Source organism: Lathamus discolor, chromosome 1, assembly GCF_037157495.1.
Source record: "Lathamus discolor isolate bLatDis1 chromosome 1, bLatDis1.hap1, whole genome shotgun sequence".
NCBI lineage: Eukaryota > Metazoa > Chordata > Aves > Psittaciformes > Psittacidae > Lathamus > Lathamus discolor.
In genome coordinates, this window is record NC_088884.1 from 100,479,659 (window position 1) to 100,623,319 (window position 143,661).

General features: G+C 43.2%; 2 protein-coding genes and 1 long non-coding RNA gene across 9 annotated transcripts; 2 read left to right on the top strand and 1 right to left on the bottom strand.

Annotated features, from left to right (window-relative positions):
• Positions 1 to 33,194: 33,194 nt before the first annotated feature.
• SMAD1 (SMAD family member 1) lies at positions 33,195 to 82,746 on the top strand. 4 transcript variants are annotated; one of them, XM_065688103.1, is made up of 8 exons: positions 50,670 to 50,828; positions 51,485 to 51,614; positions 54,839 to 55,462; positions 68,500 to 68,757; positions 71,362 to 71,478; positions 77,972 to 78,193; positions 80,276 to 80,532; positions 82,424 to 82,746. In XM_065688103.1, the coding sequence occupies exons 3-8, from the start codon at positions 55,063 to 55,065 to the stop codon at positions 82,565 to 82,567; spliced, it is 1,398 nt and encodes a 465-aa protein (XP_065544175.1). In that variant the 5' UTR covers positions 50,670 to 50,828; positions 51,485 to 51,614; positions 54,839 to 55,062; the 3' UTR covers positions 82,568 to 82,746. The 4 variants fall into 4 exon arrangements, with proteins under 4 accessions (XP_065544165.1, XP_065544168.1, XP_065544175.1 ...); XM_065688093.1 differs by lacking the exons at positions 50,670 to 50,828; positions 51,485 to 51,614 and adding an exon at positions 33,195 to 33,403; XM_065688096.1 differs by lacking the exons at positions 50,670 to 50,828; positions 51,485 to 51,614 and adding an exon at positions 33,428 to 33,675.
• Positions 82,747 to 98,759: 16,013 nt separating this feature from the next.
• On the bottom strand, positions 98,760 to 99,813 carry LOC136007283 (uncharacterized). Its single transcript, XR_010609582.1, has 3 exons — positions 99,597 to 99,813; positions 99,221 to 99,280; positions 98,760 to 98,951 (listed from the first exon to the last, which is right to left on the bottom strand). It is a non-coding gene; the product is annotated as an uncharacterized LOC136007283 (long non-coding RNA).
• A 26,383-nt stretch (positions 99,814 to 126,196) lies between these two features.
• Positions 126,197 to 134,031, top strand: MMAA (metabolism of cobalamin associated A). 4 transcript variants are annotated; one of them, XM_065688138.1, is made up of 8 exons: positions 126,197 to 126,526; positions 127,512 to 127,543; positions 127,647 to 128,119; positions 129,190 to 129,312; positions 130,701 to 130,871; positions 131,164 to 131,249; positions 131,830 to 131,979; positions 133,676 to 134,031. In XM_065688138.1, exons 3-8 carry the CDS (start codon positions 127,702 to 127,704, stop codon positions 133,961 to 133,963), a joined length of 1,236 nt encoding a protein of 411 aa, XP_065544210.1. In that variant the 5' UTR covers positions 126,197 to 126,526; positions 127,512 to 127,543; positions 127,647 to 127,701; the 3' UTR covers positions 133,964 to 134,031. The 4 variants fall into 4 exon arrangements, with proteins under 4 accessions (XP_065544210.1, XP_065544218.1, XP_065544200.1 ...); XM_065688128.1 differs by having other exon boundaries at positions 126,447 to 126,684; XM_065688146.1 differs by lacking the exon at positions 127,512 to 127,543 and having other exon boundaries at positions 126,382 to 126,526.
• Positions 134,032 to 143,661: the final 9,630 nt, after the last annotated feature.

A 143,661-nucleotide genomic window follows, 5' to 3' on the forward strand; every position in this document is an offset into this window, starting at 1 on the left:
AGTCTGGGACATGTCTCTAGAAAGCTGTCAATCTTAGGCTTCTTTTAGCCATGTAGGTATCTTTTTCATATATTATTGATTAGATTAGATTGGTCTGCAATCTGGATATGCTGCTGTGGAAGCTTTTTTGGTCTGGCAGCAAAATCATTGTAACTGTCATCACAGTTATTACCTTTGCTAGTAGTCAGAGTAGGGAGATAAAGTGTCAGCTCGAAGTAGAGGCTAGCATTTTGTAGCTTCCCAAAGCCTGTGACTGCCTATCCTCTCCAATTGTGAGGCCTGGAAGATAAAAGAGCTTTTAGAATGTTTCTCATCTTTCTCCTTACGAAGAGAACCTTGAAAATATGGCATGATTCAAAACAAGAAATCACTGAGGTGGCAAAATGGCCACAGATTTTTCTGGGAGCTAACAGGTTGTTTGCGGTTCTTAGAAACTTAGTTCTGGAAAGAACATAGCTATATGCTACGGGATTGAAGGGAAGGCAGTCTGTGATGCTGTCAACCAGAGCATGAGGTTGCAGCAAGCTCCATAATAGCAGGAGGGAACATCTCATCTCAGTAACGCAAGATGCAGTTTGGATCAGGTGGAGCAGACAGCACTGATAGTATGCTGACCTAATATAGGCCAAACATTCAAAGGAACTAAAATTGCATTATGTATGGTATTACAGCATTACTGATTACAAGATTTTCTTGTTCCGAACAGCATTACAGGATAGGAAAGCTGGATTTTCTCCTGTTATGGAAGACAAATTAAGGTTTCAGAGCCTCATTTATGCAGAAGTGTTGACAAGTTTTGTAGGCATTACACCTTTGGAAGAGTTAGGACAAAAATGAAAAGTGCTTCTTTCTGGCAATAGGGAAAACACTCTCAATCCTGAGCTCTTATTCTGAAACGAGGTATAAACAGATATATTAAGAACAGCTCATAGTTTGTGCTGTACAGGCTCATTTTTTTACAGAGAGGTATCTTTGTCTTTGCCTGAACAACTTTTTCCAGTGGGCACTCTAACCAACTCCACATTGCTGCTTGTGGCATTACAGGATGCTCACAGCTGAAACTCCACTGTAGTTTCTTCTGAGCTGGTGTATCTGCAGCCACTAAATGTGTATTGACTGGCTATCCTGCTCTGAGGTTAGGGTTAGGATTAGGGTTAGGGTTAGGGTTGCCATCAGTCTCCTTGCTGTCACTGTATGTTTGTTTGTCTGACTGCTTCTACAAAAGGTGCTCTTTAATTGTGGTGGCAGCTAGTTTTTGGGAATTTCATAGCCAGACACTGAGACAGCAAAACAAAATAGGTGCGTTTGAAAATTTAGGCTCTCCCTCTTAATCCCATGTCAATATCCTGGCATCAGTGTAATAGCGATGTTCCTGAAAGTCCTAGATCTTTGTTACTGTCCATACTTTATTGTCTCTTGTATTTCTTTAAAGTGCTGCTCATCGTTTTCTGCTAGTTACTCTTGATGATGTACTTTTCCCATTAGCAAGGCAACCATATATGTGCTCCTGCCTGTTTTAGGAGTGAAGATACACAGTAGCATGGAGTTGAAGCTACTCCACTAGCAACTGCCTGACATGACTCAGAAGCAACAGCGTGAGCTACATGTGTTACTACCCATGTTAAATCAAAACTACACATAGAGGCAGCACTGAAGGTATTTGAGGCTTATTTCAAAACGTTTGTGGTCAAACGGCAGGAAAAGTGTATAGCGGAGAAATTTCCTTTCACGTCTAAAGCAACAGGTAAATTTAGATACCAGTACATGCTGTGGAACTGGAAAAACTGAAGGTAGAGGAATGCACTTCTGTTGTGGACAACATCAGCTATAAATCTTCATTGTCTGCAGCATTTAATAACCTAGAATTCAGCTAAATACGTAGACAGCTTCTTTTCACCTTTCACTGCTGGTAGCTCAGGCCCTGGCTTGTTTGGAGAATTGTCATTTGAAAATATTATGTATGCCAGCAATTACGCCAAACTGTTCTGTCAGTAGAGTGCATCAAGTAGTCAAAATGATGCACCATTTACAAAGTGCCTAGTTCCTCATTTGCTTACAACAGAGTATGAATAAACATCAAGCCGTGGTCTACACTGCAGAAAAACTTTCCCACAAATTCTTAACACTTCTAACCTGTATTTGTGAACCAGATTTTAAAATCGCTGGTGGTGTGTTGTTTCAGCTCTGGGGACACACTGCTTGCAAAGTGTTTATGGGGTTAGGAGACCCTTCTTCAGTCTGTTTCTATTTCAGGAGACTAATGTCTCTCAGGCTGTGGTAACAAAAGGGTTTCCTTTCAACAGCACTGTGGGAAAAACACAAGTACATTTGAATATTGTCTGTATGACAGCTTCCTCGGGCTCTACAGCTGACAGGTATACTGATTGAGAGCTACACATTCAAAAAACCTCACAGTAGGCAAAGCCCTGCTGACTTTAATAGGAGTTACTCACATGATGACTACAAAATCAACAGTTGTTGTTTTTCCCATAAAGACTTGTTTGAGAAAACAGGTCTTCAGGAAGACTTGTTTAAATACAAACCAAGTATTGGACCCTTTTAAGAAGCTGCTCCATTCACACTAGTACAAAGTCAGAATCATTCATTCACAGATTATTTCTTTGTCACTAAAACATTAGGTAGATTAACAAAACAAAAGCATTCGTAGCTCAAGGTCCTTTCTGCCCGTTTAGCTTTTAAACAAACCCATTTCTGAGTTTTCCCTTTGCACCTTCTCCCTAGACTGATTAGCCAATGTTTGTTGTCTGTAGTTTTGCAATTTCCACTTCTTGGAAGATATGTAAATTAAGGAAACTTTATTATCGCAGAGCTTTGTGTTTCCTTGGAAAAAGCAAAAGGTTTACTGTTAAGGTTATGTGTGAAAAGTCACCTTCTCATATGTAAAGAGCTCAGCCGTCTGTCTTTGTTTTGATGTGGGTGTGGATTAACCGTTGAACAAAAAGTGTCGGTAAAGTTCACACTACTTAATGCCTTTGTGAAGACTTGCTTAAATACAAACTTTCTAAAATGAAATATAATTCAAGTCTTCTCAATAAACAAACATATTTTAATTCCTTCTTTAGCTCATTGATACTCACCTGGGAGCCTTTGCTAAGTTTAAATAACGTCTACATCAAAAAGTAGTCCTGACTTTTATATTTGAAACCTTGGGTGTTTTTCCCATCTCTAACATTTGTTCTAGTAAAAGACATTATTTCTTCCTGCAAACCTTGCTTCATTATACGGTAAAATGTAGCAGAAATAGAAGGAATCCAAAAGGTTATTATGGAGAGATTTCTGAAAGATAGACCAAAAAGAACAGAACTTTTTTTAGAGAAGGAGCCAAATACCTGACAGAGGTGTAACAAATAATAATAATTAGAAAAGCGGAAAGGAAATAAATCGAACACACCTGATGACCTCTGGCACTCTCAGGGTGCCAGAACAAAGGTTTTGCAACTAAACTGAAGAGCAAAACTAAAAATGCTTGTTTTCACTGGAGAAAAAAAATATATATATATTTCTATGTCTTTACTAAAAATGTCCGCTGTCCTTATTGCCTGTTAGCTTCTGGTCTCTATTGCAAGAACAGATGAATTTTAATACTCATCTTTTTGCAATGAATTTGATTCATTGGTTGCAATGAACTGCAATGAATTTGATACTCAATATATTTATCAACTCAACATAGTCTCCCGAGTGCTGATTTGTCTTTCAGCCATTCCCTAATATTTGCACGTGAATATTGCTCAACAGCACTTCAGAAGCTGGTTAAGAAGCAGCATGGAGACGCCATCACCAGCCCCATCTGTTGAGAGGAGGTTTGCAGTGGGATTTAATACGAATGTTCTCTTCTAACAACCGGCTGCCTCTCTAGGGAATGGCATATCAGACTGCACATCAGAGTGTGAAAAGAGACATCATCCAGTACTCCTCTTTGGTGCTAGTAGTCCTACCTCTATTTTCAGATACATGCTTCTTACCTTGTAATTTTTTTATATAGACTCTGGGTTTTATACTAGGTAATGGGTGGCAGAAGAAGCAAAGAAGCAATTAGTGTGCCCGTTCAGAAAGCAAGGAAATAGCCAAAAAATGAAAGCCTTGTGCATCTAATTGCCCTGGAGACACATCTATCAAGGACGTTGCAAATGCAAGTCTATGTAGATTCTTCAGGATAAACTACTGTAAACTGTACTGATACCTGACGAGTTCTTTGATCTATTTTAATTGCACCAGTTTGTAGCCTGGTAAACAGATTAAGGTTTGAGTTCACCATATTTCTGTTGCAGTTTGGAAATGCAGTTTGTTTTAATTTAGTCATGACATAGTAAAGGTGGTATGCAGCATTTTCTTTGAAATATGAAGGATTAAAAGTTTCACCCGCAAGCTTACACAATTTGAAAACTTCTTGGAGAAAGGTTGGCTTCCATTTCTTTCACAGTCAAATTATCACTTCTTCCATCTGCATGGCTGTATCATTCGTATATAATGTACATGATTTGTCATTTGGAGGACCCAGGAAGGTCTTTCTTTCCAACATCAGCTCTGCCACTGATTTCGTGAATAAGGGCGGGTGAGTCATTTTGTCTTTCAACTTCAGCTGCTGTATTTATAAACAGGAATAACATCTGATGAAGCTGTGCATGAGGATTAATTTAGGAAGGCAGGCACAATTCCCCTTATGTTAAAAAAAAGTTTGTCTGATAGCTGTTACAGGCAAAATAATCATAGACTATGAATGTCTTAGAATATCAATGAACAATGGGAATATCTTCTGAACTATAACAGTAAGGGGATTTTGCTGTGGGTTTTTTGTCTTTAATAGGAGGGAGAGCCAAGCTTGTCTTACTCACAGTTTTGATACCAATGTGACTGATATCTTGTGGGATGGGACTGGCGACTCACAGAGTAAAAGCAGCAAAGTGATGCCCTATGAGGATAACTTTCTGAGGGATGCAGAAGAATTTTGTGGTTTCTTGCAATGCTAATGGCAGATGGCAGTCACGGGGTGAAAAGTGTTGCAGATAGGGATGGAAAAATAGGGGGATATACTATTAATTTTGACTCACATTTTTTATGTTAACATCCATTATTTCTAACAAGAATTATATCCATAGTTCTTTGCATTTAAAAATAGATTTGTAGGGGAAATAGAAATGACCTGTTTGGGTTTTTCATTTTCACCAGGCTAAACCTATCTGCCTAATTGCATACCTCAGCATCCAAACTGTAGAATTGTTTAAAACAAAACAAAACCAACAACAAACCTATCATTGCAACCAGCTTATTCTGTGGCATTTGAAATGTATCTTTGCATAGCCTAGTAAAGCAAACACTTCAACCCTTTAGTAGTTATCATGAGTAATTAACTGTTAACAGTGTTCTCAGGAAAAGCGTGACATTTTGTTAATGTTCTACAGAAACATATAAGTACAACCAAGGGAGAAGTTTGTTGTGAGCATCACAAAGACAGCTGACACAGAACTGGGCTAGACTGTAATGGGAAAGAAAAGGAAGTAAGATTAATTACTATTACATTTCCTGACATTCACCTTTATAGTCTCAAATCCTGTGGTAGCATCTCTTCTCCAACCTGTGAAGAAATATAAGGGTCTGACTCCCTTACATTTGGTGAGTTTATACCAAAGATGTGTTCTGTGGCTGGCATCTTATGTGAAAATGAAGGAATATTTCTCTGGAGTTTTCAGAAGCAATTGCCTTTTCCAGGTGGATGATTTCCATTTGACCTACCCAGGTCAAATTCTTATTTTGCTAGCTTAGTGCAAACTCTAGCAACTGAAGGTAATAATCCCATTTCGGTTTCCTCATACTTGACTGTGGCCTTTTTAAGAGGATATTCTTCTGTGAAGGGGACGAAAACCCTTATGACAAACTGATACAAATCTCATAGACAGCTTTTAAGTGCCAGGCCACTGTCTCATAAGGACAACACTGCATATTCCCAGCAGGACACTGATGTTATGTGTATTTCAGTCTTGCACTTCTGCTGGGTGAGGATAGCACCTCCCCAGGGAGATCTGCCCAATATTTGAAGAAGCTTGAAAGAGGGAGAAAAAATAATATGCATACCCTGGGAAATGAGAAAAGGCAAGTGGGAAAAGAGAAGAGGGGAAGGCAGCTGACTGGAGAGAATATGACAGTAGGTAGCATAGGAAGTTGAAACTGGGGCATAACATGGCTCATGGAAAAAATCTTTGCTTTCAAGTGGCTGGAGTCAGAGAAAATGGTGACAAACATCAAATACGATGTTAAAATGATAAACAGAAAGCTCTGTTGTTACTCTACCTGTGATGCTAGCAGGTGCTCACATCTGATGGAGTGGGAAGGAATGGATCACCCAATGAGGATACAGGAAGGCCATGAATATTCAGCTTTTGTCTTTTCCCACCTCTTTTTCTCTCTCATTCTCCAAATCCCCATCCCACCCCCCTAAATTTTCTTCTTTTCAGCAGTTTTGCAAACAGTGTGACATTTCTACCAGCCCCCTCAGGATGGCTGGAAAGTAGCTGAATGGGCAGGGTGGAAGAAGGGTGGAAGCTGGGGCTGAGCTGCTCTCTGTGCATGCAGCCGTGCTAATGGACTGGGGAGAAACGGCCTCTTCTGCCTCTGTGCTCTTCCCTCTCCTGACCCATGGCAAGCCATGCTGGTGCCATGGTGCTGCAGGCCCAGAGGTGCTTCCTCTTCTGCCAGAGCCAGCTTACGGGTTTGGGCATGGTAGTGGTGGAATGGAGCTATGAAGGGCAAGGCTGTAGGGCAAGAGGCAGTTGTCTCAGGAGGTGCCTTTGCAAGCAGAAGATGCAGGTATTAGGGAAATCAGGGAAGGCCCTGGAGGCAGTGCTTTGATGAGGCTCTGAGAAGTGCAGAGAGCCAGCTACAGGTACAAAGGGCCTCCGCTGTAACACGGGCAGCAGGATTTCAACAGCTTTACCTGGATGGAGCCTGCACATACTTTGCTATATCCTTGTACATGCAAAGACTTGGGGCAAGGAGAACAGAAGGTGTGCGCCATTCCACTTAGAAAACTGGGACACCCAGGTTGGGCCAGGCAAGAAAGTGGAGGTGTGAATAAATAGGAACAGAAAAAAGAAAGATGACAAAAGCACTGAAAAAGTGAACAGTATTTTTCCAGAACAAACAGGAGTTGGAAAGCTTCCCAAAGCTGCACTGATTGTTATCTGAAGGTTGTATAAGCCTTGGACTCCTTTTTTTTTTTCCTTGCTTTCAATGACGAAGACTGTTTTGGGAAGCAAAGCTGGAGGTAAAGAAACCGCTGGTCAGTAGCTAGCTGAGTGGAGCAGCTTTCTGGATAGCTAGGGATGGAAGAAGCGATTTTCTGTGTTCATTGTTTCCCCACAAATGATCTTTGGTCATTTTAAAGTACTTTGACATAAAACCTTTCATGTAAGCAACACACCATTGTGACCTGTTGTCCAACATTAGTGATGACTTTGTCTTGATTGCGAAGTTGTCTTTTTGTGATACAGAGTGGTTAGGAAATACACCTGCATCCTTGTGAGGCAGCTCAGTGAAAAAATGCAGGTTTTTGGAATACCTTACAAGACTTGTATTGGTGTTACTTAAATTAGATCAAATGTCCCACCTCCCTCAGTGGGCTGCTATGGGAACAACAGTCTCATGGCAGGAGCAGAGGAATACTTTATGCCAATGTTTCTGTGAAATCCACATAGTTCTCTGTATCATCCAGGATCCTAAACTGTTCTTCCACAGTGGCTATATTAGAATATTTGCAAATTCCTCAAAATCTTTCCTTCTTACTGACATCAGTTTCTTTTGAATTTGCAAATTGCTTTTCCCGCAGTCACTGATCTCTTGCTAATACTGTCTTTCTCATTGACCGTACCTGAAAATGCAAAAGCATGATACAGTGGATTATCAGCTGTTTATTGGTAAAATCAGTATATGAGCCTGTGGAATTTCTTACTCATTAGATGTGAATATCTAGACTTGGGTAAAAGATGAATTTTTGAGAACATGTTAGCTAGCTTCAACCTAATTCTCTAATCCCATGAACATGCTAATGAAGTTTGCCTTGTCAATATCAGACCATGTTAGTATTACACCATGTTAGAGTTCACTCACAAACAAGTAATAAAATAACCACTTTGTTACTGCACTAAGGCAAAACTGGACTAGTATGGGGCAGCTGATATAAAGGAAAGGGAGGAATCTTGAATCTTTATGAGCTCTCCGTAGTAGGAAGATAATTATTGAAAACTAACTACTTCCATTGCTTTCAGCTGTGTGTTCTCCCACCACCTTTGAATCGCTTCTGATATATGTTGTATGCTCTTAAACTCTGTTCAAATCCCTTGCCTAGTAAAAGGCTAGACACCTCCTTTTTTTCCTGGATCACTTTTCTCCTGGATTTCTCTTGGAAACTAAGCTAAGGCACATGGAAAATAAAGAGGTTATTGGTAACAGCCAACATGGCTTCACTAAGGGCAAATCATGACAAATTTGGTGGCCTTTTATGATGGGGTTACAGCATGGTGGGTAACGGAAAAGTGACCTATGTTGTCTACCTGGGCAAGGCATTCAACACTGTCCCGCATGACTTCCTTGTCTCTAAACTGTAGAGGCATGGATTTGACAGATGGGCCACTCAGTAGATAAGAATGGCTGGATGGTTGTGGTCAACAACTTGGTGTCCAAGAGGAGACCAGAGACTGATGGTGTTTCTCAGGGGTCAGTATTGGCACCAGCACTGTTAAATATCTTTGTTAGCAACATGGACAGTGGGACCGAGTACATCCTCAGTAAGTCTGCCAATGACACCAAGCTGTGTGGTGCAGTCAGTACTCTGGAGGGAACGTAAGATGGATGTGGACCTGTTGGAGCAAGGCCACAGGAGGCAGCAAAGATGATCAGGGGGCTGGAGCACCTCTCCTATGAAGACAGGGTGAGAGAGATGGGCTTGTTCAGCCTGGAGAAGAGAAGGCTCCGGGGAGACCTTGGAGCACCTTCCAGTGCCTACAGGGGGACTAAAGAAATCTGGAGAGGGCTTTTCTCCAAGGGCATGTAGTGATAGGAGAAGGGGGAATGGCCTTAAACTGGAAGAGGGGAGATGTAGATTAGAGATTAGGAAGATCTTCTCTGTGAGGGTGGTGAGACACTGGCTCAGGTTGCCCAGAGAAGCTGTGGCTGCCCTGTCCTGGCAGTGTTCAAGGCCAGGTTGGACAGGGTTTGGAGCAACCTGGTCTAGTGGAAGGTGTCCCTACCCATGGCAGGGTTTTGGAACTGGATGAGCTTTAAGGTCCTTTCCAAACCAAACCATTCTGTGATTCTATCATTCTGTGATTAGTGATTTGAACTGGCTGAGGAAATGGGCCTGACATGTTCTGAGAACAGCAGCAGGTACACAGAATAATCACACTGCTGGGAGAAGAGCAGGGAGACAAGGTGAGCAGCTGTGGTGAGCTGTGACCTGCTGGCTCCTCTGGCCCCATCTTGTGTAACAAAGAAATTGAACATTTTTGGAAGGGTGAACAAAGCAAAGCAGTGGAGTCCAGAGACGAGTTGATCACTCTCTTTAAAGTCCCACTCACAAATGAGCCCTTTTCACATGGGTCATGAAAAGGCAGCAGGCTGTGATGCTGCTTTGCTTGCCTGGACATCTTGATTTGACTTGAATATGTTTTGAGTTCCACTGAGCTTCTTTCTTGGGAGGCACAGAAATCAGATTATCTCCCAAATATCATTTAACCGTGGCACCAAAATGAGACATTGCTCACAGTTAATTGAGCAGACCTGTGACTTTATCTCCTCCCTACTGATGAAACAGTTAACGGTGTTGACATGTAAATTATCCTTACTGTTTGTTTAATAAAGAGCAGAAATTGTTTCTCCCAATCAAGTACAGTCCACCCAAGGAACTATTACACAAATGCCCCAGGACTTGCTCCCAGCTACTTGGTTGGTAAATTACATGGTTAATATGTGCCCCACCTCTTCCTTATCAGACTAGGAACCCTATTTCATCATCAGGAAAACTATCACCGATGCAACATAGCAGCACTGTTTATAAGATAACTGCAAACCCTACACCAGACATGCACTGTCAAAACCCTGTTGACTAACTCATCATCAGAGTACACTGACTGCCATACTCCCTGTGGACGGATCAGTGCTGTGCAGAACCTGCCACTGTGCAGATTTCACCTGGGGTGTAATACTTGGACATAGCAGAATTACTATCTCCACAGCTCACATACTTCCCAGTTGTACTTGTCAGCTTAGCGACACTGGCAATCAAAAATTACAACAGTAATGGGAAAAAACCCTCTGACACTGTTTGCAGCTTCTGTATCCGTCCCAGTCAGATGAACAGGTACCTGCCTTTGGGCTCCTGCAGTACTTCTGGAGCCAGTTTAACTGGTTCATATATGGCTCATCTGCTCTGCCAAAGCTAATAATGCCTGGGGCACCCAGGGTAGCCAGTTGTGCCTGTTGGTAGTGCCAAGGGTGCTTCACTCTTGCTAGGTAGCTTTTCTTTTCCAGGCTGGATGATCTTAAGAAGGTCACTACAGACTCTGATGCCGTTGATTGTTTTGTGGCTGGGGGAGGTCTGAGACAGTTTTGAACCTCAGCTTGTTTAAAAATACAAAACAAGCATTATACGAAATGTCTGCATAAATAACAAGGTGCATAGTGCATTTCTGTTTCTCACAGCTATCTGACATTATGGACTTTAACACAGAAATCTAATTGCCTGTTTTGTGGCACAGTGCAAAAAGAAGCTTAAGGATGAGAATATGCCACTGGGGAAGTGAAAGTAACAGTAGACATCTCCACAAGTCAAATGCTTATTGATACCTGTTTAACCATGTCCTCAGTCGTACCAGCATATCACACTACCTTTGCTGTGAATCAGAGAAGGGAATTAAGTGCCTTTAGTTCTTTTTCTTTTCTAGACTACATTGCAGCTTGATAGGTCCTTTATTCCCATTCCCAGTTCAGACGTGCATGCTGACGCAAGGGAAAGGGTGTTTGTTATAAGTGAAATGTGGGCAGGTATAAACTGTGTGTGTGTGCAGGGGGGAAATTATGGTATTTGGCTATACAATAAGCCAGTATTACTGCTGAAACTACAGCCTGAGGCACTACCTTCCCCCCAAATAATACATAAAAGGGGGCAGCTGGAATATTTTCATTGTGTCTGAGTTTGGTTATGCACTTTGCAGTGTAGCCCCACAGAGTGGCCATGCTGAAAGGGACAGGATGCATCAGCATGAGGTCAGGACAACACAGAATTTTGGGGGAGTTCCTGCAGCTGGCAGTGCCTGCATGGGGAACCACAGCCATGGACCTCTGGCGAGCTGATGAAGTAATTTACATGAAGGCTTGGACAGTAACTCAGCATAAATGAAGCCATAGGTTTAATGATGTTTTGAATCAAAAGAAACCCGTCCAAAATTGAAATCAGTAACAAGTGCTTAACTATCATCGAGGAGAGAATTGCCACTGGCACAATGGATCACAGTTTTGTAAGGCAGATCAGTGAACTTCCCTGAAGGCCATTTTGTGGGGCTTCCTGTGAAATTGTATGTGGCTCCTGAGATAGGGCTTTAATGCAAAATGTGTATCAGCATATTCTTAACTAGGTATGTGAATTGCTCATTGAAGTCTTGCTTACCTACATGGCTGAAGTGAGACATAGGATGTTGTTTCACAACACTTTTAGCTGACATACGCCAACACTGCTGCCCAGAACAGCTCTAACTTCTGCTGCCCAGAAGTTAGAAGATCCAGTTGAGCCAAACTAACAGGCACTTGCTGCTGAAAGGGGGTGTTTTTTCTGTCTGCCCCTGTGACCTGCCTCCCTGCTGCTGGCCCTTCCCTCCTTATACTTCTGCTGCCCCTGCTCTGCTATTCCTCTGACCCTTCAATGAGCCATCCCAGCTCCTATGCAGTTAAAACACCGCAACAGTTGTCCTGTGGTTTAATGAGCTGAGCTGGCTCACGACAAGGTCACTTCGGCTTTAGGGGTGCACAAAGAAGAAGGACCTGGATCCACAGCTGCAGACAGGTGTTGAGGAGAGGGGAAGGAGGGTGTTGGAATGATGCTTTTGGCAGCAGCAAGCTATTAAATTGGCTCTGCTGCATCTTCCAGCCGCACCCAGAGCTAGTCCTGCTGCAGTCCCACCTGGCTCTCGTGTTTTGCTTCCCCACCACCTAGCTCCTTGTGCCAGCACCAGGGTTTGCACAGCCAGCTATTGAATTGTGCCAGGCATCAGAGCCAAAGCAGCAAAGCCATTGTTTAGCTTTAACCAAGATCAGCTTTTGAGATGAGTGGCAAGGGGGCAGGAAGGAGTGGGGTATGGGAGGGGGGGAAAAGGGTTTTATTTTTCAGGCACACTGACTGCTTGAGGTATTAGTGAAAGTACATCCCTGGAGGCCTGGTACTGTGGTTGAGTCCTAGAAAATGAGACATACTGAGTTTCCAGAGCATATTTGCATGAAGCTCAAAGGGGAAAGGCAGTGGATTTTTCTGTTTCACATTTTGTTTGCTGACTTCTTCCAGAGGGTAACTTGACCCAGTTACCCATCTCAGGCAATCCCAGATTTCCTATTAAAGCCACCCTAAGATTTAGTAAGGAGTGTGTAAATGAATCACCTACACTGACTTTCTCTTTTGAAATACATCTGACCTGTTTGTTTGCTAGATATTTGGTTTAAAACATAATAACTGTTATTACTGCTGAGACAAACACAACACAGTGCCAAAACCTAAACTGGATTAGCTCTCAGTTTTGCATTTTCAAGTTCCAGTTACCCAGGCTGTCTGTTTTTAGTTCCAAATCATCACAAAACAACCAGATTTAACTTCTCAAGAAATGCTGGATTTACTTGAAAGAACTTTGTAGATATTAAGAGATTGCTGGATGTGTTTTAGTGTTGGCTGTAATGGCTGATGTTTAAAAGCTTAAATTTTAGATTACACAAGACTAAAGAGCATAGAGCCAAAAATGGAAAAGCTGGACCAATAATGTGAGTGTAGCCCACACATCAGCTGCATAATAGAGTTCACAGTTTTCCTTAAAAATAGCCCTGATAATCTACTGCACAAAGGGTTGTCATGACAGGACTGAGGAGGGAGCAGGGGGCAGGAATGAGGTGGTGAGGTTGGAGGAGGAATGGGATAACAGCCATGCCCCTGAAAGAAATGTCCGTATGGTTGTAACCTGTGGAGATGTCCTGGTGGGCATCAGTCAGAAAGAGAAAGTGGAGGGGTGCGAGCAGGAGCAGTGATACACTAAGCCTGCTACCAAACACCATGCTCAGGGAAACCTCATAGCAGCCATGGCCTTGTTTACAAGTATGTAGAATAACTATTTTTCTGTCTGTGGTTGGGAAAAGCCCCCACTTTGCCACATGGCAATCTCTTTACTGCACTTGAGTGAAAAGTTCACTGTAAAAAAGAGACCAACTCCAGTAGCTTTCTCTGGTTATGTTTTGTTGGTTTATTTCCTCTGATGCTGATTTTTTATTCTTTTTTTACAATATTTAATGCACACCTGTAAAGCTCTGTTATTTGTTTTATGCCTGTGTTTCATTGAGTGTTATTGGCCAGGTATCCTATTTTAACATGGAGGCATTTTTTCTGCCATACCTTTCCTTGGATGTGAAAAGAAATTGAGCTTCTCCTGCCATTCCTGCAGGACACTGAAATTTGCTCTCAGTATATATGTATACAAGAGCAGCTTCAGTGTTTGTGAGGAAAAAAAGCAGGGTCAAAAAAAAAAGGATGGGGAAAATTAATTTTAAAATTTGAATTCACTTTAGATTTGTAATATTTTTTCTGCAGTAATCACACTTCTGTGCTCCCTTGCTCTAAGTAATCCCCTCCATTAATTTAATGTGTGTGTTTTCAAATTAACCCTTGGAATCACAGATTAGATGAGTTCAGGGTAATTTAACGATGCATTTTATGAGAGTCAGAGATACAGATGTCACCAAATGACATGCAAGAAGTTATTATAAGTCAGTCAAAACTTGGGCCAAGTAAGCCCAAATCCCAAGCATTCATTCCACAAGCAGGCCTCATCCTTAACATCACCTTAAACCAGGCTGGCCATGTACACATATTTTTAGCATGATATAAAATGCCTTTAGAAACAGACCATCTTTGGGCAAAGTCCATTATCTTATAAGAAGCAAGAAGAGAAGAACATTTTCACTGAAGAAAGGAACATCGAGAGGTAGGCTCATGTTACCACATCACTAATGATAATGGTGGAGAGATACTGCATGGTATTAGAGCCATTTAGAATGCCTATCCTCAGTCAAAATCAGCTTACTGGTTTCCTTCAACAAAGCTGTTGGATTCCTCCAGGCTCTTTTAGTTGTCTAAACTGATCTTGCTGCTGCAGCTCTTCTTTTGCACTAGTGCTGCCATTTGTCTGAGCTGATCCACTGTGGTAATCCAGCAGAAAATAAATTCACGAAAGGAGTATCTCTATTACCTTTCACATATGTCACTACTACTTTTACTAAGCTTGTGCCTACAATTCCTTTCTCTATTCTTTATTCTTCTGTATAAAATTGTTGTTTGCTTCCTGTAAGATACAAGTTATATTGGTGGCTCTTTGGAAGAAATGGAATTTCTTCACCTTGGAATTCACATGGAATTTCTTCACCTTGCCTAATGACTATAAATTGAAGTTAACTGTTTTATTTTTGTCTGTGCATGCACAGATGTTTGATTTTGGTTACGTGTTTATTGCTTTGTGTCTTTTTCGTTCTGGTTCGAGACCATCTTAAAAATCTGAATGTGCACAAGTCCATGGGACCTGATGAAATCCATCTGTGGGTCCTGAAGGAGCTGGCAAATGAAGTTGCTAAGCCACTGGCCATCATATTTGAAAAACCATGGCAGTCAGGTGAAGTTCCCGACGACTGGAAAAAGGGAAATATAACCCCCATTTTCAAGAAGGGGAAAATGGAAGACCCGGGGAATTACAGACCAGTCAGTCTCACCTCTGTGCCTGGCAAAATCTTGGAGCACATTCTCCTGGAAGGCATGCTAAGGCACATGAAAAACAACAAGGTGCTTGGTGACAGCCAGCATGGCTTCACTAAGGGGAAATCCTGCCTGACCCATTTGGTGGCCTTCTGTGATGGGGCTGCGGAATTGACGGACAGGGATAGAGCAGCTGATGTCATCTACCTGGACTTGTGCAAAGCGTTTGACACTGTCCCACACAACATCCTTCTCTCTAAATTGGAGAGATATCAATTTGATGGATGGACAACTCGGTGGATAAAGAACTGGCTGGATGGCTGCACACAAAGAGTTGTGGTCAATGGCTCAGTGTCCAGCTGGAGACCAGAAACAAGTGGTGTCCCTCAGGGATCGATGTTGGGACTGGTCTTGTTTAACATCTTTCTTGGTGACATGGACAGTGGGATTGAGTGCGCCCTCAGCAAGTTTGCCGATGACACCAAGCTGTGTGGTCCGGTTGATACACTGCAGGGAAGGGATGCCATCCAGAGGGACCTTGACACGCTTGTGAGGTGGGCTGATGCCAACCTCATGAAGTTCAACCTTGACAAGTGCAAGGTCCTACACCTGGGTCAGAGCAATCCCAGGCACAGCTACAGGCTGGGCAAAGAAGAGATTCAGAGCAGCCCTGCAGAGAAGGACTTGGGGGTGCTGGTCGATGAGAAAATGAACATGAGCCGGCAGTGTGCGCTCGCAGCCCAGAAAGCCAACCGTATCCTGGGCTGCATCAAAAGGAGCGTGACCAGCAGGTCGAAAGAGGTGATCCTGCCCCTCTACTCTGCTCTTGTGAGATCTCACCTGGAGTACTGTGTGCAGTTCTGGTGTCCTCAACATAAAAAGGACCTGGAACTGTTGGAACAAGTCCAGAGGAGAGCCACAAGGATGATCAGGGGACTGGAGCACCTCCCGTATGAAGACAGGCTGAGAAAGTTGGGGCTGTTCAGCCTGGAGAAGAGGCTTTGTGGAGACATCATAGCAGCCTTCCAGTATCTGAAGGGGGACTATAGGGATGCTGGGGAGGGACTCTTCGTCAGGGACTGTAGCAACAGGACAAGGGGTAACGGGTTAAAACTTAAACAGGGGAAGTTTAGATTGGATATAAGGAGGAAATTCTTTCCTGTTAGGGTGGTGAGGGACTGGAATGGGTTGCCCAGGGAGGTTGTGAGTGCTCCATCCCTGGCGGTGTTCAAGGCCAGGTTGGATGAAGCCTTGGGTGGGATGGTTTAGTGTGAGGTGTCCCTGCCCATGGCAGGGGGGTTGGAACTAGATGATCTTGAGGTCCCTTCCAACTCTAACTATTCTATGATTCTATGATTCAATCTCTTAGTACATTAAAATCCCATCAATTTGCATTACCCATTTGAAATTTCACCTTTCTTTTTTTAATCTAAAATGTTTGTACTATGAAGATATAAAAGAATACAAAATTTTTACAAATTAAAAGTTCAGCTGCTCAAAATGAGGGCAAAAGCTATTGCATTTTGGTTTGGTTAAGGTTTTTATGTAAGTGCAGAACATAATTTAAGAACAAACCCCATATTTTGCAATCATGGGGCAATAACATATAAATATCCCACTAACACCTGAAGATTTAGAACCATATACTGAAGACTGTTATAGTTTAGGGATTTTAGTATTTTCTGTCATGCATGCTGTTGAAATAAAGGCATTTTACACCTATGCAATTTCATCACCTTGTCATTTAGACTGGACCGTAACATAACCTGAGATGATCCAGGCAGGGGAAATACAACATACCACTCATTTCACTAACACAAATGCTATATGCTGAAAAATGTCGTTACTCCTGTTAAATAACCCTGTTGTGCCCATTTCTATTAAGGCTTCGCAGTTTAATCTTTGAAAGCTGCTAGTGATGTTGAAAACTATGAAGAATTATGAAAATACTGTGCAAACTAAACCGTGGGTCTGTTCTCTCCCTGTCTGTTCCCACTGTTGCTTTCACTCACACATGGTTCTGTAAGGCAGTTAATATGAATTTAGTTTATTCATTTTGCTCATCCCAGAAATATGAAGTTTCATGCATGTATGCCAAACTTACTGTTTCATATACTGTAGTTCTGTTTACCCATGTTTGGAAGTTTCAGAAAGCTCACTACAGGAAAACAGATAAAGTTTTTCCATTGCACAGTGGAAGAGGCACAATGGTAGGCCAATATTATACCTGTCACAAAGAGAATATTATACCTGTGTCCCATTGTAATATCTGTGTTAGTTTAAAGACCCCAAGTCCCTCAGGGAGTATCACAAATCCGTATAATATCCCTTTGTGCCAGACTTTTGTATTTCTATCTCTGATTTAGTAGACAGATGTGAAAAAGCATATGAAGCCAGATAACTCCCTAGTAACTACACAGCTGCAAATGTTGAAGAGAGCAAATTATTCTGGCTAAGGTCAGTATTAATTTATGCTCAAAACTTTCCTTCCAGACATGACATTTTTTGATGATATAATATATCTTACTGTTATTTTGGGCTGATCCCTCCCACATTGATCAAGCTGCTTCCCCATCTGTGGCCTCTTCTAGCATAAAGTTGTAAAGCATTCAGATCCCAGTATTTGCTTTTCCTGGTCAAGGGAAATAGTCTTAACTCACAGACAAAAGCAACAGTAGGTTAAAAAAGTCTCAAGACAGCAGAATTTCAAGGCTTTATGATATCTTACATCTATAAGAGTTTGCAAAAACACTTTCTCCTCTACTTTCATCTTGTTATTTCTGCTCAGGAGGGCAACACAACAGAAAAAAGTTCTAGTTTGCTTTTGTCACTGGCCAAATTCTGAATGTTCATGTCTTTTTTTCGTCCCTTTGATCTGCCTAAAACCCCTACAAAATTCCCATTCTGCTATGACCCCAGGTTTGGCAGAACCACTAGTTGTACTCTGTATTATATAAACAGATAGGACAAAATAAAGTGCTCCTTTATAGACAATTGGCATTACCTACTGGTCATTCATGGCAGGGTAATGTGGTTGCCTAATGCTTTAAAATTTGAAGTGGATTGGATAACCACACAGTTTTAGAAGGTATTTTAATGATGAACTGACCTGATTTAGCTTGGACACCTGCCTTTCCCATAAAGGAGAACATTAGTTTTACTTTTTTTAAGTATATTTTGAAAGATACTAGGTTAGGGAAGGTCATTCTGAAGTTTTAAAACCTCTTTTGTCATCCCTCTGTGTTTAGTTAGGAGTTTTTCCACTTTTTTCAAACGTTAGTGAATCAGTTCTTGAAAAAGAACAAGCAGCTGGCCTTCAATGGGAAGGCTTCGAACACAGCTTGATGTATTGTAGACATATGCCTTTTTTCTATCAACCAGACAACAAAGTTATAGATCTGTCCTAACTTGGCACTTTCAGCAGTTCTGTCTAGTTTCAGCTCAGCACGATGCTTATGAAGCTGAAGGGCTTTAGTTCAGCTTGGAGCATAAGTAGGAACAAATTGCCATCTGCACAAAATACATTGTTTAGATATGCCTACAAAAGATTGCCCCACATACACTATGTCCAATGTTAAATGAATCTATCACATTTGGACAGCATCCCAGCAAATGATCTTATTGACTCTGGGAGTAGAGCAAGGGGAATTAATGTGGAAAAAAAATTGATTCAGGTTCGGAAAACTGTTGCGAAAGAAATGTCGTAAACTACTGAAGTAGGTGACGCATGGTATGAATGCTACAGTTCTCCTTGGTATTATTTCATAGAAATTAATTATGCCTTGAGAAAAACACCTGTCTGTAACATATGTTCTAACTCTTCCAACCCATGGTACAGAAATACCAGATTCCTTGATGGAGAATCTCAGAGAATCTCAGTACAGGTCCAAGATCATGACTGGGAATAGACTTTTTAGCAGGGCCTGTAGCAAGAGGACAATGGGTAATAGCTTTAAACTGAAAGAGGGGTGGTTTAGATTGGATACTAAGAAGACATTTTTTTATGATGAACATGGTGAAACACTGGAAAAAACTGTAGATGTAGATGTTGCAGATGCCCCACGCCTGGCAGTGTTCAAGGCCAGGTTGGATGGGGCTTTGAGCAGCCTGGTCTAGTGGAAGTTGTCCTTGCCCATGGCAGGGGGTTTAAACTAGATGACCTTTAAAGGTCCTTTCCCACCCAAACCATTCTATGATTCTCTGATTCTATGACTTGTGTCACAACACACAGTATTGTGGTGTTCATGCCTGGTTTTGGAAATAGCTATTTTATTTCTGCTAATTACTGATTTTGCCTGCAGGATTTCCTCCATATGCACAAATGTGCAGTGTTTGCATATAAGGCAACATAAGAGGATTTGTTTTTTTCCTTGCAGCCACTTGCACTGGAAATTAAAAAGAAAAAGTCATAGCATATGGTCTCAGAAAAAAAAAGAAACAAAAAACAATAAAGATGCTTGCATTTGCAAAATTCAGATCTGGGGGCAAAATACAAATAGACTGTTATCTGTCAGAATTCAGGGACTATGGTTATTTTGGTGTGGGTCATCACAACATGAACCCAAAGTATTTACTTCTTTTTGAAATGAAAAAATTCACCTCTGAGAAAGCTTTAGGTTATCTTGAAAAAAGATAGCATAGCTCTAAAATTGAGATATCCAGCAATTCTAAAGGATCTGAACCCTATAAAAGTCTCTAGAACAATTCCCATTGATGCCCACTGAATTAGTGTCCGATCTTAAGAAACAACAACTTTAGTCAGCTTAACCTTTAAATATTCCCTTGATAGAAAGTGCCATGCAGTGTTGAGCAAATAGTAAATAAAAGTTACTAAAGTGAAAAGGCCTTGAATGACAATCGTGCTCTTGGTCTCCCAGCCTTCTAGACCAGAGGCCTAGCCAAAGAATGCCATTGTTCCTTCTGAGCTAACATGCCTGTTTCTCTGTCTGTAGTGAAAGCCAAAGTGGAAGCCTGATGAATGTGTATGCCTGCTATGAGTTTGTGACATAGCTGGGATGCACATCCAGGGGGTTGGGGGTATTCTGAGTGCTCAAGTTAAGGTACAGTTACTGTGGTCTTTGGATACAATAAACCAGCAAGTTAACTGAGTGGGTTTAGTATGGTTGCAGCCTTTTGCATTCTTTGGACTTTGTTGTTTAAACTAGTATTTTTGTTATTAGAGATACTTTAAAGACACTCCCTAGGTCCTTCTCAGTTTTATTAGCGTCTCTCTACTGCTTATGCTAGTGGTTGTATTCTATTCTTAGAGACGTTACTTTGTCAATATACACTGCCCCTTAAAATCACTCATATTTATTGCCTACAGCATACATGTAATACCCATCTCTAGTAATTTGCAGATGATCTCTCAGAAATGCTGCCAAAATTCCAGGAAGCTTCAGGATGGTCCCCCTTATGTGTTGGATATAGTGTTTAATGGCAAACCCATTTCAGAAATGCTTGTCATGTTTTTTCAGCTGTGCACCTGCTTTGGAAAGGAATCTGAAGTGGAGCCTGATGTTGCCTTCACAAGATAGAGCATGCTAACTCCAGGCACAGTATATCACTCAGCAAGCAGAGAGCAGCAGAAATTCCAGTTACTGTGTTTTGTAGATGCCAGATGTTAAGCTTCAGCTCTGTAGCACTGAACTGCAAAGTGCCACGGATCTCATGCCAGAATTAAGGTTGCCTGTTCATAGTACAGACATGTCTTTTGTCTAAGGAAGAACGAGAGATAAGACAGATACTGGCAAAGGGAGAGAGGAGAAGGGAATTTCTACATTTATTAGTCATGTTGTTAAAGAAAAAGAAAAGATTTTATCATGCCTGTCTTGCTGAAAGCAAGGCTCTGGGTTCACAAGATCTGCTGGTGTGTAACTGAGTCTTCTTTCATACACGATAATGCTAGAAGGCTGACATCACTTTCCTTACAGTAAAGAGGAAGAAAGCTGTGTCATCAAGGTGCTCACTGCACCTATACCTCTGTATGCACGATCAGTAGGTGAGCATTAAGCTGGCCATTGCTCTAGCCATTAATAAATGTGACTGGGGGTAAGACAGCACTAATCTAAACAGGGAGGGGAGGAAAGCTACGTCATGGACACTCCACTGGCCGAGCTTGATGAAAGGGCCAAAGTCCTCCTAGCTACTACCCACTGCTTCATAAATGTGTACCTGGTAATTAAAGCACTTGGCATGAACGAAATAAAAGCTAATAATGTGAATGGAATGATAGCATTCTACTTATGTTAAGCCCTTTAATGGAAAAAAGAAAGACTTATTTACTAATGGGTTTTGTTTCACTGGTAAGAGGAGCATGGTCCCTTTAAAAGCCTTGGCCTCCTTTTCTAAATGTTGTTGCTGAGCTGTGCCCCACCCCTGCATAAGCAACACCTGCATACCTGCAGGGTACTTTCTTCTCCATAGCTTGTACACCTTGATAATGTATGCCGGTGGAGTGGTCTAGGTTTGCAATGCTTAGCCATCTGTTTTATTAATGTAAGGACACTGATCTAACATTTGCCAAATCCCCAGTGATGTAACAACTTACAGCGCTTCTAATATCCTTTCTGCAGCATTTGTGTTCTTGGTAGCCATTGGGCTGATGAGTTTTAAAAGGAAAAAAATGGCACACACACACAATACAAAACGATTCCGTATGGCTTGGCACTGTGGGAGCTGTATACCACAGTCTTCTCGGCAAACTGATAGAGTTTCAGAGTGGTTTCTTAGTGTTGACTGACTGTTTCTGACATATGTTAAGCTGAATTGGGGGTTTATGCAATTGCTGTGGATACAGAAATGTATAACACATCCAGGAATCTTCACAGTACAGATCCTATGAGGTCTGAAGAAGCATGTTGGATTTTAAGGAGGAGCGAGGCACTTGGGATTGATACAATAATCAAGGCTTCCAGAAATCTTTCTTCACCAAGCTGTATGTATGTATATCGCTCTAAGAAGAAATTGTTTGCTTGCAGAAAAATATGCAGAGGATCATGTTCTGTGCCTCATGACATTCATGCTGCTGAAGTTCTACAAGAGACCAGGCTGCTGCTCGAGGAGAGTGGGTTTACTAAGAGGCTTATGGCTACTTTCAGCCATTTCTTTTTCTCACCAGTAGTGTGGAGCAGAGCATTACTGCAGCACTCTGATGGTTATCTGCTTCTGGTAGGGCTCACCAGAGTAGAGCAGACATCCCCCAACAGGTATTTTGGGTCTTCAGCACACTCAACACACAGGCAGTGTATTGATAGATTTAGGTCACATTTTCCTTGTTCAGTGGAGGAATAGGCGAATAGGGAAGTCCAAGAGTATATGTAAAATGTAAATGGGGTAAATAAGATACTCCTTTGAAACAATGCGATCTTCATTCTGTGGGAAGGAGGGGGGGAGAGAGAGAACAAAATGTTACGAGTGAGACCAAGGAGGTAAATACATGGAGGAGAAAAATAATTATAGAGCATAGGCACAGTGTAAACTGCAGAAAGAGGCAGAGGAGAAACAAATGTGGTGTTTACTGGGTTAGCACAGAAGGAGGTAGAGAGATGGTTAGCAAAGAACAAAAATGAAGGCATGTGCATGCCCACCAGTCGGAGCTGCATAAATATCAGGTGGGGAGGAGCTCTCTGCCCATGCTTTACAGGATCAAAGAGCAAGTGCAGTGTTTTGGTGTATGTACAGTGTATAACACAATGCAGTTGCAGGTCTGATTACCATTAAAAGATAGTGTAGACACAATCAAAAATTACCACCCCAGTAGGAAAGACAAGGCCTTGGCAAACCACTGGCTGACCTAGTCTGTCACTCTTTGTTTTGTTCCCAGTTATTCATTGTAGAGCTAATTAGTGGCATGTTGAAGAACCAAGCTCATTAAGACTTAGACTTCTTTGCCTCTTCTTCAGCTAATCTACAAACCAGCTACAGAGTTTTGGTGCATTTCATTTTTGTAGACAATGCCACTGTATTCAAACCCCCTGGTCCTTTCTTTTGGTAATTTGCACATTGTCACTGACATTAGTAGGGCTTCTTTCAATGCAATGGCTGGAGATTGCCTAGTGTAGTGCTGTTCTTTTTTCTGGACTATAGTCCTTGCCTGGAGTAGGTGGGAGCAGTACACAGATTTTGCTCCACACGCTTCATATCACAAGGACCTCACTGGTGTGTAGATGGAGAACTGCGCTGCACTAGAGAGAACTTCCAGGATGACAGACAGCTCTGGAAAATCAAATCAGCTTTAAAGAGAAACACACAGCATACAGGGGCTCTGCACTGATAACAAACATTTACAATCACTAGATCATGACAACTGCAGCATGCAGGGATAATTGTCTGTTATAAATGGCACTCTAGTAAGGAGGAGACCAGTGATCTGTCTTTAACATGATTATATACCACAAAAAATAAGGCAGGCATTGCTTCTGTGATTCACTTTTGCCAAAGACGAATGACCATAAAGCAAAGAAAAACAAAAGTCAAAACAAAGCATATAATATGTGGATGCTTTTCAGCCTAAAAATAATCTAGAAATTAATTCTCTTGTAGACTGATAGACTGATACATCTAAGCAATACAATCATAGACAGAATGTGAGGTTTATGAATTCATTTTGGCCTTAGCATTCACTCTGCAGCATCCTGCACCATGCAGCAAGCAGGAGCCGTTACACTGAGGAGACAGGAGAGTAGAGTCCTGACAACTTGCAATTACCAGAATCCTTGTGAGCACATTCCTCTTGAGCCAGTGGTGCTTTCATGACTAAATTTCAGTTTAATTAGTTACACTCTATTGTATTTCCCCAAAAGCATAACTGTCATTGTCTTTAATTATTTGGAGATAAAAATCTGCATTTTTTTGAGTATGATAGTTACATATAAAATTCTACATGCATACTGTGTTTTTCAAGCAAAGAAAAAGATACAGTATTTGAAGCAAGGAGCTTAATATCAACATAAGGATGAAACCACATTAGAACAGCATCTGGGGAAATGAGCTGAGGTAAAGGTTGGTAACTGGGAGAGTGAATGGATGGGAAATGTGAATGTAAAGGAAAATAAGTGTATTTGTAAAGCAATAGATTATATAATTTATTTTGCATGTGTCTGGCTAGAAAGTTTTCATGATGTTTGTAGTCTTAATGGAATTTAAATTTCATGCTTTTGGTGCCCTAATATTGAAAAGCTTTCATATGGGATTTTGCAGAGAGAGCAGGCAGGTTGTATCAGGATCATAGAAACCAAACAAGCTGCTTTTCTCTATTTAATGTTGCCTCTGCAAATGCCATGTCCACAAACAAAGACAAGAATGATTTATTTAATTAATCACAAGGCATGACTGTAATTTTATTTCTTATCTGAAAAATGAGGAATATGGTTACAGCAGTACGGTGCCCCATCTCCATGACAGACCAGGGACCTCTGGGAATCTAGCCTAAAACTGGGACAGTGCCTTAGCAGTTTTGTCAGCTGAATCCTAAATGTGAATCCTAAACTGTTTCTTAGAGTCTCTATGTTTTCCCTAGAGTGTATCTCATCTGAACACTGACCAAGCTTGACCTATTTTGTTCAAGATTTGATGAGATCACAGTGCAAGCCTGTCTAACTGCAGGCCATAAATTGTTATAATCCTCCATCTGGTTGCTCTCTGACAAGCATACGCTTTGCTCAACCAGGGTGATAAAGTCTGCCAGTGCTGTCTTCTAGGTGCCTTAGGCATATGAACAGGGTGGGGTAGCAAGAGGGTTCCCCAGGCTGTAGTGTTCACATACTGTGTGACTGGACTTTGCAGGAGCTGGACCAACTGTGCGCTGACTGTAAGTCCACTTCTAGACTGCAGTTTTCCAGACAGAATAAGGCAGCATTGCTATCTCTTGTGATTTGCAGTTTTCTGGGGACCTTCTGTGGTGATGTCCATACTGAGTGTTTGATCCTTCTCTGTAAAGAGGATACTTTTAGACATCCAGATAAAATGCTTTACACTGAAAACTACTTTATACCTTATTGCCTGGAGAGGAAATGGGTGCCTTAATCTTGCCTTTTTTTTTTTGGTTTTTTTGTCCTTCCCCGTTTTAAAGAAACATTGACTGTGGTATTTAGAAAACCATTTAGTTTTCTTAAGAGCTGGTAACCCGTGTAGTCCTTTACCTTCTCTCTGATACCTCCACCACCAGCAGAATCTCTGGTATGCATAGCATGCTTTGGTCCTTTAACTGTATTATTAGTAGACTGAGATCATCACTTGTAATTCAGATTGCCCATACTTCCTACATTGAGACTATATTGATTTTATGTGTTCAGAACTTCATCAAACGTTAATTGTCCTCCCTGTGGGCTTCAGGCAGGATATGTGTAGAAAATGTCAGCTAAAATTTCAAGTATTTCTGAAAACAAGAGAAAGAATAACAAATTGATTTGCCAAAGCTGAATATATTAGAGAATCCTTTTTTTCAGAGAGAGAGGGTCTAGTGCTCTTGTCCACTCAGGAAGAGAAATGAAATCTGGCAGGGAAAGGAAAGATGAATTTTGTGTCAAGAGATGAGCTATGAGCTGTAAGCCAATCGCAGTTTTGCAACTAAATATTGCAAAAACAGTTTTCATAATGGCTACCTGCAGCATGAATCTGGCAGAAAGCAAAATCACTCTCCATTATTTGACCTATTTGTTCTGTTCACTGAATGAGACAGGGGTCTTTAGGAAGGAACATATATGAGCATGAAATTAAAGATGCACCCAAACGACTGGTAAGATTGTATCAGCAATACTAATTTTGATCAGTCACAACTTTTAGGTGCTTATTTTTTGTTTCACAATTTTTACTTGTGAGAGGGTTTACAGATGTGATTTATCCAATAGTGTATGAAGCGTGGAGGTGGTTGCTTTTAAAACTAAAGCTTTTAAAGCTGCTCAAACTTGTTTGTAAAAAAAATGGTTCTTTTTGGACAAACAAGAAAACACTGGAGTTTAAAATTGGTCTAAATGTTCTTGTATTGTGTGCAACCTTTTTCAACACTTGGTGTGACTAGCAGGATGTTTGAAACCTACATGGTAAATTCCTCCTGCAGGTGCAAATGGAAACTAATACAATACGTGTACATTTATTATCAAGGCTGTCTGTGACTGAGAACTTGCAGAGAACCCATTGTTTTGGGATGACTAATTAAATACTGATTTACTTACTCTCTGAAGTTCAGTTTCTTCCATACCTTAAGCAAAGAACAAAGGAAAACTCTGGAACTGGAGAATATAAGAAAGAAAAAAACATGGGAATGCAGGTGTACACACTGCCCAGGTACTGACTTCTTTAGGCCAGCTGAGCACAGTTCTGCCTTTTGAAGAGTCAATTAATGATTTCTGATGGGATCTTTGTGATTCTTTGGCCTCTGTTGGTTTATGAACAACAGAAGGGCAACAGGTTTTTTGCTTTTTACTATATAAAGCAGTGTCCAGCAGTTGCCTTTTCTAATACGCAGTAATCATATCAGCTCACTAAATTCCTCAGTACTACCATGCTTTCTCCTAGCTGCCTGTTATTCACCAGTGAGCACTGCTCCTATGCTTAGAATAGTTCTTCTCTAAGCATGTTTGCAGATGTGTTCAACATGAAAGTATTTTTTCCTTGTTTAAAAAAGTTCACAAAATCTACCACAAATAACCACTTTAAACTGGCTGAAGCCAACATTATCAAAAAGATAAGTTTTGCCCTTTCTCCCACCTCAGTCCTGCCCCTGCACAAGATCAGCATAAGGATTTGGACAGCCACACAATGAACCAGACCAGGGAATTGTTCCAAATTAAAAATGAGCTTGGCCCCTGAAACATTTGTTTTCCCCAGCCAGATCAGTTCCCTGGGCCTGTTCAGCTCGCAGCTGCACCAACAACTGTGCCAGCACAAAGGGGGTGGGTGACATGGGGTTAGGGATGAGCAGCCGTTGTAGAGGAGGAGGAAGGGTGGAACTGTTTTACTACTGACTTATACAGCCAAGAGTGACACTGAACTTGGGCACCATGACTTAGACTTGCACCATTTCAGGCAAATTGAAAAGAGGTTTCTATACTACTCAAGATAAGTACCATTTATACGGGGAATAAAAATAAGACATGGTGCCTTTTTATTTTAAGTTTTTAGTCATTATATAACATGGGCTGAGTAGTTTGTCACATAATATCAACAAAACATGGAAGTAAAGGGATGCATTTAGGTGCAGTGTGTGGGGTTGTTCCGCCTGGAGAAGAGAAGGCTCAGGGGAAACCTTGTAACAGTCTTCCACTACGTTAAGCAGAGCCTACAAGAAATATGGAGAGGGACTTTTTACAAGGGCAGGTAGTGCAGGACAAGGGGTAACGGCTTTAAACTAGCAGAGGAGAGATTTAGATTAGATGTTAGGAAGAGGTTCTTCCCTATGAGGGTGATGAGGCCCTGGCACAAGTTGCCCAGAGAAGTTGTGGCTGCCCCATCTCTGGCAGTGTTCAAGGCCACGCTGTATGGGGCTTTAAGCAACCTGGTCTAGTGGAAGGTGTCCCTGCCCATGGCAAGGGGTTGGAACCGTGTGAGCTTTAAGGTCCCTCCCAACCCCAACCATCCTATGATTCTATGATTTTGCTAGTCTTCAACGGTGTAGTATAGTTGTGTCCTCTTCGGGTATAAAGGAGATAGAGCCCTGTATGCAAACAATCATCATGGTTTTCCCAGCCTTCATCCATTGCCACGATCTAGTCCTCCCTATGGCCCGTGGATGCTAGTGCAGCTATTGACCATGGCACTCCCTAGCCCTGCATAGCCAGCTCTGACACATAGCCACTTGCACAGCACTGGTCATTAGTACACTGGTAGTGCAGCCAGTGCAACCAAATGACCATGGTGTAAGAGCTCAGGATAGCCAAACCACCTTTGATTCCTTTTCTCATAGAGTTATTAGTTTTAATTTTGTATCTGCCACTTGTCTGAATAAATTTTAATATATCGTTCTCTGGCAGTTTCTGCAACAAGATATAACTGGGACAAGGACTGTAAGAACTTGAAAACAGTAATTAAAATGGGAGATAAGATTACTTTTAGTGGTGTCTTCCAAGAAACCAGTAACAGAGCTAGGTTATTCCAGTTATGTAAATCTTTTTAAGCTGAGTGACTGAAGAGGAATTTAGTTTTAAAAGAACCAATAATGTTTGGCTACATGGTGTCCATTATCTCTTGCTGAAGTGATAGCCAGGAGAAAGTGAAACTGCCTTCAGAAGATTCTACATGGATGCAGGCAAGATCAAAAGGGACAGTTTTGTTCTTTAAAAAGTACAGTACTGGTGCAGTACAGTGGACAGGAGTTCTGTGTTTCGTGGCAGCATGTGATTAGGCATCACAACAGAGTGCAATCTCCCTTCTTTACCAGCAATATATTGCTGGAGCAAAGTCCTTACATCAAAGTCTATAGAGAAAACAACCAATAAAGGAGATAAGGAGGGCCCTGCTTATTACTTTGTTTCGGCCCAAACCTTTTGGATTCATAACTTTTAATAAAGATCTTGGCAGCTTTAGCTGGGTACATTAATCTTCAGAAAGTAACGAATTTTGGTCTGAATCCCATCATCTCAAGGGTGGAAAAGACTGCTCATTCTGATCAAAGACCTTTCTGGTATCTGCAGATTTATGGCAGGAGCCTTATTTAATGTAACAGCAGGAAATACATGTCATAACCTTGTAAACTTACCAGTTCTACATTTATTCTATATGAATACCACTTAATCACAGTGGGCCAGTTTAGGAAGAACTTCTAAAGGCAAAATGGGTTCTTTGTTCTTTTGCATAAGAGAGTGAGCCAGGAAACTAAGGCAGGTCCCAAGCAGACATTTGACTCTACAGAGACAAACTCGTGAAGGGTTCATTCTAGAAAATAAACAGATACACCAAAGCAGGAGTATAGAGAGACCTCATGTCACAGCTTCTGTCTTCAAGGCCTTTCACAACTTAGTTCCTTTTTATGTGTAATCTACACAGTGCCAGCTCAAAGCTTCTCTTCCGTGAGGTAAAACTGAATCCTGGCCCTCAAGGATAAGAACAGATCAACTTATATAATAAAACAGCTTACTTTGTCTTCCACTGGGGGATGCAGAAGTAATTTTTGTGAGGATGGCACCAGAACAGTTCCTCCAAGCACCAGTCTCCTTAAGCAGCTCAAGGTAGCAATATTTCTGCGTGCCCATTACAGTGCCGGTGATGGGCCTCTGTGCTCAGCCCCACTCAGCCAGCCTTGGGCAGGTGCTCAGGATGGCTGAGGCTGCTGGGTAGCAGAGGAGTTGGTAGGGAGAGAGGTGGACAGGAAGGAGAGCAGTCCCAACAGCCCCTTCACTCCAGCTGCCCACAGCGGCCATTGGAGACAGGAAGGCCACTGAGCCCTCTTTAATGGGGTCAGAGTGTTGGATGAGAAGCTTTGCTGCTGCTATCATTTTGCTGCCCTGTTCAGTCCACCTCTGGAAGCCACAGTTCAGCCCATCCCACCATACTGGCATGGGCTGAACACTTCTGCAGTGGTGCAGGACTGAAGTATTCAAACTAGCTCAAACCCAAGTGCCTTTCTCAACAGTGGAAATCAGCTATGAACTCTGTGCTGTTGTTGCTAGAGAGCTCCTTGTATCCAGATGGGTGTGGAAAACAATATGCAGCTCTGCACAGTTATGATGACCTCCTAAAAATACTCGTTACCTTCTCCCACATGCTGTCTTCTGCCTGAGGCATCTTTCCCAAACACATGTGTGTTGTTGCTAAACAGTCTGCATATCCTATTTTAATAATGCTGAGGTGGGAGGCTTGATTAATACCTCACCTATGCAAAGAAGAGGCAGACAAGCCATGAAGGATAGGGGTTGATAAGCCTTACCAGACATGCCAGGTAGCAAGGAAATAATGAAATAAAATATCCTTAGAAAGCTGTTATTCTTCTTGACAGAACTGCCTCTTCTCTCTGAAAATATTGTTGGCATTTTCCCACACCAGGGCAACACTGTAATGGCTAAAAAGAAAATTACTGCAGTGATTTTAATGTAAATAATATGTGTTTGATACAACTTAATTATCCATGAAACTGCTTTCTTGCAGAAAGCTGGTGTACATGAAGTTGAAGCAAAGTTACTGAGTTTGGAGCTAAACTGTCTCCAGAAGGCATTCTATCCCTGGAACCTGCTGAATAAGCCAGAAGAAGCCTGGCTGAGGTTAACAAGAAATACTAAATCATAATCTACATATGACCTCTGAATTTAGAGGAAGATTGAAAGCTAGTAGTAGTAGTAGCAGTATTAGTAGCAGTATTTCTTACATATTTGTTACATAATACAGTAGTATAAAATATGCAGCATAATTAATATCTTTTTAGCACTTTGCCTTCTGATACGCTGATTCTGAGACAGATTTTAAAGGTGATTAGGCAAGTGCCTGGTGATATGTCAGAAAGTGCTTATGAGATTAAAGTTCCCTTTGAGAATCTTGTTAGACATTTATCTGCATAAGTGCCCCAGCTCCATTAAAATACAGGTTCACAGGCCATATGACTGATGGGGTCATTGGATTGTACACCTGATCTGATGAAAAGTCAGGCTGTTTACAGAAGGGATAGTTCATCTTTTTCTTCATTACCTCAGCCTCATGGCCTGTTTTCCTTGCACCAGTCTGAATGATCGTGTAGTTGCAGAGTAAAAAGAGGAAAAAACCCAAGTTCTCTGTCACCTCTTTACATAGCACAGTTATTCAGGCCAATGCAGAGGAGGAACGCTGTTATAGAAGTAGCATCAGGCAAGACACCCAGGTGTATGTGCCCATCTCCTTTCCTTTTTTCATCTTCCTCATGTTTTTCAGAATACCTAGGAAGGTGCTAATGATGTTTAATTAAAGTATATTAAAATAGCCAATGGAGTTAGAAGTGGTGAACGTACAAGTAAGACACGGCTGATACTACTCACACACAGAGTAATAGGTTTGGACAGTTAGCTATGAGTTGGACATCTTAACCTGAAGTTTTGACTCAGCTGTGTACCAAAACAGCCCAGCCAGGGAAGCCTTATGGCAGATTTGACCATGGAACACTGCTTCTGCTTGCCCTCTGGTCTTCTCACGCAACAAGAAGCCAGTTCTAACCAGCTCTCTCCCGAACAACCATTCCGGTTATTAAACATCAGCAAAAAGCCATACTAGGCTGTTTTAGAGCCCTTTTTAGGTAAAGGAGCATATTAATGTGATTCTCCCCAAGACTCAATGTAAGTAGAAAATTATTTGATTCTCTTACGCCAAAGCAAACCAACCAGTCAACCGTAACAACAGCAAAAGCTGTAAAAATGTGGTTCTAACAAGACACCTGACAAACTGCAGTGCTTCCCTAATTATCTGCTTGTCATATCTGTTTAGTGTGAATCATGCACTAAGATACTCAAGCAGTAAGGATCCAGCGGATGGAGCTTGAAGCCATCCATGGTCCTGCCAAGTCAGGCTGCAAAGCACAGCAGACCTCAGGCACATGTAAGGCCTTTTCTGTGTATTTCTATCTGTGTATTTCTATCTGTGAGACTGGATCACCAAGACTGCCAAGCTCTTGGGGCAGACACTACTGCTGCATCCACCACTCTTTACCCAGGACACGTGGCCCTGATTTAAGCACTGCCATAGTACAAAACCCAGAAGCAGTCTCATGTTTTTCATACCTTGCTTGCAAATATCCCCATTACACTGACAAAATTTAGAGACATTTTAGTTTGCCATGAGATAAACCCTTACCAGTTATATCTGCAGCCCAGTGCTGTACTGTATCTGTTCATGATTGCATGTAAAACGTATACTTGCTAACTGTAATTGCATACAGTACAACCCCAAAATACGAGTTAAAAGTGATTACCAAAGCTCACTCATCTTGAATCACTTAAGGCTCAAAACTTAAGCAGTAATTTTATTCCAGACTTCCCCCATCAATATTATGGCATCATTCTTTGTGGGAGTTCCTCACTATGCTTCTGTTGTAGCATGCTGCCTAGCAGAGTACTACAATTTACCTGTTTGCAATTTGTGTAGTATTTCCACAAAGCAATTGATGAATTTTAGATCGTGAAGTTAAAAAGTAGTGCTAACATCACAGCCATAACACTGGGTGTTTTTTAGTGCTGCTGTCATGATCCTTCTGTGACCTTGGGCGACCCATTCCAGTTCTGCATCTTCAGACTTGTAATGAAAGTGGGTGGGAAGGTGGCTGACTCCAGGACTACTGGTCATCCTGTAAAAAACTCACGGAGCCTTAGCTTTTCTGGGCCTCAGTTCTGCTAGGTTTTAAAAAGAGGTTAATATAGTACCTAGAACTTCATATACATGTGAAAATTCACTGGCGTAAGTACAAGGTGTAATTACACCAGTGTATTGTAATATTTTGCCATGTGGAAATATCTTGCACATGTTACTTCATATCTCCTTCCAGGAATGATGACTGGGTAAAAGCCGAAGGAATTGTTAAATAATCAGTTTCAGTTCAGCCCAGCTCGCGCTGTGCTCACCTGATTACTGTAAGCATTCCTGTAAGCACAGCAGGTAAGAGAGGCTTTACTGTTCCTCAGGTGGGCTGTGAACTTCCAGCTGGGTCCACCTTCGACCAGACCCTTGCAGATTCAGATAGAGTTCAGGTTCACTTCAGAAGGCCACCAGGGCGAGACCTCCCTGCTATATATCTGATTGCACAAGAAGCCTCAAGCACTTTAATAGTTTCACTTGCATAAAGCAGGAGTAACCACAGCAGTACCTATGGCCAGGATGAGGTCCACACGTAAAGCACCTGGGGACAGTGACCTGGTATTGGAAGGTGTTACAGCAACTCCTGCAATATTAAGCACTGACCAACTCAGGGGCTGAATCACCTGTAAGCAAGAGACAGGATGGACTCCAGCTCCATCGGAGCCTGTCAGGATTTAACTCTAGTAGCCAGTCTCGCGGCACTCGGTGCTTTCCCTCGTCCCCGGCCGCCACGACACCACGAGCGGATCCATGAGCGCCTTTTTGACCTCCGTAGGCCCCGAGGGCGGCCGAGCCAACACGGGTTGACACCGGGAGGGAAGGAGGCTGGGGGACAGGGGCTGAACGCGCTCGGGTTCCTTCCCCCCTCCCCTCCCCTCCCCTCCCCTCCCCTCAGGGCGGCCGCTGGCCGGCGGCGCGCTGCAGCGCTCCTCGCGGGGCCCGGCGGCGGGCGGTAGTTTGGAGAGGATCCCTTGCCGGGCCGGGGCGAGGAGGGGCGGAAAGCGAAGGAGCGCGAGCGCGCGCGCGTGTATGTGTGTGTGTGTGTGTGCCGGGTTGCTGCGCGCTGGCGGCGGGGCTGGGCGGCTCCGACTGCCTGACGCCAGCGAGACCGGATCGAGCCAGGCGCTGAGGCAGGGCCGGCGGGACCCCGCGCCGCCGGTAACGACAACTTCGCGTTACCCACCCCGCTCCCATCACCAGCCCCTCGCGCCTCTCCCCGTTTGTCGCGCCGGGAGGCGCAGCCTGCGCCGCTCTCCTCCTCCTCCTCTTTTCTCCTTCCCGCCGGGCCGGGCCGGGCCGGGAGCGGTTGCTCGGCGCCGCGAAGGGAGCGCAGCTCCGCTCGTCTCCCCGGCATGATGGCGTCCCTCCGGCAGCCCGGGGGAGACCCGGCGCCGCTTCCCAGCCGGCCGTTCCCGGCTCGAAGTTTGTGGGTAGGTGCAGCGTCGGGCCCGGCGGGAGGGAGAGCCCGGCTCCACCGGGAAGCCGCCCTCCTGCGCCTCGGCGAACGCGGGGTTGCTCCCGCGGCGCAGCCTCAGCCGTCCAGGGCAAGCTCCCCTTTGTGTTTGTGGGGAAAAGCCTGCCCCGGCCGGCCCGTGTGCCTGACCGGTGAAAGTGGGGGTTCTTTCCTCCTTCCTTTCTTTCCACAGCCCCTTCCCTTCCTTTTTCTTATTTTAACCTCCCCCCCTTTAGTGACAAATCTGTGCTTAGAGGTCAAGGAAAGTTCACTTAATTTTTTTCCTCCTCCCTGTTATAAGGTCTGAATGCATGAGATTTTCCCCTCTGCAATGTAGTTTCTTCATATACTCGGGCTCTACAGCCAAGCTGAATATAGATCTTTAAAGCTTATTATAACTTACTGGTGTGGAAATATTCAGTCATGCCTTCAAAAGGATTTGGCCAAATCTTGACTTTTTATTTTTTTAATAAACAGAAGTCATTTGGAGTTCTGAGTGAGAAAGGGTTGCTGTGCTTGCTCTTTTGTTAGTAGATCAATCTGAAGATGCATGGTCTGACCTTACAGTTTGCTTTTACGGTGTCTGAATAATTAGAGCTTATTCTGAACAATAAGACTTATTCGGGTGTATTTTAGGAAAAAATGATGCTTGCTGCATGTTAAAAACGTTAAAGTTTTATTTGGGGAAGAAGTATTGTTAGATCCAGGTGGGGAGGAGTAAAAGTAGATGTGTATTTCAGATACAACCAAATGGGAAAAGCTCATCACATGAAGCATGTCAGTGTTTAATAGATGTCAGCGTTTAAGGATACGGCATCTTGAAACTAATGTGCTTAGGTAAAAGCTGTGTTTCAAACATGTTATAGCAGGTAGTTCAGATCTCTTTTGCACCCAGAAGTCAACTTTATGTTTCGCCCCCAACAGTTATATGTGATTTTAAGCAGTGCTTGAGAGTAAGACTGAAAACTGCAACTAACCCAGCCCACAGACACCGCTTTTCTTTGCTGGCATGTGTCTGTAATTCTGCTTAGGCTTCATGTGGTTAACAGTGTGCACCTTGTCCTGTCAAACAATAGGAGCCAGTCATGTGAGGGAACCTGAGGTGTTAACATTGACTTCATTTTTTTTCTTTTATTTGTCAGTAACAGTAACTGCTGAATTATGGGAGATGAATTTCTATTTGCAACTGATTAATACTTTATTTTCCATAGAACCAACGAGCAGCGCTGTGAAGCTTTTTAGAGGTTCTCATTGGATTTTTAGTGCAAGTTTTGTGTGATCACTTCTTTACTATGACTGGAGGAGCATCATTATGAAAATGAAAGATACCTAGCCCTTTCTGAAGTTCTTGCTCTGGTCTTAGGAATGAAATCTTGCAGTTTACTTCAGGCTGTAAGTAGGCACTTGAGAGAAATTCTCTTGATTTGGGTGATCCAGAAACCTTCACAGCTACCAGAGAGGATTTGTTTAAGGCATGATCAGGTTACCCTAAGGGTAGGGATTTGTCCTTCCTTTGGTTTTGATCCCATCAACCATTGGATATGTAATCAAATACGTTTTTTTTTCCTACTCTGTTCAGTTTGTCTTTTTGTGTACCCTTGAAGATGTGATGATCCAATACATTTGAGAAAAGGTGACTGAATAAGCAGATGGAGATGTTTCTGTATAAATATTAACTATCAAATGTTTGAAAGCTGATGTTTGCTTTTCCTCTGTAGTTTGAACACAAAGTAAAGAGTTGAACATGAAGAAAAGCAATACAGAGGTTAATAAAAGTGCTGCTAGTATTTCTGTATATTGGGAAATTACTCAGATTAAATTATGAGTTTCTTTGCTTAGTATAAAGATTTAAATTTTAAAAAATGAAGGGGTTATGACCTCTTCCTTTTACTGAAGCGTGAATGCTTCAATATTACAGTGCATATTACATATAGCCAGTGTTCTGCTCTATGAAGCCCAAGCTGTGTGTGTAAAATAAAAGCTTATTTGAGTAGTCTCACAAGCCTAATGGAGGCATCATCTCAGCTTTATAAATAATGTAAGTTGTGTATAATGTGGAGTCCCCAGAGTCTGCAGAGAAAGCATCATTACCAGCCTTTTCAACCTGCTGGAGATCTTAAATTGATTTGCAGCACTAAACTGGTGCAAAATGATACATCAGGGTGACACAGGGTCAACCTGTAAAAGTCTATGATGTGAGCCCGTTAGTTCAGTCATCATAATTAAACTGTATTATGAGGGCAGCGAAGCAAGTGTCTGTGACATGTCCCGTTGTGCTTCAGATATGGGTGGTTGAAGAATCAAATACAGAGAGCACCGTGTGTATTATTTAACTTATGCAAGGAATAGTTGAAACTAAAGCTTGCGGCCCTGTCAGGAATAAACGCTGAACTAGTTTAGGTTGACTCTTAAACCTCTTTCTTGCAGTCACTGGCAACTGAAATAGATGAAGGCATGTGCAACTTGGAGATGTATGTGGGGGGAAGTGGTTGTGAGTGAATCTCTCTGAATTTTATATATCCTTTTCAAGCCTGAAAATCAGCTAGACTATACCTGCAGACTGTGCTAGCTGTTATTAAAGGGACAAACAGGCATTTCCTAGTATTTTTTTCCTACTAAAGTTTGTAACAGCCTTTTGAAGTGTTCCTGCAGATCTGAGTTCTTGTGTAAGACAGAATTCTAGTCATATCTTGAACTATATGACCAAATTTATTTTGGAACAGAGACTGTAATTTTGAATATGGGTTGGCATAGGTCACTGCTCTTCTTAGTGAAGAGTCTGTGGCTTTGGATTCATATTTCATCTCTAAGTAGCTTAGGAAGTTGCATGCCACAGATAGTAAAACCTTTATTATATATCAAACATCTTAGATCTTGTTGTTTCTGCTGATAAAATCACTGTGCAGTGTTTTAGGAAAAGCCTGCTAAAACTCCTTCTTTCTGCTAGTCAGTGTGCTGCTTGGTGATTTGAGTTTTGCATGTGTTAGTGGTTAAACCAACTTCTTACACCTGAATTCATGTGAAATCTGCACTGGATCTCCTGAGCTTCTCCTAGCCAGGAAAGAAACATCTCTTGGGTATAGTCACCAGTGTAACTAAAAAAAAATAAATAAATTTTTTAGAGGTATAAGCAGAGAAAATAAATGGTCACTAATGGCAAGAGATGTGCTGCTCTCCAAGTTCAGTTGCATCTTGATAGCATGTGCTTTAGCTAAGGTGCTTTCTGACTGGGAGATAAAAGAAAGCTCACTTTCGGGTGCAGTGTCTTATAAAATCTGTATATGGAACTTTTCTGCTGTGTCAATGCATATGAATAAATGGAACTACCTTATTGAAGAGAGAGCTATAAAATCAGATTTTACATATTGCTTTCTAGTTAATAGATTCTACTGTTTTTTGTTTGGTTTTGTTTGGTTTGAATTTCTGGTTTAGGTTTTGATGACAAACTCACCCAGTTGTGCTTTCAGAGTGGGTAAAGGTGTGTTGTGCACATAAAAACTTCACTTGTTTTCCTCCAGTAGCTGCAGTCACTGGCAACTGAAATAGATTTCAGTTTTTTTGAGGTATACTTCCACAGGCTTTTCTTCTGTGTGTAGCAGTGTCTCAAAAATTTTAATGCATACAAGTCTTAATAGTTAAAAGATGATATGCAGTTCCTAGAAGTTTACATTTGAAGTTACTGAATAGAAAATTTTAGTTTAAAACATAAACACCAAGTTAGCAAGTGTGGCTTGAAATGCTGGTGACTTAAAGGATTTCTGCGCAGGCATCTTGGACTTCTGTGGCTATTTTGCCTAAGCTACGATGGTGTGACTTTAGAACAGCACAGAGGATTTTTGTGTTAGAACAGTGTTTTCTGTTTGGGATGGGAAAGAATTTATTTTAAATCGATACTTGGTAATTGCTAGAGTTGAATCCCTGCAGGCTGCCCTATAACTGTTTCCATTAGAATGTCACTATTTTTCAAGATCCAAAATAAGCAGAGAATATGTTAGATTGGGCCTTTTGTGAAGGGCTTTGCAGAGGGTGGATTCAGGGGTGAGGAGAAGGACACTTCTGGCTGCTAATGGCTGCCGCAAAGATCCTTATCGTCCTCAGAGGACAAATGTTAATTTGCATTACAGAAGGTTTTGGGGTTTGTGTGTATTTGAAAGGGGGGTGTCTTTGTTTTTTAACTGAGAAGCCAAGCATTTCATAAAATAAACAGGCTAATTTCAAGGAACTTAAAGCGTTCTCCAGAGTGAACCCAGATTATACAGGATTTCTCTCTCCTTCAGCTTTATGCCTGTATGTATTGGCTTTGGAAGTGCCTCCTGGTTGAATTAGGAACAAAGATTGAGCACACTACCTCTAATTAGACTGTGTGAGGTCAAGCATTCAGTGCAAGTATGGCTGAACTCTGCTGAGTTGTGTGAATGGCTCCGCGTTTATTTATGTTTTATTTTGATGGAGGAGGGAGGATGTGTATCAGGTACTGTGGCACTGGGATTATGATGGTGGAAGTGTTGTACAGCTGTGTGACCATGGTGCTGCCCTCTGATAGCACTAGTGTGTGAGACACAGCTGCTGGGTTGAGCTGTCGTTAAGTTACAAAGGCCTTTCTGCAAGTACAGATTCCTTTACTCAGTTGTACTCTTCTTGCAGGTGCCGTGTCTTGGGAAACTGCATAAAAGCTGAGTTCAGATCAAAAGTTGAAGCTTTTTTTCCCTCTAGACTTGCAAATGCAGGGAACTTGACCAGTACAGCTATTCTGGTCGCTTGGACAGTTCAGTCATTCTAACATAGATCTGTAATTGTTCTAGACTATATATCACTTGTATTTCAAAATGAGATACCCACTTGGGAGACTGATATTAGATGTCACCAGTCTTTCTCATTTTAATCTTTCCCACTTTTTCCCCTAGCATGCACAGGCAAAGTCTAGAGTGTAGGGAGGGAAAAAATTATTTTTAAACATGCATCTATATAAGTAATTATATTTAGGCACTGTTCAAAGCAGTATCATCTGAAGACAACTATTATGTTGACTTGGCATGTAAGTAAATCATTAATGTGGTTCACCAGTGATTTCTGAAGCATTATTTTATATTTCTGTGCTTACAAAGGGAACACTCATCCCAGTATGGCAGCAGATGAGGCCAAGAGTCAATATAGACAGTCTGAATTCTAGCATTTAATGGTATTCAGAAGCATTTAATTTGGAAGTTTTTGTCATTGAAATCATTAAAATGCCAATCCACATCAAAGTGATGTGTGGACTGTTGGTCCTGTATTGGGTAACTTGGAAGCAATATACCCATTAAAAATTTTTGTACAATGCTAAAGTGATTATAGATAGAATTGCAAGTTTTCACTGTCTCCTTGCTGCTGTCCCCAGCATGGGTGTAGGGTAACGTCTGCCCTGCAGCTTTGACTGGTGGACCTTCGCTCAGTACTTGGTCTGATCTATTGTTTGAGGGGAAGCTGAAAATGTATCCTCTAAATACAGATTTTGTGCAAGAGTAGAAGTTGAATTTCAGGATTTACAGCATTACAGTTTCTTCTACAGAGGCTGCAAGACTGATGTACGGTTTAAAAACTTGTGTAGGTAAGTGAAAACAAAAAAGTGTGTGTGCACACAGAGCTAACATCTTGACACTGATGCAGCAGGTCAAAAAGTCTTCAATGAATTCAGAGAATTCTTTATGTTCAAATTGCTTGGGACAAGCAGTGACTGTTGTTGATCATACTTCTGCTTGCTTTTCTTTGTCACATTGTTAAATACCAGGAATTACTATCTCATTTGTCTGTGTTTACATGAAAGACTGATTTACTGAGAATATCTTTCTTGTAAATAATTTCATATTTTTGATTTCAAGCATTTTAAGGCATTGACAATAATAGCAGCATTCTGTCTGGTGTTGTGTGATGAAACCAGGGTATGAGACTCTTGAGGACACCTTATTCTTATGCTGGTATGTATATAGGGTTATTCACACTTGATAGTTATGCTGTTTGTCCCTGTGCACGTGTGGGTGCCTAAAATAACATTCACTGCTGTTGCAAGTTAAGTTATTTGGATCAGATCAAAGTAGACTAAACCTATATATAGTTGGGAAGAGCTTGTAAATTCATCAAAGTGTGTCTATGTAATACTATTTATACATAAATATTTAAATACTGTTTAAATGCTTAAAAGCATAAAATCAGTTTTAGTTAAAGATTAAATAAATAACTAGAGATTCATGTTGCAACAAATTGTGGCTTCCACTTAACTGTGTTTCTACGGGAGATAGGAGAAGGAAGTGTCTGCTGTTTGGTCAGATGCTGTTAGTGAGCTGCATGGTTGACTTAATTCTAACGATATATTTCACCTTTGTACCTGTTAGGTTTCATTTGAATATTGACATAAGAGGAATTAATCGAATGTCTTTGCAGACTTAAGTGTATCTTACTAATAAGGACTTTCAGCTGACATGTTGGGAGCAAAGTACGTGGCTTGTAACTAGTCGTATTTCCAAGGCAGGGGAAAGAGGGCTCAAAAATTTTTTCCAAGACAAATTTGGAAGAGTGTGTGTGTGTGAGAGAGAATGGAAGATAGTGTGGAACTGGCACATCTCATGTTGTTTCACTTGATGGAGTAATTCTCTGTGGTGTCCATGTAAATTAGAAAGCTAAAGAATAGCAAAAGTGCGTGGGTTGGGGTTTTTGTGGTTGTTCTTGTTTGTTGGTTTTTAACTCTGTCCTTTTCTTTCTAGCTCTCTCAAGGTGTTGCAGAACAAACTGCTAGTGTTTTGGTAGGACAGAAAAGTTGGCACCTTTGCTCACTGTTGGCCAGTTGTTTTTTTTTCCAAGGGCTTCTGAGCTGCATGCTATGAAGCAAGTAAGTTACTTCCAAGTTAGGCCACTAGTGCCGACTTATGAGTGTAGATTCTGCTCACAGGTCCTGGGAGACAAACATGACAAGGGTTAGTCATGGTTACTTAAGTTACCTGGTGCTATAGTGGTCAGGATGGTATAGGAACCTCTATAGATCAGTAGCTTTCAGTAGCTCACAAGCAATGAAAAAAGGGTTGGAAAAGTGTCTTCATACCAGGGCTGTATGTGAAGCAAGGTGGCAGTGGTGAGGACTTGCATTTGAATGGAATGAATCCATGCGAGAAGCCAAGCTTCAAGGCTACAAGCAGTGGAGGAAGGATGAGCGATGCAACTCAGGCTTCTGGATGCTTTGAAAATATTCTAAAATATTCTAAAAGTTACACAAAATTTGGAGAGGGATTATTTCTCACGGTTTTGTCCTCTGCTTTGCCTTCTGCTCCCCCTTGTTTGGATTTGAAATTCTTAAAAGTAGTACTTGCTTAAGTATAGTACTTACTGTTAAGTTGATGGGCAATTTTTAACAGGACTTGGTGAAGTGGTCAAAATCAGGGAAACAGTGATCTGATTGAGATTTTTATCATTATTCATGAGAGTCTATTATTTGTAGAATTACTTTAGAATCACTAGAATATTACTTTGAAAAACAGTTCTTCTGTGACTCTGCTGTGCATGGCAAATAGAGCTCGGGCCCTACCTCTACCTGATAGCAGTTGATGTGATTCTGTATTTGTGCTGAGGCAAGCAGAGTTCTATCCAGTTTTCCTGGAGCAGTTGTTTTTTTGATGTGGACCAAATTCTTGTTTTTAAATTATTAGCACGTGGTTGTGTTGATAGCTTGGCAGAATCATAGGGTGGTTGAGATTGGAAAGCTCATCTGGTCCAGCCCCCTGCTCAAGCGTGGCCACCTGGCTTGCCCAGGACCATATCCAGATGACTCTTTTTATCCAGTTGTATGACAACAGCATTATTGTTTTATCACACCAGTAATGAAAGTAGATTTGAAATTTACCCTGACCTTCTCATAGATATGATGGCTTCAGGGATTGTTAAATGCCTAATATGATTACAGTGGTTTAATTTTAAATGTATAGTTTTGGGGAATTCCAAACACATCTAAAGTGTGTGCTTCCCTGCACAGGTTGGAAAGAGGGAGATGAACACAGACTCAACTTGTGTGGCTCTACTGAGGTCTCACCATGGATCTCCAGCATTCAGGAGCAGAGTTTTATCTCGCGTCACACAATCTCTTGGTCTTTCCTCTTGCTGTCAGATGCTTCTGCCTTTTTATCACTGAGGAGATAGGTAGATAGCTAGAATGCACAGACATTGGTTATGTCTTTGCCCGTGTTCTGCTAATTATCTGGTGAATGTCGTGATTTTGAAAAATGTGAATTTTGACCTTGCTGAATGTCTTGGAAAACTTGGCTTATGTACAGGTTGCCATCTTGGGTATTACAGTTTCCCATTTTGCATTTTTTGACCACTACTGGCTTTACAGTCTGCCATACTTAATAATAGGCCCTTTATTACCCATGCTAGCTAGTGTCAGTGTTAAATGCTTCCACTTGGATGTGGTAGCCAAATAAAAAATCTTTGTCTTTATTAACCTAAAACCTTAAGATAATGTAATTATAGCTTCTGTAATGTGTCATATCAGATTTTGTCTGGAAAATATTTTAGAAATATTCTCATCTTAGAACTCTGTGGTGTGTGGTATTTTTTTGACAGATGAATAGAGAATAATTTTTCTTTTTGCTGTAGTTTGCTGTCTGGTTACCTGGAACAGAAGGCAGTGTTAGCAGCAGGGGGGGTGAAGTGCTTCCTAGGGTGGTTATTCAGAACCTGCTGGGGCGGAGCTCATTGCTCTGGGGATGAGATGAGGTTTTGCAAATTGACTAAACTACTAATGTCTGAGTGTGAGCTAATCTTTGTCCGGGGTAGCATGTAAAATCAGAGGGGTGGCAGCTCCACGAGATGGAGAGAACTCTTAACAGTCTGGCTCCTCTCAGCCTCAGCCACAGATTTCTTTGCATATGCTGGCTGGGTGACTTGGGTGCTTACCCTGCTCTGAGCTGTTCCAGCTGTTCTGCTGAACCACAACAGTGGTGGTGGTGTTGTTGTTTTTGCCAGGTTAGGAAGGTGAATTGGCCAACAGAATGTAAGCAGATGGGAAATTATGTTGGGAGTACCAAAGCTGGCACAAAGGAGTAAAGGGAAACCTTTTCTCTTTGGGTGGGAGCAAGCTGTTGAGCTGCTCATCTGCTTGTGGAACTGTGACCTTGCTGGCCCAAGGCAGCTGTTGAAGGTAGCCAGTTACAGACGATCACTGTAGTACTCCCAGATGAAGACTTCCTTAATACGCTTGCCAAGGAAAGGTCTAATTTACAGGTTTTTTTCCCAGATACTTACGTTGGTGATTAGCACGGTGAGGTTAGACTGCCAACAGTTACGTCAGCCACAAAGCCCCAGTGTAGTTACATTGGCAGCAGAACGACAGTGATTAATGATACAGTATATTTTATGAGGGGGAGGGAGGATGGATGGGAAGGAACACTTGAACAAGCTTTTCTGTTGAAGTACTGTTCTGCTGGTATAAACTGCAAGCTATATTAGAAATGTTTTTCTGGTTTAATGCAACTGTATAAGCACAGCACATCTAGTGCATGTATGAGACAGGACCAGTGTTTTTTCTTCATGGGGAAAAGAATGTCCCCTAACTTCTTAGTAGTGGAAACCTATTTTTTCCTCTTTAGAGGGTGAAAATAAATGGAAACAACTGGCCAACCAGTACTGTTAGCAGCATTATCAAGAAAGTAAAGAAAAGCTAAATATTAAATCCATTAGAAACTCTTCTGTAAAAGCAGGGTGATGTTTCCAGAGGTCACTGCCAGTGAAGACAGTTAGGGCACCTGAAGCTGATACGTGCTGTAAACTAGTGCACTGCTTGCGCATCTTCTGGGTTCTGCACCACTGTGTAAGTCACTTTCAAGCTTTTTGGCCTTCAAACCACTTTTCTCAAAAAAAAAAAAAAAAAAAAAAATTAGAAAGCACTTGTTTTAATGAGATAGGGTAAATATATTTAAACCCCCTTTTTCTTGTTACTGCTAGCTGTTTAACATCTTCCAATACTGCACCTTTGTAATACATTTCTTCAAGGAATCAGACTATGTATAAATTTAAAATAGAAACTGAAGTTTTTTTCCCTAGAGGCAGTGCTAGAGTGATTTATGTTCTTGCTGAACTCCCTTGTAACCTTCCGTTATGCGGGAAGTTTTTTTACTCTGACTTGGCTACGGGCTTCTTTGAAATTTTGTTCTATGCAGAAAGCATCAGCTAACTTAACTGGCATTAGCACTCCAGAGCTGTTTACTGCGGTTTACTGGATAACTGTTCACTTTGCCGTTGTCCCCACTAGTTTATCAGCTGTGACTTTTGCTCATGGTCAGACCCAATATATTTCCTGTGATTTGTGAACTGGGAGCATTGGTGGCAGGCTGCTTTAGCTGAAGTCTTGTATTTGTGAACGCAGGCAGGTTTCCATCACACCTTTGCCTGGCTTCTTGCCTTCCCTGACTTGGGACACAAGGGCTCTCAGTCTTCTAGGCCAGCAGTCAGGGTTATTTGAGCCTAAAGGCTTGTTATCTCAGAAACTGGGGAGTACTGGTTTTAGTCCCAGAATTAAAGGCTTAATTTAGATTGCTTCAAGCCAAGTAATCTGAAATCTTCATGTGCTCTTTTTGTGCACTGGCTTTCAGCCTGAAAGTAAGTAGTCATGGAGAGTTGTAAGTTCTCAAAGTTCATCCTTGCAGTCTGGCTCAGAAGCGTGTTTGGGGCTTGGATTCCTGTCCTCTGTGGTAGGATGGCTATAACTGTTCAGTAGCAGAATGTAGTGGAAAATTTAGAAATTTTATGGCTGTTTTAGCTTTCCTACTGACAACCTCACAGAACCTGTCTGTGGTGTTTGGGAATTACTGTGTCTTCTTGTCTCAGCCGTAAGGTTGCAATACTGTAACTTTGCAAAACCTGAATTTTGAAACTTGAAACTGATCTTGGAAAACTATTGTGGAATGAATAACAAGTTGCCTTAATTCCATATGCAGAATCGTATAGACTGTTATTAAAAAAAGCTTGCAGATAAAGAAAGGGTACTGAGTAATTCTTTATGTGGCTTGATTCCTTTTCCAAAGCCATAAAAAGCTTACAGATAACCAGGGGATCAGATAGATAAATTACAGCCATTTTCTCATATTGTAAAACTTCCGTATTTTCAGTAAGCAATGTAGGAGGATATCTCCCACTTCCTTTCAAGTTATGCAGTTCCTAAGTGCTGTATGAATTATCAGTTCCTATCTGTGGGTTGAGGCCTTTGTACAAAACCCTCCAAAGCCTTGATCTCAGGAATATGAGAAAACGGTTTGACATGAGATTCTGCAGATGTTCTGGCACAGGGCTGCGACAGCTGCTTTTGCCTCATCCCACAGTTTTCTTGGAGCTTTCTGGCTCCTCACATATGGGCACTCCCTTGTTTTGCCCTTTCAGAAGAGTGACTTTTTGGTTTGTGCTCAGCTGTTCCCTGTTGGCAGTAGGTTGGAGGCACTTTTGTTGGCTGTGGTGAGTGTGATAGTGCTGGCACATACTTCAGCCTCAGTCCTGGTGCCTTTGCCTTCAGGCCCCTCATTGCAGTGGTCAGTTCAAGAACTGATGCTCTAGCTCAGGGCAAGCTGCCTCTGGCTGAATGACTTGCTGCCCTCTTCCTCTGTGCTGTGAAGGTGTTGCTTGGGGGAATGGTGTGTGCTCTCACACAGTTGTCTCGATGCTGTACTGCTAACAAATGTTTTGTGCCGATGGTCACCTCTGTGGCTTTCTTTGTCTAATACTTGCCTCTCGGTCAATAGCTTTCAAGAGGTTTGTTCTCTATTTGTTAGCAGGAGAAGCTAAGTCTTGACCTGAGAAAGTGGCATGCCCAAGGGAAATGGGAGCTGAGTCTCCTGAGCAGCAGCCCGACGCTCTTCATGACAGTAGTCCTGCTGACAAGGTTTTACAGGCTCAGGTATGGCAGGAAAAAATTGCACTGATAGCAAAAACAGTTGCAGTCAGTAGACTTGTTTAGATTAAAATGATCCTGAGAACAGAGCTTTTGGGCTTTGGACTTCATTGGTGAACCAACTATCATCTGGAAGGTTGCTGCCCTCCAACGACAATGAGATGAGATACCTGTTTCGTTCCAAGTGTGCCTGCAGGTTCAGGGAAAAGCTAGTGCTCTTAATGCCTGGTCTACAGGTGAACCAAGAATTCTTCCTTTGGTTCCAGAGACTTAATTGTCTGATGGAAAACATTTATAAAAGTAAGAGGCCATGTAGATCCTTTCATTCTAGTGTGTCAATAACTTTATTCTTCCACGAGTATAGGTTTTAGTATTGGAGAAATTGTACCTTAATCTAGGATTACACTGGGGTGTAGTTGAAGGCAATTCAAGTTTTTAGCATAGGCTCAGACTTGTACCTCACATGCCAGTAAAGGCCTTGATCAACCTAGATCTGGGCTTGCTGGTGTATTTTAAACACAAACCTGAAGTTGCCTTGACCTGATCATCAGGAGGATCCCTACAAATTTGTATTTGGCTGGAAATAGTAATCTTTAAAGAGTCTCATTTTCTTGTGTGTAAGTGGCATCTCTAAATACTGTGATCTTGGCTCCTTCCATTTGTAAAGGGTCTGTTGAGTTCAGGTGGCTTGACGCATACCAAGATACTCAAGGGAATCTGCTGTGATGTGGTAGTGCATCTCTGCTCACAGGGGCCAGAAACAGTCTGGGTTTTGTGTCATCTGAAGTCCAGTCCCTGTTTTCAGCAGGCCACTAGTCATATGCTGCAATGATTAAAATCTGGCAAATCTTCATGTTTGTTTTTGGGTTGTACTAACTTGGTTTGGAAAGCTGTATCATCTTTAAACACTTACTCTGTCCAGAATGGTATTTGTGAATTGCAGGACACTTCACAAAACTTAACCTATATGTTTCGCTTTGCCTCTTGACATTTTAAAGACATGATAAAGGTACAGTGCTTTAAAGGTCTTCTAAGGGGAAAAAATAGCTCCTTAGTTTTTACAAATAAGGCAAAAAGTAGGAAAGCTAGAGAGATCCTTTTAAAAAAGTAAAGCATGCATCTCATGAAATGCATTGAAATATCTTCAGTATTGGCAAACTGAAGAGGCTCTTCTTATTTCAAGTACATAAATGGTGGCTGGGGGACTTATGTATAAGAGGATTAACTGATGTTTATTTTAATGATGTTCCTTTTTGGTTTCGTCAGTTTTTTCTGCTTTGTTGAGGCTTGACCTTATACTGTTTCTATTACTGGATAAGTAATTTTTCCTCAGCTTTTGTTGTCTCTCGCTTTGGCGAAACGTTCTGCTCTAAAGCTGGGGATCTTGAGCTGTAATTTAACATCTTTACTTAATCTCTGATAAATGAGGTCTGGGTCACAGTCTTTAGAAGTGGTCTAATGCAGCTGATGTAACTGTATTGGCGCATGCTCTTGGTAAAATGAGTCATTTGTAGGAGCAGTGGCTTGCATAAGCTGAGCATAACTGGAGTGCATCTAGTGGGGTTCCCTTCTTAAAAAATACCCTGTTGTGGCACTACTCTGGTTGGGGCTGACAACCCCCTTTCTAAGTCCATGCAGCCTGTGCTAGGCTTTGCTGTTCTGTGAAGATGAAAACCTGTCTTGCCTTTTATGAGCTTTACTCAAAAATCTCGATGCCTGGGTGGTGAGGGGCATTTTTTTTTATTGTTGTTTTAAAAGGTTTATGTTGCAAGTAGATGTTTTAACTGTTAAAAAACTCCACAACCTGAATCCCTGAAAGTGACATGTCAGTAAATTTTCCCCATCTCACCTGTGAAGGAAGTTCCTCCCACCCTGTGCTGATGAATTGGAGGGAAATGCTTTTTTCAGCTGATAAAAAGAAATAAAATTCCATGCCCTTCCCAAAGGAGGAATTCAACAATTGGACAAGTGGTGTGGGACCATGTGTTGGTTTGTAAAAGGATATAGTTTGTAAAGATGTTTCCTTTGATGCCTGTGATGAATATGGATGTGTTTCCGTTGGAGAGGGTTTTGATTAAATTATGCAATTAGAGCTGACCAGACAGATCTAAATATAGGAAGAGGTTTCAGTTATCCTGCCTTTGTGTGTATTAACACACCCACACAGATGTGTGTTTGTTATTGTTGTAAACAACACCTGTTTTCTAAAGACAGTTCAAAAAGTCAGGAAAGGGAATGGTCTTTGTGGAAAAAGGGAGTTATGCAGGAGTTTTATGATTAAAGGGAAAAAACCTCCACTGTTTTCCTCAGCTTTTTGACCTTTTAGAAAAGGACTTCCAACTTTAATAGCCAGCATAGTCATGGCATCTTTGCGGATATCCCATGTTCACAAAGCTGTAGCCAGTTCTCCAAAGCTGGCTATTGGTTGTCCTGCATTTGTCAGGATATGTCCTGTGTCATCTAACAATGCTGACCAAGCTCCTTGCGCACTTCTGTACTCCATAGTGCTCCTCATGCCTGGTGGGACAATGTGTGGAGTTAAATACCGACCAGCACAAGAGGATAAACCTCCCCCAAATTTCACAATGAAATATCCACTGGGATGGCTGGTAACTCATTTGGTCTCTTGACAACTGTTCAGATAACTTTTTCTTTGTAATGTTTTGTCTTAATTCAAGAATTTCTTTTGAGTTCTTCAGCTTGGAGAGAGTGTGAAAAATGGAGATAATTTTCTTCATAGTATTAGGGGGTAGGGCAGCACACCTCATGAACACCAATATGGCAAGTTTTGTGGTTCACAGCATTTTATTCATTTTGTAGGTTATTTTAGTGAAGCTCATGGTTTTGTAATCCCACCTGTGCCAGAGTTTTGACTGAATCATCAAATTACAGTTCCTTCCTGACTTCAGTTAAAATATTAAATTGCTGTGTGAGAGTTATCTTTGATAACACATTTGATTTAGTCCCAACTGCTTGCCAACACCAGAAGGGATTTGTCCACACCTGGGTGTACCTTTTGATGTATCCTACTTGTACTAACCCTGGTGTGCACTAGGCTTACCCAGCTTCCTGACCAAGTAATTTGGCAAAGTTGGTGTGAGATTTTTTTCTGTAGTCTTGGCAAGTCAAACTAGCATGGCAAGGACACGAGTGTTGAAGGAAGAGCTGGCAGTTTGTGCCCTTGTGGAGTCCTGTGTTCATCTGAACACAGGAATGCGTAAAATTCAGCAGTGCAAGCTAGCAATCTACCATTGTTTCTCAACTCTGGTGAGAACTGTATGATTTGAGGATCTGGTGATGATTTAAGAGGCTTTATGTGTTAAGTGTTTCTTGTAAACAGTCAGGAGCTGTGCTTTAATGAAGGTGTAAGTAAGACTCTTGCAAGATGTGTTCAAATTTGTTTTCAGTACAGTTTTTAATACATCAAAACAGTTGCAAAGGCATTGTGAAGAAGTAATCTTAATCAGAAAAAGGGCAGATTTAATTCTTGATGCATCTTTTAACTGGGAAAGCACCTTTGCTATGTTCTTTTCTCACAATTATGCATTTGTTTACAAAGATTTATGCCATTTTAGTGGAATTGTAACACAGGATTCAGTTTCTAATGTATATGGAAACTTGGTGTTTTCTCTGGAGATGCAGCAGTGAAGACAAAAATAAATCTTTCATATCTAGTAACTTCAATTTGAGAAGGCAAAGTACAAATCCAGAAAACCTGTAAGAATTTGCTGCTGGTTTACACTTGTAATTGGCATAATGGAGACTTCCAGGACAAGGACCTTGCCTGCCACGAGCTGAGTGATGTAGATAGAGGAAAAGCTGTGGTTCATTGTAGAAACTGGCTGGACATTGTGTACTTGGTTTGAGCTGTGGTGAGCATTGTGAAGGAGCTGTCAGATAATGATAGTATGAAGTTATTTCTTCATGCTCTGGAGTAATAGGGCAGTGGGGGTTTTATTGTTTGGGTCCCTGTTGCCCCACTCGTCTCTCTCAATAAAACATAAACTGGCCCTACTCCCTCATTTTGACAGAGTGGTGAATCTGCTCTTTGGTGCTCAGGTCACACTCGGAACTCATGGATTTGATTTGTCTTATCAAGTAAGTTAGAAGTTGTACAAGTCCTTCTAAAGGCAAATGTTACTGCCCTGTTGAGAACATCTAGGTGTTTCTTACAGAAAACTGTAGGAGCTGCTGTTACAGTTAGCTGGGGTACAGTCAGTACCTGCTCTTTACATGACACTCTTACTTTCCTACCGCCTGCTGAACTAAAGGGTGCATGTAGGTACCTAAAAGGATTTTCTCTGTGGGCTGAAAAATGATATATGGGAGGTTTTCTTGGAAGGGCAATCCCTCAGGCAAATAGCGTGAGCAGTGATCCTAGGGGAGGTTTCACAGACCTGGGTTTTTGGTTTCTCAGGATCCAAGGCAGAGGCTGCTTCACAGAACAGGCTGGAAATACCCTCCTTGCTGTTACTGGGCATAAGTAAGGGAGGTCTGTCTAATGCAGCTTGAGGGGAAAAGAGCTGCCAGCTTCCAATAAGGATGTTTAAAGTGTTTCAACACCAGTATGCTCCTCTTTCCTCAAATAATATGATATGTGTTAGAAATTAATACAGAATGACATATTTGTTTTCTTGAATTCTTTCTGCCATGCCAAGAAGACACATTAAAGAGTTAAGTTTTGGTTTTCTTCTTCTTCTCCTATTTCAGAAATACAAGGGAAGCCAAGTCAGGTTCTGTATAAACTCTCTAATGAGTTCTGCAGTACTTTGAAATGAAACTTGCTTTCTTTTGCGTGTGTATTGTAATGCCACTGAGGCTTCTACTGGATTTCTGTGCATTTTTCCAAGATGAGCAAGATCTGATCTTCTACTATAAGAAGGTGCAAAGAAAGAACCCTTTGATTAAAACCAAAGTAATTCATCAGAAGACTCTGGACTTTTGTTTTGCAAGTCACATCTCTTGAAGAAAGAAATCAAAGCTTTTTGCTGCTCGCTCTAGAGAATAGGGAGCCAGAGGAAGTTAGTGCACAAGCTTTGTAACACATTCTAGCATTACAGCTGCTTAGACTGCGTGCTTAGTAAGACATAGAAATTGTACTTGCAGGAGTAAAGTGACAGCTCCTTGGCTTCTATGCCAAAATCTGATCTTTTTTTCCGTTTGTAAAAAAAGCTCTGAATACTGTACTGAGTACATGAGTTGCTGAAAAGATGTGTCTTTGAGAGAAGGTAAGTTACTAAGTATTTTTGAAGAAGCAAATTAAAATCTCTCTGCTTGTTATTCCTTTATACTGTCAGTAAGTAATGGACTCTGGGAAGAGATACATTGAATAAGTAAGATAAATTGAATTTTTATACTGTAGTCAAAGGCTAGGCAGTTTTCTCTATTACAGTTACGTAGATTCTCTTCACTGTGGTTACTGCCACTTATGTCAAACTGTGCTGAGCATATATTAAAAATATTTAATAGGATACTTTTTGCCTGCATTGCTGAGCCTGTAATACAAATAATGAAATTAGTACAAAAGTTAGAACTGCTTCTTGTTTGCCTGAAACTTGGGCTAGGAGTTGTTTCATTTCCCATCCTCCAGGAGAGGATCATCTAATTGTCCTAACCCTTTCTCCACCCACCAAAAACAGTCATTTATGCAAAGTGAGACAGTTTCCTATGGGCTCTCCTGTGGGAATTTGAAAACATTCTCATTGAATATTTTACTGTCTGCTTAGTATTGCTGACAGAATTAACTATCCCTTCTTTGAGGGCTAGAAAAATAGAACTTAATTCCATGACATTTTGCCTAAATACATTTGTTTAAATACAAGGCTGACTAAACAGCTGTATCTATAATGCTTACCTTTTTTTTCTTTCTTTTTTTTTTAATTAGCTTCATCCAGGTTTGTATGTAATCCAAAGACTACACAAGAGACAGCAGCAGTGAAGGAAGACAAATAAAGCAGCATTGGCATTTAAAAGAAATTTGTTGATTTCAACTCATCCATCAGCAGACAGAACATGTAATAAAAAGTGCATGGGTTTTGATATGTAAAGAGTGCAGATAAGTGGGTAACAACTCAATTTCCTTTAAACTGACTCCAGGCTGCCTTTTGGAAGGTGTCCTGTCACTTGGGTTAGGCTTCTGTTTCACCCATTCCTTCTGAATAAACATACCCTTCAAGGGCTGGTGGTCACTCAGTTACTGGAAATACTAACTCCCGCTTTTCCAGAAGGGCACAACGTATTTGGGGAAGAAACATGCAGGCTGTGTCATCTGCTGACTCGTGGTTTAATCTTTATTTTGCACTTCCAGCTGATAAGACCACTTTGTGCAAAAGTAATACAGGAAATGATGCACTGCAAAAACCAAGAGTGGCAGAAAGGGAAACGGAATGTACTGGCAAGAGCTCAGTGCTGTGGACACGCTCTCTGCTTCTTGGAAATGAAAAACTCCACCTACACTGCCTTTTAAACTTTTTTTTAGCTTAATGCTGGTATTGGAGTTTAGTGTGTGGAGTGTACAGCAGCCTGTGGGTTTTCTCCCCTTTTACTATCTTGTGGCTTGTTCAGGGTTTGCAGTGTGCTTAGATTTTGTTTAGGCAGGCAGGACTTCGGCAGGAGTCCCTGGGCTGGAGGCCTGTGGCCAGCTAGGTCCTGCTAAGCTGCATTACTTCCAAGCATCTCTACAGTACCTAATACTGATTTCTTGCCACAGCTGTTGCAACAGAGATGCCAGCTGTGAAGATAATACCTTTGATTGTGATGGTGAAATAGTTCTATGATTTTGGGAGTGTGATGTGTGTATGTTGGGAGGATTTGATCCAAAAACTTTGGAAAATCTGTTCCTATGGCCTAACTACTCGGGGCTGCAGCTGAATTCTCTTAGTCTTTGCTGAGTTTATGGGCTACTAGCTCATGTTAGGATTGCATTTTCAGGCACTAGCATAAACACAATCTTAATAGACAGGCGAGTAGGTTGGCCACTTATTTTTAAAGTAGTCTGGTGAAAATGGGTCAGGCGAGGTAGAACCACGTCTGCAGTCATTGTTAATGTTGACAGAAGTTTGGATCAAGATTTATACTTCATACTTCCCTTTTGATTAGAACTTTGATCAATTCAAGTCTCTTAAATATTTTTTTGTTAAATTTGGATGAATGTGAAATAGAAAGCTTGGCTTGATTTCTTCACGATACACCACTCGAACTTCTAACTTTTGTGTGTGGAACCTGTATATTTTGTTTGAAAGAAGAAAGAAAGTATAGCATACTAATTGAGATGTAGCCTATATATGAATGGAGAATAACTCTGTTACTTACAAATACATTTGAAGCACATGTACTGGGGTTCTGGTAGTATGGTTCTTAACATAGCATAGCATTTTAATAGAGCACTTTATTGTGTGTGTAAGGATAAAGTATACCTAGGGTGCAGGCAGTGACAGTAATGGAGTTTCAGTTCATTTAACAGTATTACACATGCCCAGGTAACGAAGTAAGTTCTTAAATTTGCACCAGGCTCATGCATATCTTCCATTGCATTGACATTATTATTTGAAATACAGTTCTTAGCATAAAAGTACCAGTACGAAGTGCAGATAGATATGGTCTGTGTCTTAGTCCATAATCTTTGTTCACATAAATGTAGTTTATACATTCATCCTAATAAAATTGAACCTTTGCAGTGGTTTTCAGCTTAAAGTGCTTCAAGTGTAGCAGTACACTATGAAACCATTACAGTGTGTGATTGTCAACAGGGTAAGTGTGAAATAACATTGATGATTTTAAGAGCAGCAATCTTTTCTTAGTATAACTATGAAATTCTGTGTGATGTGGGTGTGCTACCTCCTGTTCTGTCTCTCTCTGTGTGGGTTGCTGGTTGGTTAGGGGTTTTTGTGTCTTTCTGATCGCAACAAAAACATTCATATCCTTTTCCCCTTCTCCCTTCCTCTGCAACCTGTTGGTATCCAGTCCAGGATGCGTTTCCTGTCTGTCTTCATGCTCTGTTTGAAAATTGGTGGGTTAGTGCTCTTTGTCTCATTTTCTCCTCCCTGACAGTGCAAGGTCTCTCTTGCTTCCCTTGGCCGAGCCTTTTGTCTGATCCCAGCCTGGACAAGTGGGAAATTTGCTGCTCACAGCAGGGGCTTCTTCTTTATATGTGGTGTTCCTCGCCCTCTTCACCCATTGCTGCATTCCGTTCCTTGTTTCCCAAGTCAAGGACCACTGTGCTGCCTAAAATCTTCTTATCAGGACTTCCTCATCCTTCCCACTCCTTCATATGTCCGTGAGTACATTGGGCAGGCAATGTACTCAGCTTGTAGTGGGAAGGGTCAGGATGTAATCAGTAAAAGTTCATAATATCTTTCCCTCACAGTCTGCTTATGAGCTGTGAGGGATTTTTAGTGTGAAGAGGAGATGTAGTTTTCTTTCTTACGTGAGATGAGTGAGGGTGAAGATCTTTCTAGGTTTTTTTCTTCCTTTTGGTTTGTTCCTCAAAGCAAGTCAGAGGTGAGCTCAGCTGGTTTTGTTTCAGATCGTGGTATGTTCAGGTCTGGTGCAGTGATTTTTAAGATGCGTCACTGGTATTTTGATGAGTGCAGGGGAGCACGATGCTGTTGGTATATATATATATATATATATATATATATATGTAAAATAAATAAGTAAAGCACCAATGATCTTGCACAGGTTCCTTGGGATATTTTGCTGGTTAAGGTTACAACAGGTAATTGGTAGAGAGGAGTGCCCTTCACACTGAACAGTGAAAGATGAAATCTGAGGGGCTTGGTTTAATGTGAACTGCATTTCTAATATAGGACTAGATGATCTCCAGAAGTCCCTTCCAACCTTTACAATTCTGTGCCCTTTTGTGGAGTATGTGTGGAAACATAGCCATGTCTTCTTGTGTTTTAGCTTTCTTTATCAAGCCTTTTGTGGTACTGAGGCCATGCTCAGACATCAAGCAGAAGTGTTGTTTGAAGTTGGCAAATGTAGTTGCTCTCCCTCTTGCTGCGTGGCACAAAAATCCAGGGTGATCTGGGGAGGATATACAGGGTTCAGCATCAGGCCCTGTGGCTTAAAGGCATTCATCAGGTGTGCCTTGAGTACAGTTCTGGAGGCTGTCAACACTTTGGGTTTTTTGTTGTTGGCTGTTTTTTGGTCACTTTTGTGGGTGGGTGGGTGGATGTTTTTAAGTGTTGTTATGTTAATATAGTATTTTTTCTATCCCTCTGATATTCTCCTGTAGGTTCTTTGCCAGAAGGGTTTAGAGTCATGAGGAGGTTGTGCCTGTCAAGGGGGGATGTCAGCCCTGCCTTCCTGGGACTGGAGGACTGAAAAGGGGGAAGGACCAGAATTATTTGATACAGGCTGCTTTTAACTACTGACACAATCTGCTGTACCCTAGTGGTGGTGGAAGAACAGTAGAATCTCTGCTGCTTGGTTCTCTGGTGCCACCACGGTGGGGTCACCATGAATGTGACAAGTTTATTCTCCTTCACCAGCCCAGCAGTGAAGAGGCTGTTGGGATGGAAGCAGGGGGATGAAGAGGAAAAATGGGCAGAAAAGGCTGTTGATGCATTAGTGAAAAAACTGAAGAAGAAAAAAGGTGCTATGGAAGAACTGGAAAAAGCATTGAGCTGTCCTGGTCAGCCCAGCAACTGTGTCACAATTCCTCGTTCCTTGGATGGTAGGCTTCAGGTTTCGCACCGGAAAGGGCTACCACATGTAATTTACTGTAGAGTGTGGCGCTGGCCAGACCTTCAGAGCCATCATGAACTGAAGCCACTGGAATGCTGTGAGTTTCCCTTTGGTTCAAAACAGAAGGAGGTTTGCATCAATCCTTACCACTACAAGCGGGTAGAGAGTCCTGGTAAGTTCTTCCTTGTTTGTACCTTTACACCTTATCTGAACAATGCAAAGTATGGCAATTAATCCTGTGACTCACCAGCTTAAATAAGCAGAAGTGGCTGTTTGCACATGTCAGATTCTTCCTCTGCAGTTTATCTGGATGTAAGCATAAATAAGCAGTTCTCTGTTTCACATGGCAAATGCTTCACTTGTGTAAGTGTTTTATCACTATACAGAGGCATAGTCTTAATACATGCCTTATGCTGCTAGGCTTGGTATCACCTGGTTTTGTTGGTGACCACTATCCCTCAATTAGTTTGGTTTTTACTGTGCAGACCAATCTGTACAAAACACTGCAAGCTAATGTAAAGGATTACTGCAGTCTGTGCATGAAAGCCATTCTGACATACTGCAGTAGTGGTATTATTTCCAAATTACTGTTATCCTCAGTCACTTCTGTTTCTTCAGACCCCCGAAGAAAATATTGTCTTTAGGATGTCCCAATTTTGTCCTTTTGAAAAGACTGTAATTTTAGACAGCAGAATATAATCCCGTAAGTTTAAAGCTTTGATAGCAGTGTTTCATTGTATGTGAAGTTCTACCGTCAGCCTCACTCTAAGCACAATTTGCTTACCTGTTACCCACTTCTTTTTCAAGTTGTAACCCATTCTCGCTGTCTCTTCTTAAACGACCCAATCTCTTTTTGATAAATCTCTGCTTAACTTATGCAAGTTTATTATCAGGGAATACTCCCAGGGACTAAGATGAAATGTGCTTGGACACATCTGCACTAGTTTCCAGCTACTTGTGAGGCTGTATAGGGACATCTGCAGAAATGCACTGCAAGCATAGGTGGACTTCCCTGCTTTAAATGTGGGAAGTCCATGTGTGTTAGGCATTCCATAAATTGCAAAGCTGCCTCTCCAGACTCACATGGACACTACAGTGAAAATCAGGTTGTTTTGCAATGTTGTTTTTCTGGGGATGGAAATTGCATTTATCTTGGATGTGCAACAAATAATGTGTATCGAGATGTTAAATATTTCCCTTTGGTGTGTTAGTATTAATTTAGAAAGCATGTGAATTGCGGGTTACCCAGAATGTATGTATTTGTGCAGCAGAAGCTTGAACAAAGGAACTCTGCACTGGAAAAACAGTTCTTAAAAAATTTAAAATAAAAAAAAAGGTTAAAATTCATAACAATTCCATGTTAGGCAGAAGTGGGATAGTAGAATAGTTATATCCTTTTACTGCTGGCTGTTTGCATATCTCTGTGCTAGCTGTTTACATTCGGTGTTCCAAAATATTGAAAATTTAAATTCCTGAAAGACATCTATTCCTGTCAGATTGAGCAACAGTTGGGCTTTGTTGTTGTAATGTCAAATGACATGGTCTAACTCATTTTGCTGTAATCTTGAAAACAATTACTCGGTTTCAGAACATTCTTATTTGAACCATCTATACCATATTTAAAAATAGGTATTTATAAACCTATTGTCACTTTAATAAGCTATGTAAAATAAAAATAGATTAAAGTTTTCAAAAGGTGGCTGAAATGTGCATTTTAGCTGAGTGCTGCTAAGTAGCTTAAGTGGTTATAAAGCGGGGTTTTGCATGTTAAGTAATCTTTCGAATTTTGTGTTTGGGAAATGAAGCAAAAGTTATTAACTGTAAGCTTAAATTCTGGGTTGCTCTTTAATTGTTTTTGGATGAGATAAAAATCTCTACATTCATGTAGCTACAGAATTTTTGTTGGGGAAAAAAAATCCAAACCAGTAACTTAAGTTGGAGATGGTAGAAATAAAATGCTTTCTGTTTTGTCCAGAGAATACCCTTCTTCAAGAAAAGCTAGATATGTTGCCTAAAAGGCAGCTGGGCAGTTTTCCTGTAAGCACGTGGGCTATAGTCAGTTTGACAGAGCTGACAGAAGTATTCAGTCTTCCACAAGTTAAATGTGTTGCTTTAGCCACTTAAAATATTCTGGAGGTAGCTGCTTACCAAGCGCTACTGTTGACTTCTGCTGAGGTGCCCTGTTAAATCCAGGTCTGGAGGTACAGTGTTATATGCATGATGAAGTTATGTCTTGAACTTTAAACAGCTTGTGTGAGTGAGAGTGGGGTTGAAGCCCATGGTGGTTTTAGTGAGTTCACTGGCTGGCTGCTTAAAGGAAGAGGGGTGTATATTTAGTCATCCACAGGCCTGCTGTTGTTTGGTGGGATACTACATGGGGTTGGTGGGAAAGCATGGCTTTTGGAAATGGGTGGTAGCTGAACTCCTGTTTGGCTTGGAGAGCTGTGCTTCATACCTCATGACTTTTTTTTCCTGTCCCTTCCTTGTCCTTGCTGTCCTCCAAATGTCATCTTTATTTTCATTTCCTGACAGTCACTCCCAAATTCTGCTAACCATTTTTTCCCATTTTTGCCAGGACATTAAAACACCATTATTGCTGCATAAGTGCTTACGCTTTGAGATTAATGGGTAGTGGGAATTCATGCATGAGTCACTGTTTCCAGCAGTCTGTGGGCACAAGCAGATATCAAGGTTTGTGTTTCCAAGGCCGTCATCACAGCCAGGAGGGTTTAAAATGTACTTTCTCTTGACAAAATAAAATTGAAGCTCAGATTGCGTATGATGCACATTTTGTGTGCAAGGTACATTGTGAAATTCCGGTCTGATAGTGTGGTCTGTATTTAAAACTCCTTTGTGCAGATCCAGTTACTGGAGAACTGAAGCATATGGTGCATGCGTTGGACGGCATCTGTATGTTAACTCTTCTGGTTGTATGTGGTTTGTTTCAGTGTTGTGTAAGTTTTGAGGAACAGACTAGCAGTAAATCCTCAAATACATAAAATCAGGTAAAGCTCTGTGTTGGGAAGGTAGTGCTATGGATGCATCTCTTTTTCTCCTGGTGCCAGAGGGATGCATGGATTTTCTATCTTTATACCTTATTTCATCCTTGCTGTTCAACTTTAAGATAAGCTTGGAAAACATGAGAATTGGCATGCTGTGGTGTCTGCAAGCCACAAATCGACACCTGAATGCAAACAGGAGATTTTTCTATTAGTAGGGTAGATAGGAACCGGTTGTAAACAGTTGAAGGAGGTGAAAAACTATCAGCAGTCTCAAACAGGGAGCCTCCCAGGTGTTCCTGAACACGGGCTGTGCTGCTGCATCTGTGCAAAGAGGGGGATGTGGCATCTGGCAGGGTAAGATGTGGTGGTACATATGAATGCCTAACCTGATCTAGAGGCTCTGTGCAGGTACAGATGCCTATCTGATCCTGCAGATCAAGAAAACTGAACAGACAGAAAACTACGTTTTGGCACGGTTAGCTTGGCAAGCTTGGTGCCCTTGGCTCACTCACTGTGGGGTCAGATGGGATCAAGGCAACATGGGGGTACAGGGTGAAGGCGGGGAAGGGTGGCCTTCCTGTCATGGTCAGCCTGGTATCAGCAAGCCCCCCCCAGGCGATAAAGACCTGATCCGTGGCTGGGTGCATAAACAGCTCCTGCTCACTGTGTTGTGCCAGCACAGCTGTTTTGCGTGGCCTTGTGCTGAACCGGCTCACAGTCACTGTTTCCCTCCCCGGCTGTATTGTCTTCCAGGCTGATCAGAGCAGTGCAGGGGCTCGCTGTGTGACTGGGGGAACATCTGTACTAACACAGCCCTGCTGATGATGTGGGGAGGAGTGGAGGTAGTGGGAAATGTGAGGAGAAAGTAGAGGCTGCTTTGTTGCTGTGGATGGGACTACAACCTTGTACTCGACTCTCAGGATGAAATACCTCCATGAGATGTGTCACTGGCGCTGTTTCGTATGTCTCTTGTCTGCAAAATTATTTCTGCTGCAGGGTAGTTAATGACTGTCAAAATTTCTTCTTTGGCAAGGCAAAGCAAAGCTTTTAATTAAGGAGGGCAGGGTCTAAATTCGTTGCCTTTTATAAACTGGCACGCTCAGCCTAACTGGTGTGCTCACTTGGCTGAATCTGCTTTTTCTCCTCAGTGTTTTTTACTTTTGTTTTGAGATATCTGGAATTCAGGTTCATACCTGGCTTGGGACTATCCTTAAGTATGATCAAGACTTGACAAATAATTAGGTGTAGAGTGTAGGTCGGAGGTGTGAGAAAAAAGTGAACACAATGCTCTTATCTCTCTGAAAATGCCCCAAATGATCTCTCAGGATTTGCTGGCGAATGCGTGAAATGACACTTGGAAGTTCTTCCTGAGATACTCCCTTCCCTTCTTTTATTCCTTTGGTTTCTGTGGAGAAACAGCCTCTGTCACTTGCCTCTGTCCTCAGTTATGTTAATAAGATCAGGTGAAAGATGTCATCCAGAATTTAGGGGGGTGGAATGGGATTCTTCTTTTAAATCTGGCTCCTGTTTGCTCTAACAGCAGAACGAAAGGAATAGGATAGGGAGCATGAGGATGAAAGGTGCTTAAATTGACACTTCTATTAAAGACATAAAAATAAATCATACCTATAATGTGACTTTAGGGGATGTAGTTAAGTTCTTTTGCCTTAGCTAACAGGAAGGAAGGAAGATAAACTGAATATTTCATTTTATTAAAATACTAGTGAACACTAGCTGTTGGTCCCATCTGTTGCGGAATTGCGTTCGTTTACATCCTTGCTCATCAGCCTCCTAGGAGGCTAAAGAGGATTAGCGTTTATAATATGTAACAAAGGAGACAAAAAAGGAATTAACTTCACTTCTATGATTTATACGTGGAAGTGGTTGAAGGTGCAGAGTGTTTATGTAAACTCCTACCTGCTGCCCCACAGCTGCATGATGTCTCCTCAGAGTGTCCAGAATCTGCTGATACCTTCTCAGGTGTCAGGCTTGGGAAGAAATTGTGTTCATTGATCTGAGTGAGCTTAAACCTGCCTTGGGAAATGCAATTGTTAACTTTTCAGTATTCATTTCCTGAGGTGATCTGATGGTCCGCTGTATTTGAAGGATGCCAGTGCTGGGGGTACTAAAACCAGTCAGTCTAGAAGCAGCCAGTCTGTCCTCTGAAATGATTCTAGTTCCATGGATCAGCCTGTCAGCACAGCCACTTGGATGTAGAAAGTAGCTACACTGGTTCAGGTGTTTTTGCAATTACCAGTAAAGTATAGATAAATAAGGTTGGATGTTTTCCTCTGTTAAGCATCTCTTCTTTGGGAAGGCTGGCTGCAGTCTGCTCTACATCACAGGGCTTTATGAAGCCTATGGTGTCTGTGTTCCGCCCCAGTCGGGCAATGAGCAGCAGTTGCTTTTTCATGACACAGGCAAATACAGTTGAACTGTCAGTTCTGCTTAAATATCATGATGTTCCTTTACATTATAACCAAGAATTCAAATTGGACATGTGCTTCAGCAAGCTTGTTGTTGGCAAGAAATGTTTTACCTAAATGTACAGCTGCTTTTTGCCACAAGAAGAGGCCAGGTCCCCAGGCTCTGCGGGAGCAGTAGGTGTGTCATGCTGTTTTTGCTCCCGGTGTGGACTACTTGCCTGTGACTTTAACCTGATTGTTTTCATATTCGTCTTTGATCTCCTCTGCTGTTTGCTCTAAGCAAGACTCCATGAGGCTGCACACCAACTGCAGGCACCAGGGGTGCAGAAAGAAACTTGAAATGGTGGAAATCCTGGTTAAGGCAGGTTTAGACTCATGTGGTCCTGGAAGTAAATGTTCCTTGAATGCTCTGCTGTACAATGCTGCAGCTCTGGTCCTCAGTGAAAGAAAAATAAGGCATTTTTAAAGGAGCTTTTTAATGCAATTTGAAATAAACAGATTCCTGTTTGTGTATATTGGTCTGGTCATGCTTGTGAGTTCTCTTTTTTTCAGTACGTTACAGAAAAATGAAATGCGTTAGTCTGCCTTATCTGCCTGTATTCATTTGTCCTAGGATCTCTACATAAAAAATTGATATTCCCAAGCTAGTTCTCAACTTGGATCAAGAAATGAGAAGAGGATCTTTAAAACCCTGTCATGGCATACGCCCCCTGTGCTTCAAACCTGACTCAGCCTGTTGCAGCAAGTCACCTCTCAGATCGCTCACACCTGGAAACAGCAGGGTTCAAATGTGGCTCCTGGGACTGTCAGATTGAGTCTGTCCAGATCAAATTTGAAACCAAGAGAGAAAAGTTGGGAGTAAGCAGCAAGTTCCTTTGAGTCTGCGAGCTTGTCTGGCTGAGCTCTTTGGGGTCCTGGCACTTGCTTGCTGTCTCCCACCACCCAGCACCTGGGAGAACAGGGCTCGACATGAGAGCCTCCATGCCACTTGCAGCAAGATGGAAGAGCTTTGATGGCCCAGGCCAGAGGGAGCCCCCTTGAGCAGCTCCTGTCAGCACCAGGCCTGGTGGAGGATCATGGTATCAGTGGCAGGCATTGGAGAGAGAAAGGCCAGGGGACTGAAGGCAAAAAAGAAGGTGCTGTGGGGGATGTAAGGGAGAGGCACCCCTTTGAAGTTTAATATGTAGAACCCAGTTAGAAAAATCCTTGTTCCCTCATGGTTTCCACAGCAGGATTTGTGCATCTCTGCAGGCTGCGCCTGGGTTTTGCTGTATTGCTGCGTAAGGCTGCTGCTTGGTGTAACTTTAAAAATAGCATGCTACAACAGGTGGGCACAATTATAGGATGGTTTCCCAAAATAGCAAGCAACTGTCAGTGTGCTTGGCAAGCAGGGTAAAACTTTCTTCTCTTCGCTTTTGCAGGATTCGGTTCTAAAATTTTCTACCAGAACTATGGGTGGTGACCTGGGGAGCAGGAGTTGAAATCAGGAGGCAGAAAGGAGGGAGTAGTCTTAACAGCAGAGTTTTCTTGTCTAACCTCACCCCATGTCAGAAAAATGAGCTGCAGTAAAGGAATAAAAGTTGTCAAGAAGGATATGTTTGTGTCCTTTTAATTTTTTTTTTCTTTAAAATTAACCAGATTCAGAAGTTTCTTCTGACTAAAAGACCAGACTTCCAAGTTTTAACCTACTTGGTAGGATAGTGACCATGGCTTTCATACAGGTAATTTGAATGTCCAAGTTAATATACAGTATCACACTGTAACTTCTTTCTGTATCAGGACTGCTTCTCCCCCAAATCTGCTTACAAGAACTCCTTTCCTAATGTGCATACAATTAGTACTAAATTCTGAAATTTGCCTTGACAAATGTCAGTTTAATCAAAATATTAGCTTATCAGAGCATCCGCAAATAAAATCTAATGTTAGCTGAATATTGTAATGCAGGAAATGTACTAATATTACTTGCCAAATGCATTTAGACCAGATGTCTGATGTAAAAGTAAAGTCAGTAAAGCAACAACTGTTTTGTCTTTTTAAGTGCAGTCTTCAGTGGTAACTATGTAAAATGACAAATCAAGCCATGGGGTCTACTGAAACTGTAAAATAGGAGTTGAGGAAACAAGAGAGCTTTCAGCTTTCTCCTGGAATAGGAAGTCTGGCATGTTTGTTACCCAAAACAGGCTGCTGAATAGCTTTTAGTGAGCCTTTTCACTGGCAATTATTAGAACGTAGGTTTGGAGCAAAAGTCCAAAAGGCTGGCATTTTTGCTCTTTTGAGAGAACAGTAAAGCAAAGCTGTGCTACCTCAGCCAGTAGCACAGCCTTGCTTAAGCCAGGTGGTATTGGAACAACCTAAAGTAGTTAGATCCTCAGAGACTTCTCTTTGCCACAACACTGTTAATCTTTTTTTTTTTAACCACGCGTGAACTCTATCCTAAGTATAGACATGTAAATGTGTTTGTATGTGAGAACTTGTCCTCTGGTCAAAGAATACTTAATTTTGCCAGGTCTTGTTTTAGGCAGCACGGGAAAACCTAATGACATTAAAACTTTTCTTTCTACATGGTGCTTTGTTGTTTACAAGCAAGATGTTGAAAGTCCCATTTCAGTCAGCATACTTTGGTGACTGTCTGCTGCAGGCAGAGAGCAAAACTAAGCACGCTTTGCTGAGCATACAGTGGTACCTGTTCTTTTCCCACCATGGGACTGGTCTGCTCACCAGCATGCCACAGCCAACTTCAGCTGTTGTGGCCTCAAAGCCAGGAAATTAAGCTGAGCCTTTCGGAGGGTTGAAATTCATTAGGTTAACACTGCTGCTGTGTTTTGTCTTGTTTCCCTTTCTCCTACTAACACTTCATTTTTCTCACTACTTCATTTTTGCAGTGTTTTGTATCTAGAGTGTGGAGTACGATCCTCAAGCTTCTCCACCGCCGATGTTTTTGTACCCATTTCAAGGTAGCACAAACTGGTGTGTGAGGATTTCCCTCCTTCCCAACACACAGTGCTATTTTCCTACTAAAACAGAAGTGGCTTTGCATAAATTCGTATGAAGACACAGCTATATGGTGCTTGGAAATTTAAGTATACTGTCTAATGGTAGTGACCTCAGGTCTTCATTAGGGCTGAGGGCCCTGTTGTGATAAGAAGCTTGTATAAACACTTCTACAAATGTACTTAGACGAAGTTGTCAAGATTTTTAAGAGCAGAAAGTGCAGCAGCAATTGCTTATCTTTTTCTTTTATTTTGCAAAGCTCACAGAAGAAATGGAATCTACTTCAGCAATGAAAGATGATCAAAGTCTGCTTTCTTATGTACGTGGCCCCTTGGTGTATTTCATTACGTGGTCTTTCAATTTCCAGATGTGCAGAGAGACGTACCTTCCCAAATCTTCATGTAACATGCAAAGGGGGAAAAAAAATGAGCCCTCAAGGGAAACTAGCTGTCATCTGGGCTTGTGCATCTGTGTAGAAAATATGCTACTTTGAAAGTACAGTAGGTCCTTTGGCTTGTTCAGGTTTTAATTTTCAGTTCAGGTTTTGTTTTAATAGAGAAACTTGAAAAAGTTATAATAATAAACTGCAGATTTACTAATTTATTTCTAAAATTACCTCTGGAATGTGAAAACAGAACAAAAAACCAAAAGGAAAATCTTCACTCTAGGACAGCACACCTGTTAGCTTTCTGAAGAACAGCATGACGTGCTAGAGATTACAAAGAACAGAGATCAGTAGCCTTCTTCAAAGGCCACAATTACATTTTCATAAAAGCACTTCTTTCTTGGTGTGGTTAGTTGGAACATTTATCTGAACAGCCAGATTGTCTTAGATCTATCTTCTGTATTTTTGGCATTCTTGGCTCTTAGATGGAATAGCCCTGTGGGTGAAATTGCCCTGTAGCTGTAGTATCTTGAATACAGCTGCACTTGCTTGGTGCTGGCATACTCTGGGTATTATTTGCATGGTAAAAACAAGCTACCCAATTCCCAGGCTGTCTTGATAGATGCAGGATTTCTTCATAGCTAGAGTTCCGCAAACATACCCATCCAGGCAGCTATGTTCCAGGTGGTTTATCTTCCTCTTCAGTACTGGTAATATTACTGCTAGTAGTCACGTATTAACTCTCAACTCCAGGCCCACATTGACACAAAATCTTGGAGCAAAAGTTAGCCATGGTGTAGCCCATAAAACCTTTAAATCTGGTGTTTGAGAAAGTACAGAAATCAAGGTGTCTGATGACTTGTAGTTCTGCTCCATTAACTGGTTTTCACCATTCTAATGAGGTTGAATTTGCAAATCTGTTGCAGGAGCTTTTTAAGCAAAGGGTGTATTCGATAGTATGTTTCCCTTACATATATGTATCCCTACTGAATAGAAACAGTTGTATTTAAGAACAAATCTTACTGTCTTTTTTTTGGTATCTGTGTTCTGCTGAAAAAGGTAAAGAGGAGGGGAAAATTCTGTCTGCAACCTGTTAGCGCAGCACCCTGCAGAGATCAACACAGCAAAGATGTGTGCAGCTTCATTATTCTGTAGCAACAGGTGTGTTGGCTTAGCACAGTATAACTCTTGCATGCTCTCTCCCCTCCAATTATACCTCTTCCTGGAGCTGGCAGCTGCAGCAGAGATCAGCCTTCTCCCCTGCTGTACTGAGCCTCAGTAATTTGTTATTCCATATGGTTGAGGTCTACAGCCTGACCAGAAGCTCAGCGCCTTACACGGGAGCGTGGGGAGTAGGAAGGGTATGTATCCCCGGTTAGGTTTTGAACTCCTGGCATCCTTCCATACTTGATAAGGTCCCAGTCCATGCTCATGTCTTCACCCCCAGTGAGCAGGATTCACATTAACTCTTCTGTGACTCCAGCAGGAGCAGCTAGCCTGCAAAGAAGCCTGAGAGCTGCATGGAGATCAGGTTACGGCAGCGAGTAACTGTCTTGGAGTCGAAGTAATCGGAGTGCTGTAGTCTCTGTCTTACCTGACTTGGCCTTTCAGGACTATTCCTCCTCATTTAAGGTTGTATACAGAGGGAGGATGTGAATTAGGGCAGCACTCAAAGTAAATTATGCAATGGTGGTTTTGAGACTGTTTGTGCTGTATCAATAACAGTTGTATTCTTCCCCTCTTCTCTTTCCACCTTTTCCATGTGTATTTTGAAGTTGGCATTTAAACATTTGAGGTAGTTGGAGAAAAAGTGTAGGTTTGTGTGAAGGAGAGCTGGGAAGAGACTTGTTCTAATTTTGAGTTCTTCTAAATGTCACCAGTGATTCTGCCCAACAGGAGAAAACGTGTATATACCATGGGAAAATTTGGCACTGCTTTATTTTAATTACAGAAAACATACAGAAAATATCCTGTTCTGCTATTTTAAAATGCTATAAATTGTGTGGCTTCCTGTGATGTCATATGTGTCATTGTTTAATGTGAAGTTGGGAGTGGGAAAGGTAGGTGATGTACTTTCTGCACAAATTAACTTCAGCAAAGTAATGGTTTGACCTTCATCCACAGGAAAGGAAGAGATAGGAAAGCTGTGTTTTTAATGCTTGGAAAAGTAAGGAAGAATCATAAAGGCAGGAAAGGGAAAATACTTTTTAACACATGATCTCATTGTTACTTTTTTCACTGGTAATTTATTAGCCCAGCAAATGTTGACTATGACAGTTAAATAGGGCTTAGCCTCATTGCAAAAGGACTGTGAGGTTTAACAGAATGAGCTCATTTCTGAGAGATCTTAATATTCAGAGAGATTGGGTTTGCCATGTTGTGAATGAGGGTATTTGCGATCCTCCCTGAATGTTGAGTAGCTTCTGTTTTGTTTTAATGGTTTTTTCTGTAGTTTTTTTTCCCAGTGACATATAAAAATGAATGGCTACATTGGAGGCAAGGGACAGTCTGCACAGCCAAGGGAGATGCACTTCTCCTTGGGTGTTTTGCAATTGAGAACTTCTGTAGGATGGCAGATGGTTTGGATGTTTTGTTTCAGAAAATGTTGTAATTACAAACATCATATATTCCTTGTAAAGTGGGGTTAGTTAAAATTTTCACATCTAAATAAATCCACTTAGGGCTGACACCTCCCTCAGATATTTGAGATCTATTGGAATCTCAGTGAAGCCACTCTAAGAAGTGAGACATGAGACGTCAGAATAAATCTTTAAAACCTGCTCCTGACTTTTAACAGACAGCCTTAATTTCAGTAGCGAGGGGTTTGTTTGGGTTTTTTTTTCCCTCAGTGTATGTTCAATGAAGATTTCTGGGATCAAGTTTTATGTGCAATAATGCTACTAGTGGGCAAAAATCAGGTGGCTTAATTTCTCTCTTAGGCATATGCCGGGGGGAAAAAAAAGGGTAAGGGAAACCTGCCTTTTTTGTTGTTAATCTATGACTTCCTTTAGGAATAAAGAGCAAATTTCATGTGGCATCCTTTTGTATCCATTTTAAACATAGATCTAGACCTCAGGCCTGGTGCACTGAGCAGTGTCCTGGCACTGTCAGACTCCAGGACACTCACATAAATACCTGAATGCTTCTGGACAAGTAAAGATGCCCCATTGTCTTGGAAGAACCTGTTTTGGCAAGATGTAGCAGCAGCTGTCTGGGAAACACCTTTCTTAATCTGAGTGATGGTTATATCTGTATAGCGTGGTTGTGAATACATGCTCCTCTTTCTCTTCTGTGTGCCCACCATGTGTTGAGGACAAGGCAGGGGCCTGGCTTGCTTTCACAGGTTTTTGTGGGTTTTTGGCACCCTCTCTTGAAGGCAGACTATCCCAGGGGGTTTCTTGCAGTTGCCCTTAGCTACAGAGCTGGGAAATGGAGGTGCTGAAAGGGGGCAGCTGTGGAAAGGAGTAACTTCATTGTTTCATTTCTGCTACTTTGCACATGGATCTCCCTCTCCCCAAAATCTCAATCTATATCAAGACTAGTTTTTACTCCTTTGAGTTGCTTGGATTTTGCTGTGAAACATTCAAAGATAGAAGCTGAGGCACTGGAAAAAGAGCTGATTCTTTTATCTTAGTGTACCTGGTATCATGTTCATATTCCCAGTTAAAAAGAGAGCTTTGTTTCTCTGCTGGTGAGGAGGCTTTGGGAGTGTGGTGAGACTATAGACTAGTAGTTTCTGATGTGTGTTTCTCTGATCCCACAGTAGTATATGGTTGGAGCTCAATTGCTGTTCAGTTTGGTTTTTTGAACTACGTAATTTTGTTTAAATTGTACATTTTGTAAACTGACTTGAAGAGTTAATAACTGTTTTAATACTAACTTGTAAGAACATAGTCCAGGTTAAAAATAAAATTACAGCTGTTGGGACCAGCGTGAGTTCAAGGCCTATTAGTATTGTCTTCAGGAAAAAATATCTGTCCTTATTAGCAAGGGTTTGGGTTACGGGCCATTACGTGATTAGCAGGATCACAACTGCAGCAGAATGAGCTGTGTGTCAGCATGGTAACGTGCTTACTTCCCAGTATTTCCATGTACGAATAAAACTAGAATGCAGAGCTGTGGTTTGTTCTTGGCTCTTCTTCCCTGGCCTTCTGTGAAAACAGGCTCCCATCTGGCAAACCAGGTAGCTAGCACAATTGCTATGAATTCAAGCTGTGCAGTAACTGGATATAAGGAAAAGAATTCTTGCTTAGACATGCACTCCTAGATTTGACTGCCTTGTTTTTACGGCAGATGTGAATATGCCCTAGGGGAGGAAGAATGTGGGGTTTTTTCCCCTGTATAACCTAGTCCTTCAGAACTAAGTGTCTAATGCTGTGCCTTTTCTCTCTTTTTCCCTTTCCAGTCCTTCCTCCAGTGCTGGTTCCAAGGCATAGTGAGTACAACCCTCAGCACAGCCTCTTGGCCCAGTTCCGCAACCTGGGACAAAATGAGCCCCACATGCCGCACAACGCTACTTTCCCGGACTCTTTTCAGCAACCCAATAATCACCCGTTCCCCCACTCGCCCAACAGCAGCTATCCAAACTCGCCTGGAAGCAGCAGTAGCACCTACCCACATTCTCCAGCCAGCTCAGACCCTGGAAGTCCTTTCCAGATGCCAGGTACAGTCAACTTTGGTTCTCCTTCAGAAGGGAGAAGGTGGTTGGCCAACTCTGGTATTGTGATTTTTTTGTTTAAATAATAGCAAATTATCAGCCAACAGTTGTGTTCAATAGTGAGCTGAGAGATGCAAGGTAATAATGACTATGTAAGTGCTTTCTAAGTATTTTAATATTGTGACACAATTAAAACATTACAGTAAAACTTATGTGACAGGGGGAGAGATTCAGAATGTTGGGGACCAGTTGAACAGTTTAGCCCACAAAACAGAGTGTTTAATGAACAAGAAGTGTAATGCTGGAGAGAGTTGCTGCTTAGGAAAGAGATCATAAATTTGGCACAAGGCTTTATTTCTGCTGAAGAAGGATGTTTCTCAAGGGCATCATGCTGTTGCTACTTAATAAAAGTTCTTCACATAAATGTAATTTCAAGAAACAAATACACTTCAACTAAAAACCAGGTCCTTAAGGCCCTGGAAAGAAATCTTCAGGCTGTTTTACTTCCTAAAGTCAAAGAAGTAACAATCTTTCTTTGTTGACTGATGTCCACAGAAAATTCTGTGAAGCTGTCTTTTTTTAGTCTTTGCATGTGGGTGGATTAAAGTACTACAGAAGCAGTCTGAGACAGATTTCTTTATCAAAATGCTAGGAGAAGGATACCATATAAATACTTACTGATGTTCTGTTTGCATATTTTATTTCGGGGGCTGAGGGAGGGTGTGTGTAAACAAGGCGACAAACCTGTGAAAATCTGTTTCCTATTACATGAAGTTAACATCCTTAGGTGTCTGCTGCTGATAGTTGTTTCTCTTTAAAATTTTTCTCCTGTGAATGGAGACTACCGAATTTGCAGAGGCAGGAGGGAAGGAATGAGTTTGTGTTGGCTTTCTAACAAATGTGAGAAGTTGTTGCAAAATCAGCTGCCTTTCCTTCCTTTCTTTCTTAATATGATTGGTGTGGTTGGGGCTCATCCAGCAGAGATAAAGGCTTCTCTAAGAAGGTCTTCCTGAGCACTGGCTTGTGGAAGTTCACTTGATCTTTGAGGGTCTGTACTGCCTACATGCCCATAAAGACAAATCAGCAGCTGCAGTGAAGAAATTGAATTAAGGGGGAGGTCAAGATACTGATGTCTTTGATGCTTAGCTTTGTACAGTTGTTATAGTCCTGTATTGGTAGGGAAGGAGGCTGAGTTTTGGAAAATACAAAAAAAAAAGGAGCAACACAGTTACCCAGAGATCTTGAAAACTTTCTAGGTAGTGGCTGATTTGTTGCCTGTGGCCTTACAATCTTGTTTCCCTGCCTGTGCATCACTAACAGTATGTTTGCACACACACAAGCTTTTAAAGCTTAGTGAAGCACAAGACTTAAACACCGATGCAAATTGTTAAGCTTTTAATGCAGCCTTGTTACCATCTCCATCTTTCTCTGCTGCTCATCATCCAATTGAGGGTATACACATAAGGGAATTAGCATGGTACCTGCCAGCATTAGATGTAAAGCTGTCAACAGATTATCTGCTAAACAATAAGTAGTTAATAAATTTCATGAAAACAAAAAAAATCCCACACAAAACCCCTGCCACCCCACAAAACCCAGTGCTTACAAAGCAGTGATTCTCATGCGTTTTGTTGATTGCTAATTTGATTTTCAGGGTTTTGGAGGCCCGTGTGATTATTTGCTGTGGTAGTTTGCCATCAGTGCTGTCAGTAATGGAAGTAAATGTGGGGTGAGCAGCAGCCTTGTTTGCCAGAGATAGTACAGTGGTAATCTAATCTCCCTTTGCATGAACCTCTCTGCAGTTGATTTGGAGGAGAGTGTCCTCTGGTGTATTGGAAAATGGTGACATTGGCAACTTCCTGCAACTTCTAAGAAGCCATTTGGGAAGCTTTCCCAGAAGTGAATAGGCCGCTGAAGAGCAACTTGAGTACCTGTCTGGGAAGCTTCAAATAGGGCAGTGTGTTAGTGAGTACAGTCATTGTGCATGGGCTGGTTTTATGCTAGTGATTCAATCCTGAACAGGTCAGTAAAACCAGTAAGAGACACTAACAGATAAATTCCAGACCAAGGTGGCTACTTCTGTAGAATTTGGGTTCCTGAACACTCTGCTGTTCCCAATGTAGGGAAATAGAGCTAACACTTTGCAATGACAATAATAAGGTCCTTGGATATATCTGGGATGTTTGCACACTTTTCTAATGAAAACATCTTGGCAACAGGAAAGTTCAAACTGGAAGTTTTCTGCTCCAACTTCTGTTCACATTTACCATATCTGATACCTACTTCTCGCCTGGTGCTGAGACCTTTATGCCTTAATGTCTATATGTCACTTTCAACCAAAAACTGTGGGTTGGAAACACAGCTGAGCTTTCTTTTGTGTCTAAACATGGGTGAAGTGACTTGTTTTTATTTCAGTTGTGCTTAATATGCACAGTAATTCTTTGCTTTCCTGATTCAAGGTCTGTGATTGCTTTCTCAGATTTCTGGTGGGTGGAAGTTTATAGCTGAGTCAGGCTTTTAGCATTTCCAGGCTTAAACTGTTTATGTAGGTATGTAACTATACTTTAAAGAGAGGAAGGACTCGTGTATCTCTGCCTTTTCTATATTTAGCTGATACACCGCCTCCTGCTTACCTGCCTCCGGAAGATCAGATGACACACGATACCTCCCAGCCAATGGATACCAACATGATGGCACCTGCAATTCCCCCTGACATACACAGAGGAGGTAAAAACACTTCCTTCTTGTCTTCTGCTTCACTTCTTAAAAATAAAGAACTTTCAGAGCTTACTTTTAATAACTGAGTTTCAATTTTGGATGTGTGTTATGGAAAATTTAATCTTTATTAAAAAGCAGTCATGTAATTATTTCTGTTGCTGTAAGGGATGAAACAGTGAATCTGGAGATAAAAAATTGTAAATATTCATTTAGGACAAGTAGCTATCACATGACTCTTTAAAAATGTAAACTATATGGGGTTTATTACTTTGTTACTCCCAACCAATTCAATGACCAAAGTCATTTTGTGTTTTGTATCTGGAACTTCCACTAATCCCCAAACAGAAGGAATCCTATGATGCTGTGTGTTTCTGCGTGTGATTCTGAAACTACAGGTGTGCAAGGAAAGGAATCTCCTCCTCTCTTACGATTACATTGATTTGTTGGGATAATGCAGTTAATATTATATAAAGCCTGCTGAATTGTGGATGAGAGTTGATATGGTCATGTATAACTCTCCAAGCAAAGATTAGATGGATGCTAATACTGTCAGTTATGTAAATTCTCAGAGACATTTTACTTGGGCAGCTGAAGTATCTGTATTTTTATCTGTGAGCCTTTTCTTACTAAGTTTTTTGTCCCGAATTCCAAACTTCAGTATGCTGTGCTTCTGACAATTTACCCTTCTGGTCATAAGGGCATTGGAGGGTTGTGGGTTTGTTTTTTTTTTTTTTTTTTTTGTATTTTGTGTTGTTCCATGCTATCTTGCCATTTTTGTTCCATCTTTGAATCATGCAGTGATGGTACTTGGTTCAGAATTCAGAGCTGTCGGCCTGTGGTGTGGCATTGCCATAGACTTCAAAATTTGTATTAAAAAAACCTCTGTTCCTTTATGTGCTATGACACAAACATCTTTTTACACATTGCTTTTTGAAGCCTTTGCAGCCAACCGTGACTGCTGACTAAAGGGTTTAGTGCATTCATCACATTGTGAGAAATAGGCCCTTTAGAGAACACATAATCTTTACACAGTTGGGGCCTGTGCCAAGAAGGAGCAGCAAGCTGGGTGCTGTGCCAGAATGATTATCAAGATCACAAGTGTATGAAAAGTTTGTTGTTTGATTTTTTTCTTTTTTTTAAGTTGTTTTGTTGCAAAGCTTAATGTCTGGTTTCAGGAAGTATATTTGCCCTCTTAGAACAATTTGGATAACTTTTGTATAAGCCTGTTTACCCTTTGCATGGAATGAGTTTTGCATGTGATAAAACCCATCTGTAGCATTTCCACATTTCCTTGGCCCCCTTACACTCTCTGTGTATGTATAGTCCTTGCTGGCCTGAAGTACATTTATCAATGTTTATGCCTAACTGCAGTCCTTTGCATGTTTGTCAGTTAAACAAAATATACAAGTACTGTAGAATTCCTCTAATACATGACAGTTGATAAAAAGAAAGGGGTTTGCATTTTTCTTCTTGCTTCTTAATATTTCACCATCTAAAAATAAAACCTATGTCTATTAGCGTTTTTCCCTCCTAGTAGTTTAGTAAATGGGTTTTCATCTCTGTTCTGTCATTTAAACAAACTGACCAACCGTTACATCTGTGTGCCTTAATGTGTTTATTATTCATGTATTTCTGATGGAATTGCACTACTTTAAAAAAATCTGCTGCAGGTTGTACAAGAAGAGCTTTTACTGTAAGCTTATTGCAGCATTTTAGTTGCAGACTTTTTAGAAGCGTGTTCTTCATGGTGATTTGTTAGTCTTAGGAGATTTGATTTCATAAGCTGCATCCTGTCAATGAAGTTGGGTGATTTCCATTGTTGGCCCATGCTGGGAATAGAGAGACTGAACGCACCTGCTCTGCATGACTTAAAGCAAATGTAAGGAAGTTAGTATGAAATGTGTGTGAGAGAGATATGATTAATTCTGTAAGAATGGCCAGCTGGCAAGATTTCTTTCTGACTTTGAGAACTGGGACAAAGCTGCAGCTTTGATAATTTGATAATCTTCATGGGAATTAAAGGGGTAGTAACATCTTAGTAATAATTAATTACTGGTGGGGTTTTTTTCTATATGTATGGGGTTTTTTTATAGTGACATGAAATTATAGACAATGCAAAGGTATCAGGAAAGATCAGCTCATTTCCACCAGAGTTTTAAGGAAGTTATTGGTCAGCAGTAGACACTATGCTCAGAAGTTTGGCACAGTGATAACGCAGTGTGTTATCCTGCTCTTAATTGTTTGCCACCTTTGTATCTGGGGGGGGAGGGGGGGGACTTTTTGGTTTTTGTTTTGCGTGTGTCAGAAAACTCATAGTGGTGTGATCTGTGAACAGAGGAAAATAGGAACTCTAGTCTTAGTTCGCTGATTTCGGTAAAGATTTGGGGCTGGGAGAAGAAAATCTGTGGCCAGAGAAACAAATTTTCCTGTAATACCAATCTGGTTTTTGTTTTAGCACTTCAGCCTCTAGTTGGAACTTTAATCTGCAAAGTATCTTTAGCAGCAGATCCAACTGTGCTAGGCTCAGCAGTGAAATGGTCTCTTTCATTTAAAAGAAACCACATAAAGCAGCCACATCCCTTCACTAGCCTCCTTTTATTTGGAGGCAGTTTCATAATTTGTAGCTGTATTTCTCACTTGAAAGAATGTGCACTGAGTGGAGATGTCTGAAGAAACCTGTGCTGTTGTTGGACACCTACAGGGAAAGAAACTCTTTGGTAGACCTTTGGTATCATCTGGAGAATTTGTTCCCTGTCCACAATCTCAAGTGTTACCTCAAGACTTAATGTGTTTCTAGAGCTTGATGGGTGGAAGTTGTGAACCAGGAATTTCCTGTCGGCATTCTGCACAATTCCCAGCTTCAGTGAGGAGCTGATTGTTTTTAGGGTGGAAAACCATGGTCCAGGAAATCCTTGCTATCGCTCAACAAGTAGTTCTTTTGGTGATGAACAGTTGCATATTTTGCATTTGGTAGCACTTGATAAATAAAAGATTCTAATTAAATAATGTCTTCCTCTATTTCATCAGCTCTTCAGCCCAGTGTAATTGTTAGGATCCTGCACATTATACCCTTGTTCAGCCTTCAATCCCAAGCATTATCTGTTCGTACTGAAGATGTGCTTCATGCGTGTTTTGCAGACAAATATCTCTCTCTCTTAGTTTTTGAAGTCTCCTACCCTTCCCTCAAGAAGCTCAGGAGAAAGATTTGTGCACACCCTGAATGCTGAGGAAACTTAGAAGGAAAAAAGAGTCTTATAAAAGGTGGAAGCAAGGACAGGCGGCCTGGGAAGAATACAGGGATGTTGTCTGGGAAGCTAGGGACCAGGTTAGGAAAGCTAAGGCCCAGTTAGAATTAAACTTGGCTAGGGATGTTAAGGATAACAGGAAGTGACTCTGTAGTTACATTGCAAATAAAAGACAGGGACAACATGGGCCCTCTCTGGAGGTTATCGGGAAAACTGGCCACCCTGGATTTGGAGAAGGCTGAGGTTCTGAATGACTTCTTTGCCTCAGTCTTCACTGGCAACTGCTCTGACCACACCACCCAAGTCTTGGAAAGCGGACGCAGGGCTCACTGTAGGAGATCTGGTTCAAGACCATCTTAAGAACCTGAACATACACAGCTCCATGGGACCTGGTGAAATCCATCCATGGGTCCTGAAGGAGCTGATGAATGAAGTTGCTAAGCCAATGTCCATCATATTTGAAAAATCATGGCAGTTGAAAAATCATGGCACAGGTTGACCACCCGAGAAGGAGAAAAAAGATATATAATTGCTAAGCACTTTTATTATATACCTTCCAAAGTATAAAGCTGGTGACCACACTGGGAACATAAGCCAGATCAGTTTCATGATCAATGATTCTATTGTATTACAAGTCATTCCCATAAAGTACAATGAGACAAGAACCGTAGCCCAAGCCCCACACTTGTAAAACACTTCCACAGCCAATACCGGCTCTAAGTAAGGTAAGATACACTGAAACTGTGAGATCAAGAGGAACAACTTTGAGAGCCAATAAATCAGCATTGTGATGAGTGACTATTAATCCAAAACAATGAATGCTTATCACAAATACGATTAGACACACTCTGGTCAGATCTGTCGTTATCTCAACCCCTTGTGCCCCACATTGGGCACCAAAAAGAACTGTTGTGGTTTAAACCCAACCACATAGCTCGTTCACTCACTTCCCCCCCACCTTTTCTCCCTCTTTCTTTCCTTCCTCCCCGCCCCCTGCTCCCAGAGGGGTAGGGAGGAGAATCAAGAGAATGCAACTCCCACGGGTTGAGATAAGAACAGCCCAGTAACTAAGGTGTAACACAAATCACTACTGCTAAAACCAATAGTAATAATGATAAGAGAAAATAACAAGAGAAGAGTATACAGTACCACTCGCTGAACAAGTCCAACCCCCAGAAGAGAGGCCGTGCACTTCCGGGTAACTCCCAGTTCCCTCCCTGGGCATGACGTGCTGTGGTATGGAATACCTCTTTGGCTAGTTTGGGTCAGGTGTCCTGGCTCTGCTTCCTCCCGGCCTCCCCTCCTCCCTGGCAGGGCATGAGGCTCACAAAGTCCTTGGTCAGAGTAAACATTACTGTCCTGGGTTCAGCAGTAGCAGTCATTTTTTCCCTTCTTAGTAGCTGGTGCAGGGCTGTGTTTTGACTTTCAGCCTGGGAACAGAGCTGATAACACCAATGTTTTATTCTGACCAAGGACTTTCTGAGTCTCATGCTCTGCCAGGGAGGAGGGAAAGCCAGGAGGAAGCAGAGACAGGAGACCTGACCTAAACTGACCAAAGAGGTATTCCATACCACGGCACATCATGCCCAGGGAGGTAACGGGGAGTTACCCGGAAGGGCTAGGGCACTGTGGGGTTGGATGAGGTATCGGGCGGTGCTCAGTCGGGCTGGGTGGGGCAAATTTTGGGTCGGCTGGCGGTGAGCAGTTGATTCTCTTCCCTTGTTATTTCCTTTATTATTATTATTATTGGTGGTAGCAGTAGTGATTTGTGTTATACCTTAGTTACTAAACTGTTCTTAACTCAGCCTGTGGGAGTTGCATTCTTTTTGATTCTCCTCTCCGTCCCTCCGGGAGTAGAGGGAGGGAAAGAAGGGGGTGAGTGAGTGAACGAGCTGTGTGACTTTGTTTAAACCATAACAATTACTTAGCAACAACTAAAAACATCGGCATTATCAGTTCTGTTCCCAGGCTGAAAGTCAAAACACAGTGTTTCACCAGCTACTAAGGAGAAAAACTGACTGCTACTGCTGAACCCAGGACACAGGTGAAGTTTCTGATGACTAGGAAAAGGGAAATACAACCCCCATTTTCAAGAAGGGGAAAATGGATGACCCAGGGAATTACAGACCAGTCAGTCTCACCTCTGTGCCTGGCAAAATCTTGGAGCACATTCTCCTGGAAGGCATGCTAAGGCACATGAAAAACAACAAGGTGCTTGGTGACAGCCAGCATGGCTTCACTAAGGGGAAATCCTGCCTGACCCATTTGGTGGCCTTCTATGATGGAGCTATGGAACTGATGGACAGGGATAGAGCGGCTGATGTCATCTACCTGGACTTGTGCAAAGCGTTTGACACTGTCCCACACAACATCCTTCTCTCTAAATTGGAGAGACATCAATTTGATGGATGGACCACTCGGTGGATAAAGAACTGGCTGGATGGCCGCACACAAAGAGTTGTGGTCAATGGCTCAGTGTCCGGCTGGAGACCAGTAACGAGTGGTGCCCTCAGGGATCGATGTTGGGACCAGTCTTGTTTGTTGATGAGAAACTTAACACGAGCCAGCTTCAGTGTGTGCTCGCAGCCCAGAAAGCCAACTGTATCCTGGGCTGCATCAAGGGGACGTGACCAGGAGGTCGAAGGAGGTGATCCTGCCCCTCTCCTCTGCTCTCATGAGACCTCACCTGGAGTATTGTGTGCAGTTCTGGTGTCCTCAACATAAAAAGGACATGGAGCTGTTGGAACAAGTCCAGAGGAGGCCCACGAGGATGATCAGGGGACTGGAGCACCTCCCGTATGAAGATAGGCTGAGGAAGTTGAGGCTGTTCAGCCTGGAGAAGAGAAGGCTGTGCGGAGACCTCGTAGCAGCCCTCCAGTATCTGAAGGGGGCCTATAGGGATGCTGGGGAGGGACTGTTCATCAGGGACTGTAGCGATAGGACAAGGGGTAATGGGTTAAAACTTAAATGGGGGAAGTTTAGATTGGATATAAGGAAGAAATTCTTTCCTATTAGGGTGGTGAGGCACTGGAATGGGTTTCCCAGGGAGGTTGTGAGTGCTCCATCCCTGGCAGTGTTCAAGGCCATGTTGGGCAGGGCCTTGAGTGACATGGTTTAGTGTGAGGTGTCCCTGCCCATGGGACATCTTTCATCTTTCAGTGATCTACAGCCAAAATCTGCAGCTTTATTCACCTTTACATCCTGAGCCTGTATTCCAGTGCCATTAGATTGTAACATTTTCTGTCGTTGCTTTGCAGATGTTCAGGCAGTTGCTTATGAAGAGCCAAAGCATTGGTGCTCCATTGTCTACTATGAGCTGAATAATCGTGTTGGGGAGGCGTTCCATGCTTCTTCCACCAGTGTCCTGGTGGATGGCTTCACTGATCCTTCCAACAACAAGAACAGATTTTGCCTGGGACTGCTCTCGAATGTTAACCGTAACTCCACCATTGAGAATACAAGGCGGCATATTGGCAAAGGTAAGGTTTGGATCTTTCCATCTGTTTTGGGGTTTGGGAGAGGGTGGGCATTTCCCCTAGACATGACAGCCTAGGTCACCTGTCTCAAGATGAAACTGGTCTTCCCAAGTACATGGACTAAGTGCTTTTGTTGGTAAGTATATAATTTTCTGGCCAGGTCTTGTAAGGAAAGTATTGTTCTTACCTGGTGTGTAATTACAGGAACCTTTTACCCTTAATCAATTTTTAATTGCCAGAAGGCTTATGGTCTTAATTAGAAGGAGAGCTTAAGGAAGTTTGTCTAATTAAATGTCTTGACTTACCTTGATTATTGGTGTGTACTGGAAATCCAGCTTCCAGTTCTTGGCGTGAGATCTTTAGCTAGCCCTAGTTCCAACATTAACTATCCTAACACATATTTAAAACTGATAAAACAGTTTTTCCAAATGCATTTTTCTCAGGATGGTGATTCTTTCAGTGAGAATTTTGTGCTTCCTTTCTATGGCTGTGACAGTGTTCCATGAATGAGAAAAGTTTCTGGGTTAATAGAGTTTTATAAGAACTTGCCATGCAAATGACAGGCAAAGCTTGACATTGCCTTCTGCAATGGAGCATTCCTGCGAGACATTTTTTAAGGTGTTTACGCTAGTAGTAAACTCTAAATCTCCTGAGACACTTGAAGGTTCAGTGTGCCCCAGGCAGTGGGATGTATTGTTGTAAGTGCCAGTTAACGAAGTATCTTCCTCCTTCTTAGAGGAGGAAAGAATTGAAACTGAAGAGAACTCTTGGGTCTTCAAGTTTGAGCCCCTGGTCTGGAGAGCTTTACTGTACATGAGGACTTGTTCAGCTCTCACGCAGTACACCAGACCTGTGTTGTGCCACTCAGGTCCTAATATTTCTTTCTTCTTTTCCTCACCATCCATCTTAGCAAGTGTCAGGATATTTATTTAACACCTCATTCAATTTCCTGTTAAAAATAACCCATCTGCAAGCAGAGTTCTGCCTAGATACTGAAGCAGAGTGTGGAAGAGATGCACTTGAATAAGTAAATGTATGCAGCTAATGATGATGTAGAACTGTTAGTCTTTGAGGAAGGAGGGAGGAGTAAATCCCACACTTGAAGACATAGCCATAAATGCTTTTGCAGATCAGGTGAAAGTATATACATACTCACACGAGTACATGCATAGTAAGTGGCAAAATCTTACATGATGGAGCACATCATGTAAGACTGGAGCTTGGTTTAGTTTTTAAATTCTATGCGTTCACTTCTCTGACTTGTGACATTGTGGGAGGTTAAAGATGTAATCAGCAAATAGTCCATTTTTGAATGTGAAAGGCGATTTTTCTTGCTTTCTCAAAGCGTTTGGAATTGAGTCTTATTGACAGTAAATCTCCACAAAGATTCCATGTATGTTGCTCTTCTGGGGCTTGCTGCCATCAGTGGCAGGTATGGGAGCAGGCAGTAGAAGGGGAAGGGACTATAAGATTTGTGTATATGCCCATTTGATGGCTAAATCTGAGGAATGTAAGGGCCAGTCTTTTTCCCCAGCTTTCTAGAATTAAACCAAGCTGAAAAACTCATGCTACCCAAAATAGCACTGAGGACATTTCCAAAGAGAATCCTGCTTGGGGCTGGTTTAGTATCTACAGATTATGCAGTAGGTTTCTGCTGTCTCCACTTGCATTCCCAATTATTGTTTTATATAAATATAATGGGAAAAAGTTCAAGTGGTCAAGCCATCCAATGCACTGCATCAAAACTACTGCTTGTTCATTGTTGTTGAATATACAACATGTTAAAATGCAGGAATTGCTGATTCTCCTTACATATACATACGTACACGCCCTCTTTTCAAGTTGTCTGCTGATGAAACAAAAGTAAAAATGAAATTTAAAGACAGATGATGCCCATGGCACGGGGGTTGGAACTGGATGATCTTTAAGGTCCCTTCCAGCCCAGACCATTCCATGATTCTGTGGTCTGATATGCAATTAATGTTTATCTCTAAGCAGAAATATATCTCTGTTGAGGCAGAGCATTAAAAGTAGATACACAGTGTGAATTTGTCTAACCTCTTTATGTCAACTTTCTTCTCTCAGGTGTTCATCTCTATTATGTTGGTGGGGAAGTGTATGCTGAATGTCTTAGCGACAGCAGTATTTTTGTGCAAAGTCGGAACTGCAACTACCATCACGGGTTCCATCCCACAACGGTCTGCAAAATCCCCAGTGGCTGCAGTTTGAAGATTTTCAATAATCAAGAGTTTGCTCAGCTTTTGGCTCAGTCGGTGAACCATGGCTTTGAGACAGTGTATGAGCTTACAAAGATGTGCACTCTCCGTATGAGTTTTGTAAAGGTATGTGAAAATTTGCTTGAGATTATTTTGTAAGCAAAACACATTGTTTTTTCTTAATGACATGACTTTGAATGGACCAGTGTCTCCCTCAATTGACCTGTTAGTAAATTCTGAGTCTTAGGTACAGAATAATTATTTTTAAGTGTAAGACCATACAGATTGTCATGAAACAAAGTTGCCTTTCTGGACAAAAATCTGTCTTGATACACATATTTGAAAGCTTGAGGTGACTTGCAGGATGTGTTTGTTCACATAAGTCTGTAGTCACTTGTGAAGCAGTTCTATCATGTCTGTTGACTGTTCTAATTTCACTGAGTTGCCTCTTGTAAATTTTTAGTGTTTCAGTTGAATTCTTGCGTTTAATACGTGTATAAATTGTATGTATATAGAATTATTTGCATAATTACTCTGGAATTATGGGGCTTGTCTTTTTAATTTTGTGGGATATGGCAAGATACAGTACAAGTAAGTTTTGAAAAGAGTTGAGTCATTAATTATGTGGCCTGAAAGTGGAAAAAACACCAATTCATTATGTAGCATCATCTTTTGTCCCTTTTTTTGTCCGTTGTTACTGTCCGTGCTATCTCCTACTCTGTAAGAGGCCCATTGGAACTTCATGCTCCTCTTCCTGGGGGTAATATTTTTGGAGACTTGAGCTGAGACTGCATTGTATGCCATTACAGTTGTGGAAGTGTAGATAGCATAGCCCTCTAAATGGGTCTTGACCAGCAGCTCCCAAATATATATAACTTTCAACTCCCAAAATATACGTAACTTTCTATTCTAGGGGGGGCATGCAAGGTCAAGGTTAGTGATGTGGCTGTGTCAGCATAGGCACTGATATGAAAGGGCTGGTCACATACGTAGAAGTAGTCAAATGAAGATGGTAATATGCTGAAGTACTCTGCTTGACAGGAGGATAGAAATTTTCAGATCTGTTAGGACAAGGGTTCCTAAAACAGAGTGAGTTGTTTAGAGCTCTACATCCTTAAGAGTTGTGTGGCAGTGTTGCCTGAACAGTTGCATAGGACTTTGTGTGTGTTGGATGTTGTGCTGCACAGTTTAGAGCTGCTGACACCCGTGTCGGAGTTGGGGAATTCCTTCATTAGGGGTTAAAACAGAGCAGAGCAAAGTGTACCTGTGGCTGTTGTAGTCTTGTCTCCAGACCTACCCCCAAAATGTTTCACTTAAAAAATGATTTTGCATGCTGTTGAAATATCTGCTTATATCTTTGGTAATTACTGCAACTGAATCAGGTATTAGCTGAAACAAGACCTGTTTTCTCTTAATTTGAGAAATAGCCTACTGGGGAAGGATCATGCACTCTTTCTCCAAAGAGAAATATTTCTCATTTATCTCTCTGTTTATCATGTCCATCCTGCGAATGATGCTTTGGCTCTTGTTAGACAGATGCTTCACCCCCATTTCCATGATGTCAGTTTATGACCTCTTTTTTTAATTTATTGATCTGTTTGGCAGCATTACCCCCCAGTTTGTTCTATTTTTGGTCTTGGCAGAGAAGACTTGATTATCCTCCTCCTCAGAGGCTTTATTGGGACATCATGCAGCTGGCAGTGAGATAGGGGGAAATTTTGCACTGCCACAGGTTATGTCTTTAAGAATTCAAGACTTCCATTCTATAAGATCAAAAGATCTCAAAATGACACTTCCTCCACATTTAATTGTTAAAAAAAAACCCAACCCTTCAGATTTGTATGTTGAAATGTGTTAATAGTTGGTGCCTCAAGGGTATTATGCTACTCTGCTGATAATGACTGTTAGAAGCTCTATTATTTCGATAAGGAGGATGATCGAAGTATGCTTGTAACATGTTTGATACTATAAAATAAGGTGATAATTTTCCTTTCCCCGCTTACCCTTCTGTTTCCAGGGTTGGGGAGCTGAATATCATCGCCAAGATGTGACAAGCACTCCATGCTGGATAGAGATACATCTTCATGGTCCCCTTCAGTGGCTGGATAAAGTACTTACTCAGATGGGCTCTCCTCATAATCCTATTTCTTCAGTGTCTTAAAAGGTCCCAAGCTCCTGCCTTTTGGAAACAATTGAGCCTTGCATGTACTTGAAAGATGTATGAGTCAGACACACACATTTTTATTCCCCCTCTCTCCCCACCCCAAACCGGCAACAGCTGAATAAGAGCCCTGAAAATACTTGACTCCTGTGACCAACTGTTGGATTCAGAAAAAAAAGCCCTTTGACATACTGTTGCTATCAAGAATTTTAGTTTACATTGTAATGGACTATTGCAAAGTTGATTGGCGGGCTTAGTGCAACGGGGACGACCGAGCCAAAACCACAGTCTGTCAGACCGAGCTCCAGAAAGATCTTCCAGTAGCTGGCACTCTGAGATTCTCTTGTCTTCTGGGTGGTGTTGGTGAAGCCTGCTCTTTGCAGGCTCTCTGCAGTACATTTTAAAGCCATTTGTCTAAGCTGATGGTTGCTTTTCTCTCTAAAAGAGAAAAAACAAAAGAAAAACAACTCATAAGGTTTAATGTCAGTAACTGTGTAATAACCTTTGAAATTGTGTCCTGACCATACAGCTGTAAGAATGTTAGGTATGGTTTTTTTGGTAAATGTATGTACGGTGTATTTGAAAGTTTAGAAATTAATTAGATTTAGACCATAAAGGAATTAGGAATATTTGAAGGGGGGGAGGTGGGAGTGGGAAGGGAAAATGACAACTGAAATGTAGGATATATTGTAAACATAGCTTGTTAGTTTAAACTGAGGTCTGAGTTTTGCTGTGCATTTCATTTTTATAGTGGCTTCATCTTGTTAACTCTGACTAATTTTGCCTCTTCATTTTCCCCCCAAAAAATCATGCAGCTGGCTAATTCTTTTACCATGAAGAGGGCAAAATGATTAATTCCTGCAGTTTGTGAGATGCAGCTCTATGTATTTCAAGACAAAATTGTATAGAGTGCTCTTAAACTATTGAGTGGTTTTATACAGTTTATGTAACAGAAGTAGGCTTTTAATTTTGTAAGAGAATCTTGTTTTGCCAAACCTAGTAACTGTTGATTGTTTGGAGGACTTAAAAATCCCTGTGTGGGTCTATTTCAAACTTTAAAGAAAACATATATTTTTGATTTTTTTTTTTTTTTTACTGCTTGGTTTATTTTCTTCTTATTGATCTTTTATATTCATGTAAGCTGTAGTACTTCAAGTACCTTTATTCCAAAACTAGTGGGTCCTCTTTACTGGAAGTTTTGAATAAAACCTGTTGTTACTGCTTACATTTGATTAAAACCTTGTCTTCTCCACTTCTTAGTAGACTCTTAAGGAACCACGTAAAGATACAGTCTTGGAGAAGGAACAACTAGAAATGAAGATACACTGAGCTTAGACACTTATGATCAGTACGGGTTAGTAACCCTGCTAAACTCAGTATATGAGATAAATGGGTACTCTAAAGGGGTACTCTAGAGAAAGATTTGTTAGCCAGGAAAGATTAGAATGGTTGCAGTACCACTAAAGTATTCTGGCCACTTAGTTAAATGTCCCTGAGTTTTCAACATACAATATGCATATGAGAGGAGATTTTGCTGAGGTTGCATGGTCAGTGGGCTCTCACTGCTCCTTGCCATGGTTGTGGTGAAGAGCCTCCATGCTCCTTTTCCCATGCCTCTGCCTTTGCTTAGGAGAGGTGAGGGAAGGACTGTCCCTTCACAGTTGCCAAGTGGCTGTCAAGTGCTGGATGATGGAGTTTGAGAGAATTGGGGTTTGGTTAGAGATCCAGCATCTGTGCCCAGCTATAATGGTCCATGCAGTGCTTGAGCATGAGGAGCATGAGGGAAGGCGGAAGAGCAGAGATTAATGTGTGTCCAGCCACATGTATGTATGTATGTATGTTTATGTCTCTGTAATGAGCCCTTTTGGGAGAGTCAGTCCCCTTTTTTTTTTTTAATAAAGTTAATTCCTTTGCTTGGTTCAGTATACGTTTTTTAAACTAACCCTCTTTTCTTTGCTAAGGGAGAAAAAAGTCCATAATGTTCAAGTTCCCTTTTTAGGAGAACATAGTTAGTGGCTTTTTTTGTATTTATCAGTTCCATGAACAGATCTATTTATTTTTTTTTAATTCAGTTTAGCACGTATTTTTCATAAAGAAGCATTCATAGCACAAATGTAAGTCTTAAGTAGAATTTAAAGATGACCAAAAAGAGAAAAAATGCTCTGTTCTGTTCAGTCACTGTCTTCGTTTCTTCCATTTTCAGCCCCTGCTACATTAACTTCCAGCTGTTCCCAGCCACTTTCCTTTTTTTTGCTGGAATGCAGCACTGAGGTAGTAACTTTTTTTTATATCAGTGCTGTAACTATCCATCGTGCAAGTCTTAAGAGCATTTCTGTTTGGATGGTTTCATATTTGGATGATTCTGTGCAGGTTTGAAATAGCTTCGGAGTAAGAAAAGACAGTTTTACACTATGACTGCTTTTGAATGCTAGTGTCTTCTATGCTTTAGGCTGTAATACCTCTTTGGTTTTCCTAAACAGGCATTAAAATTAGATGATACTAGCTATGTGGTGTCTCAGAAACTTTCAGTGGTAATATTTCTGATAATACTTTCCAGTCTTTGTAGCTGTTGATAACTGTTGAAGTGTATATTCCGATTTCTTTATTTGTTACCCTGCTTTTTGTTTGTGGTGAGGAGGCATTAGATGTAAGGAAAAAGTGTGCCTTCATGTAATGGCAAAGCTGCACACTATTAAACCAGCTGACTGGATTGGAGTAGCACCTGAGACTGTGTGCTGGTTATGGCTGGGGTAGATTAGGTTAATTATCTTCACAGAAGCTGGTATGGAGCTATGTTTTGGATTTGTGCTGAAAACAGTACTGGTACCACAGGGATGTTTTTGTTACTGCTGAGCACTGCTTACACAGAGCCAAGGCCTTTTCTGACCCTCACACACCACCCCACCCCACCCCCCCCACCACGAGCAAGTAGGCTGGGGGTGCACAAGAAGTTGGGAGGAGACACAGCCAGGACAACTGACCCCAACTGACCAAAGGGATATTCTAGACTATATAGCATCATGCTCAGCATATAAAACTGGGGAAGAAGAAGGAAGCAGGTGTGTGCATTGGGAGTGATGGCATTTGTCGTTCCAAGTTACTAACAAATGTGATGGAGCCCTGCTTTCCTGGAGATGGTTGAAGAACTGCGTGTCAATGTAAAGTAGTGAATGACTTCCTTTTTTTGATCTGCTTGTGTGTGTGGCATTTGTTTTACCTGTTGAACTGTTTTTATCTCAACCCACAAGTTTTTTCACTTACTATTCCAATTTTCTCCCCCTTCGCTGCAAGGGGGGAGTGAGCAAGCAGCTGTGTGGTGCTTAATTGCCAGCTGGGGTTAAACCACAGCAGACTAATAGCCAGAAAAATAGGAGGTAGGATAGAAGTTACCTTGGAGCGGGTAGCTGCTAGTCTGATGCTTTCGTGAAGACTTTTGGAGTGCCTTGGATAAATTTTCTTACTGATTTACTCCACTTTGTATAGTTGGAGTCAGAAAGGACTGAGAGAAGGACAAGACAGAAGGAAAAGTGTCTTGCTGACTTCTCACAAAGCAGAGAATTATGAGGGCTGGAAACTTGGTCTACAGTGTCAGTTCTGTAACCAGGCGAGTTCCTGCTACCAATTTGGTTTTCTTTCCCCAAAATATTCTGGGTCTAGTCTTCTGAACAGCAGAGTTAAACACAGAAGACACTACTTCAAATTGAAAAGCCAACATGGTCCCTGTTGGGAGAAACTGATAAGGTATGGTTAAGTGCTTTAGAAAAAGAATTGAGGGAAAAGCAGGGAACATATGTGCAAACAAATACTTCCATGGAGCTAAATGTCTTTTGAAATCTGTGCTTTGGCTTATAACTGCTGGAAAGAAAATAATTCTCCCCAGGTGGAGAGATGACTTTTTAACCATTTAAGTCTCTAGTGAATCTTTAGAAGACTTGTTGAAAGCTAAGAGAGGTAGTCATAGTCACTTGTGTGGTTTCAGGAAGATATGGAGAGAAATAATTCATGTTTTAACATATCCTGTATCTGAATTCTGGACCTGATTTTATAATGCTCAATAACTTTGTATTCCTCTCTAGTATGATAAAGCCGCTTTCTTATTAAATCACTTTTCTTGCCACTGTAGGTATGTTTCCACAACTGCAGTTGCATTTTTTAGCCTCAGAGTGCAGTTCTGTGTCTGTTGTCAATTGAAGACAATAAATCAATGCAGACATGTATGAAATTTATATGGTCCTTTCTTAGTGTGCCTATCTCAATTTTTCCTCTGTCTTGCCACACTATAAACCTTTGAATTGACATCATGGAAGTTAACTGTGTTTTGATGGTCTCTTTGTTAATTGCTGCTGGTTGGTTCTGTTCAGCACACTGTAGCCTCTTATTCTGCTCTTGAAATTCATGATTCATAACTGTGAACTGGCAGTCACCTTTTTCTGGATGCATGCCTAATATACAACATAACTCTACCATCACCAGTCACGGCAGAGCAATGTATTGTTTACATGTATCATCTCACAGTTCATTTTCTTCAAATACATTTGTAATTCTGTGCGGGAGAGAAGTGAAAGGGAAAGAAAGTGTTTTTACTCTGTCCCCTCTGTCCTTGACTTAAAACAGCTCAAGGAAGAGGGACACCTTGTTACGTTATCCTTTCAGGGGACATTCTCTCTTGTCTGTTCCCTAAGCCCCCCTCCCTACTTCTGTACTCTTGATCACTCCCCTTGATTTTTTTTTTTTAACTCTTTGCAAGTAGCTTTTTGTCTGATTCTTTTCTCATACCTGCTGGACATTACATGTTTCAGTCAGACAAAAACCTCTCTACAATATGCTTGCTAAAGGCAGGTAAAGAATTACGGGTTGCTGTACCAACTATGGTTGGTAGACACCAATAAAGATAAGCATGCTTCACTGGCACCACTTTTTCAATCCCTGCTACCTCAAATGCTTTTTGAAAGAGGAAGGTGAAGTGAGACAGATTCATGCTATTGGATTTCACTTTTCCTTCAGATTATTGTTTTAAAGGTTTTGACAAATATTAAAATTCCCTTTACTCCTCTCTACAGTACTATATCACTTGGTTTGCATCTGACTGAAATGACAAATTGTCAGCCAGGGTGCTTGGGCTTTGTATTTAGAGGTTATGTTGTCTGACTGCTGCCTTCAGCTTCACAAGCAAGCCTTGCACTTGTTCTCATCATCTCTCCCGACAGGCTCCAGAATAAATAACTTATGAGGTTTGTAGAATGAAGCTCCTGTACTCTGCTTGCCTTAGTGACTTGCTCAGAGGCGAAGCTTCTGTGGGACAAAGCAAGCTGTGTAGCTGGGACCTGGCTTTCTCTTGCAGGGGCTGCTGCTATGCATGGGCTGGCTGCAGTGGTCCTTGTTCCCAGGGGCTGCCATCCTCATGAGGTGCTGTGCCTGATCCTGTCCCACTGCAGGTGACACATCTGTGTGATGCAGCAAACTGCCACCGGTTTGACCTGGGTACAAAGATGAGCAGGTCTGTTGCAGTGAATGGACAAGATGGATATAATTTTCAGTCTGGTCTGATGAACTCTTTACAGTTAAAAATGGCATGTGGAAACTTGGTGTATGTTTACTTGTCATGCGCAGCTGAAGTCATCAACAGTAATGTCAGACAAACTCCCAGATTTTACTGAGTCTAAAACTCTGAATTTGATTCAGTCATTTTTTGGGAATACAAGAATTCTTATTCCAATGGGTGCAGATTCCTAGTTTTCTCTTAGAAACTGGTTTGTGATTTCCCCTTTTCATCCTGCTGCTAAGGTGTGAATTGAAAAATCGGTATCATCTCTTCATGATTCTGCCAGCTCATCTGAGACTTTAAATCCATAAAGATCAGAGGAGGTTACTGTAAAGTGAGCATTTGGGAGAAATGAGCATCTTCATATACCTCAGATGGTAAACAGGACTTAAGATCTCTCATTGCAGTGATAAAAACTCCCACTTATCACTCTGTTGCAGTCTATGTAAGATGAGCTGTAATTGTATAACAGAGGGGATTCTGCCAAACAGGCTTTTCTTGCTCAAAGAGATTCGTTTAAGTAGACAGGTCACTTGCTTGGATGCGATAGTGACAAAACAGTTTGCCTTTGTAAAGAATATTCTAATTTTCCGTTTGCAGCTTCTTTCCCTCCAGCCCCCACCCCCCCATCGCTGTGACATGTAAAAACATTCCTTTATATGAAGGTAACTTTTCGGCCCTCTCTGGAAGCTGTCAGGAGAACTGACCACCCTGGATTTGGAGAAAGCTGAGGTTCTTAATGACTTCACTGCCTCAGTCTTCACTGGCAACTGCTCTGACCACAACACCCAAGTCTTGGGAGGCAGACACGGGGACTGTGAGAATGAAGACCTTGGGCCCACTGTAGAAGAGGATCTGGTTCAAGACGATCTTAAGAACCTGAAGGTACACAAGTCCATGGGACCTGATGAAATCCATCCGCAGGTCCTGAAGGAGCTGGCAAATGAAGTTGCTAAGCCACTGGCCATCATATTTGAAAACCATGGCAGTCAGGTGAAGTTCCCGACGACTGGAAAAAGGGAAATATAACCCCCATTTTCAAGAAGGGGAAAATGGAAGACCCGGGGAATTACAGACCAGTCAGTCTCACCTCTGTGCCTGGCAAAATCTTGGAGCACATTCTCCTGGAAGGCATGCTAAGGCACATGAAAAACAACAAGGTGCTTGGTGACAGCCAGCATGGCTTCACTAAGGGGAAATCCTGCCTGACCAATTTGGTGGCCTTCTACGATGGGGCTACAGAACTGATGGACAGGGGTAGAGCAGTTGATGTCATCTACCTGGACTTGTGCAAAGCGTTCAACACTGTCCCACACGACATCCTTGTCTCTAAATTGGAGAGATATCAATTTGATGAATGGACCACTCGCTGGATAAAGAACTGGCTGGATGGCCACACACAAAGAGTTGTGGTCAGTGGCTCAGTGTCCAGCTGGAGACCAGTAACGAGTGGTGTCCCTCAGGGATCGATGTTGGGACTGGTCTTGTTCAACACCTTTGTCTGTGACGTGGACAGTGGGATTGAGCGCGCCCTCAGCAAGTTTGCCGATGACAGCAAGCTGTGTGGTCCGGTTGATATGCTGGAGGGAAGGGATGCCATCCAGAGGGACCTTGGCACACTTGTGAGGTGGGCTGATGCCAACCTCATGAAGTTCAACAATGCCAAGTGCAAGGTCCTACACCTGGGTTGGAGCAGTCCCAGGCACAGCTACAGGTTGGGCAGAGAAGAGATTCAGAGCAGCCCTGTGGAGAAGGACTTGGGGGTGCTGGTCAATGAGAAAATGAACATGAGCCTGCTTCAGAGTGCGCTCGCAGCCCAGAAACCCAACCGTATCCTGGGCTGCATCAAGAGGAGCATGACCAGGAGGTCAAAGGAGGTGATCCTGCCCCTCTACTCTGCTCTTGTGAGACCTCACCTGGAGTATTGTGTGCAGTTCTGGTGTCCTCAACATAAAAAGGACATGGAACTGCTGGAACAAGTCCAGAGGAGGCCCACGAGGATGATCAGGGGACTGGAGCACCTCCCGTATGAAGACAGGCTGAGGAAGTTGGGGCTGTTCAGCCTGGAGAAGAGAAGGCTGCGTGGGGACCTCATAGCAGCCCTCCAGTATCTGAAGGGGGCCTATAGGGATGCTGGGGAGGGACTCTTCATCAGGGACTGTAGTGACAGGACAAGGGGTAACGGGTTAAAACTTAAACAGGGGAAGCTGAGACTGGATATAAGGAGAAAGTTCTTTACTGTTAGGGAGGGATGAGGCACTGGAATGGGTTGCCCAGGGAATTTGTGAATGCTTCATCCCTGGTGGTGTTCAAGGCCAGGTTGGACAGAGCCTTGGGTGGCATGGTTTAGTGTGAGGTGTCCCTGCCCACGGCAGGGGGGTTAGAACTAGATGATCTCCAGGTCCTTTCCAACCCTAACTATTCTATGATTCTAAAATCCCATAGGCCTTACGCAGAGTAAGTGACAGGAACAGATAGTGGTGTTCAGAAAAACACAAGCCGTGAAATGGCAGGTCTAGGAAAAACTCGGAAAGGATAATGAGCAACCCACGCTCAGTGGCTCTATGAGCTCTCAGAGCAAGAGCAGGCATAGAGCCAGCTACAGCAAAGTTCAGTCCAGGCTTAGAGACCAGGAACTGTACCTCCATTGGAGCTCACGGGCCCAGGGCTAAAGTATGTGTGTGGAAGGCCCAGGTGAGGCTCTTCAGGGCAGATGGAGCTTACTGGTGCAGGGCACTTGGGTCCCAGAAAACTCCTTTTAAGACATCCCTTGACACTTGGTTTTCATTCTTTGTGTGCAAGGGCTGCAGTCTATGTTCTCGGTGTGATGAGACAGACCTTGGTGGAGCTGGGAAGTCTAAGAGTTATTTTTCACCAAGGAATAACAGAAAGCAGCTCTGTTCATGAGCTCTCTGCTGTGTAACCAGCTGCTCAGAACAGGGTAAATCTCCCAGCTGCTGAGGTGTGAACTGCATGGCTCTGAGAAACACATAATTGGGTCAATTGCTGAGGTGAGCAGCTCGAGAGAGGACTCCTTCAGCACCTGAGAGGAGGAAGCTCAGCGTCCAGGAGCCTCAACTCAGAGCAGCCACAGCCACCGAGGGAGCCTCAAGCCCTCGACAGAACTGCCCAGGAGCCGGCAGCTCTGCGGACGGGAGCAGGGACTCACAGGGGCGGAGGCAGGAGGAGCGGCACCAGCCCTGGCTGGGTAAAACCTGCCCCAGGGAGCGCGGCGACCAGGGCGGGTCGAGGCAGTTTGCGCGGGCAGGCGAGCGGGATGGTGAGCACTCGCCTCATGACCAGGGCCCGCTCTGGGAGCTCTGCTCTGGCTGCCCCGGCGGTGCCAGCGTAGGCACCCAGACAGAGCCGATGAGAGGGGAGGCTGCAGCGCAGAGCTCGGGGTGTGGAGAGTGCCTGCACTGGTCTGGTGAGGGGAGGCTGCACAACGGGCAGGGCTGCACCCGCTGCTCCCTGGTGGAGGCCCTCCTGCAGCAGGGGCTGAGCTGCGGGGCACTGTCAATAGGCTGAAAGATGTCAGGGAAGCTGAGAGGAAGCAGGGCTGCTTGCTGCAGGCCCAAACCGTGCAGGGGCCTCAAGCGTCCCCTGTAGCTCATGGGGGAAAGAAGGAGGCCGTTAACCCAGGGAGCTGGGGGACAGCAATAAAACAAAACAAAACAAAAACCAAAATAAAAGAAGGAGGAAAAGGACAATAAAAGGCAAGGGGCTTCCTCCTAAATCTGTTGTCCCCACACGAAACCGATTTGCTGTCCTGCAGGAGACTAACGAGGAAACGTACTCGCACCACAGACAACCAGCTGATGCACAGGTAAAGATCTCTACTGGCGCTACCAAGAAAAAGCGGTGGGTCATAGTAATAGGGGACTCTACCTTGAAAGGGATGGAAGCACTCGTCTGTCGGCCTGACCCCGTCTTGAGGGAGGTGTGCTGCCCACCAGGGGCACGGATCAGGGATGTGCAGAGAGGCTGCCTGCTCTAGTAAGTCCCACTGACTATTACCCACTCCTGGTGATCCATGTGGGTGCTAGGGATATAGATAGCAATAGACTGGGGACCATAAAGAAAGACTACAGAGCCCTGGGAGAGGTGGTTAGAGGCTCTGGAGCTCAGATTGTCTTCTCATCAATTCTCCAGGACACAAGGGAGGACCTAAAAGAAGCCTAGGAGGATTGGCCACGTTAATAAATGGTTAGAAGGGTGGTGCCATAGTCAGGGGTTTGGGTGTCTTGAACACGGGACCCAAATCAGTAGGCCAGGTCTACTGGGGGCTGGTGGAGCTGGTTCAAGAAAGAAGGGGAAGAGTGGTTTTGGTAGGAGGCTTGCCAGACTGGTCAAAGATGCTTTAAACTAGATGTGTTGGGGGAGGGGGGCATCATTCCATCCCAACACACCCAGTCAGTTGCCAGCACCTATAATAAATGCTCAGAACAATGTAGATATACTCCAGCTGCTCCAGCCAACGAGCCGGCTTCATTTGGAGCTTGGCTCAGATGCCTCTATACAAACGCCCATAGCACGGGGAACAAACAAGAGGAATTAGAGATGTGTGCATGTCTACAGGGGTATGATATAATAGGCATCATAGAAACATGGTGGGATGGCTCCTATGACTGGAGTGTTGGAATGGAAGGTTACAGGCTCTTTAGAAAAGACAAGCCTGGCAGGCGGGGAGGGGGAGTTGCCCTTTATGTTACGGTTAGGCTGGAGAGTATGGACCTCTGTCTGGGGACAGGTGAGCAGTTTACAGAGAGTTTGTGGGTCAGGGTTAAAGGGAAAACAGCCGTGGGAGACATTACTGTGGGAATCTGTTACAGGCCGCCTGATCAAGGAGAACCTGTGGATGAAGCACTCCACAGACAGATAGGAACAGCCTCACGCTCGCAGGCCCTTGTTCTCATGAGTGATTTCAACCACCCTGACATCTGTTGGAACGACGGTACTGCATGGCACAAACAATCCAGGAGGCTCCTTGATTGTGTGGAAGACAACTTCCTGCTGCAAGTAATAGAGCAGCCGACAAGGAGAGGTGCCATGCTTGATCTCGTGCTCACCAACAGGGAAGGTCTTGTTGAGAATGTGGTACTCCAGGGCAGCCTTGGATGCAGCGATCACAAGATGGTCGAATTTGAGATCCCCAAGACAGTGAGAAGAGCGTGTAGCAAGCTCACTGCCCTGGACTTCAAAAGAGCAGACTTTGGCCTCTTCAGGAACCTGCTTAGTAAGGTTCCACGGGATATAGCCCTGGAAGGCCGGGGGGCCCAAGGCTGTTGGTTGATATTCAAGAATCACCCGCTACAAGCTCAGGAGTGCTGCATCCCAACTAGAAGGAGGTGCAGCAGGAGGGCCAGGAGACCTCCTTGGATGGATAAGGAGCTGCTGAGGAAAATTCAAATTAAAAAAGAGGCTTATAAAAGGTGAAAGCAAGGACAGGCGGCCTGGGTAGAGTACAGGGATGTTGTCTGGGAATCTAGGGACCAGGTTAGGAAAGCTAAGACCCAGTTAGAACTAAACTTGGCTAGGGATGTCAAAGATAAAAGGAAGGGATTCTACAGGTACGTAGCAAACAAAAAACAGACTAGGGACAACATATGCCCCCTGAGGAAGCTCTCAGGAGAACTGGCTACACAGGATTTGGAGAAGGCTGAGGTTCTTAATGACTTCACTGCCTCAGTCTTCACTGGCAAAGGCTCTGACCGCACCACCCACGTCTTAGAAGGTAGACGCAGGGACTGTGAAAATGAAGACCTTGAGCCCACTGTAGAAGAGGATCTGGTTCAAGACGATCTTAAGAACCTGAAGGTACACAAGTCCATGGGACCTGATGAAATCCATCCGCAGGTCCTGAAGGAGCTGGCAAATGAAGTTGCTAAGCCACTGGCCATCATATTTGAAAAATCATGGCAGTCAGGTGAAGTTCCCGACGACTGGAAAAAGGGAAATATAACCCCCATTTTCAAGAAGGGGAAAATGGATGACCCAGGGAATTACAGACCAGTCAGTCTCACCTCTGTGCCTGGAAAAATCTTGGAGCACATTCTCCTGGAAGGCATGCTAAGGCACATGAAAAACAACAAGGTGCTTGGTGACAGCCAGCATGGCTTCACTAAGGGGAAATCCTGCCTGACCCATTTGGTGGCCTTCTACGATGGGGCTACAGAACTGATGGACAGGGGTAGAGCAGTTGATGTCATCTACCTGGACTTGTGCAAAGCGTTCAACACTGTCCCACACGACATCCTTGTCTCTAAATTGGAGAGATATCAATTTGATGGATGGACCACTCGCTGGATAAAGAACTGGCTGGATGGCCTCACAGAAAGAGTTGTGGTCAATGGCTCAGTGTCCGGCTGGAGACCAGAAACAAGTGGTGTCCCTCAGGGATGGGTGTTGGGACCGGTCTTGTTCAGCATCTTTGTTGCTGACATGGACAGTGGGATTGAGTGCGCCCTCAGCAAGTTTGCCGATGACACCAAGCTGTGTGGTCCGGCTGATATGCTGGAGAGAAGGGATGCCATCCAGAGGGACCTTGGCACACTTGTGAGGTGGGCTGATGCCAGCCTTATGAAGTTCAACCATGACAAGTGCAGGGTCCTACACCTGGGTTGGAGTAATCCCAGGCACAGCTACAGGTTGGGCAAAGAAGAGATTCAGAACGGCCCTGCAGAGAAGGACTTGGGGGTGCTGGTCGATGAGAAAATGAGCATGAGCCGGCTTCAGTGTGCGCTCGCAGCCCAGAAAGCCAACCGTATCCTGGGCTGCATCAAAAGGATGACCAGCAGGTCGAAGGAGGTGATCCTGCCCCTCTACTCTGCTCTTGTGAGACCTCACCTGGAGTATTGTGTGCAGTTCTGGTGTCCTCAACATAAAAAGGACATGGAACTGCTGGAACAAGTCCAGAGGAGGCCCACGAGGATGATCAGGGGACTGGAGCACCTCCCGTATGAAGACAGGCTGAGGAAGTTGGGGCTGTTCAGCCTGGAGAAGAGAAGGCTGCGTGGGGACCTAATAGCAGCCTTCCAGTACCTGAAGGGGGCCTATAGGGATGCTGGGGAGGGACTCTTCGTCAGGGACTGTAGTGACAGGACAAGGGGTAAGGGTTAACAGGGGAAGTCTAGATTGGAGATAAGGAAGAAGTTCTTTCCTGTTAGGGTGATGAGGCACTGGAATGGGTTGCCCAGGGAGGTTGTGAGTGCTCCATCCCTGGTAGTGTTCAAGGCCAGGCTGGACGAAGCCTTGGGTGTGATGGTTTTGTATGAGGTGTCCCTGCCCATGGCAGGGGGGTTGGAACTAGATGATCTCAAGGTCCTTTCCAACCCTAATTATTCTATGATTCTGTGATCTGAGAGAAGGAGCAACAATGAGACAAATAATGGTATATGTTTCAAGAAAGTATCCCAAATAAGAAGCTTATGGATGTGAACAAAGGAGTCATCTTCCAGTACTTGACTTCTCGCATCCCAAGGAACCAGAAACTGGTTCAAACCAAGCCACACAGCTCTTCCACTCACTCCCCCGCCTTTCTCCCTCTTTCTTTCCTTCCCTGCCCCCTCCCCCCCAGTCCCAGAGGGATGGGGAGAAGAATCGAGAGAATGTAACTCCTACTGGTCGAGATAAGAACAGTTCAGTAACAAAGGTATAACACAAATCACTACTGCTACCACGAATAACAATAATGATAAAGGAAATAACAAGGGAAGAGAATCAATTGCTCACCACCCGCTGACTGATAACTCACCCAACCCCACCCGACCGAGCACTGACCGATACCTCGTCCAACCCCGCAGTGCCCTGTCCCTTCCGGGTAACTCTTCGTTACATCCTGGGCATGACGTGCTGTGGTATGGAATACGTCTTTGGCTAGTTTGAGTCAGGTGTCCTCTTTCTGCTTCCTCCTGCCTTTCCCTCCTCCCTGGCAGAGCATGAGGCTCAGAAAGTCCTTTGTCAGACTAAAACATTGGTGTTATCAGCTCTTTTCCCAGGCCAAAAGTCAAAACGCAGCGCTGCACCAGCTACTAAGAAGGAGAAAAATGACTGCTACTGCTGAACCCAGGACAACATACATACACAAAAGTACATTTGAAACAGAACTTGCTTTCTGCTGCTAACAGGCGAAACATGTAAAGAACCATTCTTTGTCTCATGGGTTTGCTTCACTTAGCACCTGCATGTCTTTGACTGATAAGTAGACTGATATCCACAGTCTTGCAGACCTGCCCTTAGCTATTTTACCGGAAAGTTCTGAGCACACATTGTCCAGAAAATAGGAATCTTCAAGGTATCTTAAACTGGACACCCAGAATCATCGAATAACCATAGGTTCCAGTGGATATTTTCAATGCTGCAGAGCTGACAATCCCCCAAAGGGCTTTGATTTCTAGTTCATTATCTCATAGGTGTATTGCTTCCCATAGGAAATGTAAGCATAAGAAGTGTGTGTACATGTCTAATCTCTCGGAGCATCAGGTGCGGGGCAAGAGCAGACAAGCCCTTTGCAATATTTACAGAGAAGAGGCAGCCAGCAAAGTCAGCCTGATAGTTTATACCGAAGTTCAAGCTAATTCCAAGCTTGGATTTTGAATGCCCCTTAAGGAAAGTAGGAGATTTTAATAATATGCAAGTATTAATTAGAAAATCTTAACATGAACGCCAACAGTGATTGACATATGTTCCTTCGTAAGATCAGATGGCGTATTAAGATAGGTAGTTAAAACCTTTAGTTGCAAAAAGACCACAGTGAATCTCATTTTCATACAACTGGCAGTATGGTTTAGAGGATAATCTACACATTTCTTACCTTTTGCAGATGATGAGGATGACTGTCTCTAAACTTTTAATATAACAGCAACTAAAAGGTGGCATTCTTGTCCACGTGAGCTCCTTACAACTTCCCACTGCTACAAATACTTCTAAAAGGCTTTTGCAACAGGAGAGCTGACCTAAAGCTTTCAGCAGGATTAATAGATTTTGTTTAAAGTTCAGGACAAGATGAGACTGATATCATTCTGTTAAATAAGTTATAGTGATGATATTTCAATACAATCACACAATCACTTCTGCATCACAACTGTGGTGTGACAACAGGGCTACAACTTAAAGGGGGGGAGACACTTAAATCACAGTGTGAAGATGTGGGGTAAGGAAAATAATGCTTTTCTGTGAAAGAGCACTAAACAGTTGGTCCGGACAAGACAAGCAGATAGGGGATCTACAATTCTGGCTACTCAGGACTGTCTCAAGGCAAGCAAGGACTTACACTTGCATGTTAAGAGATCTCACAAAGGACCCCTTGAGTTTGGCTAGAGTTAAGGTACAGTACATCAAAGCCTACTCACCTTTCTGATCTGGTCCTGGTTCCAGTCAGAATATTTTTGAATGCTTCCAGCTCTTTCAGCCCCTAATTTATTCACTTTTTGGACTAATACAGAGGAGAAAACCCCCATATATCATGCTGGGAAAACAACACGGCTTGCATGTGTATTTGTATTCATTTTTCAAACTATTTGTATTTCCTTTCACCCAGTGAGGGCTTAATGGTTTCACCATGAGAACTTGTCCCTTCACATGCAAATTCAGCATGCGGATAAAATATGACAAAATTTTCCACAAAGAAGAGATTGCATTTTATGCTGTGACATTTCTGTTCTTTTTTTCCTGGGATGCTAGACACTTTTAAAAGATAGAATAGGTAACTTTAGTATGGCAGCTTTCAGAGGGAAGTGTGCCTTTTTCAAAGTGAAAGGAAAATATTACAATAACTAAGAAAATAATTAATAATACTTAGCATTTTTAAACGCTTTCCTCCAAATGTCTCAAAAGCGTATGGCAAAGAGTAACCAACCCTGCATCTCTACCCTCCCCGCAAAAAAAAAAAAAGGATTTTCTGTAGCAAAGGGAAAGCTGGCGCCCGTAAGAGCGTGTACTTTGATGCGAATGTATAGATGGAAGCACACAGAAGCACTGAAAGCACACAGAAGAACTGAAAAGGTGCCTAAGCATCTGAGAGCCTCTTGAACAAGATCTGCCTAAGCGAACATCTCCAGGGAAGGCACATTCCTCAGTGGATCAGGGGCTCACGGTAGACAGTGGCATACAGTGGAGTTTTCTCGAGCTGGGGAAACCCAGGCGAGCACCTAGACCTGCTGGGAACCAGGTGGGGCCACCCCAAGCTCCCGCAAAAGGCAGCGCTGGGAGCAGGGAGAACAGGGCGTAGAAGAGCGTGCAGGGAGGGCAGGCACCTCTTGGAAGGAGAGACGTTCCAAGGCCGCCTACACAGCTCAGGGCACACGTGCCAGGTAACCCTCAAGGAAGAAAGGTGGGCACTTATCAGAGAGCAGACTGCAGCTCCGGCGAGGGGACCTGCACCATCTCTGTTGCTGGTGGCCAATGCCTTTGCTCAGATGGAGTGGCTGAAGGGGGTGCCTGCAGTGGAGGAGGGTGTGAGGCACTGGAACAGGATGCCCAGAGAAACTGTGGATGTGTGGCCCTGACTTTTGTTCACTTTGGCAGCCGTGCTCCCAGTGACCATGGCCAGGCCGATGAGGGTGGCTGGGGCGCAACCGCTGCCTGGTGGCTCCTGACTGGCCTTTCCGTGCTGCGTGTGAAGGACACCATGGCCTTGGAATTGTGGTTAGAACTTTAATCAGAAAGACCCGTTTTCTTAAGCAGTGCTTAACTGCTGCCTGGCTTTTCAGAGGCAGCAGCAGCACAGCACCTCCAGGATCCATCCCTGTCTTGGCCGCAAGAGTAAACAGGTGAGGATGTGTATTGTCTGAGATGCCAGGGATAAGACCTCGGATTCCTCTTCTCCTGCCAAATGATGGAGGGCTGCAACAGAAGGAAAGAGTGCAGAGCTGAAACCCACCAATCTGCAGAGACCCGCAGGCATCCCTTCCAGACCATGCCAGCCCCAGCCATCCCTTTCCCTGGTCAGGAGGCGCAGGCTGAGCAAACGGATCACCTGGAAGCTGCTGCTCAGGAATGCAACAAATGCCCCCGGGATGTTCCCTGGAGCAGGACAGGGCATGGCAGCACGCTGCCCAGGCTCTGTCCCCTGCCCCACCAGCCCCAGCACACACAGCACTGTCCCTGCTTACCCTCGCAGACCTCCATGAGCGTGTCCGCGCTGGTGTCCTTCAGGTACCGAGCGGCCAGCCCTGTCCAGAGAGCTCCGTCAGACCTGCAGCTGCCCAGCACGCTCCCGGCAGCACGGCCCCGCCTCTGCCGGTTTGGCTGCACCCCTTCCTCCCCTCAGCAGGGTGACCCCAGGGAAGGACAGGACCCAGGGGGAGGTGCCACTGAGCCCCGGTGCGAGGGCAGGGCGGGGAGCGGGAAGCACAGAGCCCCTGGCTGCACAGGCCCTGCACGGGGCGGTCGATGCTCTGCAGCCACAGGGCTGCTCCTCGCTGCCAGCGCAGCAGATGGGACTGGGGCCAGGCTGCCAAAAGAGGGACTTCAGGGGCCGCGGCTTACCGATGAACCTCACGGCTGCTATTCGCATGCTGATCTGAGCGTGCTGCAGGTAAAGCAGGCTCTGATGCATATATTCTTCAGCTCTGCTCTGCTCCTGCTCCAGCTGGAAAGAGCACAAAGGCACAGGGCTGACACAGACCTTCCCCAGTTGCCTGGGCCGGTTCCTCCTACCAGCACCCTACACCTCTGTCATGAAAGGAAGACTTGGACAACTCAATATGAGTTATCAGCAAGCTTCGTTTATTGCAAGTCTTAACACCTATTTATATGGTTTCTAACTAGGTCACACATATTTTGTTAGATACAATGTAGCTTTCCAAGGACACTGTTTATGGTTTCTAATCAGGTTATACATATTCTGCTAGATACAATGTAACTTTCCGAGGATGCTGTGTCCTTGGTGATGATTTGCTGTTCCATCCTCCCCTGGGTCTTAAACCTGCTGATTGTGGTGTTTACCACATTCCTGCTCCACCAGCTGCAGCATATCTATGTGACCCTTTTTGACAAGCCAATCCCCCACACACCTCCCCTTGTTCCTCAGACCATGTGCGTCTCCCAGCCAGGAGCCCTGTGGGGCTGAGGTTTGGAGATGGCTGCAGCCAGAGCAGGGTCTGGAGCTCCTGCGAGCCCCCTGTGCCACTGCCAGGGCCCAGATGGGCCTCCTGCAACATCCTGAGGGTGGGGAGGTGAGAGGAGCACCCCGTGTCCAGCCTGGGACTTGTCCTCACCAAGCGCTCCACAGTTCTCCATCTCTCCCCTGTCTCCAGGTGGTGACTGAGCCACTTCCATTTGAGCACCTTCCCAGCTGCACAGAGGGCTTCCTGAGAGGCCTGCAGAGGGGGACAAGGATTGGGGAGATTTTGGACAGGGCTTGGAAGCCAAAGAGCTGGCCCCCAGCTCTTGCAGGGACAGCTGGGAAGCCCCTGTGGACCCTGCTCTTCAGGCCTCGGTGGCCATGGACTGCTGCTGAGTCCTGCTGGACCACGTAGGCAGGTGTGGGAAATGTCCGTGTCAGCTGCTCCTGCCCTCCCTGATGCCCAGGCCACCCCTGCGGGCTCAGCACTGCTTAGGTTTGGAATCTGTACCTTGGCCACGCTCTCGATCTCGTCACTCATGTGCAACAGGAGTGGGACCAGGCTCCCCTGCACCTTCTTCTGCATCTGCCACTTGTCCTTCCAATCCACCATCTGTATTATGTCTTTGAAGAGGCAGATGGAGAGCTCTTGCACCTGGCTGGACTCCTGGTAGGGAGGAGGACAGGAGGACTTCAGTAACAGCTGCTCCCTGAGCCAGGGCATCAGCGTGGCTGAGGGGAGAGGCCTCAGGTCTCCCAGAGCCATCAGGCTGTCAGGGAGAAGCTGGGCTGGGCTGCAGAGACCAGAAGCCATCCCCACGACAGCGCGGGGGCATGAGGAGGGGCATAGGCCTGGGCAAGCGCTGCCAGGCTGTGCTGCTGGGCAGTTGTTCTTGCAAAGGGCCCATCAGTGGGACTCAGGTTTCCACAGCATCCTTACATCATCAAAGAGTTCAGGGAGCATCTCGGCCAGCTCCAGAGCAATGGAGCTGGCCTTCTTCTTCAAATGACCCATCACGTTTCCGAATATGAGCAGGGTCCTCATCTTGTTCTCGCTGTGGGCACTCTGCAGGGTCTTCATCAAGTCTGGCAGCATGACCCATATTTTCCTCGCCTGTAAGAAGCACAGAATTTCTTTCTTGTGAAGTGGTGAAAGACCACCCAGGCCAAACTGCTCTGGCCGTTAAGCACCAGCCTCCCATCCGGTTGCATGGACGGTGGCACAGGAATTCCTGCAGCAGCCTCCTGGCAGGCCTTGCCTGTGGGTGCACTGAGGGGATCAGGGCACGTGAGGGGACTTTGAGGGCATTGGAGCCGTCACCCCAGCTCCCGACTCCCAGCCCAGGTCAAGCCACCGCGTTCCCCACTGCCCAGCACCAGGCGGCCAGCACAGCTTCACTTGACTATGCCCTGCTCACCGAGTCAGGTGACTGTGACAGTGTGACGAGGCCTTGGAGCACCAGCGAGAACAGCCTTGGAGGCATCAGCTGCTTCTGGATTTTGTACACCTCAGCAAACATTTTTGGTGTCACATGGCTGGAGGCCAGCAGCTGAAACAAAGATGGCAGTGAGAGACCAGCCAAGCCTGCAGGGCTCTCTGCACAGTACAGCCCCTGGGTCCCACTGGCGGCTCAGGGCAAGGGCACCGGGGAAAGAGAGCCTGCTCTGGGGGACACTCAGCACTTGCGGGACACACCACACGCTTGTCTGTGCCGGCTCCGCCTGTGCAAGCAGAGCACTACCTGGGCAGACAGGGGCTTTGTGCACCCGCACCCAGACAGCGTGGCCCTGAGTGGCTGGCGCAGGGGAACCTGTTGCTGGGCTGGCCCTAAGGGGCTGTGTGACACAGAGGAGGTGACCGTTTGGGGCAGGTGGCAGGGGAGAGGGCCATGCCTGTTTTCCTGGAGAGGCAGGCACGGCCCTGAGCACAGGCAAGGACTGGGCTGGTTACTCACAGCCAAGAGCTGGATGCAGGCCTCCACTTTGTGGGAGTTGAATCTCCATCGCACACTCAGGTAGTAGAACCTGATGCTCAGCTCCCTCAGGACGTTCTCCAAGATGAGGCGCTGGGACAGCAGCACTTCCCACATGGCCATAGCAGCACTGCAGACGCAGAGCACTCTTGTCAGCAGGGCCACCTCAGCCACCACACGGTGCCTGAGCCAGTCCTGCAGCAGCCAGGCTGTCCTGCAGCCCTGGCCCTTCCCGACCCCTTGTTTGGAGTGCCCGGGTCCCAGCCTGGGCAGGCAGGAGGGGGCTGAGATAGTGTTCCCCATGGGGTAGGGAGGAACCTCGTGCAGGGACTCGGGTCTAGCTTGGCCATCTTTGGCTACTGCAGGCCTGGCTGACCCAGCAGGGCTGGAGAGAGTGGTGGGGTGCAGGGCCCTGCTCCTCAAGGGTGCCCTGTAGTTTTCTGTGGGCCTCCAGGCCCCTCTCTCCACATGGAACAAACCCACAAGGGCTGTGGGGGTCAGTACCTCTCACATGATGGAGAGAGACTCACAAGTCTCAGGATCACATCCGCTGGCCACAGCTCTGCCATCATTAGAAGCAGCTTGTCCAGGGTGTGCCAGGCTGACAGTGTGTTGATGTGTTCCAGGTTGTTGTAGATGCAGCTAACAACGACTGGCACCTGGAGGGCACACGAGTGAGGGTGGTGCTGCCACCAGACTGCAGCCATTCCCTCAGCTGCCACTGACATGGCCACCCTTCCCATCCTACTCTGCTGGCATGAAATGGCTTCAAGGTGCCTGAGGCACCTGGGTGAGGGAAGGCCCGATGTAGGGAGGAACAGTGCCTGAAAGGGCTCAAGGGCAGGGCAGCCAAAGGCTGCTTACCTCCGTCAGCCAGGAGTCGGGTTCTGTCATGGCCACATCCACAATGCTGATCAGTTCCTCCTTGTCACAAACGCATGAGTCTCTCATGGCCTCGATGGCCTTGAGAACGATGACCGTCTTATCAGGGGGATGGAGGTATTCCCCAAATGCCTGCGGGAGGAAGGAAGGCAGGGAAGACGTCTCACACCGAGTGCCCTGATAGTGCTGCTCAGCTGAGCAGTGAGAGCAGCTCTGGTGAGAGAGCCCACAGGAAAGCTGGCAGCAGGGGCTGCAGTTGTTGCGGGGTGGAGGATGAGAAGAGAGGGGCCCAGGGTGATGGAGGAGGGTTGGGGCCGTGGGCACGGTGTGCTGGCCCTGCAGAGAAGCAGGGCTTCCTGGTGGCCAGGAGAGCTGGAGCTGCAGCTGGGACACCGGAGTGCAGCCCTCTGGAGTCCCCGCTCCAGACCAGCAGCAACCCTCTCACCAGGGACAGTGAGACCATGCCAAGCCCGCTGGTTCTGGACCCCTTTGCTCACACCAGTCTCTTACCTTTACAATGCTCCTGGTGCTGCACAGGGAAAGCCAGGAGGGTTTCCCAGCTTCCCTTTTGCGTCCATACTGGGGATGCTTTACATTATCCTCTGGTGATGTCACGCCTAAACAAGAGGGGATCACAGAAGAGTCATTAGGACACAGCATTGATTACCATCAATGACGGCTTTGGCTAGGGGGACCGTGGAACAGCTGGGTTCTGAGGGGTCCTGAGTGGGAAGGAGAGCAGCACAGTGCTGGACTTGGGGTGAGCATTCAGCCTCTGCAGCAGAACGATAGCCGGGATGCTGTGGGAAAGCAGCCGTGAGGGGCAAAGGAGATGAGGGAAGAGGTCAGGCTTTCCTGGACAGCTTCCAGCAAGTACAAAAAGAATCCACTGCAATGCTTGGGGAAACAAGCAGGCCTATGAGGAGATGTCTGTGTGTGGAGGAACGCAGCCCGACAGTTTCTCTTACATTTTTGCTGCTGGATGAATCTGCAGAGGTAATGAAGAGTATCCAAAGCCTGCTGCTGGATCTCCCAGATCCTGCTAGTCCAGCAAACAATGAGATGTCCCAGCAGCTGTCCCAGGAGGCAGCCATGGATAGTGTCGTTGTGGGAAGAGCTGTTGTCATCTGCAAGCAAGCTCCAGACCTGGGCAAGGGAGGCAGAACGGGTAGAAGGTCTGAGAGGCAGCAGCTGCGACCAAAGCCCTGAACTCAAGAGTCTGCCCCGGGGCAGGATCCTGGCAGGTCAGAGCTCTGCAGGGCCCTCCCAAAGCAGCGAGCTGGGCAGCAGGGCAGGGAGAGCTGCCAGGCCTGGCCTCCCGCCATGCTCCTTGGGCAGTGCTGTCCTGCACGGGACTGGGGACCGAGATGGCTCCTGGCAGAAAGGGCGCTGGGGAGGGAAGACCGTGGGAAAAAGAAGGAAGCCGAGAGCCTCGCCCAGGGCAGAGCCGTGCTGAATGCCTCAGGCATCTCGAGCTGCAGGCTGCAGCCCACGGTGGGCAGGGAATGGGAGACAGCCCGGCTGGAGGGTGCCTGCCTCCTTACCTGCACTGAGGAAGAGCTGTCCATCAAATCGGCCAGCTTCCCGATCCTCACCACGGCCCTTTCACACGCAGCTGCGTTCTTAGTGTCGGTGAAAGGAAGCAGCATCTGGAAGGAGAGAAAGTTCTGCTGTGCCCTGGGAACTGGTGCCTGTGCCAGGAGCAGCAGCAGCACTGCTCAAATCCCAACTGGACCCATGCAGTCTTCGTGGCCCTGAAGGCAGGCAGATGCCACCCCAGGGTAGCGTCTGCTTCTTTCTGTGCCCTCCCCGAAAGCACAGGCCTCTGTCCCCCCTCCATGAAGGCTGGGCTTTTGGGCAGCACCCTGCCAGGGGGCGGTGGGGCTGCACTGGGGGAATGGGCGTACGGCTCTCCGGGAAGCCAGGAGTGCAGAGCTTCAGGGCTGAGCTCCCTGTGCAGGAGAGGCAGGTTCCAGTGGGTCTCTGCCTTGGTCAGACCTGGGCGAAAAAGCAAGAGGAACTGCGAGGCAGGGGAAGAAGGACAGCACCCGCAGCCACTGCTGCTGTGCCTGAGGAGAGGAGTCATTGCTTCCCACACCTTTGGTGCAAGGAAAGCTCTGGGGATGGAGCTGGCCCAAAAGTGCCATGGGCCGGGATTTGCCATGGCACAGAAGAAGGCTGCAGAGGGGAAGTGACGTTGACTGTAGCCAGGGGACACGCTGCTCCTGGAAGAGTCCCCCGAGGGAGCTGAGCACCCTCCCTGCGGTGTGCTGTGTGCATGGTGCTGGGGAGGACACCGTCCACTCCAGAGTGGACAGTCCTGTCCCTCCAGGGTGAGGAACAGTCCCTGCGAACCCCGCTCTCTGCCAGTGCCGCACCTGCAAGATAATCTTCAGGTCTCCGCAGCCAGGGGAGCTGAGCACCAAGCTCTTCAGCAGGATGTCCATGGCATCCAGGGTCTGCAAGGAGGAGAAAGGTTGTGTCAGTCTTTCTGCAGTCCCTCTCTCCCTGGGGACGGATCTAATTCCCCACGCCACGGGAGGACACCCCTGCCACCTCTGGTTTGCCAAGGGAGGCCTTGGGGCAGACAAGCTGTGGTGGGCAGAGGAGCCAGGCCAGAGGCACTGGAGATGGCAAGGCCCAGGGGAAGGAGATAAAGGGATGAGGGTGGGAAGGCAAAGCTGACACCCTGCCGTGCCTTGCATCTCTGGCTGTGTCTCAGCACGTGGCAGCCAGGGAGCAGCTCTGAGTGCTCCTGGCAGCACAACAGCACTTACATCAAAGTAGAGGAAACTGTCTAGCCCCTGCATGTCTGTTGTAGGAGGAAGCAAGAAGACACTCCTGAAACAGGCCTCTAAAAGGCTTTTCTTATTGCCCTCCAGTGCCATCTCCACTTTGCTGAAAAGAGAGAGAGAGGGACCTGTGAGACACGGGCGCTGGGAGCGCTGCCTCCGTGCCTTGGGCAGGTGGACACAGACCTCTGGAGCAGAGGCCCCCAAGAGGGATGGAGCCGTGGTGTGCGGGCAGCATTGCCGGGAGGCACCTCCTCCCTCCTTGACATGGCCCAGGCCAAAGGACAGTCCTGGCAGGGAAAGCCTCCCGCCTCCCTCTTTCAGAAGCAGCCAAGACATGGAGGGGACCTGCAGGATCCCTCTGCTCTCCCCTCCATCTCTCCACAAGCCGCGAGCAGGGCAAAGAGCAGGCCCTCTGAGGGCACCACTGGACTCTGCCTGGATGAGAGATGCCCGTGGGCAGGCCCAGGGCCATGGACTGTGCAGAGGTGTCAGCCAAACCGGGGGCTGGGCACATACCTCATATGGGCGAGGGCGAGCATGGCTTGCTGCCGCACGCGCGTGTGCAGGTGGTCCATGGGCTCCTCTTCCACCAGCGCCTGCAGAACACAACCGGGATGGGACCTGGTGGCCGCCAGCACCCAGTGCCAGCACCAGGCGGCAGGGCTGGCGGAGACCCTCTGCCCCCAGCCCAGCACTGGCCCCCCAGCATGGCCCTGCTGCAGGGCTGCACAGCGCCGCCCGCATCCCCTCGGGCAGCTCAGTGTCTGTCCGCGCATGCTGGTCCCTGCCCTCCCTCTGCATGGGCCCTGTGTGTCCTCACAGTGTGCCGGCGCCTGGCAACTTGCCCCCTTCCCCAGAGCAGCCGGGTGTCCCCTCACCTCGATGTTCTTTGCCACCTGAAATCGGTGGCAGAACTCCGTCAGTTCCTCTGAGAAGCCCTCATCTCTGGCAGCGCTGCTCAGGGTGGAGATGGTCTGCAGGAACTGCACCTTCTGAGCCTCCTCCTGGGCAGCCGGGGAGCAGAGACGGGAACGGGCAGTGTGAGAAGGGGCCAGCAGGACTGGAGCACTGGGGCTGCAGTGCTGTGCAGGAACTTGGGGAGCAGCCTTGCCCAGTCAGCAGCCCCCAGCAGCCCTGGCAGCAGAGCCGGTGGCCCCGTCAGGAGACGTGGGCACTGCTGCCCTGGAAATGGTGCAATTACCTTCACTGAGCTCTCCAGAAAAGTCTGGATGAACTGCATGGATGCAGCGTGTCCCTCCACCATCCTCGTCAGACAAAGGTAGAGGGTGGGGAACGAAGAATATTCCAAGAAGTGTCTCGGCACCGCGGGGCTGCTGGGGCAGTGGGGAACAACGCGGGCTGCGCTCAGGGATCTGTGCCAGCCTTGCGCTCCCGCTCTGTCCCGTCACCGTCCTGCCGGACACTGGCATCAGGGGTATGACCCGTTGCCTTTTATACAGTGGCCTGGGGGGTCACCAAGGGCACGTCACACAGGGCACGTCACAAAGGGCACCGTGGTGGGTCACGAAGGGCACGTCACAAAGGTCTGGTCACAGAGGGCACCATGGTAACCCACCACTCAGACCATGAGGGACAGGGTATTCCTGTGAGGGGCACAAGGCCTGTGCTCCCCCGGTCGCTTGAGTCCCCTTGGGGTGGCCTGAGCCCCGTGCTTCGCTCATGTCGTATGGAGCCTTGTTATGGCAAGACAACCGGCATGTGTCCTGATGTTCACAGCCAGACTAGTCAAGAGGTCTCCAAAAGACCATGAGTAGAACTGCACGCGCACGATTCACTTTAACGTGTGTTAAACTGAAAGAGAAAAAATTCTAAAGCAAATTTTTTTCACTTGCTTTTTCTGTTTTTCAGTTACAAAAAAGCAATGATTAGGCTGCATTTTTAGCACGAAAATAACTACCAAAAGCTTCAACTAGATTTTGAAAATATTCTGTTTCTCTGGATGGTAACCAGCAAGTTTTCTGCAGCAACGAACTCTGCCCTTTAGACTCCAGTTAAAATGTTGCTTGATACCAAGCTTTTCCGGACTAGCGGGTGTCAATTCAATGTGATTTTTGAAAGTATAAGGAGTCTTTTCTGAAAGGGTTTTATGAGCCTGTGCTCCCAACATGGTATTCCCTCATCGCTGGTACCCTGACAATTTTCATCAGGCGGATGTTTCTTTGGGAAAAATCCAATTTTTTTTTTTTTAATAATGCTATGTTTCAGAGAGTATCTTCTGGCATCTGCTGAGCCCCGGGGAAGAACAGCTTAATACTGGTTGATTGGCGAGTTTTGATGGGATCCTGTGATTCCAGATTTCCTGAAGCAGTGACATGGAAGTGCCTCGAAAAGCGACAAGCAGGGATTCCTGCTTGTACCTATCTCTTCTGGAAAGCCCCAGTTATAATCATCGCTGCTCTGCCACAAAGCTGCTTGATCTTCGGGAAATCACTAGGCCTGTATGTGCTGCTAGGACCTGTCAGCCCATTGGAGATCATTCCTCCCTGCTTCACAGAGCTGCATATTAAAGTCTAGGAGATATGTAGACATCACAACAGTGTCCAAGGAAAACCAGTTGAATGACTGGGTCAGCTGCTGAGGTGGGGTCAGTTGCTGAGGTGAGCAGCTCGAGAGAGGACTCCTTCAGCACCTGAGAGGAGGAAGCTCAGCGTCCAGGAGCCTCAACTCAGAGCAGCCACAGCCACCGAGGGAGCCTCAAGTCCTCTACAGGACCTGCCCAGGAGCCGGCAGCTCCGCGGACGGGAGCGGGGACTCACAGGGGCGGAGGCAGGAGGAGCGGCACCAGCCCTGGCTGGGTAAAACCTGCCCCAGGGAGCGCGGCGACCAGGGCGGGTCGAGGCAGTTTGCGCGGGCAGGCGAGCGGGATGGTGAGCACTCGCCTCATGACCAGGGCCCGCTCTGGGAGCTCTGCTCTGGCTGCCCCGGCGGTGCCAGCGTAGGCACCCAGACAGAGCCGATGAGAGGGGAGGCTGCAGCGCAGAGCTCGGGGTGTGGAGAGTGCCTGCACTGGTCTGGTGAGGGGAGGCTGCACAACGGGCAGGGCTGCACCCGCTGCTCCCTGGTGGAGGTCCTCCTGCAGCAGGGGCTGAGCTGCAGGGCACTGTCAATGGGCTGAAAGATGTCAGGGAAGCTGAGAGGAAGCAGGGCTGCTTGCTGCAGGCCCAAACCGTGCAGGGGCCTCAAGCGTCCATTGTACTTAGGGTAAGGAGCTGCTGAGGAAAATTCGAAGGAAAAAAGAGGCTTATAAAAGGTGGAAGCAAGGACAGGCAGCCTGGGAAGAATACAAGGATGTTGTCTGGGAAGCTAGGGACCAGGTTAGGAAAGCTACGGCCCAGTTAAAATTAAACTTGGCTAGGGATGTGAAAGAAAACAGGAAGGGATTCTATAGATATGTAGCAAATAAAAAAGACATAATAGGCACAACGTAGGCCCCCTCTGGAAGCTGTCAGGAGACCTGGCTACCCTTTATTTGGAGAAGGCTGAGGTTCTGAATGACTTCACTGCCTCAGTCTTCACTGGCAAAGGCTCTGATCACACCACAGATGCAGGGACTGTGAGAATGAAGACCTTGGGCCCAGTGTAGGAGAAGATCTGGTTTGAGACCATCTTAAGAACCTGAACGTACACAAGTCCATTCATGGCAGTCAGGTGAAGTTCCCGATGACTGGAAAAAGGGAAATATAACCCCCATTTTCAAGAAGGGGAAAATGGATGACCCAGGGAATTACAGACCAGTCAGTCTCACCTCTGTGCCTGGTAAAATCTTGGAGCAGATTCCCCTTGAAGGCATGCTAAGGCACATGAAAAACAACAAGGTGCTTGGTGACAGCCAGCATGGCTTCACTAAGGGGAAATCCTGCCTGACCCATTTGGTGGCCTTCTATGATGGGGCTACGGAATTGACGGACAGGGATAGAGCAGTTGATGTCATCTACCTGGACTTGTGCAAAGCATTCGACACTGTCGCACGCGACATCCTTCTCTCTAAATTGGAGAGACATCAATTTGATAGGTGGACCACTCGGTGGATAAAGAACTGCCTGAATGGCTGCACACAAAGAGTTGTGGTCAGTGGCTCAGTGTCCAGCTGGAGACCAGTAACGAGTGGTGTCCCTCAGGGATCGATGTTGGGACTGGTCTTGTTTAACATCTTTTTCAGTGACATGGACAGTGGGATTGAGTGTGCCCTCAGTAAGTTTGCCGATGACACAAGCTGTGTGGTCCGGTTGATACACTGGAGGGAAGGGATGCCATCCAGAGGGACCTCAACAAGCTTGTGAGGTGGCCTGATGCTAACCTTATGAAATATAACCATGCCAAGTGCAAGGTCCTACACCTGGGTTGGAGCAGTCCCAGGCACAGCTACAGGTTGGGCAAAGAAGAGATTCAGAGCAGCCCTGCAGAGAAGGACTTGGGGGTGTTGGTCCATGAGAAAATGAACACGAGCCTGGTTCAGTGTGTGCTCACAGCCCAGAAAGCCAACTGTATCCTGGGCTGCATCAAAAGGAGTGTGACCAGCAGGTCAAAGCAGGTGATCCTGCCCCTCTCCTCTGCTCTTGTGAGACCTCACCTGGAGTATTGTGTGCAGTTCTGGTGTCCTCAACATAAAAAGGACATGGAACTGCTGGAACAAGTCCAGAGGAGGGCCACGAGGATGATCAGGGGACTGGAGCACCTCCCGTATGAAGACAGGCTGAGGAAGTTGGGGCTGTTCAGCCTGGAGAAGAGAAGGCTGTGTGGAGACCTCATAGCAGCCTTCCAGTATCTGAAGGGTGCTTTAAGGATGCTGGGGAGGGACTCTTCATCAGGGACTGTAGTGATAGGACAAGGGGTAACGGGTTAAAACTTAAACAGGGGAAGCTGAGACTGGATATAAGGAGAAAGTTCTTTACTGTTAGGGAGGGATGAGGCACTGGAATGGGTTGCCCAGGGAAGCTGTGAATGTATCATCCCTGGCAGTGCTCAAGGCCAGGTTGGAGAGAGCCTTGGGTGACGTGGTTTAGTGTGAGGTATCCCTGCTCATGACTGAGGGGCTGGAACTAGAGAATCTTAAGGCTGTTTCCGACCCTTACTATTCTATGAAAGAAAAATGATGTGCCTAACTTCCTCTTCCTGTACCCTTCCTTATATGGTGACTTTGTACTTACTGGTTTTCTGTTCATTATACTACTGAGTTGAACTTAGTGGGAGCTGGAGGATGAGACTCGATGTGTGTATTGCTGCAGTAAGACTTGCTATTTTCCCAGAGCACTGGTTCTTGTCAGGAGAGCAGCATCTGTCTCATCTCTGGGACTTTCTTCTGCTTTCTGTTGATACTTTTGAGGTTGGTAATCCTGAGCATTTTCACACATATGTGTGGTGACTAGAAGAGGGTTGTTCCTCCACCAGATATTTCTTCAAGCTTGTGGACCAGCCTCTTTAAGTCAAAATCACCATAGGCCATAGTCCTGGCAACAGCACTGTTTAAAAACTGTATCCAAGCACGGCTCTGTTTTGAACCTGAGTTGGGCAGTGGTTTGACTACAAACAAACTTTACAAACCTCCCAAATACAGCTTGGTCCCTGTGTCTGTTGGATTTGGTCCATGCTGTTTTCTAAAGCAGTACCGAAAGAAGCTACTTTGATCTGCATGCTCTGAAGACTTAGGGTTCCAGGAGCTGGATTTTTATCTTGTGCCAGGAGAGTAACTTTGTAAATACTCTTTCATGGGGTAGCTTTTACTCTGCCTGCAGGATTCCTTTGTACCACTACTGGTAACAATGGATTTGCTGCTAATTCAGAGTACCTTCTGGACATTGTAGCCAGTCTGTATTGCTTTTGGTCTTTCAAGAATCAAGTCATTTCCCTGAGTGTTCCTGTGATTTCCAGAAGCAGGTTTGAACAGATGTAGCAATAGGGCTCAATTTGAATTTGATGAACTTACATTGATACAAATCAGCTATTTGCATTCTTATCAAAATAATAAAATATGAAACTTTCTAGAAGTATATAATCTTCAAAATGGTTCCTAGAAGATCTTTTAATGTTAGCATGGGCACATGTGACAATTTAACAAGTTACCTTGAGGTAGGAACCTCGAATCTGGGGAGCCACATTCAGCATAGCATACTTTGAGGAAGCAGCCACCCATTCTGGCTCATGAGGTCTATTAGCAACACACAAGCCCCAGATTAATCTGTATTGTGAGTAATGAACAGAAGCAAAGCAAAAAGGGTATGCATACAGTGGCAAGGGAGGCTTCGTGGAACTTGGTAATTTTTTTTTTAATTTCCCCCCCCAATCTTCTCTCTAGTGTAATGGTCTCTGATATTTCCCCTCAACAAACACACCCCACTATCAATTGGACATGGGTATGGTGTTGCTTTATAATAAAATTATTTAGGGAGAGGAATTGAAAGCTGGTCATAGTCTTACAGAATCACAGAATCACACAGAATCCCAAGGGTTGGAAGGGACCTAAAAAGATCATCTAGTCCAACCCCCCTGCAAGAGCAGGGTAACCTACAGTACATCACACAGGAACTTGTCCAGGCGGGCCTTGAATATCTCCAGTGTAGGAGACTCCACAACCCCCCTGGGCAACCTGTTCCAGTGCTCTGTCACTCTTACAGTAAAGAAGTTCTTCCTGATGTTAACGTGGAACTTCCTATGTTCCAGTTTACACCCATTGCCCCTTGTCCTATCACTGGATATCACTGAAAAAAGCCTAGCTCCATCATCCTGACACCCACCCTTCACATATTTGTAAACATTGATGAGGTCACCCCTCAGTCTCCTCTTTTGCAAGCTAAAGAGACCCAGCTCCCTCAGCCTCTCCTCATAAGGGAGATTCTTAATTTCTCTCCCTTCTCTGCCCCAGTCACCCTAAAAGAAATAAGCTCAAACCAGCACTGTGTCAGCAACTGCCTTGTCATGGAGGAGCGAGAGGAGCAGCAGTGGTGACACAGATGTAGCTGGGAAGCTGAGCTGGTGAAAAGCAGGTACAGGAAAAGTAGATAGAATCATAGAACCATAGAATAGTTAGGGTTGGAAAGGACCTCAAGATCATCTAGTTCCAAACCCCCTGCCATGGGCAGGGACACCTCACACTAAACCATCCCACACAAGGCTTCATCCAACCTGGCCTTGAACACCGCCAGGGATGGAGCACTCACAACCTCCCTGGGCAACCGATTCCAGTGTCTCACCACCCTAACAGGAAAGAATTTCTTCCTTATATCCAATTTAAACTTCCCCCACTTAAGTTTTAACCCATTACCCCTTGTCCTGTCACAAGGCTTCATCCAACCTGGCCTTGAACACCGCCAGGGATGGAGCACTCACAACCTCCCTGGGCAACCCATTCCAGTCCCTCACCACCCTAACAGGAAAGAATTTCTTCCTTATATCCAATTTAAACTTCGCCCATTTAAGTTTTAACCCATTACCCCTTGTCCTGTCACTACAGTCCCTAATGAAGAGTCTATCCCCAGCATCCCTATAGGCCCCCTTCAGATACTGGAAGGCTGCTATTAGGTCCCCACGCAGCCTTCTCTTCTCCAGGCTGAACAGCCCCAACTTCCTCAGCCTGTCTTCATACGGGAGGTGCTCCAGTCCCCTGATCATCCTCGTGGCCCTCCTCTGGACTTGTTCCAGCAGTTCCATGTCCTTTTTATGTTGAGGACACCAGAACTGCACACAATACTCCAGGTGAGGTCTCACAAGAGCAGAGGAGAGGGGCAGGATCACCTGCTTTGACCTGCTGGTCACACTCCTTTTGATGCAGCCCAGGATACAGTTGGCTTTCTGGGCTGCGAGCGCACACTGCTGGCTCATGTTCATTTCCTTATCGACCAGCACCCCCAAGTCCTTCCCTGCAGGGCCGCTCTGAATCTCTTCTTTGCCCAATCTGTAGCTGTGCCTGGGATTGCTCCGACCCAGGTGTAGGACCTTGCACTTGTCGTGGTTGAACTTCATAAGGTTGGCATCAGCCCACCTCACAAGTGTGCCAAGGTCCCTCTGGATCGCATCCCTTCTCTCCAGCATATCAACCGGACCACACAGCTTGCTGTCATCGGCAAACTTGCTGAGGGCGCGCTCAATCCCACTGTCCATGTCAGCAACAAAGATGCTGAACAAGACCGGTCCCAACACCCATCCCTGAGGGACACCACTTGTTTCTGGTCTCCAGCTGGACACTGAGCCACTGACCACAACTCTTTGTGTGCGGCCATCCAGCCAGTTCTTTATCCAGCGAGTGGTCCATCCATCAAATTGATATCTCTCCAATTTAGAGACAAGGATGTCGTGTGGGACAGTGTCGAACGCTTTGCGCAAGTCCAGGTAGATGACATCAACTGCTTTACCCTTATCCATCAATTCTGTAGCCCCATCATAGAAGGCCACCAAATGGGTCAGGCAGGATTTCCCCTTAGTGAAGCCATGCTGGCTGTCACCAAGCACCTTGTTGTTATTCATGTGCCTTAGCATGCCTTCCAGGAGAATGTGCTCCAAGATTTTTCCAGGCACAGAGGTGAGACTGACTGGTCTGTAATTCCCCGGGTCTTCCATTTTCCCCTTCTTGAAAATGGGGGTTGTATTTCCCTTTTTCCAGTCGTCGGGAACTTCACCTGACTGCCATGATTTTTCAAATATGACGGCCAGTGGCTTAGCAACTTCATTCGCCAGCTCCTTCAGGACCCGTGGATGGATTCCATCAGGTCCCACGGACTTGTGCACGTTCAGATTTTGAAGATGGTCTCGAATCAGATCCTCTCCTACAGTGGGCCCAAGGTCTTCATTCTCACAGTCCCTGCGTCTACCTTCTAAGAACTGGGTGGTGCAGTCAGAGCCTTTGTCAGTGAAGACTGAGGCAAAGAAGTCATTAAGAACCTCAGCCTTCTTCAAATCCTGCGTAGCCAGTTCTCCCGAAAGCTTCCTCAGGGGGCCTATTTTGTCCCTAGTCTGTTTTTTGTTTGCTACGTACCTGTAGAATCCCTTCCTTTTATCCTTAACATCCCTGGCTAGGTTTAATTCTAACTGGGCCTTAGCCTTCCTAACCTGGTCCCTAGCTTCCCGGGCAACATCCCTGTACTCTACCCAGGCCGCCTGTCCTTGCTTCCATTTTTTATAAGCCTCTTTTTTCCTTTGAGTTTTCCTCAGCAGCTCCCTATCCATCCAAAGAGGTCTCCTGGCCCTCCTGCTGCACTTCCTTCTAGCTGGGATGCAGCACTCCTGAGCTTGTAGCAGGTGATCCTTGAATATCAACCAACAGTCTTGGGGCCCCCTGCCCTCCAGGGCTATATCCCGTGGAACCTTACTAAGCAGGTTCCTGAAGAGGCCAAAGTCTGCTCTTTTGAAGTCCAGGGCAATGAGCTTGCTACACGCTCTTCTCACTGTCCTGAGGATCTCGAATTCGACCATCTCGTGATCACTGCATCCAAGGCTGCCCTGGAGTACCACATTCTCAACAAGCCCTTCCCTGTTGGTGAGCACAAGGTCAAGCATGGCACCTCTCCTTGTCGGCTCCTCTATTAATTGCAGAAGGAAGTTGTCTTCCACACAATTGAGGGACCTCCTGGATTGCTTGTGCCGTGCAGTGCCATCGTTCCAACAGATGTCAGGGTGGTTGAAATCCCCCATAAGAACAAGGGCCTGCGAGTGTGAGGCTTTTCCTATTTGTCTGTAGAGTGCTTCATCCACAGGTTCTCCTTGATCAGGCGGCCTGTAACATGGCTGAAGAAGTTCCAAGGGAGTGTGTTCACAGCTGGGTTTTCTTAGTGTCACTGTTGTCTGGGATGCTGCAGTCATCATTAGGTAATCTGGGAGTGTTCATGTGCATGGTGTGAGAATCACAGGAGGAAACTGCCTATCAGAACTCACTGTGCTGACTGTATTGCTATTGTTATTTATGAAATGTTTTGTTCGAAAATATAATGGTAAATATATATGATTTAAAATTAACTGAAAAGGTCAGAGGAACGGATTTGTGACATGTAAATGAGGTTTGAGCTTTTAATTATTATTTATTTCTTCCCCCTCCAGATACAGTTCTGTTCTGCTTGTTAAAGAGTTATCAGATGAGGGTTGTACTTAATTGGAAGTCTTTGAAGATTCTGGTCAGTGGCCTCTGCTCTTAATGGAGGAGAGAGGAGATTCTGTCTTTTATGGTTAAGGAGCTTTTTCTACCACCTGTCTTGGCATTTAATACTATGTTAACAAAACCAAACCTGATTCAGCTGTTTAAACATGCAGTTATCTGTGGTCTTCCCTATTAATTTTATGTAGGCTGATGGCATGTAACTGTCCTACAGAATAATGGGGCTGACTGGTGAAGTTTCGCATGTTTCTCTAGCTACTCTGATCTGAAGATGATAAAACATATGTCCCACAGATTTCTAGGGGAAAAAATATGGAAAATTTCTAATACTAAAAGCAGGTAGAAATTTGGGCAGAGGTGAAGGGAGAAAAGCTCTGTGGTTGGTTGCTGCTTTTTTTTTTTTTTTTTTCAGGGGAATTGGGGGTGAAGGAGAGGATTTTTCTTTTGTTTGGTTAATTTTAGGAAAGACAAGCAAGGAGAGAAATTAAGGCCAGCATTCCTTCTACTTGCATTTACCCCAAAAGCCTTTGAAGTACTGAGATGGGTAACTTGGTAGCTGAAAAAATATCTTGCTATTTAATCAGGACAAATGTGATATCTATCTCTGCAACAAGTATTAACAACTGTGTGCATATAAAGACTAGATAGGAAAGAGTGTCCTTACTAGTTCTAGTTGACGTATTTGTCTTGTACTCACATTTTTGCAGCAAACCTGGAGGTATTGAAACGTGCATAGAAACCTACACTGAGGGGGGAGAGTTCAATCCCTTTTCTTTACCTCAGGGGGACTAGAACAAGAAAGAGCAGGCGTAAATTGCAGATAATAAAATTTAGTTTAATACTGGAGGCAGGGGGGAGAAATTCCTATCAGTAAAGGTAGTAAAACCCTGTAACAAGTTATCTGGGTGGGTTTTGGAAAATTGGTCATTGGGGATTGTCAATGACAGGTTAGAAAAATGTATGTTGGGAATAGCATAGGTGTCCTGTATGCTTTCTTGGATGCTTTCTGCTGTGTGCTGTGACTGAGTGTTTAGGGCTTGGTCTGAACATTTAAGAACTGAATGCTGTCAGAGATGCTGATGTTAAGGATTCTTTTGTCACTTGAGCATATTTTCATTCCTATTGAGACATACTGATGTAATATGAAACAGACAAGAATATTTTTCCCCTCCTCCTTGTCCCATATGCCTGTGTAGTTAAAGTGAAGATGAATTAAAGCTAAAAAATTTAGTGATTTGCACAGCTATCCTAGGAACAAACCTCACTTTCTGCTGAAGCATGTTCTGCTAATAGCATTTAACCTTCATTGGGAATGGCTGGAGTATGAACGTCTCATACAAGACCATCTGGAAAAGAGCTCTTCCTGAAGCTTATCAATATTCCTAACAGGAACCTACCCAGTTTCTCTTTACTATCAGAGCAGCAAGACCGGAGAAGCAGTGCCAGCTATAATGGCAGGGTACTAATGACTGTAGAGAAATGTTACTATTGTAATTGGAAATGATACAACCAGTGTCATTAAAACAGATTGTCGATGCCATTTTTATTCTTGTCATGGACTTAGTTATAAGAATGGATTCATTCTAAGGAGATGACATCACAAATTTTATGCTTTCCACAATTAGATGGGCAGGTCATGAGGCTTTAACTCATGAAATGCTGTTTTTCCAGAACAGGAGCCGAAGTGAGGGTTTGAATGACTACTTACTTTTCCTTCCGTTGAACAGAAACACAGAAGAGGTGAAATGTCATTGACATGATTCTGAAATGTGGCTTAAGACCTGAGAGTTCTGGTTTTATCTCCTTGATCTCTGATTTTCTCATTTGGTTGGAAGGGTGCTTTTTTTTTTTTTTTTTGTTAAAGATGTTGCTCTTTAACAAAAAGGTCTTTATAGCCAAGTATTTGGTATAAAATATTAGAAGCTTTTTTAAAGACAAAATCAAGATCCCTTCAAGAAACTTCTCATCCCCCAAATAATTCTGCTGTTTTAATCCTTTGAGTCTTCACTCATGCCATCTTTTTCAGAATAAACAGGTACAAGAACTCAGCAGCAGAAAGAGATGGTGAGGGTGAAGAGACTCTCCAGCAAAGGAGGTCTTCTTGAATACTTTTAATGCAACACTATCAATTTGTGCATATCTCATCCTTTTAGGTAATTTTAAAGATCTAATGGGACCTCCACCGTTGGTGACTGTCATCCTCACTGAAGTACTCAGCACCTGTTTACTGTGTTCTAGTATCAGTCTTATTACATGAGAAGGAAATAGCACTAGGAATATATTCTCCTGGAACAACCAGCAAACAAGGGCAAGGAATGGTGCATATATATATATATATATATACATTATATGTAACAAAACCTTGTATTTGGGTGTTCCTGTGTTAATTTTCTAATGTTTCATCCACTGACAATTTGAATAGTCAGCCTCTGGCTGAGCAGAGTTTAGAGTTGGATCACTGCTGGATGTTGGTATAGCCACTAGCAGAAACAAGCAGAAAGTCTTGACCAGATTAGGGATACATACATAGATACAAAACCAGAACATTTGGAAAGAACTAGATACAGCTTTTGACATCTGGCTGCTGGTGTTTGTTTCCACAGCACTGTGAGAAAGGCCATCCAACATGGCTGATAGTTTAGCTTTAATCAAATAGCCATTTTTTTAATGCTGAGAAGCTGAAATAAAATAGTTGATGAGGAAAAAGTTCAGTTGTTCAGTCTGTCTCCTCTACTGAAATTGCAGAACATCAAATAAATAGCTGAATCTGGTCTGAAAAGGATGAAGGATGCTGATGACCATGAGCCATCTGTGGTGAATACTGCAGATATATTAATTCTCAACAATAAAACATTAAGTCCTTTAACACTGACCTATGCAGGAAGGTCATACAAAGTTTTCAGTTTGCACCTCACACTGATACTCTGAAAGATGTCTTAACACAGAAACAGAACTAGTGGTTAAAATATATGCTTTGTATTTCATTTCTGGTTTACGTGGGAATGAAGATGACATTCCTATGTTACACAGAGATCCCTGACTTACTGCAGCAACCGCAGAGAAGGCAACAGCAAAATTCTGCTGGAAGGTAAAAAAACTCACTGTAAAGGACTCCTAAATAGGGTTATAACCACTTGCTGCTAGTCTTCTGCAAGTAACTCTCCAAAACGAAACTGAGATGGATTTCATGCTGGCAGAGATGTGACTTTTATATTTTATATTCTGAAGCCTACTGAATGCACTCAGAATAGATGTTCAATGTGTTTAAGTTCCTCAGGTTGTTAAAAGTCTGCCATGGCCGAACAGGGTAGATTTACTATGGTGATGAAGTAATACTGAATTCCTTTGTGTTCAGAATACATCCAAGCTGCGTGGTGAAAATACATAGCTATAGCTTCCCCTTCTGGCCAAAAGAAGTAAGTGATCCTGAAGGCGAGAGTCACACGAATTATTTCCCAGTTTTACTTCTATGTGCTAAAGGTAACCACTAGTTTTTAGAGAACAAATTAATGCTTAACTGCCACTGAGGAGGGGAAGTACTGGTGGAACATCTTTGTTGCTTGCAACATAATGATGTATTGAAATGAGGTTACTGTTGGAACATGGAATTCTTCTCTAAACATGGCCTGATTTGGAAAGCAATTAGACAAAAATACCAACTTCTGGACAGAAAGATTCCCAGTGTCCCTTCTAGACTCCCATTATCTGGTGCTAGAAACAAATACTCTACTGCTTTTCATATTCTGTATGCTAATTTTCTCTATGCAGCTGCATCAGCTATGACTAACTTTTTTTGTTTGTCTTGAGTTTGGGGCTGTTTGGTCTTATCTAAAAATTATTCTCTCAGTTCTATGGCACAACATTTTGTAACTTCAGCATAAGCTTTGTAAATGCAGAGCGTACTAGCATAAAGGTGTTTATTTTGTGGTATAAAGCAACAACACACAACATGATCCAACACTTTTTAACAAGCCCTTTTCAAGTTAGTTTGACAGCCTTTTACAATGTTTCTGGATATTTAGATCACATAACACTGAATTTTAGCAGAATCCTTCTTCTCTGTAATTTTGCCTCCTGTCTGTTACATCTGCCTGGAAAAATAGGACATTTAAATCACTAAACAATTTTGCATTATAAGAAGACTAGTCTTGTTTTAGTGGGCATTTTGGAGAGTAAACATGCAAATACAACATACATGCACACACATACAGACACCCCAGAGAAACACAAGCTTTCTGCGTGATAAAATGACAGCCTCATCTAAGTGCAGGAAATGGGCTTCCCTGTTCATTCCACGGGTTTGGTCCAAATTGGAAACACTTAGGTTTTCATATATTTCAGTCTTGAATCCTGATTATCAGATTTATCATGGGCTTGGTTTTCCTCTTCATCTTGGTTGTGTCATTCTGGAGCTGAAAATGTGTCTTGGTATGTTTTGCTGTAATGTTATGTTCCTATGGACAATTCTACCTACTATCTCACTTCCACCAATTGTGGTTTTCACCTGCTTTTGAAGCACTCAGTGTAGGGATAGTGAGACAAAGACCTCTGAGTACTGATGCTGTTGGAGATGCAGGGGAAAACACTTGAATGCATGAAAGATTATGTCTTTACTCTTAATGTTTGTCTACAACAGTAAACTAAGATACGCATTCATTGTTCATTCCTTGCCCTGATGTATCCTTCACCTTGTGAACTAAGGCAATTCACATAACTAAGGCAATTCACATTTTGGTATATAGCATTGTGCTAATTTCATATTAACCTAATAAATCTTTAGCACATGGAGCTGGGAGGAAGGAAGATTGTACTTAGTCACTTGAAAGTGTCAGTCCTCTGCTCCTGTCTTTGTCAGCTGCTACAAAACTTACAAATTGAAGCCAATCAAGCCTTTCCTTAAGCAAAAAAGTAGCTGGGAATGGAAGTGCTTCGTTACAGTCAAGCATCGGGTTGTATTACGCTTATGTTTGCTAGCATACATACTCTGGTTCCATTGCTGCACTGAAAATAATCAGGAGGAAGCAATTAATTATTTCCTTTTCAGATGTGCAATAATGAACTACATGAGAAATATTTTGATACCATGAGTCATTGGTGGCTAAAAACATACTCTTTAAGCCAAGCTTTCTTAATTAAGCCAATGCTTTCTTAATTGAGAGGAAAAAATTAGTATTTTATTGGCAATTGACTTGCCCTTCCAGGTTTATAATTCTAACAATTAATCAGTCTTGCAGAGTGTTATTTAACTTGCTTTTACAACCAGCAGACTATATGAATAATATTTGGGTTTTTTTTCCCCCATATAGTGATTTTATTTCTTTCTAAGAAGTGTGAACATTTACAGAAGGAGTAACTGCTTTTATAAGAAAATATTTTTTAATGTGTTCTCTATGTCATTTTATATCAGGCATTTCATCATGAACAAACTAAAGAACTTGTGCATAAGCAGTACAAAACTTTCCTGTAATGGCTGATGCCATTACTAATTTGCAATCGTAGCTCAGTTCATACCAACTAAAAACCACTGAAGTCACTGTCATAAGGTTTTGTGAAGAAACTTCAACCTCTGTTGTTTATAAAAATGTTACATATAAACATTATAAACCATAATTGCTGAAGATGAATTTTTTCTCCTCTTTCTTTCTCTTGTAGGTCTCAGCCAAAGCTCAAAGTGCAAATTTCTTTTTCCAGGTTCTCAGACAGCTCTGACAACTCTGTGGCTCCTCACCAGCACTTTGTAAGCTGCTGATACTGCAAAGCTGTGGGAATGTTTTTTCTCCAGACCTAGCCAGGGAGCTGACTTGCTGCTCTGTCCCAGATTTTGTAGTAAAACCCTCCAATGCTGGTATGCAGCAAACACCTGTTTGTGTAGCTGTTAATGAGCCTTTGGGGAGATTTGTTTCTTTTGTGCTGTTTCCTTACCTGAGTCACGAATGCAAAACCTGAGGCCTGGGTTTATGTTGCATTTAAACGGGCAAACTTTCAGCTGTGAATATGCTTTCCATTGTTTTTATTTCAGGTGTTCAGTTATCTTTTAAAATGAGGCACATGGAGCAAGTGCTAAGACTGTTCTTAAAATGCTAATGGTCTTTACTGAAAATGAGTCTGTAATCACCAGTTACCTTGCTTAGGACAAGGGGGGGGATGGCTTTAAGCTGAAAGAGGGTAGATTTAGATTAGATACTGTGAAGTCCTTCAGTATGAGAGTGCAGAGACACTGGCACAGGTTGCACAGAGAAGCTGTGGCTGCCCCATCCCTGGCAGTGTTCAAGGCCAGGTTGGATGGGGCTTTGAGCAACCTGGTCTAGTGGAAGCTGTCCCTGGGCATGGCAGGGGGGGTTGGAACTGGATGATCTTTAAGGTCTCTTGCAACCTAAACTGTTATATGGTTCTATGATTAGTGTTGCACTGCGAAGAGGAGATTGGTTCAATGTTCTCTGCTTGGGTGAAAACTGAAATGAATTGAGGGCTGCCCTCTGAAATAAAGGACAAGTGGTCATTCAGTTGCTGCTATAGTTTCAGCTCTACAGTCACAGGGTAGTTATTCTGTATCTTGGCTAAACCTGATATGCAGGTAAGGTTTAACCCTCACTATAAACGGACACTTGTTTGTTGTTCCGGTCAGCTGTTGTAGGATGCAGTGGAGGAGACCCCTCATTTCTCCTGTGCAATGGGAGGCAATGGCTATGGCTCATAGCCACAGAAGGAGAAGTGGTGCAGTGCTGGTTCCTGGGGATGGAGGGACAGGCAGGTGTGTTCACAGGATGGACCCTGATGGAGCTGTCAATATGTGCCACGTCAGCCAAATTTCTAATATAGTTTCAGGAATATCTTGGGCTTTTCCTTGGAATGCTTGTAATAACAATAAACACGCAAGTTTAGTTCACTCATACTAGCCAAGAACTTGCATTTGCAAGTGAGCAGAGTGGACTAATACAGAACGGAGAAATGCTGGAGGAAGAGAGAGAGTGAAAGCATCCAGGTGTTAGACTGCAAGTACGATGTGAGTAGTCAGCATAGGAATTGCCACTGAATTTGTATTCCTGAATGAGAAGTTCATTTTGCAATAAGGCATAATGGAGAAGGGAATTTGGGAGCATGGTAGAGCCTTCTTTAACACTTTTTCCATCCTCACTGGGGGAGAAAAAAACAATGAGATAAAACCTCATCTCTAAGAAATTATGACTTCTTCCTGAAAGTGATGCAAATTTCATAGTTTTGTAACCATAACCAGTATTGACTGTAGGGATGCCAGACACTTTAACGTAAAGATGGAAGGACCAATGAAGAGTGTGGAATACAGGTATATCTTTACATGTTCAGGGAAAAGCTGGTAAGTTTCAAGCTGATGCTGTTTATTTAATTTCATTGATTATTTGTCCTGCTGTAATTTCATTTAGATCATAGAAAGTGTTAGTTTTGTTATCTGCCTTTGCAGCACGTTGCTTATAGCCATGTCTATGAACATATTAAATATCACTGTGATAGTAACGTGCACAAAGATTACTTTGGGACTCCTTAAAAAGGAAGTGGATGGAGCAGGGAAATTGGAGTGCTGCCAGAGAAAGGAAGAATTAATGAATCCAACTAAAACTTCAAGGGAAAGCCGGTTAGACAAAATGTAATTTTTCATGGTGGAATTTGGCAAAGATGCTAATGTTAATACTGTTTCTGCTGTGAGAATTTACAGAAGGCTCCTTTTCTATCATTTTATGATTGGGATTCAATAGCATATTTTGTCTGAAGGTTTGTGCCTCCGTACACCCTTGCTCCATGGCACACTTTACAGGATGCTTGATTTAGTAATGACTCAGAAGTAAAACTGACATTTCATGATTAACCAGCAGTACCATTTTCTTTAATATCTGGGGTAGATTTGCAGCAAGGAGGCTAAATCAGATAATTTTCCTTAAATCTTGGACATGTTTGCAGACTGCGATGGAATAAGTATGGGATGCACATTTTTATTCTTCTGACACGCCTGGGGGAAAAGAAGCCGAGAGAAAACAAAATGAAATATGACTTAAATTTGAATTAAAAAAAAACCCAAACCAAACAACCTGAAAAAATACATCCCCCCTGCCCCCTCCCAAAAAAAACCTACCTCAAAACCCCAAAACCAACCAACCAACCAAAACCAACCAACCAAAAAACCAGAACAATTTTTAAAAAAGGGAGAGAAACAAAGAGGATGATGTGAAAAGCTACCGAAGTATGCTCCTGAACAACTCAGCCACAATGTTGAGTGAATTAATAATGACCAGGTAAAGGAACACATAAGCTAAGAGAACTCCATATGTTGAAGATCAGAAAGCACAAGAACATTCAGTCTGACCAAAATTCATAGGGCTGTGTGTAATAAAGATCAAAAAAAGATATGTTTGGCCACATACACTAAAAAATGTCAGGGGAAGCATAAGAGCAGTGTATAATATGACAGAATGTAGATTAAAGAGACTCTAGATATAGTGCAACTTCTAAGGAAATATTCCGCCTATTCTGAAAGAGGTTAGAGTAAGATAAAATCAGAGATGGTAGAAGAGGACACAGTTCTAGGAAAACTGCATAATCTCTATTCCAGAATACTGAAAGAAGAGATGTATAATTGACAATGGGGGACTAGTCGCTGAATGGAGAAAAGCAAATTTGTTGAATAATGGAGTTGAAGGGAAAAGGGGAAAAAAAGAGGTCACATGAACAATTTGGATTTCCACATCTCACCAGTGTGTAAGGTCTTGAAAATGATTCTTGTAGGAAGACTACTCTAAAACACCTACATGCTTGTGCACAGTCATATCAGATTGGTAGTGCAACTGATGAACTGTATAAAATAGCAGAAGTTTTGTTCTTAATTGCTGAATGCACAATTTAATCTCATTCCTATTATTGCAGTCCACAAGATTATCATAGACAGAGAACTGAACAATCCACTGTCCTCTTTAGCACTGACAAAACGTGCAATTTTATGTACACATTCATCTAGTTCTTGTGATAAGATCAATGACAAAAGTATTCAAGATGAAAGCACACAAAGTGGAATAAAATGCAGGATCAATGATCTGTGATGAAATCATAGCAAATGCAGTTTTTTCTTGGTGGTGCTGTTATTAAAATAGCAGGGATGTGCTACCTAGGTTTAAGCACAGCACTTCAATCGCGGAACCTGGGAAAACTTATTTAAGGAAGAGATGATAGTGATACATGCTATCTCTGAAGAATAAAGATCTGGTTAAACAAAAAGATTTACACAAGGCTGTTTTGAAAGGGGGATCCTTGTCTCTTTCTGCTGTGGTTTCATCACATGCTGATAGGACACAAAATTGCATGTTTTCTCAACTCTGAAGAGCAGATTGTTCAATTCGCTGTATACGATAATCTTGTGGACCAGAATAATAGGAATGAGATTAAATCATGCACTCAGCAGTTAGGAACAAACCTTTTGTTATTTTATACAGTCCATCAGTTGCACTGCTGATCTTATAGGACTGTGAACAAGTCTGATGCATTCTAGAAAAGCGCTAGTATCACTGTAAGGCACTAGTAACAGCTCAGCAGCCAGTTATGCGCATTCCTATTTACTGGAAATAAATGCATGTACAAAAGGGGTAGGGTGACTAGAGAAATAATAGCAAAAAACAAACAAAAAAATCAGCATTCCACACAAGGAAATTTTAAAATTCAGGTTTGTTTAACTTAGCAAAATGAAAACTGAAGTGTGATTTAATAAACATATTTGGAGGTTGGGTTTAAGCATTTCTTCCACCTTCCTGCAACCTGAAATGAAGTCAGGGAACAGTAAATTGTCGAGGACAAATTCAAAGTGGATGTTTTTAAGATTTCAGACCAGGAGCCAAATGATCATTTGCAACATCCTTCCTCGTAAGGTCGAAAAAATTGGTATTATATTGGCATGGAGATTTGTGTACTCACGCAATAACCAGATTTGAGTTTGAAGTGTATCTCCAAAGAGAGGTGTGTGGTAGTCACTGTTGTATTCCTATGGTCTTTCTTTGATCTTTAGCATTTCTTCAAAGTTTATTTTTGCCCTGACTGGGTTTATTAGTTGCTTTCTGAGATAGCCAAGGTGTTGGATTAGGGTTGAGGGTCACCCTTCGAGACTAAGCTGAGGTTTCAGCAGAGTTTGATGTGGAAAGACTTGCTTAGGGCATGCTGCAACACTGGGCATTGTCTCCTGTGCAGAGAAGGGGAAGTGTCTCTCTCTCAGCGTCCAATTTACGTCAGTCAGCCGCTGACATTCTGCCTTCGTACAAGCAATCAAGCAAGTGGCTCTTTGGTGCCACGGTGCCCTCGGTTCTGCCTGGAGGCGCATCACTGGAGGCAGGGAGGGTGAAGGAGATGCTCCTGACACCACGAAGGCTGTCGCGCTGGACCCTCCTAAGGGGCGGAAGATCCGCCAGCCTCTAGCGAGGCACAGGATAGGACCTGGCGGTACAGCCGCAGCGCAACCAGCCAGCCGGGCAGTGCCGCGGCCACTTCCTCTCCTCGTACCGCGCTCTTCCGGCTCATCGGCAAGGCGTCACTTCCCCGGGGAGGAGCTGCAGCCGCTTGGTGACCGCGGAGGGTCCCCGGGAGGCAGGGCAGAGGTGGGGGTTCCTCAGCGATTTCCTCGGGTGAGGAGGACCCTTCCGCACCCGCCCTCTCTTCTCAGAGGACTGGGAGAGGCGCTTTTGTGAGAGAGCGGCCCGCTAACCTGCGGAGGGCCTCTGCTTAGGCAGAGCGACCGGCGTTCAGCGGTGCTGAGGTGCGTCAGGGCAGGCCCAGCGAGCGCGGTGGTGGAGCCTGGTGTGCTGCACTGTGGAGGGTATTTCGCAGGTTTTAGCCACGAAGATGCTCAAGAGGGCTGGAGCACCTCTCCTGTGAAGGCAGGCTGAGAGGGCTGGGGTTGTTCAGCCTGGAGAAGAGAAGGCTCTGGGAAGACCTTAGAGCAGCTCCAGTGCCTAAAGGGGCCAACAGGAAATCTGGAGAAGGACTTTTTACATGGGCGTGTAGTGACAGGAGAAGGGGAAATGTCTTTAAACTGGAAGAGGGGAGATTTAGAATAGAGATTAGGAATAAATTCTTTACTATGAGGGAGGTGAGACACTGGCACGGGTTGCCCAGAGAAGCTGTGGCTGCCCCATCCCTGGCAGTGTTCAAGGCCAGGTTGGACAGGGCTTTAAGCAGCCTGGTCTAGTGGAAGGTGTCTCTGCCCATGGCAGGGGGTTGGAACTGGATGGTCTTTAATGTCCCTTCCAACCCAAACCATTCTGTGATCTTTTGTTCTTGTGTATTGCATGTCCTTTTAATTTTTTTTTTTCTGGAAATAAGGTGCAAAAAGCTTGTCTTGTGTAATTGTTTTAAAACTTTTGCAGCAGCAAAAGTAGGATATACAGTAATTTCAGTAAGCATAAGAGTTGGCTTGGTTGGCTTGTACCTGTTTTTTTAGGGTACTGTGTGCTTTTAGAGGCTGTCTTGTTTAAGAGTGCTTTTTATTTGCTTGCTTATAAAAATAGTAATTTCTTAAGTATAATAATAAATTCTATGCTATTCAAGATTTGAAAACTTATTTTTGTTCTGTATTTTCAATAGGAAGAGGGAACTGTCTTTTTTTGTTTAAAACAGTAAGTATGGATAAAATAAAAGCTGATGACTGCCTGTGTACATGTTTCATTTGAGTTTTTCTAAGTGCTTTGAAGGAAGTAAAAATGTTTTCTTTCTCTTTAGGGTGTCTACAAACAGAATTGAACTGGTGTCTCTGGTACTTTTAATTCCAAACAAGATGAAGATCCCGTCTTTGCTGCTGAGATTTGCTCGTTGTTTCTCTAGAAGAGTTTACTTCCCGAACTTTCATTTCACTTCCAGAGTGGATTTCCTGTGCATTGAATCTCTTACGGCAGCACAGCATTATCAAACAAAATGGATATCTTCATTGAACAGTTTGAGAAGAGAGCTGAGTCAGCAGGTGGCCCCTGACGAGCAAGTAGAGGAACTTTCTGACAGAGAACAAAGACTCGTAGACAGACTTTACAGTGGACTAATCCAGGGTCATAGAGCCTGTTTAGCAGAATCCATTACACTTGTAGAATCAACTCAGAGTAGGAAGAAGAAAATAGCACAGGTGCTCCTTCAGAAGATATTATCCTACCACAGGGAACAAGAAAAGTTAAATCAAGGAAAGCCACTTGCCTTTAGAGTGGGTTAGTCCTTTTACATCCGTCCAGTAGTTGCTTTGGTGGGATTAGAGTCCTCAAGTTTCATTATCACTATTGTTCTTTAAGCATCATGATCTGTAGTCTTGGGTTGTTGGCTTCTGGTGGTTTGTAACCAGTCTAGATCACTTCAGCTGTCCAGCGGAATTATGGACTGAGCTGGGAAATGCTTTTGAAAAGCTCTATAAATTACCTTTGCTTCCTGAGGGGATGTTATTTGGCTTATTTTTTGTAACTATTACAAACTGATATATTAGGTAGTTGGCAGATAGATACAGCTGTTATATACACTTAGATAGTGCAGGATGTATTTCAGCAGACCTGGCCTTTACGTGAAGAAGGTGTTTTCTCAAATACTTCCCGAATCCCTGTTTCAGTCCACAAAAGGAAAAACATGTTCCTTCCTGTTTTGTAGCCTTACTTTAAAGCAGCTTGCTTTTCAGCTGAGGAGTCTTGAATCTGGTTCTCTTGTAAACTATAAAATACTTTGCCCTTGCAAAGAGATGGGTGACTGAATTATACCATGGCCAGCTGTCATCTCTTGTGTGTGTGCAGAGGTAGTAAGAGCAAGAACTTGGGCATGGGAGTGAGAAATCATGGGAGTGAGTGGTCATAATCTTGGTTTGCATGCTTTGACATGCAAGTAAGTTGACTCATGTTTTGAAATAACAGCTCTTCAGGGTAAGCTTTTGCTTTTAGAGTGCTTCTTTTAGAAATAGTAAATCTGAAAAATCGCTACTTACGATAAGACATTTTTGAAGTTCAGAAGGAAAAATCAGTCTAAACTTACTTGGAGGGGAGGAAGGACAGCCAAAAACTGGAATGTTATGTTGGTATGGGTAGGATGAGAGGTGGTGAAGTGAGTACTGCTATGTTGCGAGGACCAAGGTAGTGTATTTCAAGTCAAATTACAACTGCTTAGTTGTGGTGTAGCGTCCATTTGCCTTTGTTGTGATACTGTGTTAAAGTATGAATTGTTATCAACTTAGATGTTGTTTTTGTGTGATGTATTTATTTGATTAACAAAATGGTTTTTTTTTTTTTCTAATATAATTTAGGGTTATCTGGTCCCCCTGGTGCTGGGAAGTCGACTTTCATAGAATGCTTTGGGAAGATGCTTACGGAAAGAAAATACAAAGTGTCTGTGCTGGCTGTAGACCCTTCCTCTAGTACAAGTGGTGGTGAGTGTGAACTAAAGCTTGCGTCAGGTTTCTAATACCTTTTCAACTATAGGAGTCTCTCTTTGGGTCAAATGGAGGGAAATTTGGGGCCTTTAAAAGTAAAATACTAAAAATGTTGGATCAAGTTTTCTTTTTTTCCCCATGTGATATGAAATTGAGAAATGTGTATTGCTATCCTAATTTTGTGAGGGTTTCTCTCTTCCAGTCTCCGAATGTTGCCTTACAACTTCTGGTCTGAAACTTCAGATTGCCATGGGTTTTTTCTCTAGCTGCATTTATGTATCTATTTTCCTGCAAATGAAGAAGTAGAAGGGCACTCATTTCTGCTTGAATTTCAGCAGTGGCAATGCTGATCACTGGGCAGGAAGCATGTGCTAATTTAGAACTATTTAGAGGGTGCTACAATCCAGACATGTAGATCAGGTTGGATTTTAGAACATTCATTAGTTCTTCTCAGTAAGCATTTTTGGATTTCTGTTGACTCTACTAGTTTCTAAGTCTCCTGGTGCAGTATCATTGACCATTTGTCTGACTTGTACCATGACTTTTTTTTTTCTAAATATACAGTTCTTCAAAGTTGTGTGATTGTAATCTGTCACTCTTAAATAAAAAATTGTAGGGAAATTACAGGCTAACCATGCCTTAATTAATGGTCTCTCTGACACAAATAATAAAGCCTTGATTTTGATCTTTTTCTAATGGGCAGCTGCTTGGAAACATCATTCCTTTTTTCCAGCTTCTCCAGTCTTACAGAAGATGCTGCAATGTTTATGAATTAAAAAAACCCTTCAGCATTGCAGTGACCTGTAGCTGAGGCGATGTTCTTGAATGTGTACAGTTAAGATGCATTTTGGAATAGCAAAATATGATAGCAAGACTGCGCCAATTCAAAGAATTGAGCATCTCTCATCTTTTGGAATGTGTATCATATGTGGAGAACTCACTGAATCCCATTTAAAGTTTGGATGAATAGAAGGAAGGCAGGGATGTATGTCAGCCTTCTTAAAAACAACAATACACCATCAAGATGTACCAGAATCATAAGGTAGACACTTGTCCCTTTGGAGAGAAGCAGCAAAGATCTATTTGTGTGGCCTGCTGTGTATAGACCTCAAAAAGCCATTCAGGTTCATTCTGACCTAGAACAAATTCTTCATATTTAGTAGCAGCAAGGACTGCTAGCACCCTTCCAGCACCCTTCTGCTAGGCAGAAGAACCAGGCAGTAACTTCGTAGTCCTCAACAAAGTCTTGAGCAACTATTGCTGGGATATTCTTATTTGACTGACATTGTCCAAGAGATCAGTCTCTTCTCATTTGTTGGGGGATGGAGAGGGGAAAGTTTAGCTGTCTTGCGCTTTTTAAAATCATTCAATGTTACATGTTTAAGGTTCTCTCTTGGGTGATAAAACACGGATGACTGAGCTGTCAAGAGACATGAATGCATACATCAGACCATCTCCAACCAGAGGAACTCTCGGAGGTGTAACAAGGACCACAAATGAAGCCATTCTGCTCTGTGAAGGAGGTGGCTACAATGTTGTTCTTGTAGAAACAGTAGGTATGTGTTTAAGGTTTTAATTAGCCTGTTGTGATCTCTAAAGAAGGTGTGTTACTAGATGCGTACTTCCATCCTTGATTTTGCTCATGCTTTTGTACATGATAACTAGTTGAAAATTAATGCCCATTCTGTCAATTTTCTAGTCCTGTATGTTTTGTAAAAACTGTTGTGTTTCCTGTTGTCTCTGTTAGTGGGATTTGTTCACGGTGCAATACTGGGATCTGTCATGATTACTGTCATTAATGTGAGTGAAAGCTTGCAATAAATGGTGAACTCTGGATTTAACTTTTAGGTGTGGGACAGTCAGAATTTGCTGTGGCTGATATGGTTGATATGTTTATATTACTGCTACCACCTGCGGGTGGAGATGAATTACAGGTACTTTTCAGTTTCTCTTATTTATGTATTGCCAGGGACTAGAAAGAGAAACTTAAACCCAGGATGTATCTGTGCAGAAAGTCCATAGTCAATAGTGTTCTGTAAATTACACTGCGACTACTGAAGTCTTTTCAGTGTTTTACCAAGTTGCACAGTTAGGATCTGATATCAGCCTCTGACTTTGGAAGTATTAGGCTGTAAAATTACGATACTCTGACTTATTTTGGCGTATTTACTAGTTATATATTGGAGGGTGGCTTTGTAGTGCAGGAAGACAGAAATCAGGATAAATAGGTTTTCAAACTGGGTCATGTTTTGGTTAAACGAAAGTCTCTGCCTGTGAAATAGGTTATCATGTAAACTCCAATATCCATGTTTAGGGTTCTTGTGTCAAAATAGAGTAATAACTAGTAACAGCAGAGGCCGTTGGTGCTACTCTTGCATGACTAGCTCATACCCCTATAAAAAAGTCAGTAAGAGCCACTAGAAAGGAAGAAAACATTTTGACATACTTTTTGTGATAAATCAGCATGTCACAGTCCTTCTGGGTATTCATGATTTCTGTCCCTGTTGCATTTAGGGTATCAAACGAGGTATAATTGAGATGGCAGATCTAGTTGCTATAAATAAAGCCGATGGTGATTTAGTTGTGCCTGCACGGAGAATACAAGCTGAATATGTTAGTGCTATGAAGCTGCTTCGCAGACGTTCAAAGGTTTGGAGACCAAAGGTTTGTGTACTTCGTTATGGTTTATGTGGGATTTTGGGTGTGGTTTTGTTTTGTTTGATGGTGGTGGGTTGTTTGTTCCCCTCTTTCCTCCCCTCCCCCCCCAGTGCTGAGTGAGTTAGGATTGTTATCTTCTCATCTAGCTATACTAGTCTCCCTGGGCTCTTTGATCAAAATTTCAGTTCTGTTGTTTACACTACACTAGAGTTGACTGCTGCTGTTTCTGTTTCACCTATGGTCTCAGGGTGCACTATATGAAACACTGTTCAAAACCAGTCCTGCTCCCTATGATTTCTGTCCTGAGCTACACTCTCAGCACCAGCAGACCTACTGGTAACATCATAGTGGTACAAGCTTGTCTTGCTTTTTATAAACTATCCATATCTTAAAATGGCCCATATGAAGCCTTGGGTGGGATGATTTAGTGTGAGGTGTCCCTGCCTATGGCAGGGGGGTTGGAACTAGATGATCTTGAGGTCCTTTCCAACCCTAACTATTCCATGATTCTATAAGCTATGTCGCTCTTTTGTAACTCTGAAGCTTATGATTATTTTGTTCTTTCACGTGTTCATGTGCTTTCTTTATTGCTTTAATTTTATTTTTTTATTATTTCACACATAATGAAAGTTTTGGGGCAAGGACCTCATCTACTTGTGTACGCAGTGTCTAGATGATTGGAATTGTCATCCTGTGGGCCTTTAGTTTTAATGCAGTATTCAGTCTATCAAAAGGTTATGGTAAAGTATTAAGGAAAAGATTCAGTACTAATTTTTAGTCTGTGTATATGAAGTAAGCACACACATGCTCTCTCACTCGTTTTATTTAGATGTGTATATATAAAGGACACTTTATATATATATATATATATATGTATATATACACATAACCACACACCCTACCCTGGTATTAAAATTGACCTATTGAATGAAGTTTAAATCAGCAGGGCTGCTTGAAGGCTAGCCATCATTTTGTAATTTTTGTTTCTAGATCTGAGGAGAGTTCACATGATAAATGTGAGCCAAAATAACTGTTTGAGACAAGTGAATTAAACAGGTTATCAGAAATTTCTTTCAGTGTCTGAAAACTGAGAGAAATAAAATATTGATATGTAGGGGCTGTATGCTATCCATTAGATTGGGGGAAGAGAGACTCTTTAAACAAAAACAACAACAAAAAACACCCCACCACAAACAACCCCAAACCTAACTGTTCCATTTAAAGGATCATGTTGGATTTCTGAAATGTTTTTGGCAGAATAAATTCCTAGTCTAGAATGCATATGCAAAACCCAAAACATAGTGTAAATACATCCTTTCTGGAATAGTTTAAGTGCAAAAGACTAGCTGCCAGGAAATACCTACCAGAATATGTAATTGACTCTACATTGAAGTAATACGGCACCACTGTAACTTTTAGCTAAAGAACTCATTAAAAAAGGTTCTTACTCATCATACAAGTGGTTGAAAAAGGCCTATTTACCCCAAATGCTGCAGATCTTGGGGTCCCCTGACGGTAGAATTCCAATTCTGCGACCTTTAAAAAAAATGAGCAGCACAAAGCTGCTTATAGCTTCATGGAGTGTACTGAAGTAAGCTTGCCCTATGCATTTCTTAATTTTCATACAGTCTTACTTGCTGCAGTAATTGAAACCTCAAACCCAGTAGTTACTTGCCTTTAAAAATTCTTCTGAATCGAACAGGTAATGCGCATCTCTGCCAAAACTGGAGAAGGTATCTCAGATATGTGGGATAAGATGACAGAATTCCGTGACCTCACACTCAGAAGCGGCGAATTGATTGCTAAACGACGGAAGCAGCAGAAAGTGTGGATGTGGAATCTCATCCAAGAAAATATGTTGGAACATTTCCGGAGTCACTTGGCAGTCAAGGATAAGATTCCACTTCTAGAAGAAAAAGTTCTTCGTGGTGTCTTGTCACCTGGGCTGGCAGCTGACCTGCTACTGAAAGCATTCAAAGATAGTCTCTAAGCATTATATTCTACTTTGTTCTTATTAAGTGCTTTATGTAAACATGAACATTAAATACAGTTTTTGTATGTGTGGATTCAAATGTTTTACTTCAGCAGACATTAATAGAATACTGATACAGTACTCTTCAGGAAAAATACTGTAGGATTTTGTACATATGACAACCATGACAAATCCAGTCACTACAGACTTACTGGAAAAAAATGCATTTTGAAGTCTCATTTGTCCACACCATAGACCCACTAATCAAACATCTCTGCCCATGTCAAAATATGATTTGGGGAGGGTGGGAGAGAAAGGTTTGTGGGGGTGCAGAGTCTTGTTTTAGTTATGGGACCATCTTAGAGCAGCTGACACCACAGCTCTCCATTCTAATACAGCATCAGCTGTTGCCAGTATGGATTGCTTTTTCTTTCCTCACTTTGAGTGACAGCAAGAACATTGGACACCCTGGCAGCACCTGACCACAGTTTTAGTTTGAAATAAATTGTATGCATATAAATAAAATATAGTGGTGTTCAGTCCCTGTTTGGAAACTATAGTTAGTTATTATACACTAGGAGAAGGGAATTTTAATAATCTCAGTTTCTAAATAGATATTGCAATACAAAAGCAAAATTTAGTTAGACTTTTTTAAAATGCAGACATCAGATGGAAAAATGTAACCCATGATGTTTTAATAGCAGATTTCTTTATATTTGGATAATTAGTAATAATGGTTTGAGGTTTTCTGATCTCGCTTAATTTTTTGTGGTTCATACAGAATGCCCAGTTGTGTTTGGGGTTTTTTTCCCACTCTCTTGTAGAATACATGGGTGCTTACAACCAAAAGTACCTTTCTGTTATTTGTTATTTGTTCTTTATTTCCATCAAGAACAAATCTGGAGGAAGCATTTTCCTGAGCCATGACCTAAAAAGCAGAGCTCATCTGGTATGTACTAAATATGAAGGATAAAGTGGAAAAATGCTCATTTTTGGAGACTTGACAGAAACCCAGTAAAACAGGAGGGTTTGTGAGTCTTATTGTTCCTTACATAAATTGGCTTAAAATACTGGAAGTGATAATTCTTACAAAATTTTGATTTTCTAAACACAGAAGTTATGATGTCTTTAATTTTTATTTTAGCTCAGTTTCACCTGTTTGGCTTCTGAAGAAGTACAAGTCATGCAGAGTTTTGAGTTCTGGCAGCCTGTGTCTGAATACTTAAGACAATTTCAGGATAGCAATGAATTAGTTTGCTTAGATTTTTTTTTCATTCCCCCCCAAGATTATTTCTTTTCTTTTCCTTCTTTTCATCTGAACTGTAATAATGTGTTCCAACTACACTTACTTTCTCCTGGGAGACCTCTGTGCTTCAGAATTTTGATTCCTGTTTAGGTATAATTTGTAGGTATAATTTTTACAAAAAAATGAGTGATTGTTGAAAACACTGAGGATTTTGTTTCCTCTGGTTTGTAGAAGTGGCACAAATTAATGCAAAAGAAACCTCCATCCTCGATGGTAGCATTTTGGTTGGTTTTCCCATTGTATGATCATGTCTTGCATAATTGTCCATATACTTTTACTCACGATATGAAGTATGACCGGAAAGAGCAAACTGCAGGGCAAAGTGAAAATCCTTTGTACTTAAAAGCAATGATCCCGATGTATATTTGCAGAGCAATACTAACAAAGAGCATTGTGGTGTTTTGTGGGATATACAGTCAAGGCATTTCTTTGTTAAGAAAGTCTGCACTGGTGTAGTTGGTGTTGGTGAATTTCACCACATAAATTGTCAGAACTTCAGTGCTCTGACCCGGTATTCCTATTTCTTCAACTTTTCATCCCAAATGAGTAATCTGGGATCACTGCAGTCAGTTACATAGAAGTATTTGAAGGATTATAGGGGGTGGCAGAAGCATAGTGACTTTGTTACAACTGTCCTGAGTATTGTTGTGGAATTAAAATACATCACTTATAGTTTCTTTTCTATTTAAACAGCTTATATTGTGTATGACAGAAAGTGCCCCAAACTAAAAACAATGTCTTCTCTTCTTTCAGCTTTCAATATTAGACGTATTTTTATGGTACCTAGAAGAAATGACAGCAGCATTTTAACTGGTGAGTTCTCAAGTTTTTGTAGTCCGTTTGTTTCAGGTGATAGTTTTTGAGGTGACCTCATTTGTGCTTATCTGTTACATCAAACACTTATTATTGTCATTACTTTTGCCAGGGACTGCTGTTTTCCTTGTCTGCTATATGTGAGCTGTCAAGAAAGTAAAATAGAACCTGCAGCTTTGTTTAAATGACAGCTGCTCAAACAGAATATGTTTTAGCACTTCCTCAGTATTTGTTTTCTGGACACAGATCTATTGATCCACTCAAGCTATTTGCCATCATTATGTTCTCCTTTTGTTGCTTCTGTTAAAGTATCATTAATTTACTAATGTACGCTTAGCAGAAGACAGTACAATGGCTTAAGCAGCTTCTACTCTTCATGCAACTGCATTTTTTTTCCTAAAGTAGAACATTAAATGAAAATTAGATTTGCCTTCTTTATGTCTTCATTTGTGCCTCATGCTTCAGTAGACAGAGAAATACCCTTATACTGAAAGGGGTCTTTGGAAATGATAGGTTAGATAAGGGTCCCTGCTCCCTTTTTCAGTGATTCCCCTGAAAGAAGCTGTATTGTACAAACTATGAACTGTCTCTCGTAAGAGAATCACATTGTTTTATAGGTTCTAAAATATGTATGTGTCATGTTTTAGAGTCAACTGCTGTTCAGTTAATTGTGTAGTTTTGTTTATGTGCTCACAGGCTAGAGAAACGCTTTGTCTTCAGCAGGACTGCGTAGCTTTAGCTGGTAGGCTACAGCTTAGTAAACAATTCAGTATTTCCCAAGATAGGGAAGAGCATTTCCAGCTCATCATTTCTAGCTCTGTGGGATTAAGTGGGGTAAAATGCATTAAAACATTGTCATTCAAGTAAACAGGCTTTTGAAAAAGAATAGTAAACAAATCCATTGAGTAGGATGTTGACATATGCTTAGTTTCTAGAGTTGTTAAGTTGCTCTCATATTAACAAAACCACAGCTACTACAGAACACTATGAGAAAATAGTATAACTGTATGAGAAAGTGCTAGCAAGAATAAGTTTGTAGTTAAAGGTATGATGCAGTTAGACAAATTGATACGGGAGGTAAGGAACAAACTTCAGATATACAAACTCATGTCCTGTGAAGTCTTGCAGCTGTATGTAAGTGTGAAACTTTTCCCCAGGTCCTTGTGTAATAGATGTTGCTGGTGTTTCACAGCTGGAAAAACAAGTGTGATGAGATGAGGTGATTTACCCAGGACTCTGAAACAGGTCAGCAGAGTATAAGGGTTACAGTCCAGTAGTCTTTATTTTGAGCCCCATGTATATTTACAGTCATGTTACTTAAGGTTGAAAAAATGCTCTTAGCAAGTTCATGCTCTCAGTGTGACTTACTCCTTTCATATTTAATCTCTCTGTTTTCAGTGACGGGACCAAGTGACCTGTCTTGACTACTGTTCTGTTGTAATGTCCTGCTTTAAGTAATAGAAGAGTTTTACTTGATCTCTGATCTGCCCTTGTCTTTTGTAAGTGCTTCCTGTTCTGCATGCTTCTTCAGTCTTTATGTTCCTTCACATATATTGTTTCTTTCTTTGTGAAATCTGCAGTGTGTTGGCTGTTTGTGGGTCTTGTGATTTTTGGAGATGGGGATTGAGCAAATCTGAGTGATACAAATGAACTTTTTTTTAAGCTTGTGAATTTATCTTCCTAAAGTTTTCTTTCTTAAAATAATGTGTTATTAAACATGTGTCTATTAAAGACATGTGTCTTAAAATAATTCAGTTATTTACTTGCTGTGTACTGGTGTAAACACATTTATCGCCTTTACTTTTCCCTACTCAGAGCACTCTATTGCTCCCCCCTTGGATGCATAGTCAACAAGCAACACTATCCATGAGTTAAAATGAGAAACAGTTTTACAGAATTTAGTGGTTCTGTAACTATTCCTGCTGGACTATTCTAAAGCCGATCTCATTTGAAGAATGAATGAACAGAACTTGATGAAACAGGTATTTAAAGAAAAATTAGTGTGTTCCCCTGGAACTTATAATTTGGACAGTCAACAGTGACTAATTAGCAACAGGTATACTCTTCCAAAAACTAGTTCAGCTAGTCCATGGTCATAGTGCTTACAGTTTATTTAAAAATACACCACCACCACCACCCTTCCATAGTAGGACATTAACAAAATTTTTGGATTGAGAATAAACATTTCAAAACTAAAAGCTCCTCCGCAATTACAGTACATATTTAGAATGGAAGTATGATAGATATGTTCTATTCCCTGCTGCCATACTGAAGTATGGTTCAGCTGGTGAACAAACCAGGAAAAGAGGAGCTAACATTCATGATAGTCTGTGGAGAAAGTACATTATGGAGCAGAAAGAAGAATGTCTGTTTTCCTCTTTTTTTTCTCCCATGAGAGCATAGAAATTGTCTTTAGACAATTCACTGGCAAGCTGCAGAAATTGTTGTGATCCACAGTGTTTGCTCTGGGACGTTTACAAAAATGATAAATTCAATTCCCTTTTCTGTCTCTTGGGTTTGTATGTTGCGTGGGACTAGTCTAATGCGACACTTGTCCTTTGGAACCGAGTGGTTTTCTTTGAATTGTGCTCTTAAGTGGGGAAAAGCTAGAAGTCCTTGTAGTTTGTGTAAATGATTGTTCGCTTGTAACAAAGTCATCAAAAGCTTCACATTACAGACTGTATAATGAGGTTCCTGTATTTTTCTTTCAGATACTATGGAGAAGTGAGTTCGTCCTGTGTGTTAGTTACTATGTCTCCTGGTAGAGTAGTATAAAAAAGCTACACAGCTTTTAATTTGCTCAAATATTCATAAAGTTAATTAGGGATTAATGATATTTTTGCTTTGTTTTTTCTATTGCAAGTGACTATATCACCTAAAGATTATAACCTATATAGTTTATAATCCAAAGACAGTTATAATTTGAGATGATTGAGCTGACCCGCACTGTGGCAGGCTGCAGTGGCTGGGGATGCGTAATGTATGTAAAATGAGAAGATGCTCTCATTGACCATGTGGCTTGTAGCATTACAAAGTCACACTGCTAAAGGTTTCTCTCAGCACTGAATCTGTGACACAAGGATCCTGTTTGTAGTTTTCTAATTGAAACCAGCGGAAAGGGAGAGTAACATTAACATTAGTTTTTATGACTTGTTGCTTAGCAGCAGTGATCAGCAGAAGTACAACTTTTTTTCCTTTTCTTGTAACCTTGGTGAACCCAGGCTTGGACAGAGCTCACTAGCAGACAGGGATTTCTGAAGTCGTGCATAACTGTTGTTTGGTGCCTGTTAGTAGCATCTGAGGAAAATGTCTCTTCTTGACCTCTTTGTTACCTTTGCCCTTTAGTCTTCTTTCTCTCTTGCATCAAGTCTTAGAAGAAAATAGACATCCTAGGAAGGTGTGAAGGATGAGAAGTTTAGAGACAAGCCAACTGTGCTAAGATGTATCCTGCTGCTTATTGGGAAAAGGAGCCAAGCTGGTTCCCAGATTGTGATGTTAGACCCTCCTCTCATGGCAAGAGAAACAGACTTCAGCCATCACAGTAAGGACCATTCTTATTTAGAGAAGATTCTCCAGTATTTTTCGAGTAGCAAAAATAATCTGGAGAGAAAAGGGAAATCAGGACACTAAGAATTTCCTGCTTTATATCTTTTAGGAGAGATTTCACAAACTGAACTTGAAAGGATATTGAATGTGTTTGAAAATTATTAGAGACCTGCATTGAATGTAGATATAAAGACAATTGTCTCCCCCCCATCCCTCCCTTTTTTTTATCTGATCAAATCTGTCAGAACCTGTAAAATAAGCACAAAGAGGAAGTTGGTTATTTTGCCTTGTTTCTAAATTGTAAATTGTCTAACTGGACAAAGGATCTTTAGTGACATCACAAACTGCAACAATTAATGTGCTTTATGATGTCAGAAGGTCAGACTTGGACCTTTGACTGTTACTCAGATTCTTGTCTTTTACTTCTAGATCTAAGTAAGAAATCTCAATATTTATGTACTTTTTTCTGCCAAAAAAATTCATGATCGTGAGACGTCTGTAAGACATTATGTGGAAAATAATGCCTTGTCAGTCTGCTGGTGTTCTTTCCTCCCTCTCACCTTCTCTACTGACTTCTGTCATCTATCCATGCTTCAGGAGTCATTGGTAGCTGTTAACAGCGGTACGGGTCAATGTATTAAAAGGTCAGTATGTGTTTCACAGGCCTGTTACACTCTGGTGTCCCTTCTCTTCTGAAGTTCAAAGGGAAACAAACTGCCATTTGGCTATTGTGGTCTCTTAAAATTCATGGAAAGGACTAATACTGTTGTAATTGCACAGTTGAGGTGAGATAGTCATTTCCACAAGAAACTGGTTTCTGTCCTGTATGTCGTGAAAAGCATGGCAAGTGTATGGTATCTGGCACAGCTCAATAAACAGCAAACTGGAATGTGAATTATATTGCAAATATTGCTACCAATTATTTTTTTTAATTGCACAAGTCTCAACAAAGTGATCTGCCTGGAAATCCTGACTTTAGTTGTGCTCTAAGCCTCTGAATGTTCTATTTCTGTAACAAGATTAATCAGTTGTTCTGAATTACGATGTGTTGAATAAGCAACTCCCAGTTTCATACTTGCAGGATGTATAAGGCTTTCAGTTTAGCTGCAGACACTGCTCCACGCACCTGTTTCCACAGCAAACAATTCTTTGCTGTGCACTTGATCAGACTAGAAACACTCTCATTTCTCCATAGCCTGATATCAGGAAAGGATGGCATTGAAGCATGCGCCTAAGTGGAATTGAATAGGGCTCCAAGAATACAGACTGCCCAAGTTCTGTCCCATTAGGTGAGTCAGTTTTCCATTTTTTGGGGTAGTAAATTTCATATGCAAAAAGACAGGAAATTTCAGCGGGAAACCGGAATAATTAAAATAATCTTGTTTGGTCCACTGCCAGCTCTTTCATCTTAGAAAACAGTGTTCTGGAGACATGCACAGATCCTGTAAATGAAAGTAGTCTGGATAGCCCTCATCTAACATTCTGAACATGTATCCCTTCATGAGCATCTTAAGTGCAAGGATGTTTCTGTGGGACAGTTTGAATAGTTTTGGGGTTTTTTTTCTTTTCTTTTTTGGCTGCTGCTTAAGGTTAAGGTTGGATTAAGTGGATCCTCAGGTTAGTGTGGCATTTTTCATGTAGGTTGTATTATCAAATGGCCATAAAAGATTTTTGGAAGCAAGACTTGTATAACTGTTTAGAAAGACAAATAATTTTACATTGAAAAGCTGAAATAGAAATTCAAATATTGCACAAGCTGGATGGAATTAAGGCTGTTCTTTTTTATTTTTTTAGTTTCTAAATTTAAAAGCCATAACATTTTCTCTTCTGTGCTTAATCTAGCGTGTTTGTAGCAAACCACCGTGTTTACATACCAAGAAATTGCAACAGAATCAAATTGCTACAAATGACACAGGTAAATCTGTTTATTCTGAAAATTATAGCTCATCCAGCTTCTCAGTAATTTTATTTTCTACCTGATTCTTGATAAAACAGCGACAGTGATTCACAGAGAAAACAAGGGCTTAGAAAGTTTTCTTAGGACACTGCTGGAAGGGCAGCGAATGTCCTTCCTTCCTTCTCAGTTGCAGTACTTAGAGAGAGCCCTTAGATGGTGCCGTGTCGCAGCGCTCAGCTCTTCGGAGCTCTGCTCAGCGTCTCACAGGGGGTCGCTCTTCCCCGGGGTCAAACTGCTGAAGGATGCTTTTATAAACGGGTAAAAGGCTTCCTTAGCAGCTGCCAGATCCCTTCATCCACTGATCTGGGGCTACTTCTGAAATATAAACTTTTTCAGTGAAGTTGTTGAGTAAAAGAAAATAAATTCCAAAATGTCTCAGGAATAAGTTGTAGAAGCAAAAGTGATCATCGGGGCCGGTGTATTCACATCAGGGTGTTCCAGAGAGTCAAAGCTTTCTGTCCAGGAGAAGAAATGTCATTGTGTCCCCTCCCCTTCTGTTTCCTAACTATTATACCCAACCACTTGCTAAGTGATGCGTATTCCTGTCTTTTATTTTCTGTATAGAATCATAGAATGGTTTGAGTTGGAAGGAACCTTAGAGATCATCCAGTTCCAATCCCCTGCCATGGGCAGGGACACCTTCCACTAGACCAGGTTGCTCCAAGCCCTGTCCAACCTGGCCTCGAACAATGCCAGGGATGGGGCAGCCACAGCTTCCCTGGGCAAGACTCTTCCAGTGCCTTACCCACTCACAGTAAATCCATAAATTAATCTGTGGATCCATAGGTCTGAAATTTTGCCATAGTTCAATCTGGGGAACATGGATAAGCTGTCTCAGGGCACTGTTAATTAAGATCTGTAAATACAATCTGTCAGTAGAGACATATTAAATATTAAATTCAAACATAGATTTCAATAACTGCTATAATTTTATTCTTATAAAACTTGAATCATGTCATACTTAAATATCTTTGTCAATTATATTGCTGTCTATCTATCTCTTAAACAAAGTGCTTTTAAATAATAGCTAAAGAGGTTTTGAGGGCATTTGAGAATCATCATGATGGAAGAACAGAGCTCACCCTGGGAACTTCCTCACATAAACATGGGTGTGGTGTTGTGGCTTTCAGGTTAAATATTCCATGCTGTGAAACTCACTTTCTTTCTGAAGAACTGGGAATGCAGATTCAGGAATTTGAGTTGTGATGTCAATTACAAAGGATTGAAATGGAATTTCCTTGAGCAGGATGGGTCTCAAGCCACAAAATAAGTTTTATTTGGAAGCTGTTGGTGAAATTATGAAAGGGAGTTATGAGACAATGCTCAAATACTGTATCTATATCTAACTTTTTGTTTTGTAGTGAGGCAGGAGAGAAGTGAGATGTTGAAACTAAACTGATCTCTATCTCTTGCAAAAGAGGTGACTGTTTTTTTTCAAGGTTGGGAGTATAGCCTTTCTATGATTTTACTGTGTGCTTATACATGTTCCTGTGATTTGTAAACAGATTAGATTGTTTCCCACCTTTTACTACAACTTGGGGGAGTTCAGCCTGGGAATTTTCCACCAAAGCAAATTAGATAATTCATGTTTTCAGAATGACTTTGTTTAGTCATGACTTCTATTTATTTAGGGAGAGGGAGGGAAAGAGCTGGTGTTGTTACAGTCTCTGCTGTATTTTTTTAATCTAACTTCCTATAACCCAACATTTTTTTTTTTTTTTTTTTTTTTTTTTTTACATTTGAAATGTATCAGACTGCATAAACTGAGTATCCACTATGCATTCTGCTTGTCCCAGTAGTTTTCATCCTATGGTCTCTGCATGCTGTTACTTTAGGTGTATCCTTTGCCATTATGTGAATTAACATTACCTGAAATTCTGTGGCCATGTAGGTGGGAATAAGTATTGGGCTTTTCATTCTTGTGTGTTGAGAAACTCTAGCTGAAGTTGTGGTTGACAAGTTAAATGTTACTAGGTGGTGACTTGTAGCCTAAAGTAGTGGCTGTAAGTTCTCACCTGTAGCTTTGCACAATGTGTTCTTCCAGCTGCAGCTGCATTGCTACTGTGTTAAAATCCTTAAGCAGCTGCAGCAATG

Excerpts from the sequence above, each read along its gene's own strand:
- SMAD1 (XM_065688093.1), top strand. The coding sequence starts at position 55,063 with ATGAATGTGACAAGTTTATTCTCCTTCACCAGCCCAGCAGTGAAGAGG. Across the intron at positions 55,463-68,499 it reads CAAGCGGGTAGAGAGTCCTG|TCCTTCCTCCAGTGCTGGTT; the intron begins GTAAGTTCTTCC and ends TTCCCTTTCCAG. Across the intron at positions 68,758-71,361 it reads AAGTCCTTTCCAGATGCCAG|CTGATACACCGCCTCCTGCT; the intron begins GTACAGTCAACT and ends TTCTATATTTAG.
- MMAA (XM_065688138.1), top strand. The coding sequence starts at position 127,702 with ATGAAGATCCCGTCTTTGCTGCTGAGATTTGCTCGTTGTTTCTCTAGA. Across the intron at positions 129,313-130,700 it reads TTCCTCTAGTACAAGTGGTG|GTTCTCTCTTGGGTGATAAA; the intron begins GTGAGTGTGAAC and ends TACATGTTTAAG. Across the intron at positions 130,872-131,163 it reads TGTTCTTGTAGAAACAGTAG|GTGTGGGACAGTCAGAATTT; the intron begins GTATGTGTTTAA and ends TTTAACTTTTAG.